The sequence below is a fragment of the Paralichthys olivaceus genome, chromosome 20 (genome assembly GCF_024713975.1).
Source record: "Paralichthys olivaceus isolate ysfri-2021 chromosome 20, ASM2471397v2, whole genome shotgun sequence".
Lineage (NCBI taxonomy): Eukaryota > Metazoa > Chordata > Actinopteri > Pleuronectiformes > Paralichthyidae > Paralichthys > Paralichthys olivaceus.
The window spans coordinates 18,628,335-18,772,513 of record NC_091112.1 but is presented as its reverse complement, the minus strand read 5'-3'; the positions used below and the strand labels follow the sequence as shown (position 1 = coordinate 18,772,513).

The window sequence follows — 144,179 nt, the reverse complement described above, 5'->3', positions numbered from 1 at the left end:
GTCTCACTCTTGAAAAGAAAGCAAACACACATATTTCCACTAATTTCTTTATATTAAGTCCAAACTGACCACATCAGGTTTGTAAGTAGTACTGCTGTGACTGCATATAAAACACTTTGGTATCAAACTGTTATACAGCCCACGTACATCACTTCAGAATCTGTTGTACTGGTACATCACAACACAGACATGGAGCTTTCTAAGTGTCTGGCAGGAGCAGATGGTGCAGCGAGAGAACAGTGTAAAACCCTGAATAAAGTTTTAATGGTATGGAAATCTATGAATTATTGAATGGATGGATGACTCACTAACTCTTCTAACATTGTCTTCATTGCTTGTTAATTATATAAAGCTTTCACAAATGCTGCACGATGACAGGAGTTGAATTCTCCGTCTGTGGAAAAAACTGCTTGCCCTCCTCGACCACGTCTTGGCTGCGGGAATTAATGTAATTTATGAAATTGGAGAAAGATCAAATTCAACATTGTTGGATCAATGGAAACAAAGCAGCTTCTTGTGTCTCACTTTGAATCAAAGCAACGTTTTCCATTTACAAATGCAGTGCCTGTTCTAAACTTGTCGGTTCTCTTGGCCTGTGGTGATGCTCTGCAGCTAGTTCGGAATTATTTCTTGTGATTAGTGAGTCCTCAACAAACAGTTCAAAGATATGCTGTCGCTTTTTATTGTTTGTGTGCAGAGCCTATGATCCAGAAGTGAAAAGTTTATCCTACCTACTTTACCTGCAGTGAAGATTTTACGCTAAGTGTTTTTCATGAAAAGAAACAGAATTTGCTTTAATTAATTTGTGAGGCTTCTCTATAAGTTTGAATGGTTTACCTAACTGGTGTTATTTTTTTGGAGCAATCAATACAATCCCAAGTTCACAACTTGCAACTCAAATACAGCTTGATATGCAGCACTGCAGCAACAGAACCAACGTTGAGCTTTTATTTTGAAGAAAAATTGCTGTTGAGGAAGTGATTGTATGATTGGTGTTGCCATGTCAGAGATTTTTGGGTTATTTTGACCTGAAGTTTCACCCATTTGCAGGCCATTGCTGTAGTTTACCTGAGGACGTAGAAGAAGAAATGTTCTTGGTCCTTAGGCTGACTGACATGACGCTACCCCACCCCCACTGACTGTTACAGGCCACTGGTCGCCTGTTTATTCAGTTTTTGTTCAAACCGACAGATTGCATGTACAATCTGCACTGCTCTTTCAATACACATGCCAAGTGTGAGGTCAATTAGTTTAATGATTCTCGAGATATGCGTTCCACATAGAGACAGAATTAGTAGGTACATTTGTACAATTATTTTGTAATTATTCAATACATTCAGTAATAGGGTTCATTATATGTATCTATCACTACATTTCTGGGGGGTAAGAGTTGACAATAGTGGGGTATTGTAACTATACCTGCATGTGCTTACCATTTGGTAATAAAAAAAAAGCAAATACTACTCAATGCTGTGCTAGGTATGGAGCATATGGTTTTAAATGGTGATAAATGTGGAGAGCAACTCAGTGTTTGTCTGATGACTTCAGATTTTCTTTACTGGAGAGTCATCACATTATGCAAAGTGATGCTGCAGTCCTTGACTGGAATTGCACGCAGCAAAATATTCCCTCTGGGTAAGGACTATAGCAGAATGCAGTACAGCACTAAATACTTTTCAACTGGCTTATTACATTACAGTACACATGGTGCATCATAATGACTCGTAAACAGCTCAGGTGAATACCATCAGGATTGTAATGGACATTGTATTGATATGTAAGAGCAGGTTAACAGATTGTGTTGTCAAGATAAACTATGTAAGGAAAGAATGAATGAGAAGCACTGAGTAAAGGACCAATCGGCCTGGATGTTGCATTTAAAAAGTACAATGTGATGTCTTTAAATTGTTTTCTTCTAACCAATAGTCCAAAAATCATTTTATATTTAGTTTACAATTGTATAAAACAGAAAGAGAAAGCAGGGGAAGCTGGAAACTAATCGCAACTGCCTTAAAAACTTAAAGGTACAGTGTGTAGAATTTTGTGATATCAAGTGTTGAAATTGCATGTTGCAGCTGAACACCCCTCACCTCACCCTCTCCTTCCAAACATGTGGTAGCTTCAGTTGTCATAAAAACTCAAAAGGTGTTTAGTTTGTCCAGTCTGGACTAATGTTAAAAACATGGCGGCCTCCGTAGAGAGGACCTCCTCCATGTAAATATAAAGTATTTCAATATAAAGGGCCTTTTCTGGGCTTAAGAAAACTACAATTCATACAATTTAGATGAAACAAACTAGTGAAACCATCATGAGGATTATTCTACATTAAATTTCTGCCAATAGATCCCTTTCACCTCAATCTTACACACTGGACCTTTAAGTCTCAAATTTCATAAAACATCATTTAACATTAAGCAACAGTTAAGTATGTATTTCTGATTAAACTAATACAATTAATTTGAATTATTACAAATAACAACAATTAATTAGTATTGACACAACCTCTGGAAATAATCACAGAAGTCTTGATGGCTAAGTCCTCCTATTAAAAATAATATAGTTCCTAAAATCATGGTGTAGGGACACAGTAGGTGAGTGTGGGTTAACTATAGGCCCCCATAGAGTCAGCCCATGTGTGGCCTTCAGTTATATTTTTCCTTTTGGAGCCAGTGATGGTATTTCTGTGTGTTGACCTCACCCGGTCCATTATGTGACTCCATGCACAAGTTGTGTGGTTCGTGTGCTGGGTTTACTGAGAACTCACCAGAAACACTGGTTCTACGCTTTCACAATCAGATCACGCCTCCACTCCTCCTGACTTTCAATTCAAAAGAGCTAAAGAGTGGACATAAAGAGTTTACATTTGACAAGAGCGAGTCTGTCAACTGTGTCTAACTCGAGAGAAATCTGATGCACTTGTGGCATGTGTGGCAGTTTGCAGCATCCTTGACCCTGTTTGACTGCACTGATATGTGGTTGATTGTTCAACCACCTGACTGTAAAACTGACTTCTCGTGTCTTTGTAACTGCACCTTCGTTAAAATGCAGAGTGCCTGCACTTTATGTGCTTTCCGTTTATGTACAAGTCACATGGCACTGTGACATCAGTGTTTGCTTTTTGGAGATGGATGAGTTGGTGTAATACGGCTCTGGAGACAACACACAGTAACCTCTATGGAGCCTCTACATTCATGGGATCAAACAGAATAGATTATGGACTTAGGAGGATACATCTATAAAATGGATGAGCACACAGCTTGTACAAATATACATGATTTCCAGAGCATGTATCCAAGTTGACTTAAATCCTATTACTTTTCAGCTGGTGCCACCATGAGATTTACATTTCTCATTTTAAGTGAAGTGTTTTGATAACTGTTGGATGGTGTGTCATGATGTAAGGTGAACACTTTCCTGCTCCCCTTAGCATGAAATATTATCATCATCTAGTCTAAATTTCAGTTTGCCTATAGCACCAAAGGGATTATGTCAATACTAAGTGTTGTGCATGTAAGGGCAGTTTAAACTGTGACTCTATTAAAACCTGCAAAAATTTAGAAATGACTAAAAAGTGCCAAATTAGATTTTACGTTGAGTTAACAACAAAGAGACTCTTTTTGACAAAAGGAATACCACATGTAAAGCCACTGACTAAGAATTCATTTTATTGGATGCATTTCATAAATGCTCACCAGCTTGTAGTGTGATTCATCTAAACATTAAAAGAAAGTAAACTCAGTCTTCTTTGCTGCAGGCTTGGCTGATGAGTATGTACTGACCCACTGTTTTGTCTGTCTGTTGAGTTGTTGAGAAGCCTCGTCAGGGTCCAACACAATAAAAATAAATAATGCGTCTAAGTTAGTCATCAAAAGAAGATGAAAAGTGTTTTACTGTCATAAATCTTTTTTTTCAGAGCAGTCTGCTTGTGGATTTGGATCCATGTTGGCAGGCATTGGGATCAATTAGGTTAATACATCATGTACATGTAAGATCAAAGTTAATGGCCAGTTTCTTAACCATTGGGGTTGGCTTTGTGTTAACAGTTGGAGGCATTGCTCTCTTTGCAAGTTATATTGCCAGCTGTAAAACAATAAAGACCAGTCACATTCAAATCGCTTTCACACTTGAGTAACACTAGTAGTAGAAAAATTGTTTGCATAAAACTGACGGCATTACTTCTGATCCCGTGCTTATATTTGTTTTTTCAGAGGGAACTCAGGTAGAGAACAAGATGCAGATAACTAACGCTTTTCATTCTGACAGCGCTGCCATGCAGGTGCATTCCAAACGGTAAATGGTTTGTATTTATATGCACTTTTCTAGTCTCTATGACCGTTCTACAGGACGACCGCTCTACCCCTCAGCCGCAGCTGCCCAATTCCAACAGCTCAGACACTCCATCACCAGGCATCACGTCTCTCCTGGTAACATGAGAACGCTTGAGTGCTACTCAATGGACACTGAAGAAGTGCTTCTTTAATGTGGTGAGTGCTGACAAAGCAAGTGGTGAAAATGTAGCCTGTATCCTCAACAGACATTGTGCTCTGTGTTACCTGATTATGAGTGTTGAGTACCATCAGCATGTTTTATCTGTAGTACATGAAAGCCAATACTCAGGACAATTTAGTGTAGCAAAAAAAATGATCAGCTCATTCTTCTGCATTTATTCTGCAAGTACTGGCAGGTATCATTAACTGCCTACATAAGGTCAGATCATTTCTTATAGTACACTGTGATGGCTCCTAGTATGTGGAATGCTCTGGCTATGCTTAAGATTTCTAAGCCGGGGCAACTGGGACATATATTTAGATGACCTCATTGTGTACACCGCCACTTGTGAGGAGAGCATTGACAATTCATTGATCATTTGTCACTCACATTAAATTTGGTGTGAGTTTGGAAAGCCACTGTCACCTATTGTACTTGGGGGGGTTGAGGCAAAAGTCCACAGCAATATGGAATGCCCTGCAATCCATCTACTCTGAGAGCCCTTTGCAGTTTCTTAAAGGGATGGTGAAATTGAAAATGATCATTATCTACTCACCCCAATGCCGATGGAGGGGTGGGTGAAGTTTTTGAGTCCACAAAACATTTTTGGAGTTTCAGGGGTAAACAGTGTTGCAGCCGAATCCAATACAATTGAAAAAATGAGTGACCATACTGCTCGTGTGGTGTCATCCAAGTGTCTGGATTGGATTCAAAACAAGGTAATTTCCAACAAGTTTTAGGTCTAAATGTCCGCTGATATCTTCTGACGAAGTGCATTCAGGGACCCTCAGAAATACTCAGCCACTTCTGGTGGACTTTTAGGCTTAAAACACTGTGGAAATGACCTTGTTTCGATTTGAATGAGAGTGATAAGTTTGAGTATAAAGTCCCTCCTAGTCCACACACTTGTGTTTGCTGCCCCTGATCTCTCCAAACCATTCTAACAGCAGATAGATGCCAATGAGCAGGGGCCATATTGTTGCAGGAGGATGCTAATGTGGTGATCACCCAATTTGCTATATTTTATGTAAGCTCACCAAGCACAAAGTCAAATACTCCACAGCTGATAAGAAATAGATGCAATACTGTTTAAATTTGAATGATACTTTGGATCAAATTTAATTGACTTCCTCAGTAAAAGGTGATACTCACGGCCACACTCATTTGTTTTGACTGAGCACTGACAGATTATTTCAAAATGTAAGTGCTGACTTGTTTCTATTTAAATTGGCTGAGAGGGTTTGTCATAACTGAACTTTTAAAAACAATTCACACATGAGTTTTGTTGTAAAACTTACCTGTATAAAGTCATGACCATACGATACTAGTGTAGTCAGGCTCAGATAGGTTGACTTTTACTGGAACATCCTGAGCCCTTTTGATTGATATCGTCTGAAATCCCAGAATTCCATATATGAACAAAAGGCTAACACTGGACCTGAATAATGGTCATAACTGAGGAATGACGGGCATCCAGAATGTGAGAGAGAGAGAGAGAGAGAGAGAGATCTAATTTTAGAACGTTGTGATAAGCGGTGCTCCCTGTGGGACAGGGTGATATCAAAGGAATGCATGCTGACTCTGTTGCCATGGCGATCATAATTCAGCTTGGAATTTGCCTAATTAGATGGCAGGGATGTAAAAAAGAGAAATAGAAAAAGGAGTGACATGAACTGAAGTCATCATCATTACAGCAATGGGCATCAATAGCTCCTACCCAGCTGAGACACTATTCACAAGGAGTAGTGGAATGGTTATCCTCTCTCAGGGCAAGGGGGTGGAGGACAGAATCACAGCTCACTGCTCCTTCTAAACAGTCCTCATCCAATCCAGTCACAAGTTAGGAAATCCTGGCTGTATCTTATTGCCAGGTTTTGATTTCCAACAAAACAGAGGTGTAAATTCCTTCTTCCTGCAGAGACAAAAAAAATAGAGGAAGAAACTGCTGAAAAACACCAGCTCAAACATAAATGCGAAGTGCTGTAAGAAACTCGAGCAGAGACTGACGTACACATACAATAAGTCCTGAGGCAGAAATATTCCCTATGAAGCTGCTGGGTTTTCCTTCCTAACTCAAGCTTGTGCTCCCTCATTTATCTGTGTCAGGTTAATTCATATTAAAAAATGAATGAATAATTGATTCATTCATTAGCTGGATGTGACATCCAGAAGAGTTAATAAAATGTAATCTCTAAAAATGGGTCTGGGAAGATTTTCCCCGGTGCAGTAATTCATCATCTGGTTCCAGCTTTACATCATGTTATTAAATTCAGACTCAATGGTACAATATTCATCAAGTGAAAAACAGAGCAAGAGGTCTAAAGTAGCCATGTATAGTACAGAAAATAAGCTCCATTGTGTGTTTAGCCACATTTGGCTTCATGCACGGCTTCAAGGTCTCAAAACAAAAAGGTATCATAAGCGTTTGTAGAAATAGTATGAATGTCCGATTTTTACTGCCCTCTTGCTGCTGTAATGTTGCACATTTCCCACCTATGGCATGAATAAAGGATTATCTTATCTTATTTTGTTATCTAATCACAATCTACAAAATGTTCATGTATGCTATAGAATTGTATTTTGCCAGCAGGCTGCAAGGAAGGAGATATTATTCCAATCTGAAAATATATATCTTACATTAATGAAACAGATAAACTACTGGGTCTTATCTGTATCTGACATATATCATTTAAACATGTCTATATTTCTTCTTTCCTTCCTCAAACTATATTATTCTTTGTGATTAGTACATTCTTTTATCTTATCTTTATGTCGAGGAGATAGGAAGCATTTCACAGCACGTTGTTCTGTGTATGGTTGGTGTATGTGACAATTAAAATAAATATTCTGAACTGGAGTATCAATGAAATAGTTTAAGGGGGGGGTCATGTATAATAGACGTCAACATTTTTAAGTATAACATAAATCTACCCTCAAAGTTCATACTGTTCAAGGCTGTATGTGTGCATATGAAGTGCTGTTTAGTTCTAAGTGCTTTTCTTTGCCCTCTTCCACCCCTGCACCCATTCGTCGAGCGTAGTTGTGGCTCTGGGTTAAGCTTGAAGTGCTGGTCAGCTCCACTCCGTCCCACCACGAGCCCTGGAGGCAGATTTGTTCTAATGGGGGAGGGAGACTCTCTTCTCATTCACCTCTTCACTGAAATGTCAACATGAAAATAAATATGACTCCCTCGATCCGCTTGATGTCCCTCCTCTGGCCGCATGTTCCCGGCCTCCCTCTAATCCTCCCCTGCCGTCCTGCGTGTCCCAGAGCTCACCCCGCCTCCCTCTAATCCTCCCCTGCCATCCTGCGTGTCCCAGAGCTCACCCCCCCTCCCGAGTCCTCTGACTCCCTGCACCCCGCATACACTGGAGCCCACCACTCCAAGCTGCACTTTATCGTCATCCATTCCACCCTCATCCACACTTACTATTGGAGACTCAAATATGAGATACGTTAGGAAGAAAATCTCTTGCTTTTCAGGCCCTAAAGTGGATGTCATTACGGACAAGGGCGGCTGTGGCTGAGGGGGTAGAGCAGTCGTCCTCCAACCTTCGAATACCAGCCTGTGCCGAAGTGTCTTTGGGAAAGATGCTGAACTTTCATTTCAACTTCCATCCTTCTGCAGATGGCACTCGTAACTCTCTTTTTATCTCAATGAACTCTGTTAACTCAGTACTCTTAAGAACTGCATCAATGACCTCAAGCTCATGCTGGATGACCCAAAGCTTTGTCAGACTGAAGTAATGATGATTGGCCCTGATTCAGTTAACACCAATACAGCTAAACATCTGGGCTCTCTATCTTACAATATCAATCAAAACGGACAAAACCTCAACATACTCTTTTATGACAAACAAACATGTTAATAAAGTTGTCCAGTCATTTTTTCTGCTACTCAATTTTACCCAAAGGTAATCTCAACATTGTGGTACAATAAATAAATAAATAAATAAAACAAATGGAGATGGGGAAAAACAAGATGGGACCTGGACCATGTTAAATATTTTTTCCCAAAGATGGTTTCTGTTGTTTTAGGTAACACTTATCACACTGATGTATGTTCATGTTCATGTTTCTGATAAGTTTGGTTTTAATTTGTTATTTAATGCTATGAAAAAATTGGGTATAAAGTCTGACAAATGAGAAATCAATACCATGGCTTCTCTCCAAAACTGACAGATAAAATGTTTCTGTAGACGTTTGAGTTCACTCTGCTGCTCTACCATTTCGATTTACATCACCTGCAGCAGCCATGACACCACCTCCTCCGAGCATCTTAGATACAATTGGATCATGAGCAGATCCACTCCTTCTCCACACTTTTCTTTTAATTCTGTGTGGTAGATTATTATAAAGTCCAGAACACTCTGTCCCAACGCTTGTGTGGTTCAGCTTTTGACTTTTTATTGAATTCTAATGTGTCCTTCAGATTCTTTCTACTGATGACTGGTTGTTGGTTTGCCCTCCTCAGTATATTAACGCTCTCAAAGGCTCTTTTGAATTAGGCTTTTTCTTCACAGCTCTCACAAAGACTCTGTCATCAGCTGCTGCTGCTGTTGTTGCTGAACCTGTTCGATGTCTGTTGCTCAGAACACCACCTATTTATCTCTTTTTGTTGTACTGGCTATGCCTGTTGTTTGTGCAATGGCTCTGATCGATTTTCTCTCTTTTCTCTGCTTCAAAATGGTTTGTTTTTCTCTCATAGTCATCTCTCTGCACCTCATGATTGTTTATCCTCGTAAACCACAGCACAGTCGTCACAGGTAAAACCCAAAGCTAAAACCAAGACCAATATTTTTGAATACTTCAGTGGGTTCGAATAAAAGGTGCTGTGTCCTCATTTGTCGAACACATCTCAATGTTAACACAAGGAAATAAAAGCAACATCTCTGAACTCATCTATGATTCATCTTTTGGTCTTAAACCTAAATGTCGTCGGTGTGCAACAGAAAAAATATCCAGCAAAAGTTCTAAAGGCGGCTGCATATATACATATATGATTTACTGTAATCCGATCTGTGTTTTACTCACAGGCTCTAAAAATCTTCATGGGGCAATAGAAAATCACATTCTCAACCATCATACCTGCAGGGAAAATCAGCCTACAAATTGGTACTTGATGTCCCCTTAATCATTGCACGTCTCCCCCAGGAAGCCAGAAAAGAACTGTGTCTCTTCTCCCATATAAAGCTGCAGAATAATTGTCGTTGAAACTTTGCACAAAGGTAATAGTCTAGAAAACTGTCTTCTCCCTTCAGGGACTGTTTACCCCATTACTTCTGTTTCAACCTTGACATAATGGCCCTTTGTCCCCAGTTAACCTCTCTTACTCATCCACTCTGCTTCAGTGATACCCTGTTGTGTTCTTACTGCTGACAGAAAAAGGCCACAACAGGCTGGACCCAAGGGAGAGCAAATGCAAAATGAAAATTCACTCATTTTCTACTCTCCACTATGCCGATGAAGTAGTGGGTGAAGTGAGCGATAGCTGCAATGCGAGTTCTTGCGAGACGAGATCAGTGAGATCGCTGCAGTTACTTCAATTGTAGTGGATTTGGCTGCAACGCTGTTTACCCCTGAGACTCCAAAAGTGTTTTGTCAACTCAAACACGTCACTCACCCCGCCATTAACACAGTGGTGAGCAGATAATGAGTGTGTTTTCCTTTTTCAGTGAACAATCCCTTTAAAGTCAGCTGCACACGCTGATCCCACTGCAATAACCTGCTTTCTGTGATCTGGGTACCGACTGAGAGTGTAAATACACTGCCTCAAAAATTAAGGGAACACTTAATTGTCACAGTGTTACACTGACTCAGTGTTAGGAAGCACAAGTGATTGTGAATCAGTTTCAGTTGCTTTGGTGTAAATGAAAGTGGCCACAGGTGCAATGGAGAGGCAAAAGCAAGACAAACCCCAAATAGGGAATGGTTTTGTGGTGTCTACAGACAACTGCTCTCTCCTAGAATAGAACCAGTCAGCATCCTTGCCGACTGATTCTTCTCTAGCTTTGTGTTCTGCTGGTGTCCCTTTCAGTACTGGTAGCATGGGGCGGTACCATTGGTTGTCCAGCTCCTCCAGGATGGCACGTCCCGACATCGTCTAGTGGTACCTCACAGCCCAGCACCATGCAGCTCAATTGGCATTTGCCAAGAAATCCTCCGAGTGTTTGTCAGACCGTACGCTGGTGCGGTGGGCCTGGGTTCCTCCTGGTGCAGGACAATGCCTCATGTGGCCAGAGTGTGTAGGCAGTTCCTGGATGATGAAAGCATTGATGCCATTGACCGGCCCTCACATTTCCCTGAACTAAATCCTATTGAGCACCTGTGGGACGTTATGTATCGATGCATCCGACACGACCAAGTACCGCAACAGACTGTCCAGGAGCTCAATGATGCCCTGATCCAGGTCTGGGAGGAGATCCCCCAGGACCCCATCTGCCGACTCATCAGAAGCAGGCCCAGATGTTCTCTGGCGTGCATTCAGGCACGACGAGGCCATATGATTTTCAGTGTGGTTTTGAATCCAGCTTTCAATGGGTTGATGATTTTGGTTTTCATTGACCGTTGTTATGTCATTTTGCTCAAATTATACAATGAGTAAAGATTATCAACTTGAAAAATTCGTTCATCAAGATCTTATGTGTGATCTAAGAGTTCCCTTACTTTGTTGGATATCCTAGGTTGGATATAGGAAGCCAACAGCATGCAATTAACCGTTACTCTCTTCTTAACACGATCATTTATATCAACCTTTTTCTATGATCACTCATTTCCTCTCCATTTACTCTAATGACTATAATAGCCTCCGGTGTCTCCTCAGAGCACCCTGACATTTCATGATTGCTCCAAAGTCAGACAACGATAAAATGAACAGTATTATCCACTAAATGGCTAATGTTGATGGAAGTGCAATTAGAAACAAAATAAGTGACTCGCTGTGAGCCAGCACCATCTGCTGGTACCAAGCACAAACTTATCCCACCAATGGTGTAGCAGTTTCTTTTAATGGTCAAATAATACTTGTCGTAACTGGACCTTTTACGATCATGTAAGATTGATCCATTTCCAAACAGGGCCATATTATTTTTAGAAACAATCTTATTTAAGTTTTTCTCTGGTTTATATCTTTGTAAATTGTATATTTTTGGACCATACAACATAACTGAAAATGTCCCATTTGGTTTGTGAAATAGTTTAGAGCATTTCCCTTACAGACAAAACAAAGGAATCAATAACAGACAGATTAATCTGCTCAATGAAATTTGATAAGTTGGACCCTGAACGCCTCCCCTGGAGCCTTGCTCAAGGGCACCACAGCAGCAGTAATGAGTGAGATACTCTCCCAATCCAGATAGATTTATTTATCCAGTCACAAACTGTATAAACTGGCGAGCAGAGCAATAAGCAAGCCACAGCACCCACATTTTTGGTTTTCATGCCAAACTGAAATACAGCTTCTACAGACAGAGACCATACTTCTTCTACTACATGAGGTTTTAATCATGTTCACTACATTTAAATTACAAACCGCAAATATAAAAACATAATATTGTTTTAAAGTTTTGCTCAGAATTTGTCATCAATTTAAAGCTTTTCATCGAATTTTCAGGGGTAAAAAGTATCTGAACTTAATTGAATTCACATTATCAGTTCACAAGAGTTTTCCACAAACTACCAGTGGCATGTCTGATGAATACTGGAACGGGACTGGGAACTGTTGAGTTTCTCTATAAATGTTAAGGTCTTGACCTTAATATGTTTTAATTTGTCCCTTAAGATTGAACTGCATTGAATACCTTTTATTCAATACCTGTGGATTTTTTTGTGTGAAGCACTTTGTAACATTGTTTAGATAAGAGCTATACAAATAAAGTTATTATTATATTATTATTCAGTCACTGAAACTCTATCACAACAGAGCTTAAGAAAAGGAACACACGTGATTTCTGATAAAAAAGTCAATGATCAGTCTCAGAGTGTCCTCAGATGCTGGCGAGACACAGTGAGGCGTTGGTGCCACCAAATCCAAATGAGTTTGTAAGGGCGACCCGTCTGCCCTGAGTCCGCCATGGCTGCGCTGTGCAGGGAACATAATTCAGGTCAAACTCTGGCTCAGTGCGATCCAGGTTGAGAGTCGGGGGCAGGACCCCATGGTAGCAGGCCAGTGCGGTGAACGCTGCCTCCATGGCCCCCGCAGCCCCAAGCAGGTGTCCAGTAGCTCCTTTGGTAGAGGAGACGGCCAAGCTCTCGACACTTTGCTGGAAGAGTCTTTTGATGGCTGCATTTTCAGCCGCGTCGCCCAACGGCGTGGACGTAGCGTGAGCATTCACGTATGTTACATCTGCCGGGGAGACGCCAGCATCTCTGAGTGCTGCAGACATGCACCTATGGAGACAGTGGTCAGACAGTTAGAGGGCAATTCAAGAAATGAAAAATGAATTCTCAAGAAAAGCCTAATAGAAACAAACAATCAGACAGGTTACATGACCAGATGTCTACATCTTTATTTGGAGGTGATAATAAAATCTTAAGAACAATTCCTCCTACAGGGGTTGTCCTCAAAACTACAGTGCATGAGAGTTGAGGTGGGAAGTCAGTCTGTAAACTGTATTGATGCTCACAAACGACAGACTAGGGAATTATTATTTTACCATTCCTCTCTTTGCAGTGTCGCAGTGGTCCCTTCCCTCAGCAATTGAAGATGCACTTTGTTTCACTTACATTTCTGTTAATTGTCTCATGACTCCTCAGATTAAACTCGCAACCTCTTGTGAGTGGGGTGCTGACCCCCAGTTTAGGTTCTGCAAATAAACTTTTGTGTGATAATCAAGTTTTTATTGAATATTTAAAATGATTTTATTATTTTAAATTATATATATATATATTTTTAAATATATTTGCTCTTACATTAGACAAAGAAAAACTATATGGTTCTGAAAACCCTAAAATGAGTCACCTGAATGCCCCATCCCCATCTGCAGTGGGTGCAGTGATGTGGCTGGCGTCCCCTGAGAGTCCATAGCCCAGGACCTCTGCGTAGATCCTGGCTCCCCTCTTCATTGCATGGTCCAGCTCCTCCAGCAGGAGCACAGCAGCTCCTTCACCCATCACAAAGCCCTCTCTCTCTGGGTGAAAGGGTCTCGATGCCAGCACAGGGTTGTCATTCCATTTGGTGGCGAGGGCACGTGCCCTGGCAAACCCAGCTATTGACAGAGGCCCTATGCAGGATTCTGTTCCCCCTGTAACCATAGCATCCGCATCCCCGTGAGCAATGAACCTGGAGGCATCACCAATGGCGTGTGCACCTGTGGTGCATGCTGTGGACACAGCATGATTAGGACCCTTTAATCTGTGTTTGATACTTATATGGCCAGCGGCCATGTTGACAAGGATGCGGGGCACAAAGAAGGGGCTCACTCTGTTGTAGCCCTTATCCTGGAAGACAGCTGAGGTGCGAGCAATCTCATCCAGTGCCACCATGCCCATGCCAACGGCCACCCCAGTGCTGAGCTGTTCCTCTGGGGACTTGGGGTACCAGCCAGAGTCCTCCAGAGCGAGCTGAGCAGCTCCCAGGGCCATCACAGTAGCTGGGGACATGCTGTTGATCTCCCCGCGAGAGGCAAACCTCTCCACGTTAAACTGACCCTCTTCAGTCCCTCTGGTTACCAGAGCGGCCACTTTACAGGGAACCGTCTTGTACTCCTCAGAGTCCAGAGCAACAATCCCACTGTGGGCTTTAATCAGATTGTCCCAGGGCAGAGCAGTCCCTGTGCCCAGAGGACACACCAACCCTACCCCGGTGATCACAACCCTCCTCCTCCTCTGCTGCTGTCCTGAGCTGTGTCGTCTGGAGGGTTGGTTTGGACAAACAGAGGAGCTCTTGTGAAGAAGTGCCCTCATGGTGTGTGGTCTCAGTTTGGTCCAACAGGACAGAGGCAGGGCGGACATGTTGTCGTCTCTGTCAGGACAGTTCGTCTTCAGCTCTGGTTTAAATATGAGAGAAACTCATTCACAAAACTAAAGCTGAAATATGCGGATCAACACAACTCACGTTTGCTACTGACCGACACTGCACCGCTTCAGTCACTGTGGAAACATCCATATGACAGGACAACCAGGGCAGCCGTCAGTCTGCCTGTGACTTTGAATCGTCGGCAACCCTCTTGAACTTGTATATTTTCTATATGAAATCAAGTGAGACACAAAAGTATTTAATTCAAATCAATTATAGAGGAAAATGATGAGACAAACAATTATAAGCAATAGTTTAAAATCTACAAACGTGCAGGCATTGATGGGGCAGCTTCACCGAGGACCCACAACATCAAGTTAGCAGCTAGTGTTAGCGTTAGCTGTCACAGTCCAAAACTGGACGGACCGGTGTGTGGAGGAAGTAGCGATGTCTGTGTCCCCGGCTGTCACCACACTGTGTGAGAATTCCAACGAAGTCTTCCTGGACGTCGCCAAGTTGTTGCTTACATATGCGGACAACATTATACGGTAAAGCTGTGAGCTCCCCGGCGGGTCAGTGGAGATGTGTCATGCTAAGCTGAGGCTGTGATAGAGGGGGTTCTGCACATTCCACACATGAAGCTAGCTAACATCATTCCCTGGCTGTCAGTCTGAATGCCTTGTAAGGTCAGATGTACCTGTGTGCTGGTGTTCCGCCAAACTCTGTGAAACAAATGAGCACTTGCACTTTGCCCCCCCCATGTCTTGACACTGTTAATGGATAGACGCCCTTTCTCTTCATCCTTCCTACATCACTTCGTTTTCTGGCTAATTCGGCAAAGCGATAGTTACGAGAAAGCAGATATAAGATGTGTAACATGTCAATAATCAACACCCTGAGTCTTTTAACATTAGTGGTCGCACTTGCTCTTTTGAGTAGAGTCGATGTTTTCAGCAAAATGTCTGATTTTGTTCAGTGGTATTTAAAGGTACAGTGTGTAGAGTTTAGTGATATCTAGTGTTGAAGTTGCATGTTGCAGCTGAACACCCCTCACCTCACCCTCTCCTTCCAAGCATGAAAAAGAACCTGTGGTAGCTTCAGTTGTCATAAAAACTCAAAAGGTGTTTAGTTAGTCCAGTCTGGACTAATGTAAAAAACATGGCGGCCTCCGTAGAGAGGGTCCCCTCAATGTAAATATAAAGTATTTAAATATAAAGGACCTTTTCTGGGGTGAAGACAACTACAATTCATACAATTTAGATGAAATTAAACATCATGAGAATTATTCTACATTCAATTTCTGCCAATAGATCCCTTTCACCTAAATCTTACACACTGGCAAATAGGTAACGCAGGATAGTGCTGACAATAACAGACGCACGTATTCATGTAAATACTCCACCTACAATGTGTGCGTGTATTGTCTATTAAATGATTGCATCACTTGCTGGTTTGTAAAAAATGACATTTCTCTAAAGCCGAAGAGGAATAAAAGGTGTTTCCTGAAAAGCCTTGAAAACAAATGATGCCACCTCCCCACAGGAATCCAAATGAGGAAAAGTACAGGTCGATCCGCATAGGAAATCCTACTTTCTCCACAAAGCTGCTGCCCGTCAAAGGAGCTGTGGAATGTCTCTTTGAGATGGGATTTGAGGAGGTAAGAACCTGCCTGGTTGCTACAGAAGTTAAAATCAAGATATCCTGTTGTATTGCTTTGATGCCTAGGGTCTAATTGATCACCCATGGCCTAACTGAATAACTTAGACCCCAGTCAGACCTGGTATTACATCCATCCTGACTGAACCCCTCACAAGTGGTTAATGCTAAGTACAAGTCTAAACACCCAAATGTGTCCTGAATGCGTCCTATGATCCAATTATTCAGATCATAGTTGGACTTGTTCTGGGGTGCATGTGGCCACATTCTTTTCACTGTGTGAACGCAAATAGGCCCTGGGCCACATATGAAGGACCGCCTACTCAGCTGACACCCTCTGACCGGCTACAGTTTCTTAATGAACCAAATGTATTTTTTACACTTCTCTGTTGCATGCACTGATTTGCTTGTGGCAAATCAAAACTGATCTCCGCATAATGATTGATACGTTTCTTAAATTGATCAAATCTTTCTTAAAGATTCAGTCAGCCCCTCATGACTCCTTTCTGTCTCATTCTGTCTCCCACTCACTTGCTTGTGCAGACACACACACACACACGTTCCAACAAAAACACAGTGACATTGGACACATCTGTATATTCAGACTGGGTAGTCTGCAAACCTAAATGACAGGTTGTGATTATTTGCATATAGACTGGGAAAGTGAGATCACAGGAGACACATTGTTCAGGTGTGAACAGACAAATTTAGCGCTAACCACTTGTGGTAGGATCTCACAGGACGGATGTTATTGGAAGGTCTGAGCAGAGCCTAATACACCCAGTTGCACCTTTTTTCAGGCTGAGACCCACCTGGTGTTCCCCAAGTCTGCATCAGTGGAACAGCTGAAGCTCATCAGGGAATCCATAGCAGCAGAGAGGTATCAGAGGCTACAAGGAGGACAGCCTGTCCAACCCAGAGCTCAGGTTGCTGCAGCCTCAGCACCAGAGAGCCTTGCTGCTGTTGCTGCTGTTGCTGCTGCTACTACTCCTACTGCACCTACTGCACCCAGTCAACCGATTTTACCACCTCCATCACAGCCATCATCCCTGGTAAATATGTGCCCAGTCCCTTTAAATAACAGAGGCTTTGACTGCTTTCAGCTGCAGTATCATCACAACAGAGGCTGAACAAACCAACTCTCATATATCCATTTTTGATAAGAAATGAGAATATGCAAATGTCAGGGACATTTTGTTACAAGCTCCAGTGAATGCAATGCAGGATTCCAGATAAGGAAAAGACAGTGATATGACTTTGCAGCTTGTCCAAGCCCTGTTCCGTATGCATTGGTAAATGGATCAGTGAATGAAAAAGATTTCATTGTCTGGTATTTGGATTAATCACCATTGTAGTATGTTATAAAGAGCATCTTAAACACCATACTGTAAATGTGAAAATCATGATGGAGTACATTCATTTATTTAGTAGCTCTTTTTTTACGAAGTATATGGTAACAAGGATATTTGACTTTCATATGCCATACATTTAACACTTGCTGATTCTTCTAGAAATGTGCTCATGTCAGTAAGATTAGATATTATTCCATAAATTACATTGCCACTTTAATTCTTTGTGCTTTCTTGCTTTTCACTTATAATTTTATATTGGAATGGCTTTTTTTAAATAACTTGTTCTTTACATCTCTGAAGAACAACTACCGTAAATATACATGAGTGATTTTGATTATTCATCTTGGTTGGTGAATGATGTTTCCTTGTCTTGTGTCAGGAGAACAGTATGAGCTTCTTCGTGACTCTCCAGTCAAACTTCCAACATGTGATGATGTATGAAAACCCTGAGCTGCTGCAGAAAGCTCTGAGTCACATCCCTCACCAGCAGCTGTCATCTGCTGCTCAACACAAGCTGAAGGAGGCTAAAGATGCTGATTCGGGTGAAGTCCCCTCACTCATTTATTTAGAGCAATCAGTTATACTCTACATCTTTATCTTACTGTTTACACATATAATCAGAGAGGCTAAAATGACATGCTGTCCTGTTCGTAGATTGTAAAATTGGAATAGAAGACTTCCTGGTGCTGGAGTTACTCAGGTGGTTCAAGCAGGAATTCTTCTCCTGGGTGGACAGTTTGCCCTGCAGCCGCTGTGGAGGTCCCACAAAGAACGCCAGCGCCCTCAGTCCCAGCACTGATGACCTGCGCTGGGGAGCTCAGCGAGTGGAGAACCATTACTGTCAGCGCTGTCAGCTCTCCACAAGATTCCCTAGGTGAGGTTGTTTAGGACAACTTTTTAAGGTTAAAATTAATATTAGGTTGCAGAATGACATTGTGTGATTTCTTCCTCAGAATTTATTTTGTAGTAATTCACTGTCAACACATTTTAAAATGGCAAAAAATTATGTTTCCTGTAAACAGGAATAGAGTATGAATGGATTTGAACACAACGCAGAATATACTGTAATTTATTGCTTGCATGTTTTCTCTACCAGGTACAACAATCCAGAGAAGCTGCTGGAAACCAGGAGGGGGCGCTGTGGGGAGTGGGCAAACTGTTTCACCCTGTGCTGCAGAGCCATTGGCTTGGAAGCCAGGTATATCTGGGACAGTACAGGTATGTACATGACTGACTGTTGTGGCTCTTGCATCACTTATTAGATTAAACCAAAAGTTTATTTATACAGAGAAATGTGTAACCCTCACAGAATGTGTTGATAAAGAGTCCTCCCAGATTCCTCCCATATATTCTTTACTTATTTTATGAACCACAAAGATGAGTTTGAGTGTTTCGTTAGGACCTGCCTGGATGAATTAAAGGTTCTGTGTTATTTCAGACCACGTGTGGACAGAGATCTACTCAGTCGCTCAGCGTCGTTGGCTGCACTGTGACTCGTGTGAGAATGTCTGTGACAAGCCTCTACTTTATGAGGTTGGCTGGGGGAAGAAACTGGCCTACGTTCTGGCTTTCTCTAAGGATCAGGTCAGAGAAATTGATGCAAACTGCTATTACTACATTATTACAACACCATCTAGCTCGCCCTGACTGGAACTCAATATATATATTGAGTAAACCTCCATATTTACTTCCTCTAAGCCTTCTTCGCTGCCTTTATTGGTCAATTGCTTAACACGTTGATGTGGTTTGCAGATCAATGTGTGTCATTGGCAGGAATCTGTTAGTGTGTCTACATGTGTATCTTCATGCACTTGCAAATGGTCACACAGTTGGATGGCAGATGGTTTGAGTATAGAATAACTTGCTCTATTTATGTATGAAGGTATTTTATACAGGGATTGGAATGGAGTCTTATCACAGAATACTGTGAATATGTTGATACTAAATATCAGTGCAAAACATGCTTTTCATTTCTTTAAAATATCCTATTCATTTTTTGTCCGATTGACTGATCACTGGATGTTGTTGTTCAGCATTTATTCTCTTATAGGGTCCTGTACTTACATGTGTGTGTGTTTGAGATGCAGGTGGTGGATGTGACGTGGAGATATTCCTGCAAACATCCAGAGGTTTTGTCGAGAAGGACCCGTGTTCAAGAGGCGTGGTTGCTTCACACCATTAACGGGCTCAACGACTCAGTAAGTCATAACCCTCCTGACCATGTATTTAAAAGTATTCCTGTGGTGACTCTGCTGTAAGCCACCTTCTGTCTGCTAGAGGCAACAGGTCCTGAGTCCAGGCAGGAAGAAGGACCTGACGGAGAGGCTGCTTGTTGAGCTGGTGGAGTTTATTTCCCCAAAGAAGCCGAAACAAGGAGAGCTGGGAGGACGCAACTCAGGCTCTATGGCCTGGAGGATAGCAAGGGGGGAGACCAGAGTGGCTGAGCCAGAGTCTTCAACACAGGTATAGTATATCCTATACATTATGTTGCTATGGATCTTACAATACTCAGCTATATGTATCAATTTTCAATCGACCTCCTCCCAACTGTAATATAAACAGGCCATAAAAATATATAAAAGAAAATTTGGCCTTGAATCGGTATTGTGCTTTCAATATGTATTCACAATATATGCATGATTATATCCCATGGTCAGGCGTTGGGAAAGAAGTGTGGTACACCCTCGCAGCCAGTATATCACAGGGCCAACAACCATTCACTTTCAAACCTGCAATCAATTTGAGTGTCCAATTAATCTAACCCGACATGAACTTTGGAAGAAAGACAGAAAAATATAAATATTTCTTTTGGCCTTATACTCTGGGAGGAAACCAGAGTACATGTACAGAAAAGCTCCACTGGGATTTAAACCGGGAACCTTCTTGTTGTGAGATTACGGTGCTAATCACTGCACAACCAAGCCAACCCTATGTGATTATCATAGGGCTATGATTTCTATTATTAACACTTGGTAACAGTCCAATTGGTTATTATAACATTTTACCTGGTAACTGCAAAGATTTTATAAAAGAATATGGTCACTAAAAATAGGTCTAGACTGGTTGTAAACAGAAAACAAGGTGAACTGTGGAATCTTACCCTAAACTTTCTTTTGTAAACATCCAACAGATGTTACAGACCCACTTCCTGTTTTCATTTGCACTGAGGGGTTGTTACAAACACTTCAAGTTGGCCTCCAAGTGGTGGTAGATTGTGGCAATATAAGGGTGCTTTCCTTTAATTAAATGAAAATTGCATGAATTACATATTGCTGAATTCACTTGCTGTGGGTGGCACAGCATGTGACCAACGTGCATGCTGATACTCATGCAGCAACAATTTACAAAAATCCTCTTAACACCTCACACTCAGTTTTTTGGTACAGACTCTCTAGTTGGCTGCACACAGAGAAGCCTGTGGTCGCCAGTCAAATCCATGGATTTTAGTGGTAATATATGCCCAGTTGACAACTGTTGTTATGTTCAGTTTTTTTTTTTTTCAGTCTGGAAGTTAATATTTGCTGTTCCGTTGTATTGCGTTCTACTGAATGGTGTTCCCTTATATTTACTCTATCACAACTGATATAATGACTTTGGGTGGACACTGAGTGAAGGAGTTTCAGCTCGAACTAAACACAAAATCAATAAATAAGGAATCAAACAACTTTATGAAACACTGAATAAAAACATTTTTATAAAAAAAAATTCTATTTAATAGTGTAATATGTCCAAGGTTGATGGTTGAATTGCTTGATGTCAGATGACAGTGTGTGCATCTGTGTGTGTTTTTCTCAGGCTGTAGGTTACGTGTTTACTCCCACTGAGAAAGAGAAGAGTGACCGGTTGCTGCACGTGTGCTACAGTGCCACCAAAGACCAGTACTGTCGACTGTCCAACAGCTCTGAGGTAGTTCAGGGTTGGGATCAGTGTGTGTGGAGGAAGGAGTCGGTCTTCAGAATGGTGGAAAATGACTGGCAGATGGTATGATCATTAACAAAGTTTTCATTTCAGATATTTATTTCCTATATTCTATGATTTGTAATAATAAAAGTATTCTTAATCATTTCAAGGTGGGGGACTTTTGAAAATAGTGTTGGCTTCAAATGTAGCCACTCTAATTTCAATTCAAGCCAACTCAGCCACAGTTTTGTTTTATTCCTTCAGTGACAATAATAAAGTATATAGTATAATTAAATTAAAGAGGAATTCAGTAATGACGTGTGAACATTTTTTGTGTGTGTTGAAAGTGATATTTCTAGATTAATCACATATTAACTCAGTCTCAAAACAAGTCCTGAAAGCTGCAACTCAGCTCATCAAGCCTAATCTATAACTCTTTAAGAGCACTGCACTAATTAAGAATCAGTTCAGCAAAACACATGTGACAAAGTGGAAAACAATCTTGCCCAGAGCCTAAAGTAATCGATGAGCTTGTTTTATTATGCCTCAAGTCCAAAACCCAAAAAATACACTGTAATGACGGTAAATAAAAGAAACTATGCAAAATGTCAGTTCAGTCTCATTACCAGTGAAAAGAGGGTAAAACATCAGCATCAAACAAGCACTTACTCACACAAGATGCTTCTGGCAGCTGTTGTCTTGAAACATAAATATAATTTATTTTGACTATGACTAAGATATGGAATATATTACAAATATCTCGTTTAAAATAAGCATACTACTGTAAACTTCTAAGGGAATACTGGGGGTGAGAATAAACTGTGGACTGATGTGTCTTCATGCAGCTCTATCTGACCTAATTGTATTTCTTTGGTAAGGTGTACATGGCTCGAACAGAAGGCTCCTCTGTGGGACGAATGAGCTGGAAGTTTGATTTTGCTGCAGTGGGAATGAAGATAAAGTCTGTCTCGATCAGAACCATCAGCCAGACCTTCCACACGGGGAAAGTCTGCTGGTCCTTGCAGTCAGGCCAGGCTACTACAGAATTCTCTGGAGGTACAGTCATGCAGTAAATCCTCAGATAAAGTTATCACAATGTTCCTCTATGACAACATCACCTCCCCTCGATTTGCTCTCCTGTGTTTGAACCATCAGATGGGAAAATGCAGTCGTTCCCCAGTTTGTCCGGCTCGTCAGACTTCTTGGTTGTAGCAGAACTCAGCGGTGGAGAAGGGGAGGTATCGTGGCAGCACTCTCAGCTGTTCAGACAGAGCCTGAAGGAGTCAGAAGTGTCTTCGTTTGAAATCCTCATCCACCTAGAAGATGCCTAACGGTTTATATACTCAACAAAACTGGACCTATAATACTTTTTCACTCTTTGCTGCTCTGATGAGTTCAGTGGTAACTGTTTGAATTATAGTTAGAGCTCTAAAATTTTAAATCTAAATCAGTACAATGGGTGTCTGCCTACAGGGATTGACAGCAACAGCTTGGGCTATCACAGATTATGCACATTTTAATCTTTGAAATGCCTAAAACTCTATAGCTGTTTTCCGACATGAACTCTTTAAAATGTCCACATAATTGGGTCTGGACCGAAAAGTCCAAAGGCTCATACATTTGCATTCTCACACTGCGCCCCTCTGGAGAATGTTGGGAGATTCTTCTGAGTTCAGTTTGTCTGCAAGCAGCTTATGAGAGACATTGATTCTGAGATAGACTTGTAAAGAATTTTGACCATGAAGCCATGGAGATTTGTAACCTTTCTGTCTGTAATTTGTGATTTGGGGACAGATGTCACACAGCAAACCATGTGTTGAAAACCCTCATCAGCTCAGGTATCGCCAGTTCTCCTGTTAGAAATCATGTGGAGTGTGTTACTATTCACACAATATGTGTTATTGTCTTTACAGTGCTATGGTTTTGTTATATCTCATGGATAATTGTGTGCGTAATGAAGAATGAAGCAGATCGCTGTTATTATTGGTGTAATGCAAATAATCGTTGTTAGGAAATTGTCTGCTGGTATAATAAAGATATTTTTTGCAGTCTGGTGTTTGAATCGCACTGAAGCTGTCACATCCACAGACTATAACATCACACCACACGGTCTGGGCTTCACTGGGGTTTTGCCGCCATCTTGCGTTGAACACAAACAGACCCATTTGTATAAAGAGTCATTAAAGGTCCACTCCTCCGATTGGCCGGAGTGCCGGTGTCTTTGAAAAGCAGCCGCCTGATTGGTCAGTGGATCCTGGCGACGATTCGCTGTCTGTCTTGCAGATGGCGGAGCCGGACGGCGGATGTAGCTGCTAGCTCACAGTCGTTTTCATTTCTAAATGAAAACTATTTAACTCGGACGTTTCCGGAGCAATTCAGTGAAACTCATGTTCAATTCCGTGGAGCTTTCACGTTGAATCGCGCAGTCACACACATGCGCTTTTGTACAGTATTTATTTAGCAGCTGGCAGCCGCGTTAGCATCTTTGTTGAAGTTTGGGCCTGCTGTGCCACCGCTCGTCGATTTTAACAATAGCCGCGACACACTCCCCTCCTCGGCTTGTTTTGAGACGTTTAACAGGATTACCCTCACTGCAGACCAGGGCACAACATGGGAGACGAGCAGCTCCGTGTCGCCTTCAGCCACTGAGACCTTTGTTATGCGGATGGACTTTTGACTTCTCTGGAATTGAAAACGCACCGCGAGCAGCATCACTACAGAGACGAGGATCACAAAGGAAGATGTCCAACGGCGCAGCAGGAAGCGGGGCTCTGGCTTGGTTGGTAAGTTGGTTGTGGTACACAACTTCCTCAATAACTTCTGTTTTCATGATACAAGGAGTTTTTTTTTTTCGAGACAAAGCATCTACTGTGTTCGTGCACGGTGCGGCGCGTTGCTACAAGCTGGAGCTAGCATTTAAATCCCCTGTGTGTCCGGTCCAGTGAAGAGCAGACAGCTGCGGTCTCCATTGATATTCATACCGGGGATACAAAGGGCCACAGACAACAGCTGATCGGTGCAGCGTCCTCGGGTTTCTGGGGAACACTTCAACACATCTGCAGCTTCATGGAGCCATAGTTTACACCTTCCGAATAAAGTTTGTTGTGACGCCAAAATGTTGCGTCCATTTCAAACTCACGGTGATCTGTAGGATTGAAACAGCCTTAGACGGAAGAACCTCGCGGCATCGCTGATAATGTTAGGGACACTGTTTCTGATAGTAAACACACAACGAACGGAGCCGCTCATCGATACGAACCTGGTGTTTTTATTGTTCCCCGGTGGCTCCTAAACGCATCACGTCGGCCGTCAGGAGCGCAGTTAGTTTGTAAATGACTTCAACCAAACATCTACTCAGAAGACGATCTCAGTCAAACCGAGGGAGGATACGTGCAGTTGTTATTTGAAACGATGTGCACTTTATGCACGAACCACGATGGTGACCCTGACCCTCTTTATCACAGAATCATTCACACTTCACCAGCCCTCTCAGATCCCTCTCAGGTTGACAGGCTTTGAGTACCATCCATCTGTCAGCGAGTACTCAGCATCTGCTGATATTAACACCATTAACTGCACTCTTAATATGGACAGTAAGAGGATAGACACGTGCTGAGTGATGGCTTCTATTGTTCAAGACAAAATCAGAGTGCTTTGCTGGAAGGCACCGTGAGAAAATGCAGAAGCATTAGGCAATATAAAAAAACATCTTAGAATAAATTGGAGAAGGTGAATTTGTAAAATAAATAAGCAAATTACATAAGATATTCAAAGGAAAATGTAACAGTGCAGACGGTGTAATTAATGAGTAATTATTAGATTTTAGAAAAGGCTTTGGCGAACAGTGAAGTCCTCAGCATTGATTTAAAAGAACAGGCAGTTTGCAGACCTGCAGCTCTCTGGGAGTTTGTTCCTCAAATGTGCAGCATAAAAACTGAACGCTGCCTCTCCATGTATAGTTTTGACTCTGGGCACAGCAAGCAGACCTCAGGGCTCTGGGTGGTTCGTAATATAGTAATAATATACCAGAGGATCCGAACTATATATTTTTTGGAGACCTATAAACCAATCACTGTTGACAAGTGGAGATATAAAAACATATGGATATCCTTTCCAAGTTATTTAATCCTCTGTATGTTATGTTGATAGTAGGCTGACTTTGTAATTGTGTTATTATGGCTATTGAAGTTCATGTCTGAGTCTTGGTTTGTGGTTTTTAATTCTTCCGACTGAAGCTGAGCACTGATTTTAAATCGTCCTGTCTCCAAAAACAATGACCTCAGTTTTATCCTTGTTTAACCAAAGAAAAATCTCAACACATTCCAGCATTGTAGTTGTGAGACTCTCGCAGGTTTTATTTTGGACTGTGTGGTGGAGAAAAAGAACCCCTAAGCTCACATGCGTCTTTTATATCTTGTCTGAAGGACTTTTTTTTTTTTTACATCTTAGAACACTTGCCTGATGTACTTTTGCTTTGCACATAGAGCATTATCATACATGAAGACAAACTGTGGCATGCACATGCTCGGCAGGTTTTTCTGTTATGTGCGTAAAACATAAAAAAAACACTTGATATTAAAACTAGTTTTTTATTTTCATTAATAATTTAAAAAACAATTTGGAAATCTTGCAGCTAAAAGTCACCAAGACTGGGAAGATATTTAATTTTCTCGAATACACTTGGGTTTAGATTAGAGAGAGAGATTGAAAGGGCACTTCGCTAGGAACCTTATAGCCCTCCACCGTCCAACAGTCTAGTGGCCAGTACTCTGCTTCTTTTATCTGTCACCAGAATCACTGTGAAGCCAACGAGAGGACGAGGCCTCCTCCCTGTGGTGGTGAACACTGATAATCTGGTGTCAACAGCACAGTGTTTTCTCACAGGGCTCGGAGCTCAAACAGAGTCATGCATCTACTAAAAACTATAACAATTCTGTCAAACAGGAGGCAGCGAACGGCAGAGGAGATGCCAGCAAGATGGAAGGAGCCAAGAAAGAAAAGGCGGGCTCCAAGTTGTCTGTGGAGCGAGTGTATCAGAAGAAGACCCAGCTGGAGCACATTCTTCTCCGTCCAGACACGTATATCGGCAGCGTGGAGCCCATCACTTCGGTGAGTCCTGAGCAAACTGCTGTAGACATTCAGACGTTCATTGTCATTCTTAAACACTGCTAGAGTTAACTTGTGAGTTTATGTTATCAGATTTTCTTACACCTGGGCCACACTGGCTGTGGTTTAGCTACAGAAGCAGCACTGCTCTTCTAGAGATTCATGGTCTTGCCGGAGCTGTTGACTGAAAATTATCTTTCAGCACAGTTTCAACTTATTTTTTTGGAATTTGTCACAAAAATACACTTCCTGTAGCCTACCTGTAAATGATGAATATTAGTAGTGTTTTTTATAACAACTTATCATCGTTGCACAACTAGACATCTTAAAGTCCCACAGAGCACTCTGCTGTGAGGATTTTCCGGTGTATGACAAACTAATGCTCTGGATGTTCCACATGATGGCTCACGATAGACCACAGCAATGTTTAGCCATTTGGCCAAGATGACACCAGCATATTTCATCATCTGTGATCAGTGGCTATGTGAACTGTGAAATGTGGCATTACACCAGCAGAGCCAGTAGACGAACACAAGGCAGACAAAATATTCCCTCCTCCATATGTGTTTGTGTTTTTGCATATTACCAGTCATGAGATCCCACAGAGCTCTGTAACCAAGGAGATGCTCCATTATCACATAGATCATTCGGAAGCCACAAATATTGTGAAGACATTTGAATATTGGATTGACACTAACATTAGAGATTTGTGCTCCTTCCTCGCTGAGGAGGAAAAAAAAACAAGACAGTGAAGCAGCATGTTGCAGTGAACAACTTCTCTGTAATGTCTAACTTCCAGCGTTAACAACTTCCACATGCTGAACATAGTGTGAGCATCGTGGCTTTGTTTGCAACAGCCCTCATGTGTGAACAAGTATAACACAAATGATTCCAAATTCCAGGCCAGAAAGCAACTGCAAGGCTGGTGCTTGTACAGATGAATTATAGAACATGACTGTTATATCAGCCATTAGCGTTACATAAGTTCTTCCTTGATCGCATGGACTTAAATTTTACATGTGTTCAGTGCGCAGCAATGTTTTTAAACATGCACTGAACTCTGGAGAACCTCCGAACATTCTCACATACAGCCCCTCCAGAGAATGTTTGGGCAACCTGCTAATCAGAGAGAGAGCCTTTGGACTTTCTGCAGAGTTTCTTCAGCGAGCCCCTCAGTAAAAACTCTGCAGAAAGTCAGAACATACCAAGAGATCCTCTGCAGCATTCACTGTAATTAAATCAGTGTGTTGATGACTTTTCTAATGTGCGAAAGATGCGAAAACACAAACATCCCAGGATGAAAAAGCAGTGGTGAAGATATTAAAGGAGTTTTTGGTGATAAAGGTTGACACTGTTGTCGATGTTCTGTAAACAAAAACACATGATCTCCACTACGGAATTATTAGGTTATGGCCGGCCTCTGCATGCTGCACCACCCCTCACCTGAAGGCTCCGGAGATTTCTGTGCTGTTGTGCTAAAGAGAATCTGCAGCTGCGTTGTTCATGTGTGAAAGGCAAACTCCAAAAAAGACTGGACCCAATTCTGTGGACAGTCCTCTGCAGTACCGGTCTCAAAACGGCTTATGCTTACACTTGATTTCTTATTATTTTCCCAACACTATAGATTGTCATGTTTTTGTTTCAGTCAGACGCTTTAAGGGTTCTGTCTTGGCCCTTATCCCATCCTTCTACCAAATTTCAAAAAATATAATTGTTTGTGTTATCCCACTGACAAACAAACAACCAGACCAGGTCAAAAATATAACCCCCTTGGCAGCGGTAACAACAGCGTTGTTTAAATTCAGTAGTCAATTAATTTGTCACCTTTTGACAGAAAATAATTGGTGGCTGGTTTTAGGACAGCAACTAACAGTTCCTTATTGAGTAATATGACAATTGATTGTCTGCATTTGTTTAGGGCGATGAGGTGTCCAGCCAATAGCTCAGAATAAAAAATAGCTTCACTTGATCTCTGGGACTCAAGTTAACAGCAACAAGTTCTTGTCTTTTATCCTGTTTTTATTTTCTACCTTTCAGCAAATGTGGGTTTTTGACGAAGAAATCGGCATGAACCAGAGGGAAATCACCTACGTTCCCGGGCTGTACAAAATCTTTGATGAAATTCTCGGTAAGCGAACGCACACCGCTCATCTTCCTCTGACACCCTCATCTACACAGTTAATACAATGGTTCATTTGTCATTTGAGATTGTCCCTCTCTAACTGGAATATTGAAGTCTATAAAAATGTCAGCATCGCTCACAGTGTGGTGTTGGCTGTGCTCAGCAGCACTGATCTAGGACTGTACAGAGAGATTAGTTTCCCTCTGTGAGCGTGTCTATGTGTGAATGCATGAATAGAGATATATGTGAAAAATCATTTCAGTGTTTGTAGCAGCACACGGTCAGAGCTGCAGTCTCATTTATTGTCACTGAATGAAGAGCAAGCATGCACAGTCAGCTTTGCCTGGATGAATAAATGCTAATAAAGCAGTTGTACAGTCTTTGTTACATGTTCCTTTTAATGACTCAGTAAAATGTAGGAGTGATGCTGCACTGCTGAGGTGCACCAGTTCTTGAGTGTTGTCAGTGATCTGCATACTTGGCCCTCTCAGCCTGTGTTTGACACGTTCCATTGTCTGAAAATGATCGCTGTGTCCAAGTAATTACACGAGAGGCTCGGAGCCAGAGTAGTTACATTTAAGGCAGAATCACTCTCAGCTAATTAAAAAAAGGTCCAGTGACCTTAAGCATGTCTGAAATTACTATTTCTTTCTTTGTTTTGTTACTAAACTTTTCCAAGTTGGTGCGTACGTGATTTTTGATCAGTGTTACTGTGGATACTCTCATCAAGATGGTTATTGTTTCTCACATTTTCAGAGGGAGGCATCAATCAGCTAAAAACTCTGTTTAATTGGTGTGCTACTGAAAAAAAGACCAATCACAACAACCCAGAGCCATCTGGGATATTTTCCGATTTAGTTTCTTTTCTGCCATCTGTCCTAGACCCAGTCAGAGTCGGTTTACTGTGTTGTAAAACTAAGAATAGCATAAGTTCTCACACCGAAGAAACTGGAACCGATGCATTTTGACATTTCTTTTGATGGATGTCTTAAATTATTAATTTATCAGAATTATTGAATTTGTATGTGGATTTATTGACCAATAAATTCATCATCTTTAGGATTTAGATCACATCACACGTTTGTGCATGTTTACATCACAGGGCAATCTCCCATGGGATCGCCAAAAAACATTTGAATGGGGTAAATGGGGTGAAGCGCTTCTTTAGTATGACGTCGTTTACATTTCATGTAATGGTTGGGTTCCACACACTCATCTTGCATGATGGGGGATTGAACTGTTTGCAGGGCAGGGAAACACAGACAGATGCTACCAGATTTGTAAATGTAAATTAAGGTCTATTGAATTATAATCAAATCAAATGTGACATGTGAAGTGAAGGCCATTTGTGTGGAATAGGTGTTAATTGTTTATTCTGCTCCGTAGATGAACTCTTTCAGGCATGCAGGTGATGCTTTAGATTACAGCCCACAACATACGGCGTAAATACTCAGGAGGCACAGTGACCTATCTCAGGTCTTTGTGGATGAGCACAAACATGATTAGCATGTCACTCACCCTCCTAGTTTTGTCGCATCGGTTAGGTTGGAACAACTTAGACTCATGATCAATTTAATGAGTTCATAGAGTTTGGTATGGTGTTATTGCAGTAACTCACTTGTAGGGGCTTCCATGTAGAGGACTAAACCGTCTGCGCTGTGGAATGCAGTGAGTCCAGTGTTTAGGGTATTAAGAAGTTCACTAAACGTGTGTGTGGGGCCAGCGAGGACTCATTTGAAGCAGTCTTGCTTTACCATGCTTCAGTGAGTCTTTATTTAATCTGTCAATGCGTGACTCTGAAATAGTTTTTTTTAATTTTGCTGCAGCTCAGAAAATATGTATTGATTTATATACATTGGTTAATAATCAGAAAATAATCAGCATTTTTAAGTAATTAAGTTTTTAAGGCAGTTGCGATTAGTTTCCAGCTTCCCTTGCTTTCTCTTTCTGTTTTATTCAATTGTAAACTAAATATATTATGATTTTTGGTTTATTGGCGAGAAGAAAACAATTTGAAGACGTCACATTGGGTTCAGAAATTCAGATTCCGTTTCTGATGTATTTATAGACTAAACAGTACATTGAAAACAATCAGAAGAATAATGGACGATGAAAATAATCAATATTAGCAGGCCCTTGTTCATGTTGCTTCATGAAGGCTTCTTGTGTTAAAATGTTTTTCTGTTTTCTTCCCCATGCCAGTCAATGCAGCAGACAACAAGCAAAGGGACAAGAACATGACTGCCATTAAGATCACCATCGACCCGTGAGTGCAGTGCTTCATGATATAATTATCAGACAGTATATATGTACTTCTGTCAAAATGAAGTACTATCAGCTCCAGGCCTCCAGGGTTTGGTGAATACATGCAGTAGATGGAGGGGGTTTGAGTAATGGATCCAGGCAGTATACAGAATAATGAGCCTGTTCTGAAATGCACTGGGCTCTTGTTTTATATGCGGTTCACCTCCAGCCTGTCAACTGCTTCCAAATATGACTGCTTAAACAGCGGAATGTCCTTCAGCTGAGCCGCCGCTGTCTCTAATCTCCCCCGCTGTATAAATGATACTATTAGCCCTCTGGTCCCTGCTGCTAATGTGGTTTTATAGAGAATTTAATGCTCCTCTCTACTGGGCGAGCTTATTAAGAACTCAAATATCTTTGTTTTTGTAGTAACCACAAACCAAACCACGTACCTGGGAGGGAGTGCAATGATAGATGTCAAGGATATTTATTAAAGAGCAACTTTATACCCTGTTTTACTTCTGTTAATAAACCTCCTGATCTGTTTAATTTCTTCTTTTGATGCCACAGCACTTTGTCCCCATCACGATACAGCTAAATTAATATCCTTATTTAAATATTTACCGTCACATGCCACAGGATTCCAGCTTCACTTTATCAACCATTACCTTTAAGTCTGCTAAATAATAGAATGACACTTCCCTGGGTGCTCCCAGACTTGCAGATAAATACAGAGGTCAGATTTCCTGTGTGAGTAAAACATTTGTGCACAAGAAAGGATACAGAAAGGATATAGAGTTAATGACTCTTCTTCTGTCTGACACATGGTCTTTCACTGCTGTTGCTCTTTCTTTGAGTCTAGCTTCATTCATTTTTACCATTACCATGGTGAATGGCAGTATGGGAGCTGTGTCGATGACAGATTTCTTTCGTTAACCACCCAAATCATAAACTCAGCATGAACATACTCCTTATTCGACTGAAGTTAACAGCTAATGGAACTGAAAACTTTTTGGTTTCCCATCTTAAGGTTGTCAGCTCACTGTTGGGTTCAGATCTGTTTGACTCGTCCTTTTGTGTTCTCATTAAAGATTAAATGTTTCACTTATCTGAAGCTTTTTTTAAAACAGTAACTGGAGTCCACTTGTCAATTCAAGTCCAGATCTGACAAGTGCTAGGCTTCTCCCCCATAACATTCACTGCCAGCAAGTCACACCAGCCCTTTATAAACCTCTGTCTCAAGAGTAAGAGTTCTCCACAGTGGAGACTTTGTTGGTACCAGCAGGGCCACCCTCTGCAAACTATGTAAAAACGTACCGAACAGAGATACGTACCGAATCGGGATTTTTGTGCACCGTTACACCCCTACTCTGTAGATATTTATGTCGCCTCTGTAACTCATCTATTTCCCTGTACCCTGCATCCACCAGTGAGTCCAACACAATCTCCATATGGAACAATGGTAAAGGAATTCCCGTGGTGGAGCATAAGGATGAGAAGATGTACGTCCCAGCTCTCATTTTTGGCCACCTGCTCACCTCCAGCAACTACGACGACGACGAGAAAAAGGTCACAGGTGAGAGGAGCCACCTTGACATATTTTATTGGTGGTTGTTAAAGTCAGCTCAGAAAGGTGAACTTTAACCTCTGTGGTGCTAACTCTTTATTTGCCCCCAGGTGGGAGAAATGGGTACGGTGCTAAACTCTGCAACATCTTCAGTACCAAGTTCACGGTGGAAACGGCCTGCAAGGAATACAGACACAGCTTCAAACAGGTGAGGAGGACTCTCAAAGCTTCTATAGAGGACCATCATTGTTAATGGTTTGATTTGAAATCATGAAACAAATGACGCCAGGGCAGTGTATCAAAGAGCATGTTAAAGTAAAAATTTGAGTCTGTTAATCAGAGTTAAGAGAAGCTCAGGTGACTCATTCATCATCACCTATTCACTGGCGGATTTTCTTCAACAGCCCCTGAGTTGTTCTCCTGCTGAGCCTGAAGAACCTGTCTGTCACAGAAATTCTCTCCCTCAGTCTTCATACAAATAGTCCACATCAAAGTGGGCATTTGTGCATTTTTAATTTTGACAATCACAGTGTAAGGAAACGGGATGAGAGAGAAGGGGAGAAAAAGTATATCGGCATTTTCAATTAACTACGAACAGGAACTTAGCTGTCACTGCAGGGGCTTGGATCTAAATTAGGGGTAGTGATGCTTGATCTTAAAATTCTAATTCCTAGTACTTTTTTGTTCAAATGCAGCTTATGAAAGTTAAACATTCGTCTTTTGAATCGCCCCTCGTCTGGAGAAGTTGACATTGGTAAAAGGTGAAGATTCCGACTGGATAAGAATTTGTTACCATGACCTGTTTTTTTTCTCACATTACTTCCTCAGCTGTTGGAGGGACATATGGCCTCATGTTGACATGGTGAATGACAATATTGTAGCTACAGAGTTGACCGACAGAGATCAGCTGTACTGGAGCTGAACTCATCTCTGAATTCAGCAACTATGTCACACAAGAACCCTGGATCAATTGGTTATCTTTAGTATGGCTATAAATCTAGACTAAATCTATTTCTTATTTTACAGATTATGTTTCTATCTGTTGTAAAATTATCTCTTTTCCTCTGAAATATAAAATACCTGGCTTTAATATCTCTGTATTGATATTTTTTAGTGGTCTGTCCCCCTTAAAATTGTCTCTGTATCAGTGTTTTCTTGTTTTTTATGTAATAGTATGACAGTAGTTTCAGCAGGTCTCTTTCTCCTTAATTGTGATTACACTTTTTAGAAGCTGTTAAAATAGACATAGTCAGCTCAGGTGAAGTCACCCCCAGGTGAAGGTTTTGTCTATTTACAGACTGATTTGACCTGATTGTAGCACATTTAATAACAATTCCACAGATTTTTGTCACTTGTTCTTTGAATCAATGAATTACTGTTTTATAGGGTTTTGACATCTGGTCATACCTGAGGTAAGGTTGTGTATATTACCACCGTTTTGAGCTTCACACCCTGAGGGTTTTATGAGCAGAACTGGGAAGACACAGGGTGTTTTTATTGTCACTGTTGTTGTGTCTAAATGCACTGGACATAGTAAGGGTGTTTCTAAGGGTCCTACACAAAACACAAGAATTATTTAACTCAAGTGGAAGCAAAAAATGTTTCAGACAAGAGTTTGTGTGTGATTGCCTGTGTTTTGTTTTCCTCAGACGTGGCAGAACAACATGAACAAAACTTCTGACCCCAAGATCAAATTCTTTGACGGGGAAGATTTCACCTGCGTGACATTTCAGCCGGACCTGTCCAAGTTCAAGATGGAGAAGCTGGACAAGGATATTGTAGCACTTCTAACCCGCAGAGCATATGATATAGCAGGCTCCTGCAGAGGAGTTAAGGTTACACTGAATGGCAAAAAGTTACCCGTAAGTGTCAATCTCATTATACACTTCTTCTCTGCTACACTGTCTTAGTTAAACTGCAAAACACTAAAGCTAACATCTTTAGTCTCAACTCTGACAGACATGAATATGACAGATGATTAATGTTGGGAAAGAAGTTTACATGTTAGTTATTTTCTTGTGTCTGCCAGGTATGTGTCGTTGTGTCAAAGATTATACTCATTATGAACCAGAAATCAGGTTTTCTGTCATTAATGACTCTTGGTGATTGGGAGTAAATAGTATTTAATGCAAAGCTGCTGTTCACTTGTGTAACCCTCTTAACTTGAACCTGTCCTGCCTCCAAAGATCACTGGGTTCCGTAGCTATGTGGATCTGTATGTGAAGGACAAACTGGATGAGACGGGTGTGGCCCTGAAGGTGGTCAATGAAACTGTGAATGATCGCTGGGAGGTTTGCCTCACCATGAGTGAAAAAGGATTCCAGCAAATCAGCTTTGTGAACAGCATTGCCACGACCAAGGTATGTAGCAGTGAACTACCAGTGAGTGAAAAGAGGTTGCAGTGGAATGAGTAGACGTAGAGTAAAAAAATTGTTGTATATGTCTGTTTCAGGGTGGCAGACACATCGACTATGTGGTGGACCAGATTGTGGCCAAACTTATTGAAGTGGTGAAGAAGAAGAATAAGGCAGGAGTGACTGTGAAACCCTTCCAGGTGGCTCAACTGATTACATTTCTAAATCAAGGTAAATGCATTGGTCACACTGCAGTTGTGTGCTGATCAACCTTTTTCCTCATCTGTACCTCAGGTGAAGAACCACGTCTGGGTGTTTGTCAACGCTCTGATTGAGAACCCCTCCTTTGACTCCCAGACCAAGGAGAACATGACACTCCAGACCAAAAGTTTTGGGTCCAAGTGCCCTCTGTCAGAAAAGTTCATCCGCGCTGTAAGTACACTTCCCTCATTTAACTCCCCACTCTGTTGTTAGTTGCTCTTGTAAAGTATTTGGGCACCTGTCACTCAAAAGTCTCTTTTGTCACCCACAGGCAACCAACTGTGGGATTGTGGAGAGTATACTCAACTGGGTGAAGTTCAAAGCTCAGACACAGCTAAATAAAAAGTGCTCGTCTGTGAAACACAGCAAGATCAAAGGCATCCCCAAACTTGACGACGCCAACGATGCCGGTGTGTAAACAGTGGGTCATGGTCAGACCATTCTCTATGACATGTTAATGGACATTTGAATGCAATTTTCCATAGCAATTTTCAATTAATCTCATCCTTTGAATTGACATACAGATTATTCAATGCTAAAAACTGCCCTGTTCCATATTTGTGTCCTAGGTGGCAAACACTCCGGTGGATGCACACTCATCCTCACTGAGGGAGACTCAGCCAAGTCTCTGGCTGTCTCTGGACTGGGAGTCATAGGACGTGACCGCTATGGAGTGTTTCCACTAAGAGGAAAGATCCTAAACGTGCGAGAGGCAACACACAAGCAGGTGGGTTACTGGGCAATGTTTCAAAAATGTCACAATGCTCTCTTTTTACACTACTGGCGTGTGTGTGTGTTGAAATAAGTGGGATTTATTGTTTTGTTTGTGTGGGAGGCAGCAGCACAAGACACATTGTGCAGATGCAGGGAAGTAAATGTCCTGTTGTCAGTGAAGAAAGTAGAACTAAAAAGAGACTTTTTTCTAAATGATCTAAAGCATAACTCAAAATCCACCACACACAACTTCAAGAAACACAAGTAGGAGCTTTTGGAATGACATCTTCAATCCCCAGACTTGAACATCATTGAAAATCTGTGGATAGATCTTCACTGTATCTGCAATGAAGAGTTCATCTCAATTCCTAAATGAAGTACAGAAAGACTCTGGCTGTGATATCTGTCCGAAAGAAAGTTACTAAGCACTGAAGTAGTAAATTGCTAACAATTTTGTATATGCAACAATTACCATAACATTTTTCTACTTTTAAAGTCTGAAATAAAGCTAAGGAGTTTTGCTGCAGGGGTTGTATATACTTTCACTTTAAATGCTAATGTGGAATTTTTGCATACTTTTGCAGTTTTATGAGCTGAAAGCAACTTTTCTTTGACATAATGATATGATTAAAAATGATCATTAGAAATCTTGCCTAATGAAGCTCTATTATGACCCATAACCCTTTTTGACAACAGATCATGGAAAATGCTGAGATTAATAACATCATCAAAATCGTTGGCCTCCAATACAAGAAGAGCTATGATGACCCAGAGTCACTGAAGTCCCTACGCTACGGCAGGATCATGATCATGACTGATCAGGTAACCTGCTTCATGCACAGCCCCTCAGATTCAGTACGACTTAAAGCTCATCATGCTGTTGTATGCTTCTAACACCTATACTCTTGTCCCAGGATCAAGATGGCTCCCATATCAAAGGTCTGCTCATCAACTTCTTCCATCACAACTGGCCCTCGCTGCTGAAACACACCTTCCTGGAGGAGTTTATTACACCCATCGTCAAAGTAAGAGGCACATAAAGCATTTGCACAAAATATAGATATGCACTGTAAATCTGGGGCTCAGCCTTGATAATTTGTTGTCTGCAGGTGACCAAGAACAAGCAGGAACAGTCCTTCTACAGTATTCCAGAGTTTGATGAGTGGAAGAAACAGACAGAGAACTATAAAACCTGGCATATAAAGTACTACAAAGGTTTGATACTCACGTCTTTAAACATATCATTGTAAACTTTGTAAATCAATAATTTCATTTAATTAAAATTCTTCTTCTGTAGTTCTTTAATAAACTATTAATTTTAACCATGTTACATTAATCTTCCAGGTTTGGGAACAAGTACAAGTAAAGAGGCAAAGGAATACTTTGCTGACATGGAGAAGCATCGCATCACATTCAGATACAGTGGCGTGGAGGACGATGCTGCCATCACTCTGGTGAGTTTAACAATACAGCTCCATACGGTTCTGTGGGGGAACTAAATTTAGAAAAACGATATCCAGTGTAAAACAGAATCAAATATCACCATTAATTAAAACATCAGTACTTAAAATTTAATAAAACTGAATGAGGTCCTCTGAGAGGATTCGTCATGTTCTCCATTTTTCTGGCTTTTGAATGTTTGTTCATCTTTTAAGGATTTAGAAAAAAAGTTCACCAGTCCTCCCAGCCAAACGTAATTATTTTTGCGACTCTATCTTTGTGTTTTTTAAGGATCACTAATTGTTTATCTAGATGTGACTCAGGGGTAGAGTGGTCCTCTAATCAGAAGGTTTTAAATGGTTGAAATGGCAAAAACTACTGTAAAGTGCTTTGACTGGTCATCAAGACAAAATACAATTATCAATATAAAAGCAAATATTTTTTTATGTGAGCTGATTTTTTTTTCTTTACAGAAAATAAATGTTCATACACATTTTTTAAAAATATATATCTTCACCAGTTTTCACCCTCTTGCAATAGACTTGTTAGTTCTCCATTGAAAATGAGGCAGAAAACATAAATTTAAGATATGATTTTGAATGTATATTTTCTCGATAAGAATTATTTTAATTTCCTTGAAGTTTTTAGGGGGAAAGCACTAATATTTAATGCTGTAAAAATGTAAAGATGTTGTATTCTATCACTGTAAATAAGCATTTCTCACACTTGTAATGTAGTTGACAATGTCAAGATAAACATGTAATGTTATCTTTTGTGTAGTAATTGCAGGCTGAATCTCAGTATTATGGTTGTTGTGTTTCAGGCTTTCAGTAAGAAGAAGACAGATGACAGGAAGGAGTGGCTGACTAACTTCATGGAAGACAGACGACAGAGGAGGATGCACGGCCTGCCAGAGGTTTGATGCTTTGCTTATAGGCATGATAAGAGGAACAAAGATCTATCTGAAGATGTTTCAGTTTGATATCTTTGGATCCTCACACACATTTGAAGCAGTGTTCTCAATCCTCTGTTAGATTTAATGTAAGAATCACACTGTGTAACATTATACCACGGATTGAAGTACATTTATTAATGTTTATTTTCATTTATTTTCAGCAATACCTATATGGAACTCAGGCCCGACACCTCTCCTACAATGACTTCATCAACAAAGAGCTGATTTTGTTCTCCAACTCTGACAATGAGAGATCCATCCCATCTTTGGTTGATGGTTTGTATATTTACTCCATTTACTCTGTTTGTGTTCTGATTTTAGAAAAGGGCTGTTGTGTAGTGTATAGATTGTCTTCATTGGTACAGTCTCCCTCTGATGGTGTGTGTGTGGTATTTTTCTAGGCTTGAAGCCAGGTCAGAGAAAAGTGCTGTTCACCTGCTTGAAGAGGAACGACAAGAGGGAAGTGAAGGTAGCACAGCTGGCTGGTTCAGTGGCCGAGATGTCAGCCTACCATCATGGAGAGGTACGGTCAGCTTACTGTCTTCCAGACATATGACACATTGTACTGAATTATAACAATGGGTTAGGTGAGTAGTCCTTAGGCTAGCTTGAGATTTCTATTTAATGTTCCATCCTGTGTTGAGTAATGATTATTGATGTGGCTTGATTTTGACACTTTGCAGTTTTTTACTTTGCCACATTGGTATTGTGTCAGACATAATCAGGGTTTCTGCAGCATCTTAAAAAGTCCAAAAAAAAGTCAGAGGTTTAACCACCAAAGTTCCTAAATATGTTTAAATACTGCATACTAGGTCTTAAATAAGTTTGTTTGTCTTGTTTTATGATCCCTATTACTGATCACCCACTTTTCTTTTGTCCATGTAGCAAGCTCTCATGATGACCATTGTGAACTTGGCCCAGAACTTTGTGGGCAGTAACAACGTGAACATCCTGCAGCCTCTCGGTCAGTTTGGTACTCGCATCAATGGAGGCAAAGATGCTGCCAGCCCTCGTTACATCTTTACCATGCTCAGGTAAAGTGATGATGAATAGAACAGTTCGATTTTTTTAAAATTTATGTCGAGTAGCTTAGTTGATACAATGCTTGAATAGAGGTAATCTGTTTTCTTGTCATGTAGCTTTTCATGATTTCCAAATGTTCCGAAAAATATGTACATATCAAAAATTCAATGATTGAGGTGGCCAGTCTCATATTGTGTAATTTCCCACAGTCCTCTTGCCAAGCTGTTGTACCCTGGAGTGGACTCTAACCTGCTCAAGTTCCTGTACGATGACAACCAGAAGGTGGAGCCCGAGTGGTACATTCCCATCATTCCATTGGTGCTGGTGAACGGTGCGGAGGGCATCGGAACAGGCTGGGCGTGTAAGATCCCCAACTACGATATCCGAGAGATCGTCAACAACATCAACCGCATGCTCAACCACCAGGACCCCCTGCCAATGGTAAACTGTCATTACACTCGTGATTAAGTTGGTGTTTACACCGCAGGCTATGGATGGCTCTTGTGTGATGTCTGTTTTCTAGTTCTGAACTACCCACCCCTCACTATGCCTTTGAGAGACATAGGAAGTATTGAAAAGCCTATGTAATTCACTGATAGAAAGACTTGTTTTTATCCAACGTCCCATCAAATTTCATAAAATCAGTCAACCAAAAAAGTTTGAGAGCCGAAAATGAAATCAAAACTTGTGGCATTTGTTAAAATATATTTGTTTCTTTGTTTGTCCTCATTCAGCTTCCCAGCTACAAAAACTTCAAAGGGGTGATCCATGAGCTGGGACAGAACCAGTACCTGGTTAGTGGAGAGGTGTCGGTCATAGATAAAAACACCATTGAGATCACAGAGCTTCCTGTTAGGACATGGACACAGGTACACTTCAGCTCTGTTACCTTTGCATGATATTGCACCTTTCTGTCCAAGTAGGGTTTAATTTCACTTCTTCCACAGGAGAAAATGAAATATTTTATGATATAAGACGTTGACTGTGATATTTAAATCTTTGTGGTTATATATTTGTCATAGTGTAAATAATTTTATTTGCGCTTGTGTGCAGGCCTATAAGGAGTCTGTGCTGGAGCCCATGCTGCAGGGCACCGACAAAACCCCAGCTCTCATCAGTGATTATAAGGAGTACCACACAGACACCACAGTCAAGTTTGTGGTCCGCATGTCTGAGGAGAAACTGGCCCAGGCTGAGGCGGCTGGTCTTCACAAAGTCTTCAAGCTGCAGTCCAGCCTCACCTGCAACTCCATGGTAAAGTGTTCAACCACTTCCTGCTCGGTCTACTTCTGTTTTTAGTACGTGAACTGATTCTTCAAAATGACTTTATCTTCAGGTTCTGTTCGACCACATGGGTTGTCTCAAGAGGTACGATTCAGTCCAAGACATCCTCAAAGAGTTCTTTGAGCTCCGCCTGAACTACTACAAGCTGAGGAAGGACTGGTTACTGGGCAGCCTGGGAGCCGAGGCCTCCAAGCTTTCCAACCAGGCTCGCTTTGTCCTGGAGAAAATTGAAGGAAAAATTTCAATCGGTAAAAAAACCCTTCTTATCATCTGTTAATGGAATAGTGTTCGTTTGACTGTGTTCCCTGTTTTCACCCTGGATTTTAATGCTTACAGAAAACAAATCGAAGCGGGAACTGATTCGCATGCTGGTCCAGAAAGGTTATGAATCGGATCCAGTGGTAGCCTGGGCCAAAGCTCAGGAGAAGGTACTGTTTAAATACCTCACACTTACATCTACACACAGACACTCACACTGTAAAAACAGGACTTAATTAGGGTCACTATGGGTGGTATACATAGGTATATATTGCAATGAAAGAGATGACACCTAATAGTTAACTTTGCAATAACTTTTTAACACAAGGAAGATTCTCTCGCACGAAACCAAGTGCCATAAATGACAGTATGTCAGTAAATCAACATTAATCAGGGCAGAAGGTGGAGAAAGCAGCAGAAGTTAGTTTCTGTGGTATAATGTTTGTGTTTTTCTGTGTCAGGCTCAGGAAGAAGATTACCGTGATGGAGATGACAGCGACAGCTCAGTGGACTCTGGCTCCTCGTCAGGGCCAAACTTCAACTACATCCTCAACATGCCTCTGTGGTGCCTGACTAAAGAGAAGGTGGAGGAGTTGCTCAAACAGAGGGACCATAAGGTATGAATCATTGTTTTATACTTCTTTCACTGACATTGTTTATTTTCATTTCTATCTCACAAGACATCCACATCCTAGACACTTGATGATTGTAATTATAGATGCCCTTGTTTGTATTTATTTGATTATCAGTGGGTCGCCAAATAATAATCAGCCCCCAGCCCGCTCAGTGTTTTGTTCAATTGTGCAGTAGGTTTGATGTCAATGAACACAGAGAATGTTTGTGTGTGTGTTGATGTGCAGAGAGGAGAACTGAACGATGTCCAGAGGAAATCCTCAGACGATCTGTGGAAGGAGGACTTGGCAGTCTTCATAGAGGAGCTGGATGTAAGTTTTGTTTTCGTCTCTTAATGTCGTCTCAGCAAAACAACATTTCCACTTTCACTCTGCTGCTAGAAGTTAATGGTTGTTTAGTGGTTGATGTGCTTTCAGTTGTTAAGTTGTTAAAACCAGATTTAAAGATGGTAATAAAACTAACTGAAATTCAACAACATGTACATTTTCACTACACTTGATCATCAGTAAAACAACATCATGTCAAACTCGAGCAGATTTTCAATTTTCATTCTCTCATTGTTGTTAGCTAGTCTTTCATAGCATTTGGACTACACACCGCTAAACAGGCTCTGTTGGAAAAGCAACAAAATTCACCCTCTATCACCTTCAGAGCTCACGGATCAACTAATCTGTACAAAAGTGAAGAGGAGATTTAGAGATTTGTAACCGTTGGACAGAGAGCCATGTTAGTTTTGGCTAATATGACCAGCTTGTGGCTGCAGCATCCTGTTTAAGTGACAAGCTGTCAGTGTATCATTGAACCTCACACTAGAAGCAAATAATGAAATTCCCCCAAATGTAAAACTTTTTTCCTTTAACCTGCAGCAATAATCCAGCAAATTCAAAATTCAATATCCACTGGGGTCTGCTGTGGACCTTGTGATGTAAACGTCCGCATGACGCCCTAAGCAGACAAAACATTTTTGACCTAGCTAACTGGTGGCAAAACTTTGTAATTGTATGAATATGTTGCTTTTTCACAAATATTAGTTGGTGGTTTTTTTAAAGAACATGTCATTAAATGTGAGGGGTTTATATTTTAGGTTCATCTCCTGCATCTTATTTCAGGACAGACTGGCAGGAGCCCCTGAGCATAATATAAATACTAAAGTCAACCTGTCACACTACGCTTCAACTGCACATGCTGCACTTACAGTATATCCAGCTACTGGAATAAAACATGTGATCGGGTACACATGCATGCAACACCAGACCAACACATACCTTACTTTTAGTATAAACCGTGAGACGTACGTTTGTAGTTGCAAGTAGGCAGCTCTAAGCAGACACAGAATGTGGAAAATATGGCCAGCCCTTTACTGAACCACTGTTTCACACTGTTTTTAAAAGGCTTCCAGCAGTTCAGAGGAAGAACTTCCTCTCTTTTAACATTTATCTTAACAGCATAACTGAAATATTGCTTTGTGATATCCTTCAGAAAGTGGAGGCTCAGGAGCGAGATGATCAGAGTTTAGGAAGGGCCATCAAACTGGTGAAGGGTAAAGTTGGCAAACCTAAAGCGAAGAAGCTGAACCTGGAGGAGACCATGCCGTCACCGTATGGCCGCAGAGTGGCGCCTCCAACCCAACCACTCAAAGCTGACGCTGCCAAGAAACTGACCAAAAAGAAGAAGGTAACATCTGCTGATGTAGTTCACAGCTAGTGATGCTAGTGATGTCAGGGATGTTACAAGTTGTGTTTCTGTCTCAGGGTGACGCAGATCTGACGGTGAAGTTGGAGTTTGATGAAGATGGTTTGGCTGCAGAGGGAGGAACAGGAGAAAATTCTGTCCCCAAACCGAAGGCTCCACGTGTCAAGAAAGAGAAAAAAGAGCCTGGTCAGCACCTTCCTCATCTGTTTCATCTAACATGACATTATTCAATTTAGCTTTTTTTTGTTCAACCTAGATTTATCTCTCGCTGTTTCCACCCAAATGTGTTTATTTAAAAGGCCCAATGTGGAAAAGGCTATTTTTTTTAGTTACAAGGTTATTGAGGGGAAACGTATCCAAGGTTTGAGGAAAATTAAAGTTAAGAACTTGTAAGCAGTGTTCATTTTTCGTATTTTTATTGAACGCTGAACTGAGCGAATCAGTTTACAAATGATGAACGTGAGCGGCATTAACTCACGTTGGAGAAACGACGCTGTTTTACCACACGCTGCACTGCTACACACACACACACACACACACACACGTCCCTGACTGCAATGTGCAGTGTACCGTGCTAGAGTTTCCTGTGTTCTCTCTTCACGCTCCTAATGACCTGCACTCACTTTAACCCAGAGTTTATGAGGCTGCATTTAAACATCATGTGTGGCGTTCACAGTCTATGAACTTAACTTAGAACTTTTTTTTTTTAAATGGGAACTGGCACAGCACTGGGTTAGATTGTTTTGTATCAGCAGATAAGCAGTGGAGACGGATATTTGTGAACCACAACTTTCCACACGTGATTCAGCGTTGGCTCTCCGATGTATACTGTGTCTGTCTTCTTTGAAAACACTTTGTGCCCAAAGCCTCTTTGATGCTTTGCAGTGCATTGAGAGAACTAATCCAACATTGCACAGGGAGCGCCTCAGTCCTCAGTGACAGTACAATGACCGTTAACAGTGTGGTTCTCTGTGCTGCAGGAGCTCCTAGGGCAAGAAAAACTCCAGCACCCAAAGGTACCCCCGTCAAGAAGGTGAAGAAGAGAAACCCCTGGTCTGATGATGAGTCCAACTCTGACAGTGACCTGGAAAACAGTGAGCCGCTCATCCCCAGAGAGACCAAGTCTTACAGGGCATCAGGTAAGACCAGGCCTTACTATCGTTACATCTAGTGCAGAGCTGCGACAGGTAATTGATATTAACAGAACGTTTACCAGAAATTATATTGATGATCAAATTCAAATAGATTTTAGTTTTCTACCTGAGAGAATATTACGTATTTTATTGGTTACATCAATCTGAAGACAAAACATTGGACACACATTACTCTCTAAACTTGTGAGGACACTCATTGACCTTATGCATTCCCTAGCCCCTTACCATAACCGTTGCAACTAATGCCTAACTCTAACCTAAAGCTACTTCTGACCCTAACCCTAAAACCAAGTCTTAACCTTCAAACAACCTCACAAACCAAATTAATCATTAAACCAAAATTGTCCCTCATAACTATAGAAAGACATGCACACACACACACACACACACACACACACACACACACACACACAACCCCCAGTCTTATTGACAGAATGCATTCCGTATCCCCTTACTCTAACATAAACAATCAAAACTAAAATACTATAACCCAAAAACTCCACCTATTTCTAACCCGAACCCTAAAAGCAAGTATTTACCTTGAAACAGCCCATCAAAAGTGAGGACAGACAAAAATGTCCTGACTTTCCCTAACTGCCTCTGTAAGAATGATCCTCACAAAGATATTAAAGATTGGAAAGGAAATGTTGTATTTCCTCTGTTCATTCATTGCATATTTCTCCTTGCACATCTCTTATCTGTCTATCGTCTCTCTATCACTCATCTCACATCTGTGTCTCCATCATCAAACAAAAACTATACAAAACACATCAGTGTTTCTTGATAACCAAGATCTCACACTGAAGTTTATTTCCACTTCTCCCACTGTCACTACAACACCAAATGTGGAGGAATCCATGACTGAAAATAATCCCCGACAAACGCAGTGTTCCTCCCTGTTAGAATGAGAAGTCAGTCAGCTCCGGTTACCTCAGGCTGATTATCCTTTGCCGGCTTCAAGTGTCTGAGTGTCGTCTGATGCAACCCAGCTGAAACAGAACTAATGCTTGTACAAGGCAGTGGAACCCGCTGCAGTAAGACCGTGGTGTGACGCACACTCTGCTGTTTGTCTTTCAGCCTCCAAGCCGAAATACACGTTTGACTTCTCGGAGGAGGAGGGAGAGGAAGAGGAGAACGGAGACGACAATGTGGCTTCTTCTCCGGTGAGGTCGTTCAAAGATACCTTCCCTTCGTCTGAAGCCAAGGACCGCTTCGACGACCATAATGACGATGAGGACGATGAGGAGGAAGACTCGTACCCCCCTCCGGAAAAAAAGACCACGTAAGACGACAAGCATGGTTCAGATGCTTATTCAAATATGAAGGCAAAAAAAAATAAACAAGTGAAACAGGACTGGATAGAATGTGTGGACGTGGGAATTGGCAGTTGGATTTCACTGTTACATGTCAAACTTTTTGTTGTGCTGATCTCTAAAACATCTTTTGTTGTTCGTTGGCCTCCCTCTCTCCCCTCACATCACCTCCCCACTGTCTGTTGATTGTTAAAGGCATCTTTGGGTTTGTTTGTTTCTGAAGGTCTGCACCTGTTCCTAAAAAGAAAGAGACAACCAGCATCTTCTCATCCAAGTCGGCCTTCTCTGAAAAAAGCAATGACAGTGGTGAGTAAAGGCTCCAGGTCATACCCACCTTCTGTGGAACATGCAGAGTGAATCCATGACTAGAAATGTTTTTCATTTAACACTGTTTCATTATTAGGAACAATGGATTAATAAACGAATGTTCAACTAGTTTTGGATTTAAATTATTAATGAATTTTAATTGTCATTCTTTCATTTCATAGTTTCTTTTATGAATTCAACTTTTGTTTGACAAACATTCAAACAGGGTCGACTTTTCTTTTAAACCAAAGCTTGGATGACCCACTGTGGTGGGGGGGGGGCACTGTCTGAGACACTTGCTAGAAACAGACTTGAAAACACAAGGGCCTAGCAACATCAATGCTGCAAATTAAGTTACACTGGTTCTGAAAAATGACTCAAAGTTGTTTCTAAGCTGCCACTCTATTATAAAGGCCCTGGTTGATGGAGTTCTGCTGCGACGTCATCTTTCTGGCAGGTTCTTTAGTCTCTACAGAAAAAACTCTGACACGGTGACCGTCAGGTTCTTGGTCTCCTTGACCAAGTTCCTTTTTTTGCCTACTTAGAGTTTGACTGGTTGGTTAACTCTCGGGAGAGTCCCAGTGGTTCCAGTCAGATCACTGTGCCCCCGAGAACACCCGCAGGTTGAGGAACACTTATAGACCTTTACCCTGATCCAAATATGTCTGTGCAGTTTGCAACAGGTGGACTCAAGTCAGCGTCTAAACACGTCAAGGATAATTACAGCAAATAGAACGCCAAAGTAAAGGGTCAGAATATTATTATAAATCAGAATGTGTCCAAAATCATTTTCACTGTTATTATAGGTCTAAGTTGTATTTTTATCCAATTTAAAGTAGACTTTCAACATATTAAAAAGTGAAAGCCTGTGATTATTTCCTGAAGCCACTAGTACCTCTTCTACACCTAAATCAGAGGGAATATGCAGTTATTTTTTAAATGTGGGTAAACCTGTCTCCTGACTCCTTTCCCATTGCCATTACAGGAGTTTGCCTTTCTGTTTTCTGATGACACAAACCGAAAACTGAGGCGCTCGCTCACCTCGCTGTCTTGACAAATTAGTCTTGTTTCCATCACTGCCTATGGGAGCCATAGCTGATAACACCTGGAGTCTACTGCAGAATCACAGACACAGGAGTAGTGGCCCATTACAAACAATCCCATTGCAGAAAAAGCCAGTGGGTTAATATTTGATACATACAAACATATTTGATACAAAGCAAAATAAAAATTGAAAGTAAATGTCAGGGTTGGTTTGGAAAATGAATGATGAGATGGAATATGACACAAAAGTACATGGAATAACCCAAAACATTTTTCAAATCCATTTGAAATAAAAAAATTAGATACAGAATATGAACTTCAGTGACATATTCTAACTTGTAGTAAAGTGTTAACAAAAACCAGTGGCTGCATCCTCTGGCACTGAACCATGCAGCCATTTAACAAACCTGTTACACACTAAGTTGTTAGTGCTTCAGGACAACAGCAGCATCTGTAATGAAGCCACGGTTGCGTAAATGTTAAATCAAATCAAAGTCAAAGCAGATGTAAAGAGAAGCCTCATATTTAAGACTGCAGAGCATCACTGGCCATGATAAGAAAGTGTAAATAATTCAGAGCTTCATCAAGTTGTCTTGTGTCTGCTTTTGTGTCGTAGATGGGTCCAAGTCAGACAGTGACGACGACAACGGCCCCGTGTTCTCAACCTACTCCAGCAGCTCTGCGTTTGACAAAATACTGCCGTCAAAGAAAGGTAATGTTGACTGACTGCCAGCAGAGGGAGCTCTAATGCAATTTCCCAGCTGCTGCACAGTGACACCAGAAAGAGGATTACTGACATGTTCATCAATTCACTGACACTCAGAAAGTCCGTTTTTTGAAGTACGAAGTGATATTAATCTAATGAACAAAATAGAAATGGTGAGGAGAAAATCTGCCAGCATATAGATGCTCTAAGTGGAGTGGTCATTTTCTATGTTGGAATGATCTAATGACCAGCTTGTTATCTGTGATTTACAGCAGCTAAGAAACCCTCCGACGCAGCTCCCAAACCGAAGAAGCCACCAGCACCAAAAGCAAAGAAGCCAGATAAATCCATATGGGACTCTGACTCGGACACTGGGTCCAAAAAGCCAGCACCAGCTCTCAAAGGTACACTGAAGATTTTATCATGATCACAGAAAATAGATGTTGTGCTTATCCTGGTGAGGTTTTGATCACGTTTTGTCCTGGTTGGTCGACTCTTTGCAGGTAAAGGTCGGGGGAGGAAGAGGAAGGGCTCTGCCTCTGAAGACGAGTACAGTCCAATGAAGAAAATGAACAAACCTGCCAGCAAAGTGAGTGTCTCCCTGTGTTCATAGACGAAGTATAAAGGTTTGACAGCGATGCATTTATGGACATTTTAGCTGTTTTACATTTATAGTGACTGTCAGATACTGTACATCTTAATCTTCTTTCATTAGAATAAATAAATAAATACCCGAAGCTTCCAATGTAATATTAAATATATTGTTTTATCTATTATTCAATATTTACACTCAAAAGGATTTCAGAACTTTGAGTAATGACTGTAGTTCATGTGAAATAAAAGAACCAAATTACAATAAAACTTTTCCCTCTGTGTTTTGGCCACTTGTCCACATGCAAACAGTGTTTAAGTCACTAAAACAGATTTTTAAAGTGCAGAATTTTAAAAACGGTTTCTGTGTATTCATGTGTAGATGTAAAACAGGGGGTTTAGAAAACAATGACATTATACAGCTCACTTCATGCACGTCCACTGTTGCTCTGTGTAATGAAATATAGTTTGTCAAACACACATTGTATTTTTTTCTGGAATCACATGTCACTGATCGACGGATGTATCAGTTGTGATTTATCTGCAGCAAGCTACTACAGATCTATCAGTCTACCCTTCTACAGCGCCTTTTCCATAACTCACTTTTAGAATTAGTCTTTAAGCATATTTTCTACAGGACTTGATAAAATAGTCTAACAATTGAATTATAGAAAGTAATTATATGATTAACAAACACACAAGCAAAATTACCAATCTGATTAAAAATGTAATGGAGGCATCCGATACCTGATAATTCCTATTGGTCCTTTCCTCTGACACATTTAGCCAGAAATTTAGAGGTGGAATGTTCACCTTTTAATTACATGCTTCTGTTCCACCACAGTGCAGAATAAAATATTGGAATTTTACTCAACTACATTTATTTGACATTAAAAGAAATGTATGATCAGTTTACAAAATATGATTGATTGTAGTACCCACCCATTGAAGTAAAAGTACCTCTACTGTGTCCAGCTACAACAGTAAAATGCATTAAAACACAAGTAATTATACTCTGATGATAAAATACATGATAGTATTAAGTTGGTTATATTGTTAGTGTTAACTCTAACACCTCCTCCGTCTCTACAGAAACCCCAGAAACCTCCATCTGATGATGAAGAGGACGACGACAGCAACAGCCTGAGTGCGATGGGTGCGCCATCCCGTGATCGGCCGGGTCGGGCCAAGAAAGAAGTGAAGTACTTCCACGAGTCGGACAACGAGGAAGACGACGACGACGACGACAACATGTTCGATTAAAGCAAACTTCAGTTACGTTTCAAACACACTCCTCCTCCTGTGCTACCACAGACTTTTGTACATTTCCTGTTTCATTTTGTTTTCATTAATGGTGATGTTTAATGATTTTTAATGTGTCTGTGTTTTACACTTTTTATTATACATATACAGGTTTCTTTTTTAATGCTTATTGAAATGTTCTGTATTTGTCCCAAGTGGCTTTTAGATGTGTAGGACGCTGTGCTTCAGCACATTTTAATTGTTAAAATACTATGTAACTTTTTGAACATGAAGTTGAAAGTAAACAATGAAATGTCCATGTTTGTTGTGGCCTGATTCTTTTATTCATGAGCTCACATTCATTGTAATATACACAGTGTAAATCTTACACACTGAACCTTTAAATTGATGATAGATTGAGTTACCATGGTAACTCATGTTTCCAGTACATTTCCCACTCAAGGCCTCTCTTTTTTAGTTTTTGAAGGATAAAGGCAACTGTTCTTAATATATTCCCTGGCCATTCCAGGCCTCTAAACAATTTAAAATGCCATCTGTGTATTGGAGTCTTCAGTTTGAAACTTAAAACTCACGAAATCACAATTTCCTGCTGCGATGATTGAATGAAGCAACAGTCATGTTATTGTATCTCTGGATCTGCTGATGTTGCTTGTTGTTTGTCGCCCCAGTGAAGCTCCGAACCTCAAACTGCCCGAGTGAGCTAAACATGAGACGGGCTGTAACTGTTGTGAAGTCTACCACAAACATTAATAATAGAATGTGAGAGGATGAAGTGAATTTGAAATGATTTAACAATCATGTTTGAAAGTAGTGTGTGTATTTTACATTTCTAAAAGGAAAAAAGGCGGCTTGTTACAAGTGACCAAATACAACTGCAGAGGTTGTCAAGGAGATTTCATGTCAATGGATCAGGAGGTAAAGAGGGTTGTCCACTCGGTTTAAAACTCAGGTCAGCAGTTTGATCCCAGTTTACCTCATTCCACGTGCTGAAGTGTCCATGGGCAAGAGACTGAACCCCAAAATACTCCTGATGGCTGCAACAGTTAGTATACATCACTAACACAGTTACTAACACAGTAATGTATAATAGAGAACGTGCTGCTTATGGAGTGTATTTGTGTATAAATGTGTCCATGGCATAACTTCTGTAAAGCGCTTTGAGTGGTCATCAATACTAGAAAAGTATTTGAATATTTTCAAATCCAGACTATTTACCATTTCATTATGCTGAACATGACAACAAATCTCCTCACCGCTCCCATTTAAAGTCTCGTGTTCACACTTGCGTTCAATCAGGAAGACGTTCACTATGTTCCATCCATTTACAATTCCCTCTTCAAATCAGCTGAGTGTTCGATCTGATCCAATTAGAATTTGCCAAAGTCTCAATCAGACGATCAAATCCGTTCTCCTCTCTGTTGCTGTCAGCCGTCATATAAGTCACCTCCTCCTCCAGTCTCCACACGTCCTGGCTGAGTCCACTCATCATCCCATTCACTCTACACATCCTTTCACCCCCCCCACCTGTGTCTAGACCCTTGACCTAACTCACAGTAAAAAGCAATACTGACCTACAATCAGACTATACATTCGTCAAAGTAACCTTTAAGTAAACACTGATATTACATGTCCACCAAACACAGAGAAACAATTAGTTCTGTTGCTCCGTAGCTCGTTGCCAGTTCTGCTGCTGGATGAAGCAGGTCCATGTGGGTTTTCAGAGCCGCTCGCTGTAAATAGCAGCTTTATTGCTACACTTGAGAATAAGGTCTGTTTGTACTTTACCTAAAAAAAAGCTGGACACAAACATGCTCCACAGAGCTGAGGGGAGTTATAAAGTACATCCAGCATCCCATAGGCTTAATGGGCTTATTCTAAGACCAAGCTCTGATGTGGATGAACAGCACCAGCAAAGTTGTTCATTTGTATAACCATTCTAACATTTGTAGCATCGCACAATGTATTAATTTAGCTGCCGGAGCTACTGCATATTCCAATGAACACTAGACATTCACTGTATGTGACCTGCATGCTTTAAAGAACACACACATGTATTTTTAAAATAAATATATTTTATTACTTTGCCAGGACAGTTCATGGTAAAGTTAAACAGTATATGAACATAAAAAGCATATGTTAATGTACAAACAGAGACAATATTTAAAATGGAGAAACAGATCGGAGCGCAAACCTCAGAGCATCCTCCGAGGTCAAGTTAACCCTATGGAGCCGGACGCAGGGGCTGATGGGATAGATCCACATCAGTCCCTGCCCCCTCCACCCTCTCGCGCTCAGTGTGATGATTATGTCTCATATTAACACGACTATACAACACTGCATATGACTGGTGGTGAGGTCCTCTGTAAGAGATGGAAAAAAGGCGACTATGGACAGTTTATGATGTCGACCAAAAACACCTTTAAGATGGACAACAACAGAGCTACTGTTAATGACTGATACTGGTTCACAGTCTCGTGTTCTGGCTCCTGGTTTCATCTAGGGTTGGACTGGTATGTGAGACTGAGATACAGGGTCTTTGTAACACTACTGCCATGTGATGGTGTTAATGTCGAACTGGTCGGTCCAGTAGGAAAAACTTCACAACAGCCTCCTACTTGTTATTTGACTCAAATGTCGAGGACGTCAAGTGTCAACAAACTGACGGCTGAATGGTTGCAAAGCATTTAGTGGTCAGGTGAGGGTGAGGTGCCGGGTTACTACAAGGCTAATAGGGTAGCCGTCTTGAAATGATGTGGGAAAGCTGCAAAAACAGAAATACTGGAAGTTGTCCTGGGTCTTCCCAGGGTCCCACCTTCATTATACTGTAGCATACCAGAGAGAAAAGTCTGTAATTTGCAGGCATTCAAAACGTCATATTTAAAGGGACAAGGCAACCTTCAGCTAAAGAGGATACATGGTCCCCTTGTTTTTCCAACGAACATGTTAGCACATGCAGCAAACATAAGCCGTTTTCAGACACGGCCTCCTGGTAAAAATCGGAGAATAGGCTGCAGAGTTTATCCAGATTTAGTTTTTCACACATGCACAACGCAGAGGGAGATTTTCTGCACGAATGGTTTTACAACAGCATCAAATCCTCTGCGTTATTCAGGTGAGGGGCGGAGCAGCCGGGTGCAGCAGACAGAGGCAGGAAGTGACGTATTAAGTAACTTGTCACTACAAACTGTCTTGACATCATCTGTGTCTTCTACGCGTGTCACTGCTTTTTCGCGTTTTAAAAGCGCCATCAACCCCCCCACTCGTTCGCGGTGAATCCCCTGCTGTGTTTATACTAGGAGGTTAGACTACGGACTCAGACATTTGCGTTCACGCATGCACCTCCTCAGGAGAAAAAAACGGAGAAACTGCGGAGTCCGGTGCATGTCTGAAAGCAGCTATAGAGTGACATTCATTATGAGTCCTCAGATCATTGCCTGATGCAATGCAGGTGACGTCCAGTTAGCGGAGGTTCCTGCTGGAGATGCAAGTGAGATCATTGACAGCAGTGAGACTGAAGGTCAACTGTTGAGTTGCAAGACAAAAAACCAAAGGAAAGAATTTATAGAGGCTAAATGGCTTCATAGAGCTGCAGAGTGGGATGACTATTCTTCAGAAAAAGGGACACATTACACCACTGGTAGGGTCTATTGTAGTATAAAGATATGTAGTAGTGCAGCATTCATATATTCCTGGTGGAGGGCAGTTGTTGGTGAAGGGTGATTTCTCCCTGGACTTGTATATTATTGGCAGATGCTATTAACTGTAGTTGATCAAATCAAATCCTGTTGGTTTTTCAAAGCACTTATTCACATACCCAGTCAACCCCTAGTTCGTTAGTTGACCTGTTAACCAAATAGCTGTCGACTGATTGGGTTTGATTGATTGACGACAGCTGATTGGCTTCCTGGCAGGGGGTGGGGAGTGGAGCAGCTCTGTTGTTTGACATGGAACAGGGACAGGACATATCAACGGTATCAGGTGCTGAGGTGGCTTGGTTGTCCATTTCTTCCACTCATGGGTTTCTCTTTCTTATTCGTCCCAAATTGTACATGTGTGTGTTGTGGAGTGTGACCTGGGTGCCCAGATCAACCCACCAAGTTCCAGTTACTCCTCCTTTTGTTTTTTCTACATTGTTTAGATTGTGATTCGATGATCCCAAGGACAAATGACGGAGCGTCTTTTCCACAGAGCTGCCAAATGAAATGCAAAGCACACACCATTTATGTAACATCTCTGCAGTGAGCTAGATAGTAAAGTATTACAGTTACGTCGGTACAACATTCAACAGAAACGAACAAGATGTAATTCAGCATTGTGAAGTTGTTTCCTAAAGGAACAGATAACGGCTCCTGCTGTGTCCGGGCACCTAAAGGTACGCCAGACACGTCAGGGGTGGATGTGGACATTCTTCGGCTGTGAAGGTTTTCCAGCTTGAAAAAAGAAAAAAAAAAGAAAAAGAAGAGAAAAACACCTAGACGCCCTTCCCTTCATCTCTCACCAGGAGAGCAAGACAGAAAATCAAGGGAGAGCATTTCCTATGTCACATTGAGATAGAAGTAATTATTCCTTAACACTGCATATCATTCTTCTGACAGACTCCATGACATTATTCACATTCAAACACGCTAAAAACAAAAAAACAAAAAAACAAAACAGCTCTGGTTTCCCTTATGATATGTATTTCTAGGCAGGGATGGAATGCAGATGGGTTTTTGTTATGTGCTGCTGAGACCCAGAACCCCTCACTGCCCCGGGGTCTCACTTTTCAGGATGACTCATCTACAACATTTTCGTGAGGAGTTAATCTCAGCAAATATTCATCCCAGCAAATATTTTGAGACATTTAGGACATTGTGTAATGGAGTATATTTGTGCCAACGTTCAATTTGTTTCTGAGCCAGATTTTGAATTTGCATTTGTATTTAAGGAACCGACTGTCTTCAAACTGAATAATTCATCTCATCAAGTCTTAAAAAGGTCATAGTCATAAAAAACATCACAGTGTCACACTTACACATATCGTAAGTTGCCAGAATCAATCTGTCATGTAGTGTTCCCCATGCTCAATAGAATAATCTATAGTAATGAGTAAATACCACTGACACGCTAAGTATCACACAACTGTAATGTTTGCTGGGACAGTCGGCAAAATTTAGTGAACATGCCATGGAGACAAGCTTAATCGATGCATCGTTGGGAATTTTGAAGGTTCTATATATAGAGCACAAATTTGACACTGAGAATCTGGGCACTCCAGTAAAATGGCAAAACGTTATTATAGTGCATTATGGGAGTGAATTTAGACTCAGCACACTGGATGAAGCCCAGGGGATATGGTTGAAAGCTCCAGAAGAAGTGAGTAAGTTGGCCTTGTGTTGGAAACCTCTTAGCTGTTGTTTCCAAGGTCAAGGCAAGAACATATATGCTAAACTAATAAATTCCCAACTTCCCTCATGAATAAGTGCGTTTATCAAAAGGTGTAGCTACTTCTTTTAGTCATAGTCATAGACGTGGATGAGAAGTCTTACAAGTGGAAACCATGTCTCTAGTTCGATGACAACAAAGCAAATCGTATCTGCGGATGAGGAAGGTGTGATGTGGTCAAAAGCTCAAAAGCAAGTGAACTTCTTTTGTAAATGAATCATTTCAGAGTCGAAGTGTGACGACTCCACATTTGTAAATCCATCCCAAAATCAAATGTAAATGACCACAGACTCAACACATTCATCTATCCCAAAAAGTTGGTGCATATGAGTTGACCGACCAACCGGAACCAATGGCTTGGATTGGTGATTGGTGGATGTCAGCTTGTTTGCATTGTGCCACTGCATTTTCATCTGAAATCTGGTGGCAAGTGTTTAATTCAACGGAGACTCAAAACTTGGTATGCAGCTTTAAACGAGGAAATACAAAATTTTGATGAACCAAACTGTTTACCTGCTGGCACAAATTTCTGCTTATGAAAAAACACCTCTCCTACTCACTGCATCATTTTCTGAAATCCATAACTGTTTCAATATCAGTGTTCTTCTTACTTTGGCCCTCCTCTGTGGTTGAGGGGCTGTCAGCTTGCAGACTGTTACGTTTCTGTACTGCAGCTACATTTGAATGGTTCGACATGTGTAAGTGCTACAGTTAGTTTGTCCCCTGCGTTGTTCCTGAACAACCACATGGTATCAGTGTGAATGGAGCCATGATCCGACCTGCAGGGACAGCAGCGTAGTGAGGGATCTGGGGATAAGTGGCTATAATGAAGTTCAGTTCCCATTGTTCAGTGGGATGTGCGACCTCAGTTGTGAAGAAAAGCGGCTTTCTAGGATCATCTTTTAATTTCAGCGGGACTTCCTCATCTGATACACCACACCGCCCACTTCCCCGCCAATGAGCTTAAGTACTCAGTTGGATTTAATGTCCGAAGAGAAGCTTTACTCGATTGCATTTCTCAGGGCGGTGGAGGGTCATTTGGGATCTCCTCTTGCATCATTAAATGTTGCTTACACTGTCAAGTCTGAAGTCTAAGGCGGATGTTTGGAGTGGATTTGGGTATTCCACCCCACCATGTGCTTTCTAAATTATTATTACAATCTTCCTGACCCACGCAGCTCAGCAATCAGAATTGCATTGCCCATGTGTATCACTGGTTCAAACAAGACACTTCTGAAAAGATAGAGAAGGAAAGGTAAGTTGAGGAGCTCTGTTCATAAGGCCATAACAGAGCCCATTTGTGTTTGCAGAGCCTGGATGGTAGTTCATGCTGTTGGTGGTAGATACACACTCATGAGGTTGACATTCAAGCAGTTGTTTTGGAAAAGTCAAAGCTGCTATTGGCTGTGATGAGCTAATAACTTCTATTTGTGCAACTGTATCTGTAGACATCCTTTAAACCCGAGATGAATGTTTGCTAGCAGGAGAACAACATGCCTGCAGAAGAGAGAATGAGGCAATTTGATGTCTATTCCAATCGTCATCGATCATCATCGTCATTCATCTTTTTGTCTCTGCACCATCATATGTATTTTTTTTTTAATTCTCTGATAAATACATTTCCCTGGCAATGAGATATTTTCTATAATTGTACGTTTTCTACTGAACAAGGAAATCATGCTGGAGGAAACTGGATTTCTAAATAGCATGTAGCATAATGTGAAGCCAGATATCTTCCTCTTACATTCAGTCATCAGTGTGGGGCCAGCTTTTGTTAAAACCCCCGAACCAACCACGGTTAAAGTAGAATCATGGTCTACTAGAAGTATCAGGTGTCCTTTGTGATCACAGCCTGTTGCAGAAAAATCTCTGGTATCTATCAACAACCTAATTTGCCCAATTTGTTTTGACAGTGAGGTAAACTGATTTACGGAGGAGATACAGCCACCAGATGAGAGTTAATTTCATAGACAGGCTGATTCTAAATCGAATCTGCTACATCGGGTCTCTGCGGTTCATGCCGAGACTGGAAAGTTAAACAGACACGGTCAGTCTGATGAGTGTGTGTCAAAGGCTTCTGCTGTTGTGCTTCCCTCCTTTGAAAAACTGATGAACAGACTCGGCTGTCGATATGGAGAGAAGCTTCGCATTCTGGCCGTGTGGATGTAAACTCATTCATGTAGAGACATGAACAAGTTAGTGTTTTAAAAGACAAAAACTGTTTTAAATATAGCAACAAATATAAAATATTAGACTTCCATAATGTCAATATGCAATAACATTCTAGATAACTTTTTGAAGGACTTACAATTAGTCCCTCTTCAAACCTTGATGTATCGCCTCAAAGATAATATTTAAGACAATGAAAAAAGCACCACAAAATTCATCATAGAAACAAGATCTAACCATACGATGGTATGTACAATGTACGTATGCCAACAATATGAGAGAGGGAAAGAGATGAGGACAGAGTAGGAAAGAGAAAGAGAGAGAGGAGTAAAACCACTTATCCAACTCCTGTCATGCAGATAAGGAGTTACACAGGAGACCTGAGGAGTATCATCTCTGGCGGTTTGTGAGGGCCACGCCCTTCCTGTCACAGTCCCAGAGACGCCATTACAAATGAGCGTTATACACAAACCGTTGATCCTTTGAGGCCTCCGTGTTGACGTTTTCTTTTTAAGGAGGGAGTTTTAGAGGAATGGGAGAAGAAGGATATAAAGATAACATAATACCAAGCGTTGGAGAGTCAGGGCAGAAAGGTTGGGCATGGGCGGGAGGGGGAGGTTTGAGGTCTTCTCCTTGCCGGCTGTTCTTTTTTTTGTGCAAAGAAATGTCAGAGTAAGTCTCAGAGGCACCCATGGGTGCACTCTCCTAGGGCTCTTTGCTAGGAGGTGTGGCTGTAGCCCCCTCTGTGTCCAGGGAACCCGGTGACTCCTCGGCAGGGGTGTCTTCGTTGGGGCTGTCCTTGCTGCTGGGGCTGGCCCCTTCCCCGGCCTCGGCTGAAGTGCTGTTGCTGCTGCTCTGGCTGTCTTGGCCCTCTGAGTTTTCCAGCATCTCCTGGATTAGCGGCGGCATGGAACCTGGGATCTCCATCTTCAGAGAGATGACGCGTTCTGCTCCTGCAAGACAAGAAGGACAAAAGTGATTTTTTGATCTTGAAAAAAAGTTTTAGAAAAGCAATGGGTGACACTTGTGTTACTCGCAACAATATTTTACAATCCCTCTGATATACAACCAATTTTCACACTTTCATTGCATGAGCCTTCTCCATAACAATTTAGCTAACTCAATGAAAACCACCAGATATGATTGAAAGCTCCAAAACAATGTGTTGAATGGACATTGAGTGAAGATATTTTGATAATTGGCCGATTCTTTTCCAACTTTCAACATCCTTTGTAAAATAATTGCAATAATAACTGTTTACTTAAACTATTTAATTTATATTGTGCACTTTAATCACAACAGTAACCTGCTTTATAGGTCAGAAAACACAAAGAGAAACTATCAAACCAAAAAGTAAAACTAAGAAAAAGTAAAGGATTAGGACACAAATGAAACCGATACAAACAGTGAAAGCATTAGTAAGACAATAAGCTGGGAGAGGAATCAGATAAACCAAGGAAACAACAAAAAGCCAAGTTTAAACGATGGGTTTTAAGGGAAGATACAGAGCAGAGATAAAGAGCAGTGAAACTCTACAATAATGATTCCAAAGTGGAGGGGCCGAGGTCTGTGGAAGGTTGATAGAAGCGTTTGATTCTGACACAAAGCTTAAATGGGGTTTAAGGCTCAGCACTGTGAGTCAGTCCAAAACATACATGAAACAGATCAAAGCTGTTTACAATCTATAGTGTTTCAAAGGCAGCCAGTGTCCAGAAGGTGCGGCCTCCTTGTCACCTTTCCTGCTAGGTTTTGTAACTGAATATTCATATTAACGATCATTACATGCCACTGATTGTCACCAACCAAAACATCTACCACACACTTTGCTCATTTGATGTCCAAATGGATGTTGTTCTTTCTTGCGTGTGCCCCCATTAAATCTCAACTTGATTGTTAGTCCTTACTCAGCCATCATGTCCCCAAGTATGAAGATATGTGGGTGGTCCCCCCTTTTCCACTAAGTAGTCAAGATGGCAAATATCAAGGGTGAGAAATGTCCAACCTTTAAAGCTCAACCTATTGACCATTTTGAGTTCACCATCCTGGTACTCGTATACAAGTTCACTCTTGAAAGAGCTTTCTCAGAGTTCAGATCATAAAGATTAAAACTAGCTCATATTTAGAGGTACTAGGTTCACAGTTCCAAATATTAACAAGTTCACACTCGTCTGTTTTTAACCTGTTTGAACATTACAGACACTGACAAGTTAACATAACGTACATGAATTAAAGTTTTGTCAACACAATTCAAACACCATGCAACTAAATCAGCATGTCCACACAACACACAAACTATACATGTCCACAAAGCCACTACCGACGATCATGCTACTTCATGAGAACACAAGAGCAGACTCCACACATTCCAACGATATCTTTCTTATCTTTCTATGACCAACCCTCCCTCGACCAGAAGCCCAATGAGAACAAAAATGAAAGTTCCCATCAAAAAGCGACACATACATGTCTGACCTCTAATGTTTTGTCACAATACGTTTTGTTTTAGGCCATAACTCTGCTAAAGCCGTCGATCCAATGTCTCATTCATTTTCTTCTTCTCTTAGTTCACTGGCGGTCCCGACTAAACCCTCTCCCGGCCCACGTCAGAGAACATTTGCATAAAGTTGAACCTTTTTCAATTTCTCCGTGTCACATTGCAGCAAAACACCGGCTTATTTGGTGATTCTGCTCACAATGATAGCAGCCTGTCAGCCTCCAGTGTTTGAGTGCTTACAGGATTATCAGTGTCTGACATGCAGGCAGACGTGGATGCCTCCTGCTATTTGTAACTGCAGTGAGCTGATACGTGTGGTGTAAGCGTAAGGTGACATTTCCTTCCCACCTTTAGCACTGATGCTGCGCAGGTCTGTGATCTTCATCAGGGTTTTAGGGAACATGTGTGGTTTGCTGGGACGGCGCTTCCTCACGTAGATCTTCAGAGCTTCCAGCAGTGGCTCCTGGAGCTGGTCCACCTTGGAGGGCTCCTCCAGGTCCTGACGATCTGACACACACACACAAAACACACATACGCGAATTCCAGTCAGACTTGAGGGCTCAACTATGACAAATCCATGTCTTTGCCTTATCTGATGTAGACAAGCTAGAGGCTAATACATGTATCACAGCATGAATTCCGGTTTGATTAAGAAGGAAGAGTTTATCTCATTATGTCAGCTCATTTGCTGCAGAGGAGAATTTCCCGTGATGGTTACAATTAGATAACTTGAGCAGAACGCTCATTTAAACCCTTTATTCTGACTGCTTGTGCTCAGCTCTGATAACTGTGAGGTTTTAGAGGCAAAGCTGCTCGGCAGATGTGGTATTCAAAGCCGTGCATCTATCCAGAGACCATGGAATAGAATGACTCAGTGGTCAAATGCACCAGAGGCCTCTGCTCTCTGAACAGAGACACTGGCTCAAATCCCCCATTCAAAGAACATCGAGGACGTTTGAGCCGGTAGTCCCCTCAGGTTTTTATTTGGCTTTATTGTGCATTAATATGTAGCCACTGAAAATGTTGAGAAGACTTAGCTTGGGTTTGTTTTCATCACAGAAAATATTCTCCAGTTGGAATATCCAGCAAATTGTCCAAGGTGGAAGGTGTTACTTATTGTATTCTACATTGTTCTAGAGTTAAACCTTATCACAACCAAAATAACTGATGATCAGAGCTTCACAAACATTTATTTTTAAGGTTGTTTAAATCATCTGATCCCACACATCACTTTGTGATGTCGTTTCCAGACCAAAGCTGCAAATGCAAGATTTTAAGTTCTATGTAAAGTGCCTTGAGATAATGTATATTATGATTTGGCGCTATACAAATACAATTGAATGGATTCTCTGTCGTTTAGAATTCAAAAGATTGGTTCACATTTTTCCAGTCGATCTTAAAGAATTACACACATGCAAAGAACATTGAAACTGTTATTGTTTACTCACTGTTCATTCTTTCTTGCTGTAAATAAATCACTTTCTAAGGGAGGAGGATGGATTGATGGAGCTGAGTTTAATTTGATAATATGAGTCTCCGTTACTCAAATAAAGTATGTTCTGATTGTCCTGCCAGCACAGCTCAACAGGAAGCCACTTTGGGAATTTAAAAAAAAAAGACTTTTAACACAGCATTGTAAAAAAGGTGAACCCACTGATACTTCAGTGAGGAGAAAGAAATGTAATCATTTAAAGTCACTTGGTACAAACAAATACAGCAACGTTTGCAGTTTCCAGTAGTTTGATTTTTAAAAATTGAGATTTTTAAAATACTGGGCTTTTCTCTGTTTCATGTGATTGTAAAATGTCTGGGTGTTTGTCCACACTATGAGAAATCGTGATGGGAAACATCATAGATTCAATCATCAATTCAGAATTAAAAAACTAAAAGAAAAAACTGTGATGTGTTAGACATGTGATGTGAATGGTCAGCTCTGGAAAGTAGTCCCATTGAAGATGACATTTCAATCCAGCATTAGGCCTTAGGGTGGCAGTGTGTGCACTGAAATGAGTAGTCTGCTGGACCTGCAGCCAAGGTGCATGATTTCAGATGCAATCAGAGGTGTCTCGCACTTTCCTCGGATTATGCAAGAGCCTGAAATATTTGCTGAGGCTCTGGGGATTGAGTATATAAATATATATTGTTGAATGAAAACCCAGCGGCGAAGGAGCCGGGGCGCTGATGAAAATGACGGGTAGACGGGAGCGTGATAATTAGAGGAGACGCTGTGTGACTTTCAGTGGACATGCAGGAAAACTTTGTGTGTGTGTGTGTACGAGCGTGTGGATATGCATGTGTGTGTGCGTTACAGACTTGTGTGTTAATGTGCGTGTAGCCACATGAGAGCATTAGTCATGCCTCAGATATGGTGGTGGAAAACAAGCAGAGCAGCCTCTTCTCTCTGGGGGGGGGGGGAGTTCAAACATTCCACTCAGTGAACTGATTCTGCTGTGACATACCTGCCTGTCATCTCCCTCCTCTCCCTGCTCTCTCTCCAGTCACAACATCGCTGCCTCACTGACAGCAACCTGTGGTTGACCTGGTTTCAGACACAGGTGGAGGCTGATTCACTTTCACCTCAAACTGAGTGGATCCACGTTAGCTCTGCTGCTCATCATGTAACTCACACCAAATTCAAATTCTGAGGGCCAGCGGACAAATTATATGTGTGTCGTGAATGTAGTGTACAAGAGATGGTCACTAACCAGTATATACCATCATGCATTGCACTCATGGCGTTAACAGGGGGAAAAATGGCGGAGAGATGAGGAAGAGAGGGCAGCACGTTTCAGCCTTCTCTCTCTATCTGGAAATTCTTCTCATTCTCACTCTCATCAAAAACATCTGAATTATTATATTTATTATAAAGACGGACATGTTTATATTTTCACAGACCGATTTGAAGACAGTCCGCTTGAATGTACTTTTAAAAAAAAATGGAATGACATATTGTAGCAGTAAAATGAAAGCAGAGCAGCGCGTCTCAGCAAAAACTGCAGCAAACAAGTTTATTTCTACTTTTAAATGTGGTCATTAAATATGTTTTTGACCTACCTGTATTAAATGTAAGTGCCAAATAAACATTTGAAATGTATTATGGTATTTTTGCACCTGCCGACATCGTTGTTGTTGTGTCATAATCCCCCAACAATGACATAATTACCGGGGCAGAATAAATGCGCTGCGTAGTGTCTGAAAATGCTTTCAGACACTACTCAAGTGTTTTTTCTGCTGCAAATGAGGTCACGATATAATCCTTTACATAGAAGTCAATATATGGTGAAGTAGGGCTTAGTGAATGAGTGGGTGATTTTGGACACATCCCGTAAGTATCATTCATTTACCCAACCACATTTATATTTATTAACATAGGGCGCAGGAGGAAAAATTCACCTTTAAGGCCACGTCTGAACGGGGCCTTCGAGTTGAAATGCTATGATTTAACACTTGCAGACTTTAAAGACTTACTTTTGCTGTTGGACTACTCACAGTTTAACAGCCACATATGTTAATAAAGTTACAGAAATTCATTATTTGGTCGCTGAAGACAACATATGACACATTGTACGCAACATGTAAAGATGGGTGACATTTACATTCTTGTCTCTTTCTTTCTCTCGGACTTCTATTCTTATCTTGTCCTTCTTTCCCACTGCCCCCCACCACTCCTCCCCATTCTGCCCCCGGTTTGCCCACCTCCAGAGATGAGACAGATGGCGCTGAGGAGGCCTGTCTCCGTGTCGTCCATCTCGATGGGCAGCAGCTGGTTGGCAAAAGTGAACACCAAGTCAGTGAGAGGGCCGAAGCCAGCGTTGTGCATCTGCGTCCGGTTGAGGGTCAGCCCATCCGAGAAGGTCATGGTGTCCTTGTCGGGGGTGTACCTCGTACAGATGCGCAGGATCTGACAGGGGGGGGGGAGGAAGAGAGAGAGGCTCGGTCAGCAGGGACTTAGTGGACAGGAAACTTTACGTGACTATAAATTGGAGGGTTCATCCATAGAGGTGAAGCTGCAGACAGCTGGTTTTAAACTTCTTGATGCTGAGTTTTAACATCGACTGAACGTTTTGTTCACTTTCATTATTGTTAATGAAAAAAACCTAAAAGAATAAGACTTAATTTAACAATAATCCATAAGAAAAAGCAGGAAATAAGGAGGATTTAACTGTACCACTTGCTACTGATTCCTTTTCGCTCAACCTGGCATTTCAAATGTGTTCTTATTAATGGTTGTATAACTGTTCTATAAAGCATTACAGTACGTTTTAATAAAAAACAAATGACATACATTTATAATGTCCAGTAAAGATGTCTTTTCACAGTGGGGCTGAGTTTGCTAAAACTGACACCTGTTTCTTTACATAGTGTTGATATATTTTGGCAGCTTGTAAACTGATCAGCCAGGACTTTAGAGTAGGTAAAGTTTTTTAATCAAACCATGAAGCCAAATAAATAAACTGAAGCTACAAAATAAGTTTTAAATCACATTAGTGATGGTTCAGAATGAGGCCACAGATACACACTGATCAGTCACAACATGCTTTACTTTGTGGTGCTCACAGCAGAAATGAAATTTTAAGTCCCTAACCGAAATGAGCATCATATCAGATACCCACATTATTACTGGACCTTCATGATGGGAAGCCTTACTCACAATTTCACAGATGAGATTTGAAAAAGACTCAAAATTATTGTATAAACTTTCATATTTTGTTGCAAAATCATCTCGTAAAAAAAAAAAAAGGTCAGGTTATATTGTTTCGATTATATATATTTATATTTATATTACTCCCAAAGACGGGCAGACACACACACACACACACTCTTTCCGCAGATTATGACACAACACAGTGTTTTAACTTCATTGTTCATTGACGCCGTGTCCCGTTTATCCAGGAACTTTAATATAAATCGAGCAGGTCTTCATAAACATCAGTTCTATGTGTGAGTAATTAGAGAAGAGCAGAGTCATTTGTTGACCTGCGGGACCACGCGGATACTGTAAAGGCTGTAATCTGAGTGCATTCATATGGAGAGCATCAAAATAATCAAATATAATCATGTTGATTATATTATTTTATTTATTTATATATCAATTTGCCACTTGGCATTTCTCACACTGTTTTTAGTCCCTTTTTGTGCATTGTTTTAGCTAAACATCCCATAAATTATTCTCTCGTGGACCTGATTTTTCTAGCGACAGCAAGCAGCTGTTTTTGGTGAAAAACGCATGTAGAACAAAAGTAGCAAAAAAACTCCTGAAATAAAGTGTGACAATGAAATAAGATCTGTATGTTTTTATCAGGAAATAAAGGAGCTGAACGTTAAATGAAACATTTCAGTGACCCGACACATCTGCAACAAATGTTTATGTCGTTGCATGTTTACTTATTGGATGTAGTTTATAAGGAAAAATAATATGTTCTATGCTATTCCTAGTTTGTTCTGCTTCCCCCTAGTGGGCAGAAAATCAATTCATGCAACCTAAAGCGAGAAAGCACTGCAGGTAATTTGACTTTAATAACAATGAAATAAGGACATGAAATATACAAACCACCCATAAAATATGCAAGCACACAATTAACAGTACCAACCTTCTCACAGTCATTGTACCAGACTGTGAGAAGGTTGTAACTGTTACACGCGAGTATGTGTGAATCTGAATCTGAGAGAAGTCTGAACCAAGTTTCCCAGAAAGAGCAACAGAGACAAGAGGCCCAGCCAAAACAATGACCTTCTACACACTCAAAGAAAATAACCTTTGGGTCTCCCTGCTGCACTGCGTGTGTGTGTGTGTGTGTGTGTGTGTGTGCACGTGCGTGCGTGTGTGAACACCTAATGAAGCCACTGACGCTGGATGTGAAGCCTACAGGAACCTTTGAAGCTATTTGAGTGGGATGCTTCTGACAGTGAGTGGCAGGCGTGTCTGCAACATGAAACAGAATAAAACATGGCTACTGGCAGTACTCACACCGGCTGGCCAGGCCTGCGCTCAGACACACACACACACACACACACACACACACACACACACACACACACACACACACACACACACACACAGCGTTTGATCTTTACTATGACACTCCCTCACCCAGGCCCGGTGCACAATACCTATGCCCTTCGCCACAGCAATGTGCTGGTGAATGGATGCTGATGGCTGAGTGGGAGCCAGAAAGTCACCACAGCCTTCAACTTCTCACCTCGGTTTCCCCGGGAGTTCACTGTTGCTCCACCGCTCAGCCACGTCTGAGTGTGACTCAATGAAAACTCATTTATCAACGCGGCACTGCCGCAGAAACTGAACTTGGCAGAAACATACACAAACTGAATCCCAAGCATTCATTAATCCAGGCTATGTCTGCATGTTGTTAAGCTGCTTTGCATTTACACCTCACATTAATATGCATCTTCATGCATTAATCACATGCAGATCATCCTTTCTATCAGTACCTCTGTTATGGTTCATGTCTTTTAAAGAAAATATATCAGGCTGCTGAGAGAACTCTTTTATTATCATTTATGATTTGTAATCAATGGGTTTATTAATAATTAATGAGTCGATGATGCAGGTTGGTTTATGTATGTAAGAGATACATGCTCAAAGACTGTAATAACTACCCACTGTTCTTGAAACAGTTCTTCATGACATTGATCCAACAATGTGTTTGAAACCTTCCTCTGAGATTCTGCTCCATGTTGACATGTTGCAGATTCGTCAGTTACACATTCACGCTGCCCCCGTTCAAACGAAAACAAAGCTTCCACTGGCGACTGTAGAGTAGAGTAAATGGTAAGTAGTCTGAACACATGTAGCGTTTCTCTGGTCTTAATGACACACATTCATACAGTGCATCTACGGGCAGCACTTTTTTCTCTGAGGAAGGCCCAGCCGACAGGAGCAGTTTGAGTTTCAGTATCTCGCTCGATGACACTTCAGCATGTGGAATGGGGAAGACTGGGAGTAAACCACTGTCTTTCTAGTCAGAGGATGACCCGCTCTGCCACTGAGCCACAGCCCCCCCCAACGGTCCCTGAAGTTCATTGAACTCACTGTCATATTTATGAAACCAGTTAGACACTTTGACTTCATTCAGCTGGAAGTAGCCATTAGATGGTGGTAAACTGTGGTCAGCAACAGACTACAAATCAAGACTGATGGTATTTACTAATGGAAGTTTGTCAAGAAAACATTCCCACTGTCACACCAACACCACCAGCAGCAGCAGTAGTCTAAACGTGGCATCTATTGGACCTCTGTCCGTCCTGGGAGAGGGATCTCTCACATGTGGCTCTCTCTACGTTCTTTTTTCCCTGTTAAAAGTGTTTTTTGGTAGTTTTCCTTCCTCTTGTTGAGGGTTAAGAGCAGAGGATGTCTGCTTTTTAAAGCCCTATGAGACAAATTGTGATTTGTGAATATGGGCAATAAAAATTAAATTTGATTGATTGATAGATAGTCAGATGATACAAAGCAGGTTGGTTCCATGGATTCATGCTGTTGACTCAGATTCTGCAGGTTCATCAGACCAGGCTACATTTTTCAGTCTGCAACTGTCCAGTGTCGGTGAGTCTGTGTCCCTGCAGCCTCACATGTCTGTTCTTGGCTGACAGGACTGGAAGCTGACGTGGTCTCTGCTGTTGTAGACCATCCACCCCAAAAGATGTTGTTCACTCTTTCTCTAGTAAAAATCTGAGTTACCATGCCCTTTCTGTCAGCTCCAACCGATCTGACCTCTCTTATTAACAAGATGTTTCCGTCCACAGAACTGAACTGAATCTAAGGACATGAGCAGTTTCAGAATCAGTCAAAACAACACATCTTTCTTCCTCGTTCTGATGTTTGATACAAACACTAACTGGAGGATTTTATGCCTTCCACTGCTACCACTTGATTGGCTGAGTGGCTGGATAATTGGAAAACCATATTTGACCATTAATCAAGGCAGAGAGAGAGAGTGAACTCAAAGACTGTGTGCAATTCTATCTGACCTGTGATGAGCTCGTTTTTTTAGGTGTTGTGATAAACTCGTACTCATGATAACTGAGATATTAAAAACATGAATTTAATGTAATCATGTTAATAATCCAGCACCACTTTAATCACCAGACCTCAGGATTTACTTATGATAGACATTTGGTATCAATCATAAGTCATTAATAAGGTTCATTGGCATCAGGTTGTGGGAAATCCATGTCCATTTGTCTTTAGCTAGCTCCCTGTCTTGTAGCTAGCCATTAAGTTCTATTAAAAATAAAGCATCACTTCAATCTGTATTTATAATTTTAAAAATATAATAAAGCAGGAATAATTATAATGTGGCAATGATTGAAAAAAGAATGAAACTAGCCCTAATTATATTAGCCTAAATATACTCTTCCCTAAACACACACACACACACACACACACCAACCTTGCAGGAGTGAGACAGACGAGGAGGAGAGACAGCCATTTTGCCTTTTTCCATCTCATTACTGTGGCTACATTACAGTACATTGCTCCACTTCACAAGCCCTAAATAACAAACATTTACCCGCTGGCAGGCGGCAGACTCTGCAGACATCTCTGCGTCTGTGCTCCATAAAGAGCACACAGCATCATTAACAAATGCAGCGACGACTCACTGCCCCACATTCAAAAGCACAGGCAACTGTCCTAAAAAAAGATTAGGGGCTGAGAAATGAGTCTGCATGTCTAATCTAACCTCTACCACAGACTGCTACTCCTCATGATGAACTGAATTGACTGGCATGATCAATAGATCTGAACTTCCTGACTCCCATTGGCCAGCTGAGGAGGTCATCCAATAAGATCTGAGGATTGGTCTAATGGGAGCCGGGCTTAAACCCACCGGAGATCTGAGGCTCACCACAGACTCTAAACACATTAATAGATTCGAACACACCGAGGAACAGGAAGGGAACAGGAGGATAAATATTACAATATACTGAAGCAGACGACTCCCTCCTCAGTAAAGAGGTGTGTTTATATAACCGTGTTATGTCACTGCTGGGAGCAGTTCTGGAGAGGTTTTTAGCTCATTACCGAATATTTTAGGAGTTTACTCTCGTACTGAAGAAACATCTAAACTGTGCTTCTTGCAGCGACTCCATTAAAGAGGAACTAGTTCAGTGTAATTACAGATAGAGATGAAAAGGTAGAAAAGTGACAGTGTCTGGAACCCTGTGTACGCTGCAAAAAATAAAAGGTTAGGAACAACTCGCTGCATTCGATTCTGTAGAACCCAGTCTTTGAGTTTTGAAGTAAATCACCTAGTTGTGTTGACTAATTATCTTTAGTTCGGATCATGTGTCTTGTTATACAACTTTAAATACATGAGGGTTCTTGTGTCACCAGGGTCTGGACCAGTTTATTCATTATGTTGATCTGAATATTGTCTAGCGCCATAAACAATTATGTTTGCCATTTGAAATTTCAATGTAAATCATCAAAAGACTGCATTTATATAGTACAGACTTATTGACCATTAAAGTGCTTCACTGTACAAATCACATTCACCTATTCACACACAGTCATACAGCTCTTCCACAGTATATGTAGCATGTTTTCTATCACTCATCATTCACACACTGAAAGCCAGTATTTCATTTTGAACCATCAGATTTCTGATGTGGAAACTTGAGGACTTGAGTGTCAAATCACTAAGAGCTGATTTTTCAGTGTAGTAGGAGACATCTGGTGTCGATCACTTAATAAAAGGAATAGCATTATTTCTCTGAATGACAAGTTTATTTCTCCAAAATACAATGACACCCACCAAAATGTCCAGGCAGGCAGCTTTCAGGAGCGTGATCTGGTCTGCGATGGTCAGCCCTGTGAAGCCAGGCACTCGTTTGGCAAATTCCACGATCTTGATAATGCACTTGGTGGCCAGCTCGCTGAATTTGTCCCACAGGCCCAGGTCCAGCCTCACACGGTGGTCTGCACTCGAGTTCTGTGAGGCACACACACACACAAATACACACAGAAAAACAGAGAACAAGCCGTCAGGCGAAGAGGCAGCTACTTTCGTCATTGCACAGACTGTTGCTAATGATCTCCTCAGTGCACCCTCTTCACTCTGCTCCATATGTGTCACAGTTACCTACAGTAAATAGGCTCCATAAGACCAGAGCTCTCAAAAACACTGGCAGGATTGTTGTTGTGAATTCGCCGAGCTGAGCTGAGCCCGGTGGCCGGGCCCTGCAATAATGAGCATAACAGTGCCAGTGGGATGCTTATGCAATGATGGGATGCAGAAACAGAGCTGTGACAGGTAGCACAGGGCGGTTTGAAGCCAGAGCTGCCATTAATACAGCTACACCATCCAGAACCTACACTGGAGGGAAGCAGGATGGGTGAAAGCCAGGGAACAATAAAGACATAGCCGATCGCAGTATACGGGAAGAGGAAAAAGTGGAAATAAATGTGCTGTAAGAGACCACAGAGAGGAAAGAGAGAGAAGGAATAACAGATGACAGGGAGGAAAGTTAAGAGTGGGTGAGCAGTGTGGCAGCGTGGAAGAGGAGAGGAGAAGGCGTTGTATGAAGTCTGAAAATGTGTATGCTAACTGCTATTTACGGCTTTTGATTAAAACAACAAATGGCTTCAGCTACCTCTTACAGCAAAACTCACTCTGCGACTTTCTAAACTGTCCGTTTATTACAACAAACTTTTTGGAGGCACAATACAAATGAAAAAGTGAGAGCTCCTGAACTGCTTGTCTTAACCTGTGATTGTGCATAACTATGGTCAGCATAACAAGAAGTCCATCTATAAGCTCTGATAGGTGGGAACAGTCAACAGCACAGTGGTGCAGTGGTTATCACTGTCACCTCACACCAATTAGGTTCTTAGTACCGCCAGGGTCTGTGGGGGTTTGCACGTTCTTCTCATGTCTGTGGGGCCTTATATCAGTTTCCTGCCACAGTCTAAACACATGCAGATCGGGGTCAGGTTAATTGAAGACTCCGTGGGTGTGAATGTGATCGGTTGTTTTTCTCTTTATGTTGATCCTGTGATATGCCGGCGACATGTCCAGAGTGTTCACCTCCTCTCCCCAGCTGGGAATGACCCTCTAATCCTTACAAGATAAACTGTATAAATAATGGATGAATGGATTCTGCTATCCTAACCTGCACCCAGTGCATGATATAGGTGCTCAGGTCGTGTTTGTCTATGTTCCTATGTGGTAAGTTAAAAGGAATGCATTGTAAGTTTAAATACCAGTAAATGTATTATCAATACTGATGCTAAAACCTGGGGTTCAAATCTGTGAGATGAAGCTGCAGAGGTATACAAAGTTAAAAAGTGAAGTCTATTCCATGGTAGATTAGAGTGTGAAACTGTTAAGTTAACATAATTCAAAAATTTGTTATAAACAAAAAATAAAATCATTAATCAGTAAATCACAACCTGCTCTTATTTTGAAGGCAACACAGATTATTTTTCGGGGGGGAACTGAGTGTATTTCCTCATTCCAGTAAAGTTACCATTATGGTTACACTAGCTAAACCTTGTGTGGTTAATTCTGTATCATTCTATTCATGTATGTTGCAATATTAAGATATATATAATATATATAATATAATGTGTTGTCAGATGCTGCAATGTGTAAATTGCTGTATTCTTGTACTGTTCTAAAGTAATTCATGGGAGTAAAACAACCATTGTGGAAAAACTCAAACTTGTGTGGTTATTTGTTCCCCCTCTTTCAGGGGCCTAACACATGCACGCTGTAATAAAATGAGGGATGGCCATTTAGCTGCTTCAGCTCAGAGCTCTGGTATTGCGTATGCTGGCTCTGTCACGTACTGAGACACTAACAAAGCCATCAATAAGGTCACAAGTTACATTCATCTGCAAAAAGAATCATTCTCTAAAGTAATGTGCATATTATGAGTTGGGTGCATCAAAAATAAACAGCTGGTGGTGATAATTTTCCACTCGGGCACCGTTTATTATTGCAAAATGATGTCATTAAAAGAGCACCATCTCAGCCAGTCGAAAAGGTGATGGAAATACATGAATATGACATTTCTGTTTGTCTCATGCATCAATGAGAGGAAGGTTACAATCTGTGTCGTAGTTGTACAATCTTCAGTTTGTTTCCACGTGGCACCGGCACAATCCAAGTAGAACAGACTGAAATACAGTGAGAACAACTGCAAGTGTGTTGTGTCTGCAGTTGTCTATCGAGGCCTTCGTTAATGTTGACGTGATGTACATGTGTGTTGCCTTGATCATCACTATCGCTCAGTCTGTATCCACAGCACATTTCCTTTTACTGACACACCAGCTGTTTCACCTAAGCTAATGGTATCAAGGTTTCAAGGCAGTATTTCCATTTACTTTAGAATTTCTGCTTTTTCATTTTAAACACTTTAACTGAAAATGTGAATGAAAAAAAGTGGATGGAAATGCACTTAAAGTTCTGATGTGTCAAAGCCCTATGCAGCCTGGGTGACGGGAAGAGACACAGTGTGAAGTCAGGGACACTCTTGAGGGACACCAACACAGGGCTGGGTAGTATTACACAATAATAGCAGGCAGAACAAAACCAACTATAATAACTAATTAAAACGCTTAAATACTTCCTGTCTTCCTGTGGGGTCGGCATCATGTCTCCCATCTTCACATCACTTTTTGAACAACAAATAAGAAAGCCTCAGGTCGAGGGTTAGGTAAGGTTTTAAAATCTTAAGTGCGTGCAGGTTATGGGTTTAGGTCCTATCTTCTGTTTGCTTGCATGTTTGCATGTTTCTTTCCACGTTGGACTCCTCTTTAATTAACTCCACTGTAGGAACCTAATGAGTATGAGAGGTGTAACAACACTGAAACCTAAACCAAACACTGTAACATAAACGTCCCCAATTTACTGTTGCAATACCAGAAAACCAAATTGCATTCGAGCACCCTCACACCCCTGTAAGAATTATGCTCTACAACACATATAATGACTCGAGCCACAAAACTGAACTAGAATTATCCTGTAATTCTGGTGGCTACAACTCTAAAGGCTGTTTTACTGCGATAAAGACACAGTTTTGAGTCAAATCCATGCTGTAGTTAAAATCGTTAAACAACAGAGAAACTGAACTTAATCCCTAAAATAACAGTCAGCATCTCCCCTCACTTGTTAGAAGCTACATGCCTACAGCTTCTCTTATATCCCAGAGTAATGCTCCCAATTATTTTTTCAGCTTCATCTTTATCACCAGTGAGACACTGAGACATGGGAGCATCCAAAGCGGGAGCATTCAAAGAGGTGATTCTGTAATGGTTTGGTTATTGTTTACTGTGGATGAGGGGCTGCAACCAACAGTTTTAAAAAGGGAGGGGAGAGAAGTGGCCATGGGAGCAGGGGACAATATGACAGATTCAGACAGAGGAGAGCAGCTGCTGGGGAATGGTTTGGGTGTAGCAGAGGGAGAGCTGTGGCGCGCTGGCTGATGGTGGGGATGGAGCATCTGATGACCGTTCTGTTTTGTGATGGTTAACATGGAATGGCCCATCTGTTCTACATGGGTGAGTCTCCACATGTAGCAAGGACACACGGCACAGACTCACAGAGAGGGTGACACGCACCGACACTTAACACAATGAGGAGGGACGATCCTCACACAATGTACTGAATATATGTTAGACAAGGGACGTCTGTGCCACGCAGCACGTTCAACATATCTTTTCGTTATCTGGCTTCGCAAAGCGTAACAACCGCAGTCTCGCTGAGCGGTCATGTGGCAGCGATTATCAACATAACAAGTCAACCGTGCTTTTCCCAAGCACGTTCTCAGAGAAGCAGAAGTGTTTGTTGCATATGACCAATAGTATGATATTTGACAGATTTGATGAAGTTAAGCAAATAATAATAATCCAGGTAGGAAAGGTAAAAAATGCAGGGACGACAGCTGACAAATAAGTGTAATATAATATAATATAACATCACTGCTCCATGCAAGAGAAGATCTGAATATAGTAACATTTGTGTATTTGGTCAAATTACATGTGTTTGCATATGAGAGTTTTATACTCATTCTTTCAGCTGCAGCCCCGGCAGGGTCAAGCAAACATAATTCAAAGTGGTGTGTCGGTTCACTTTAGAAAATAGTTCAAGTCTTTAGCACTTCATTAAGTCTGTATTTTAGGACGATGCCAATATACAAGAGGAAAATGGCTTTGACATTGCTGCAGCCAGGAAAAAAACCAGATAAAGACGTCAGGAGGGGGCCCTCCTACACAGGAGAACAGTAACAACCTCTGTAAAAATGAGGGTCATTCAGAGAAACCCATGATGTCATTTTCCAAAGGAATTGATTGGTTAGTGCCCCCCCCTCCCCTTCATTTTTCTGTAGCCATTGTAAACTTAGGGGATCATTGCTGTCGACTCAAAAAGCCTTTGTGACATGTTGTTAATGCACTATTTACTGTGAATGTGTTAAGGGCATTATAGGAGTGGCTGACTCAATTTTCCTCTTTTTTTTTTTCTCCACATCCGACTTATTTTTGATGATTCTGTTGTCAAGAAGGTGTTCAGAAGCTCAGAGATAGGCTGGGGACTGAGGTGAAGTGACCAATTGAACGAGAGGTGCATCAGCCACTGTTCCCGCCTCCAAAGTCTCAAAATTCAACTTGACAAGCGAGCGAACTGTCGTGCAGAGTTAAGCAGCTGCGAGTGCAAAGGGAAGCGCGAGCCTGTGCTTGTCTCAGCCCCACGCTCACAGTTGTGCACACTGAACTGCAGTTGTGGTTATAAAGTAGGGATTCTTGTTCGCAAGTGGTTTTACGCTCATGGATACTGTTCTGTGCAGGATAGAAACGCTACCTCACCAGTTTGGTTAAGTGCTTGCAACTACTATTCTGTGCATGTATCATATGCATGAGCAAGGTTTTGACGTGCCCAATAAATGCTATACTTCCGCCCCCCCCAAATCTAGTTAGTTGGTACATGGAGCTAGTACATGGATCTTGAGTAATTTTGAGCAAATATGTAATTTGACAGAGAAAAACTAAAGCTGTTAGGTCTGTTTAAGTGTTTGGACTGTTACATATTTGTAACTAATAAAAATGGTTAAAACAATGGAAATGGTTCAAAAGTAAATGGGAACTTGGCTACTAAAAGTTTCTTGTGCAGGCGAATGTGGTTTCATTGTTAGTTCAGTCCATTGATTCCCCTCTTTTACCAGCTTTATGGGGAAGAGTTTGAACTTATAAAAACAATTCAGTAAACCATAAAAAGTGCTCTTGTCAGAATCAGAAAAGGTTTGTGCCATGACCAGGCCCTGAATAAACATAGTTATGAGCAGGTATTGTTCACCGTGCGATTCACAGGCCTCAGGAGGGACAGAAACAAAGCCCTGAGAAGCTGTAATTGACTGCTGCATAGGCTTTTAACTTCCAGATAATGAATACAACAGCAAAAATGCTTTTTTACAGAGTGCTAATCATCTCCAAACAAACTCCTTGGACACTTTGGCTGTTTACTCAGCATAAACAACTGAAACTGGCTCCACAAAGCAAAGCTAACTCAGCTCAGGAGAGACCGCTCAGTGTGGGCAGAGAGAATACATGCTCTCTTTGTGTGTTTTAGGCAGTCTGATATGATCTGCCCAAAGATGCCGCTGTATGGTCGACTTTACATTTGGTTGAATCTGCCTGTTTCTGTCTTTGTCAATTTAAAGTCTGAACTGTATGAACACATCAATAATAAATAAAACCGTCAGAAAAGGGAGTCAAAGAATGTGAGGCATTATATAACAAAACCAAAACCCAGACAAAGGGAATGTTAAAGTCAATTTCAAGGGCTGTTATATAATCAGTCCATTTATGTCAAAAAATTGTCTCAGTGTGTTTTTTTTTCTTGTCTGGAAAGAAAAGTCTGTGGAACAGCATTCAGAAACAACAACTCTACACTGGAACCCAGACTAGAGAGATCCCTTTACATGCTCCTCTTCACGTGATTAAGCGGAATCACAACACATGTTAACATTCTATTTGCCAGTGGACAGAAGTGACGATTACCCTGTTGGCACCATCATTCTTGATTTGAATTTACCCCTCTGGGATCGGCTTTCGACTGAAGCATTTTTTAAATGTTTTTTCAACTTTTGTTTTGGTGACTAAAAACCACCAAAGATCCCAATGGGAGGGTGATGCAGGTTTTACAGCCCCACTCCCCTGAAGCAACTGAAAAAAGAGAAGATCCAAAATGCATTCAGTATGTTTGCAAACCTCAACATCAGTCTGCAGCCCTCTGGACCTGGCACTGACATGCATCATGGGTGATGAGTTCAAGAGGATAGATGTGAATGCTCCCAAGCGCACTGAGGATGCATTGAGATCAGATCGATCAGATCACATTTGGACATGTTCTGTGCTGCATGTGGCATCATTCTTTCAGTGAATGATTCCTGGGACATGATGGAGGACCAGACGTCCTCTGTGTGAAAAGACTTTGTGTTTAGTTGCTTCTCAAACCACATAAATTGGTTTTGTCTATGACGTCTGAAAATTCCAAAAAGCCCATACAGACATCCATCTTTTCACAAAACTCTGTGTCTGTGGTTCGCGTGTTCGGAGAACCGTGCATCTTATCTGCTTCACACTTGGCATGTGTATTGTTAGAAGCCAAGTGATTCATTCAACACCAATAAACTTGTATAAATAGTCGATCAGTGCTCTCTAGCAGCAGAGACTAGAACTCATAAGGTGCATTCATGACAGTGACAACTGATTCTCCAGGTTCAGGCTCTGCATATTGAGTCAAGCTTTATCAAACTTTGAATAAACAGGTTTGTGGACTGGATTTGTGGAGTCCTGCTGTCTTTACTTGCTTTGGCTTAATCACAGCAGGTTTTAGTTTCAGAAAGAAAGCTGCAACCAGCATTACTGCAGCTAACAGCCCATTCCAAACAGGCAGGTTTACAATGGGCACTATAGTAATGCATCAAACATCTTGGTTTAATTCACTTTGCCTGGACACACCTAGAAATAAACCCAATTTCTACTTCTTCTTTAAACTTCCAGCAGTCGATGCACTTGGTGCATTGTTACCTCCCCCTTTTTTAGAATAAAAATGCTGTGAGCTTTTATTCGCAAATAGATCAGGGAGGTTAAATCTGATCACAAGTGGTCACTGGAGACATCCACGGAGACACAATCTGATACCAAGTGTGAACCGACGAAGTTAGAGCTGTCCACTGATCGCGTCGCCTGAGATGTTAATGCCAGGTGTGAACAGCCTCAGCCTGGCCCCCGGGGACTGTTTCAGCGCGAGAGGCCACGAACACAGCGGTGCCCTCCTGCCCCCGACCACATCACTGAAGTGACTGTGAAGACAGCTAGAGCACTCCCCCCCCCCCCCCCCTACTCTTCACAGCACATCAATCCCCCTGAGGTTGTTACTGTGAGGCAGTTAGCAGCGCGGCGGCTGGACACGAGCAAACAATGTATTGTGTGGCCACCCAGGAGAGAAAGAGAGTGGGAGATAAAGGGAGACAGAGAACAGCAGAGAGAGAGAGAGAGAGAGATCATTAAATATGATCTGGGGTTAAGTGAGAGGCACATTTGCTCTGTGTTTAAATCACAGATAACGAGCTGCAGTCGACACAACAGCACTATGGATGCACATTCCACTGATTGACGTCTGATTTGATGGGGATGGAGGTAGCAGTGTGTGTGAGAGAGAGAGAGAGAGAGAGTGTGTGTTTGCACAAAGCACATATGTTGGGGGGGTTGGAGGTGACCGATATTAAAGCAACTTATCATGCTCTCTTCCCTCTGGCTGGAGAGAGAAAGAAAAAGAGGGGACTAAAAAGGGGAGCTGAGGGAGGGAGGAGGGTGAGATAATTCGTGGTTGGAGTTTCTTTTTTCCACAGTCCCCCCTCGCCCCTCGCAATTCCAGTCAATTACACCAGTCCCATAATTCAATACAGCGAAACAAGGAAGTTGCCGGGGAATTCTAATTTAATTTAAGGTCATTTATTCAAACAAATCATAGAAGTTGCAGCATTAGAGAAGAAGCTGGCAGTGTGGAAATGAGCGCAGTGCTGTACGTCAGCAGACTTGTGTGTACAGATGCAGAGAGGGAAAAGGCAGTAAAAGCAGCCGGCACCTGTGACGGATGGCGACGGCGGTCAAACTGTAAAGTGGCTAATATCTCCAGACTGGGCCGTGTACCGTGCAGCAGCAGCGGTGGCCGCCTGGAGCCCTCCCGGGCCCCGCAGAGCGCTGATGCTTTATTTTGTCTTTGAAAGTGCCAGGCTCATTTGTCATCGCCATCACTGTCAATGAAGCATTATTCATTGTCGAGCTAAGCCCTCTCACTTGCGCGGCTATCTCCGCTAACCCGGCAATGAACTCCTAAATCACTGCAGACTAGGATTTGAATATTTCACCACAATAATTGGAGCTTTAACCTAATCTAGGGGCGCAGGAGCTTCTCTTCTGTTTCCAATGAGGAGGACTCAAAAGGCGCATCAGGATCCAATCACTAATAATAAGGAACTTCTCACAGTCTGTGAGCAAGCATAATTACCACTGATCCAGATTAAGGTTTTATCTGGGGCCCGACTGCCGCTCCAACAAACAGCAAACACTGGTTACTATCGTAACCGGGGAGCAATATTTTTGCTATCATGTCCTCCTATTTTCAGCTCTGCATTTTGCTTCAATACCAACTGATTATTTTGTAATATCAGGAAGTGTCTCATGGGAGATTGAATGGGATGAGGGTGGAGAAGAGAGGGGTTTCAGCGATTAGCAGCTTTGTGTTTTAAACTGAAAAGGGGGAAAATAGAGCTGTGGAGGTGGAAGCCGACTGAACACCGAAACGACAGCGGCGGCAGCTGCACTTTTTTCCATTTGCTCTGTTTTCCCTTGTCTCACCCATCTCCGCTCTCAGGTTCATTGTCAGAGACGATTTTCATCGCGGCGCTGAGGGAGACATTACTGAACATTATAGCTGCTGAGTACATTTGTTTATCTGGTATAAACAGTATTTTAAATGATTGACAGGTATCATGACATTTCCACCGAATCATTAAGCATACACCCCCCTCCTGCGCTGCGTCGCTCCCAACAAAAGAGTGTTTGTAGAGCGCCTTGTCAATCACGGCTCACTCCCGACGACTGTAATCTATATGTAAGTCAACTTAAAAACAAATACATTAGACGCTGTCAGCTCCATGCGTAATGCCGCCATTCCTGTGTCAATCAACGTGCAGCCAGCTCAACGTGATTTAGAGCTGTCAGCCGCCCTGCAGCTTCAACTGTTTGTGTGACGAAGCATCAGAAAACTCAACCGAACGACGGGTTTCCAGTGAAAAGTACGTGCTGGTGCTCTCTCTGGAGGTTTTCTTTCCACCTGCATAACCTCTGACCTTTGCACCGAGTCGTGACGACCACAGAGCCGTCCCTCAGGGGAAGGAGAAGCTTGTCACACAGATGAGGGGAGTGTGTAGTCATTTTCATACAAGGTCAGGTGCTTTGAGACTGGAGTCACTATGTGGTCTTTCACGGGGGGTTGTCGGTTCAGCACAGGGCCCTGGTGTTTGAGGGCTCATGTGAAGCAGAGAACTCTGAGCCTGTGAGTTCTGCTGGAGGATGGCAGAGGTAACAAAGCCTGCACAAACCCTGACAAGCGTTCTCAACACCCGGCTCAGCCAGCGTCCCACGTCAGCGCAAAGCTGGCTGTGTCGCTTGATTTACAAAAGCAGATAATGATGCAAGGTGGATTATCCATATTTATTCTACTTTTCAGACATGTCAGAAGCTAGAGGCTCGAATCGGCGTCTGCAGCAACTGGATGGGGAGCTGTCTGGCTCACAAACACATCCCTGATGAGGGCTTGATGTTGGAAACTGCATCGTCTTCCATCCTTAAGAAATCTTTCCTTATTTTTAATTTCCCTTCATACTCTTGCAACATTTTGAACTGGGGTAAACAAATCTTACTACCATCTCAGATTTGTCTTAGCAGAGGGAGCCTGGGGGGGGGGGGGGGGGGGGGGGCATGACTTTCACTGTCTTTCTATCAGGCTTAATGTCAAATCAATACGTATTGAGAGGAGAAGAAGAGGAAGTGCTGGCGAGGATTTGCCTGGACAGTCAGCGGTGTGCATGTGAGCTCAGGAGGTGCATTAGATGTGGATTTAGAGTACAGTATGAGATTGATTATCATTATGAGCTCTGCACTCGGGGCTAGTTTGCAAGAGCAGATCAAAGATGCAAACGCCGTCGCCGGCCGATGCAGAGTCACAGGATCAGAGAAACACTGTAGCTCTGTTATCTTTACCATTCAAATAAATGACCCACTGTGAAGATATACTTTCAGAAAGATGAGTTCCAGGCACTGCAGGACAGTAAACTCACCGTGGTGTATTTGCCAAGCTGGCAGAGGGAGGGGAAGGTTTCTTGATGGGCCTTGCGAATCTTTTCAATGATGCTCTCCAGCTCGGCTGTCAGCTCGTAGCTCTCTGCCAGCTCCGGCTTTGGGCTCTCTTTCTTCTTCTTATTCCGGTCATTTCGAACAGCTGAAGGAGAACAAAGGATTAGGATTAGGCGTCGACAATGAAGCCTGTAAATGGATGACTTGATCATCGCGGCAAATGTGGACGTTGGTGGATGGAAATGAAATGAAAGACATTTCGAAGGAGGAAGAACAGAAGTCTGTTGTTTGTAAGCATATTTTCTTTTGTCTGGTGACTTTTCAAGAGATGCAGCAAGTTGTCAAGTTATAAACGGAGACCTTACATAAGGAGAGAAAGTTTGGAGCTGCAGACTCTTCTGTCGGCTGAACCGGTTTCTGTCAGTATCAACTGGCACAGTCTCAAATAAGGAGAAAACAAAAGTGGCTATAAAAACTCAAGTGCTTCACAAATGGGCCGTGCGATTTGTGAGGCCATTTTCAATTAATTTCCCATTTCTTTTAGTTTCCTCTAACTAATGGTTTGTGTGCTTTTTTTAGGTGGCTCATCTGAGGTAGGCCTGAGGTGTAGATTAAGGACATGGATGAGTTTCTTCAATTCACAATGTGAATGTTAATTATTTACATTCATTTAATCTGGGAAATATTAAACTACAATAATCAGGCATGCAAAGCTATTAAGTACATTTGCTGAAGTACTGTATATTATATGCAACATTTCTGAGTGACTGAGAAACAAGGTGTTGTGTCTGCGTGGATGACATTTCAAAACACGCAGCGGGCAGGAAAATGAAAAAAAAAAGAATAGAAATATCTCAGGATGAAAAAGAGGTGCTATACACTGAGACACTGAAGAAGATGTCAAGAGAGCTTTTGGTGATAAGGACAATGTACTGTAAACAAATAGATGTGATCTCCCCACCCAAACGTTTTGTCCTGACTCGGTGCACCCCCCCCTCACCTGGGGTTCATGTCTGTAGAGGGCGTTTCAACATCCTTGAATGAATTTTATTCTGATAATTGAGTTGTATTGTTGATTCGTTGATATTTGTTAAGAGCAAAGAGAAACCCCTGTACCCCCACGACTATTGCACTGCCTTCTACAAGCGTAGCTTTCTCATAACCGTCAGGCAGCTTTAACTGATATTTTACAATAACAATGTATTTGATGTCAATGTGATAACAGTGCGACAATGTGAAAGGGTCCGCCTATAGCAATGAACCTACAGAGAAATGTCAGCTTAATCTCCAGCTGCCAGTCGTTTCCAGTCTGCTGATTTGTGCCATGTTGTCTTTAGCTGCAGCAGCTTTCAGAGAAAAAGCTCCGAAAGCTGCTGCACCCTATCTCAGCATCATGTGGTAAACTTTGTGAAGCATTAGCAGCTAAAGATACAGCTGAAAGAGTAGGTGCATTGGCCACAAACACAAATTAAACTATTAGCTGGAAGAATCCTTATCTCGCTCCACCTCTCCACTATCATCTGCAGACTTTCCACCATTACATATGTCTCTCCGCTGTCATCAGTCTGTGCTGCATGCCGCTTCACCACCCCCCACTGCTGCCACTGTCGAGGCTCCATCTAAAGATGCTTGCATCTCGTTATCAGAAGGGTATGACATGTAAGCATGTCTTCTCTCACATGGATTATGGCAGCTGGACTTGTAGATGTCACCGGACGTGGCCGCTTACCACAATGGAAACGACATCCTTGCATTGAACAATACACTATGAAGTGATGTGCGTACACGATCCCAAAGAAACAGGTGCACAAACCTCAGGGAGTGAGTCCCACAGTACGAAACAGGCAGGAGCTACAACAAAGCCCAGGCTGCTGTGTGTGAACTGCACCCTGAGAGACTGGAGTCCACAGAATCCTTTGCTTCATTAGGTGCAGATCTTTGAAGTCTGACTCAAACAAACCAAGCAGGTTTATCGCTTAATGCATAGCGTGATCATCCATACATCACAGGTCTCTGATCAGCCACACACTCCTCTTTCAAAGAAGGTGAGGAGCTGGAGAGAGAGTGCTGGGCCCCGTTGTCGGCACTGAGACACACAAGGGACCTTCTGTGGCTGACAAAACAACAGTCACATCCTCTGCCCTAGTTTATAATAAAAGCCCTCTATATTTCCACATTAAAGCCAAGGTTGGAAACCTTTAAAGCAGATCTACAAATAGAGAAATATAAATATATATATATATATATATATATGAGGGATTTTGCAAACAGTGGCCTACTTAAACAACAGTGAACACGGTGAAGCTTATGAAACCTCCCCTCTCTTCAGCTCTCATAACCACTATTATTTTCATATTCAGAAATCCAGGAAGCTTGTGTATCAGGGGGGTGAACCAAAGGTTGCACTGGGACCCGGTGACAAGAGCGTCCACACTCTAACTGTGACACATAAAGGGCGTAGGGAACACACACAGGCAGGAATGTTTGTGGCACTGAACACACTATATAACATGAAACAACATGAGAAGTACAATGAAGAGAGACAAAAGCTATAGCTTGTTGTGAGATGCTTGGGGAAGGTGTTCCAGAGCCAGAAGGCCACAGAGCTGAAGTCGCACAGAGATGGTTCAATGGGGAGAGTGGCTCTGGGGTCAGTTCTCGGTATAATACAAAGTTTGATATGACTTTGTAGAGTCTTGAATGTGAGGAGAGGAATGATGTAGGGTTTTAGGGCTGGAGTGAGACAGGGATGATGAGAGAAAATGGCACAAAATACAGTTCCAGGTCTAATTTTTTACTTGTTTAACCCCAATATTGCACAAAACAGAACCATTCATAAAAACTCTGGACTTTTTCAGACCAACGCAGCAGGAGATTGTTCGGTCAGACACGTTCACAACAACACAGAAATCTCAGGTGTGTTCAGGTGAGGGGTGGCGCAGCAGGAAGCGGCAGGTTGTTAAATATTAATTCTGCTGTGGAGATCAAGTGTTTTTGTTTACAGCACAACAACACTGGTGTCGGCCCTTATCACCAAAAACTGTCTTGACATCTACATCGGTGTCTTCTACATCTGTGGCTCTGCTTTTTCCTCCTGAGATATTTGCATTGTTTTCGTTTCTTCCATTTTTGCCTGTCATGTATTAGAAATGTCATCAACCCACACATTCACTTGCTGTGAGTCCTGCGGAGGATCTCTTTGCTGCTTTGTAACATGGGCTATGTTATTCACATGGTATTATGATTTTACTGCAAGATGGTCTTTCTGTGTATCATGTTATCCCTGTGTTTGCGTGGGTTTTCTTTCGGGACTCCTCCCTAAAGACTGGGGACTTTAAATTGACTGTAGGTGTGACTGCTGCTGCACTTATTTATTAGGTGAGGGACCCTATCACTAGACTGCACTAATGCCCCCGCCTGTGACTGAGACACTTCAACTTCCCATGGCCAATAACGAACTAACTGCACGTACTTCAAATTGTAAATACCTTATCTTATCATCTAAATTGCACAGTCCTTGAGTTTACAACATATTGCACAATGCCTTCTCTATTTTTAATATTTTTATTACAAATATATTTACAAACACACCACAGTAAATTCTTTGTACGTGTAAACGCACAAACCCCGATTCTGAATGTGAGAGTGAATGTATGTCAGCCCTGTGATGGACTGGCGACCTGTCGAGGGTGTACCACGCCTCACAAACAATGTCAGCTGGGATGAGCTCCTGCTCCCCCTGTGACCCTCATAAGATAAGCGGTATAGATGGAATGGATGGACCTGGCCATGTGACTCTGGCTAAGATAAATATTTCTCAGATGTTGGTATATCTTTAACTTGATGAGCTGCAACAGTAACATACTGCTTACAATGCTTACACCCTACCACAGCCTTTCTGACCCAATCAGAGATAAATATATTGACCAATGTGCTTATTCCCATAATCAGGCATTAACCCAACACATGGGTTAGAGTCCAACTCAAACAACTCATCTGTTTTATCAGCAGTGGTTGATACCCTTAATCTGTTTGACCTGATGCGTGTAAACTGACACATGCTGGTAGCCTACTTTCAAACTGCAGTTTCTTTTCTATTCCTCCACATAGTGTCAGAGACAAATCGGTCGCACTCGGGGACATCGGATGTTGTGCACGTCTGTTTCATTCTGACTCTTTTCACCCACATCTCACAGGCTCCTCTGGCTCCACACTGTCTGAGCGTCTCAGTGCATCGAAATAAAAGAGAGTCAATACGAGTTGGACTGAATGCTATGGTCAGCCTTCTGAATCGTTCTGACTATTCTGCTGAGAGGCAGCAGTAATGTGCTGACATTAATCACTCCATACATTTTGACCTATATCTTTGACCTATATGTCTGTTACATTGAAGTAGCCTATATGTACTGTATGTATTCAAGAGAATTTCCACTACATCAACTGCGATTATGCAGTTAGTAAAGCAAGCTTTGACAGTGACAATGTTAATTACTTCACAGACTAAAATGGGATCCAGGAGAACACTAACACTGACTAATTATAACAGAATCAAATTAAATAGATTTCCTGGCCACAGATTGGATCAGTTTTAAGATTATTACAAATTTCATTTGTATTTTCTGCTTCATACTTGACGGTGTTTATCCGCCAACATATAAAATGAAACCAGTAATTAGAGAACCGATGGAAGGGACGTCACTTAGAGAGGACAAAACATGGAGGGGCCACAATATTGTGTTGTGATTCAAAACAAGAAATGAGAAGGTGACAGAACGATGAGAGGATATTGAAGTTTATAAAAAATGGCACAGGAGAAAATTATACATATACATGTATACGTATACAAATGTATGTAAATGTACAAAAAACAAATCATAAACCTGTGAAAGTCCCTGAAAACCTTTAAAGGTCTGTTGTGATGTTAATTGCAGACCACACACTCAATTACACTTGACTGAACAATCAAATCTATGCATATCATGTAATTGAATTAATTAGCTACATGTGAAACGTCAAAAACCATGTCTGCAATATGTGAATGTTTTAAAAATGTCTATAGAATCACACATCAAATTTAAATTGAACATGTAAAGTAACATGTGAGATTGTTTGAACAATGGGAACTATTAATTAATTCAATTATCATCAATCAATTACTCAAAGTAAATACATATGTGGCAGTCACGTGTGACAGTCTCTGTGTACAGAGGCCATGTAGAGGTAGTACAATAAAATCCCTCCAACCCTGTCTGTAACCTTCTGTAAGCATTCACATAATTGCTCAGCTCGGTGGCCTTAAAAAATCAGGTGAGCTTGAACTGTTCAATCTGTTCAAAAAAATGTATCGCAGCTGTGTGATGGAGAATAATTCACTCAGTCAGAGCTGTCATGACTCTGGACTTTTTGGAAGAGTGTTTTCATTTCGATTATGGACACTTTGTTTATTATAGCTGTATCTATTCCTGTGTTTTCCTTATGTTTGGATTTGTGCTCTGAGTTTTCAGTTTTATGTTGTAGTGCTCCTGGTGTGTTTTCCTTGTCCCGCTCTGTTTCCTGTTTTATTTTCAAGTTTCTGCTCCTTGTGTGTTTTCCACCTTAACTTCCTGCCCTTGATGCGTTTCACCTGTCTGTCCTGTGCCACCTGTCTCTAGTTAGTCATCAGTTCAGTGTGTATATAAGTCTCTGTGCTTGTCTTTATCAGTTTGTTGTTGTCTTATGTGTTTTTCTCACCACCTCATTGTCGTTTCGCTTCCCTCAAGTGTGTTTTCTAGTGTCTACCTTGTTTTTGCTGTGAGCACCTTTTGAGTTTAACTGGATATTTGGATTTTGTTTGTTCTCTGTAAAGAGCCCTGCCTGAATTAAAGGACACTTTAAGTTAAAACCTTTTTGTTCTGCATTTTTGTGTCCACCCGCTCCTTAAAACGTGACAATGTCCATGATCTCACAGCAATAGTGCAGCCTTCTTGATGTTTAGAAAAGAAAAAAGAAAAGCCCTGGCTGTTTTTGTCAGAGTCTGTCAGTGGTAGGTGCCTTTTCAAAGAGAGGACAAACAGTCATGGGGGTGTGAGGGTGAAACCAGGCGCTCCGTGAACACACGATACAAAAACACTTTGCTGCGTGGCAGGGGGGATGGTCCAGAGTAATGGTATAGAACGGGGGATGGTCCACAATCTGTTCAAATGTGTGTGTATGTCATTTGTCACAGTGCAGTGACAATCTGTGTCTGGAGAGGGGGTTGTGGTTCTCACAAAGGCTGGAGATGTTATTTAGGGAGACAGCGTCGGGGCAAGTGCAGCCCCCCCACCCCGACCAAACACAAACCATGACCCAAGGCAATCCATTACAATTGCACTCCAAGCAAATCACTGTGAGAAGATACATCAAAATGATGCATCAGAAAAGAAGCCATTAAAATATATGGCTTTTTAATAAGCACAATAGAGGGGTTGTCATTATATATTAGTGCCTGTGATCACTACTCATGATAATTATCTCCACTTTTCTCTTTACTGGCCTCTGTGGCTCTATCTGGATCTCTGAGAACCGTTTTATGTAAAATCTTAAAACTTCATGGGAGATAAATGGACATTCAGACTGAAAACAGCGCTGCGTAAAAAACACAAGAGGCTGCATCAGTGTGGGTGTGCTCTTCCGAGTAGATCTAAGAAGATGAAATACAATCTTCCACAGCAGCTTCTAATTACTTTATTCATAACTACTGCACTGAGACAGAGTTTTATAACTGGAAACATAAGTGTGTGCGTTATTCTATTGCAGAGAATGTTGAATGGCTGGTTCATCTGTGTTTTGAAGCAGTGATATAAATTTGAAGATGCTAAATAATGATTGTGTGTAATATTCTCAAATTGTCTTTCTTCGACAGTAGAACTATAATGTAATTACTTGCTTGCAGCCAAGGCTTCCAATCCTAGAACAGATACAGTGTTTACAGAGGAGCACTATCTCTCTGTCTTTACTGGTGGAAAAAAAAATGATTGCAGGCCACTGAGACTTTGGGTGTCTTCAACATGAAAACATTGGGGCACTTTTCAATCCAAAAACAAAAAGTGAAAAATGTGTTTTGAGCATTAGGGTGTGCTTGCCTCCAAATAGAGGAAAAACCACCATCCAGGCGATGGTGTCTCTCAGGCTTTGAGGGAGCACTGTAAATGTCGAGTGGCCCTGAAGTGCTCAAAGATGAAGTGAGAAGGAATAAGACACGCTGGTATATAATACACTCCTCACAGCGATGCCTACTGTCTCACTCCAAGACACTCATCTCCCTCTTCCCTTAGTTAAAGAGCAATGTCCCACCCTCTGTCTTTTATCTGCTTTATTTCTTTTTTTCCACAGCTGCTTCTAGCCCCCTGGTGACGCCTGGCATTTTTTTCTCTCTCTGCTCTGCTGCTTTAGCTGGATGTTGTGTGGTTTGAGGGCAGCAAGCATAGATGACGGCCGTTGTTGAGAAGCCACCAGCCAGCCATCTGTGTGCTGCCAAGCTCTGCATGGTGTCTCTACAAGCAAACAGATGCAGCGGTAAACAAACACCATCTATCTGGAGCCCACGTGGTCCAGCCCGGGCCACTTGCCACAGCACTTAATATGGCAGCTCCCTAACACCAACCAGGTGGCTGTCGAGAAACGATGATAAGTCTTTGCTGCCGCCAGAGCTCCGAGTCTAAGCAAACGGCTGTAATGGGACGGGGGGAACAGAAAGGAGAAGGGGTTGTCAGATGGGACAACTACATTGTTAAATGATGACCTTGGAAGAGGAGGGGGGAGGGGTGTTGGAGTGCCACCATAGGCAGTGAGAAATTATAATCTCATGATGGTCTCACTACCAGTTGAGAGGTTTTTTTTCTACACTGACACACTGAATATGCCTATTTGGTATTAAGCCCATACCAACAACTTAACAATAAATAAACAAATATCATGCTACGTACTCTGTCCAAACGCTTACTTTAACTGCATATCAGTTTCAATCCTCGTCCATACTAACAGACGTGAACATGCATATCACGTGACATACTGTAGGCATACACGCGCCGGTGTACACTGGTAACATTTGCTTGTTAACTGCAGAAAGAGCTAGGCTGCAAACAAGATTGCGCGAATGACCTCTTTGTTTCAGCGGTTCAATGTGGATGCTACGCGTATCTATGGCAGAGTCAAACATAATTTCATTTAAGTGCATCCAACACAGAACGATACACTGGCTGTTGCAAGCTGACGAACATCAGGAATGAGCATGAACCAAAGCCCTGGATAAAGTGATCTGCTGGTGGCCCCAGTTGATCCCCACAGCCATCAGGCTCCCTCCCTCTGCACCACACTGCACAACAATCCATTCAAGAGTAAAGATATTAAGACTAAATTAATCAGATCATAGGTTTGATTACAATGTTTCTTTATCATACAATGTCAGTGAATCAACATCTCTGAAAAGATGCAGAGAGCTCTCTCTAGTTCTGGAGAGAGTCTACCACAACTGGTAGATAACAATCTTTTCATTTCGTCAGACATTCTTTTAAAATGCAGAAAGCAAAAGTGTAACTTTGATGTAGAGAGTGCTGGTTTTGGGTTTGTAACCTGGATGTTGCAAGGCTAGCAAGTGTTTTCTAGTGTGTTTACAGCAGGTCCTTCGAACTAGACAAGGTTTCATTTCTAAAGACTCTGAAGACTCTTCTATTTGGCGGGTGACCCACTCAAACTCAAATAATTCAAAGATTCTCCAGATCTCAAAATGCACCTGGGAGAAAATCTGTCAAACAGCCAACACAGATGAGGAGCTCAAAGAGACTGGAGACTGAACGAACAGTTGATCACAACAAAACCAGCTGAATAGCGGATACACACACTGAAGAAATGGCATGCTTTACAAACATCTGACTGAGTAGAAACCTTGTTAAGTAACAAAATGCTGCTGCAATGAATTTGTATGACCCATTTATGCAAATCTAAGGCGTTAACCACAAAACAAAGCATTTAGTTCAAGGTCAAAAAAGTTTTAATTCACAGTGAAAAACCACAACCTGTTATTTTAAAACCCACACATTGCAAACCCTCATGCTATCGACACCCCTTTTGCCCATTACTTGTTCCTGTACCACACCTTCATCGTCATCGTTTCTTTGGTTAAAGTCCCTCCACTGCACCTGTCTGCCTGCTTGTGGGTCCATCTGGGTCATTCACACTGTTGTCCCTGCTCAAACCGTGAAATTGTCTGGTGCACCTGCTGCGCTGTGCACTTGCAACACTTCCATCTGTCCCTTTGCCTTGTCTATCAGCATCAACATTTAAATGAGTTCCGATGCTCTAGGGCATGTCCCAACAAAGTGTGGTGCCACCATGGTGTCCATATTCTTTGGCACCACTGCACCAATAATCAGTAGCTTCAGGGTTGAAAGACACATATCAGTACATCCAGAATATGTTTCTATCTACAACTCCTTTCTGTTAAACTTTTGTTCCATCACAATCCACAGTGCATGTGTCAAAAAGTCCTCGGCAGATTCAACTGATTAATATCACATTTAACTGACAGTGTCTGTGGTGTCCCATGTGACAGTGTCTGTGATGTCCCATGTGACAGTTTCTGTGATGTCACATGTGACAGTGTCTATAATGTCCCATGTGACAGTGTCTATGATGTCATATTTGACCTTGATTGTTAAATGTCATTTATCTGGACTTCAAAGCCATCAAGGCCAGGTTCAGTGCCTATAAGAGTTCGGGAAGAGACCTTAGGAGGACAACAGCTCCAAAACTAGACCACAGATTCACAAATCTTCGAAACACGAGACCGTCAGAAGACAGAATATACTTCAGTACACCTACACTATTCCTGTATTTAGCCAACATGCCGAAGAACAAGTCAAAAAGGGTAAGGTTTCTAAGCAGGAAACATGTTTTTTAGTGTTACACTCTTCATGATTTTATTTTATTTTTCCATTGTTTGTCTCAAACTCTAAAAATATTTTTTCTGCGAGGGGGTGGACTTTAAATAAACCCATCACATAGTTGATAATAATAATAAATATTGTAGTTAATTAGCTATATTATTAGCTATGTATTGTTTGTTTTTCATTTAATCAATAATCTTGTAAATCGTGAAACCGTGATATTTCCTCTGACAATAATCGGCGCCAAAATTTCATATCGTGACATCCCTAGTATGTAGAGACAGTATTTAACAGAATTGAAGAAACTGTATTTAAATGTACTGGTGGTTAAATCAAATATTTGTTGTTCTGGTTCATCAACATTTAATTCAAAGCGAGTGTGGGACTGTGTTTTTAACTGTTATATGTTTGTTTGTGTCTTTCAGGTGCCAGACTCAGAGAAATTATTTGAGGACCTCCTTGAAGCAAAACAAAAGTTGGATTCTGAGAATATGAATCTGGCTTACGAAAATGCCAGTCTAAAGATGGCCATGTCCTGCAAAGAAGCTACATGGCGGAAGGAAAAGGAGAGCATGCAGAATGCAGACCATGAAAGACTCAAGGAGGAACTAGAGCTTGATCTCAAGGATGCCAAGAAGGAGTTGAGGATCCAAGAGAAGGAGTACAGGTCCTTGAGTAATCGCAACCAAAGCCAGCAGGCAGAGATGCACAAGATCAGACGTGACCTGAAGCAAAAGTGCAACCAGGTGAATGAGCTGGAGTACTCCATAAAACAGAGCGAACAGGTGATCAACAGGACTGTGCATGAGAAACAGGCACTGGAGAAGCAAATCACTGAGCTCAAAGCTATGGGGACAAAAGTTCTCCAGAATGAGCCTGACTGGCAGTCAGAAATCAAGGCTCTGAAGGACGTGCTCAGCCGTGAGCAGGCAGAGAAGGAGGCTGGTTGCATGAAAATCAAGGCTCTGAAGGACGAGCTCAGCCGTGAGCAGGCAGAGAAGAAGGCTGGCCTCATGAAAATCAAGGCTCTGAAAGACGAGCTGAGCCATGAGCAGGCAGAGAAGGAGGCTAGCTTTATGAAACTCAAGGCTCAGAAGGACAAGCTCAGCCGTGAGCAGGCAGAGAATAAGGCTGGCTTCATTCAAATCAAGGCTCTGAAGGACGAGCTCAGCCGTGAGCAGGCAGAGAAGAAGGCTGGCTGGATTCAAATCAAGGCTCAGAAGGACGAGCTCAGCCGTGAGCAGGCAGAGAAGAAGGCTGGCTGGATTCAAATCAAGGCTCAGAAGGACGAGCTCAGCCGTGAGCAGGCAGAGAAGAAGGCTGGCTGGATTCAAATCAAGGCTCAGAAGGACAAGCTCAGCCGTGAGCAGGCAGAGAATAAGGCTGGCTCTAATAGCATCAAGGCCCTGAAGGACGAGCTCAGCCGTGAGCAGGCAGAGAAGAAGGCTGGCTTCATTCAAATCAAGGCTCTGAAGGACGAGCTCAGCCGTGAGCAGGCAGAGAAGAAGGCTGGCTGGATTCAAATCAAGGCTCAGAAGGACGAGCTCAGCCGTGAGCAGGCAGAGAAGAAGGCTGGCTGGATTCAAATCAAGGCTCAGAAGGACGAGCTCAGCCGTGAGCAGGCAGAGAAGAAGGCTGGCTCCAATAAAATCAAGGAGCTGGAGAGACTGCTCAAGGTCACAGAAGAGAAGTGGGTGACCAAGCATGAGGCCAGAATTGTCCATACGGATCAGATGATCGCCAGTCTCACCAGTCAGAATATGGCACTGGAAGCCAGCAACCAGAAGCTCATCTTCACGCAGCAAGCCATCGAGACAAGGATCCTCCACAACAAGACTGAGTGGGAAACGAAAGTTGACGCTCTGGAGGACCGTCTCAGTTGTGAGCAGGCTGAGAAGGAGGCTGGCTTGATAAAAATCCAGGAGCTGGAGAAACTGGTCAGCGACACTGAGCAGATGTGGGCGGCCAAGCACGAGGCCGACATAAAGATGCTCATCCTGAAACAGATCAAGCTTCAGGTAAGTCACATCAGCTCCGTTTGATCTAAATAAGAACTAGTTGCACTTTAAGTTTGTTTCTTATTCAGGCTTTTGAAAGAGAAAACTAAATCTAAACACATTTGTCTCTGTCTTTTCAGGAACTGGCCTTGATGACAGACAAGGACAAGGCGAAGAGAGAAAAGGAGCAAAAGAAAGAGGTAGAAAAGAGGCTTAAGAAGGAGCTGAATGAGAAGAAGAAGCAAGAGAAGAGATAGAAACTAGACAGAGAGAAGGAGGAGAAGAGGCAAAGGAAATGAAAAAGAAAATATGTACCTGTAAAATAAAGTTTAAATTTAATCAACATCTCTTGTTTCTTCCTCAATGCACCCTGGTGTTCATTTTGTAAGTCATGGTTCCATATAGGGTCAAATATATGATGTGTATATGATATATACTGTGTATATAATGTGATTGACAGCTAGTAATGTCCAATGGGTGCAGGTGGAGGAGGGCGTGCAGTGTCCTCGAGCTCTCAGTCAGGCTCCACCCCTCGCTCCTACTAATGTGGTCACTTCCAATTTAAAAAAAATAAGATAGTGTCGGACCAAATAGACGAGAGGCTACAAAGCAGCAGCTCACAAACCGAGCAAGCTCCGTTTCATTGTTGCAATGCTGCATCATCAGATTTGTTCCATCTCGTCTGTTCGCAAATGATCTGACACAGATTGCAGCCATCAGGAAAAATTAAACATGCAATCGGTATTTGATGAGTCAGAACTAGTTAAGTTAAATAATCTCATTGTTCAACGTGACTCCTGAATGGACAGATGTGTGAGGATTTCTATAAGTTTTGGTTCGTTTCAGGAGAATAAAACTAGGACGCTGCGTCGCTCTTCAAAGAATTATGGGACGGCATTTTCCCCTCTCCTTGTGTAAAGGATGGTCCAGTGTTTCCTCTGCTAAAGGAGATAAGAAGAATAGAAGCATAGAAGCTAATTTCCTTATGATTTAGAAAATTCCAGTATGTGTACAGTTTACTGCATAACCAAAAATAATGCGTTAAGTTACCAGTCATAGACTTGCATCTGTTGCAAATGGGTGAAACCTCAGGAAAGAAACTGCAGTTTTTGATGATGCTTGATTGGATTTAAAAGGACTGTTGGGCCATTCATTTATATGTTTCTATTCTTTTGTACTTCAACGTGAATGAGTGAATCTGGTCTTTGAACACAGTCAAAAATGTGTTTTTAATAAGTCGACATAGTGGTTGTTTTGTGTGTTTATGTCCTAAACTTAATTTTGCCGGCTATTGAGTCTGTAGTATTTAAACCAGTGGGAATGTCTGGGATGTGAAAAGTGTGTTTGCAACAACTCCCCAGGTTTCCACCTTACACACACACACACACACATACACAAATAATGTGTATAGATATGAAAACAGACCCCCCCCCCGCCTTTTTGTACTGTTCCAATAGAAATCACAGTTTGTGGTACTGTGTTTCCAAACTGATCGATCAATCAATAAATACATTTTTTTATATACTCCATATTCACTTATCATAATTTACCTCATAGGGCTTATATCATAGAAAACTGTTTGTTTAATAATGAATCATACAAGACTCGTGATTGCTAATATAACACAAAACACAACTCATGTAAAGATGCACTCAATCATGTTCCTGCTAGTGCAGCACACACACACACAAGTCCACCTTTGTCTTCCACTTCAAGTAGCACTTCAGTTTTCAGCAGAGGCACATGATTGCACGAGTTGAAAAGCAGATGTTTCCACATTATCTTCTGATTCCAGCCTCAGACTGGACTGTCAACACCCCACATACTTTCATCATGGGATAACTACACAACTCCATAACAAAATATAAGCTGAATGTATGTACTGTATTCTTAGCTAACTGATCAATTGCAGTATCTGCTAGTAATCATTTAAACTGATGGGATATTCTCATGGCTGATTTGTGTATCTAGTAGTTTGGGTTTCTGTCTAACATTTAAATACAATGAACTATTGGCTTTATTTGTTCTTTGTTATATTTAGGCAACCACAGTCCAAACTCATTTGAGGTTCTTGGATAGTGGAACAAGGTGCCAAATGCTGTCTTTGTTCAAGAACCTCTTAAAGATTCATGTCTCCTGACACCTTTAATACCACAACATGCCAAACTAGCACTTACTGTGACTTTCAGTGCACCTTTTAACCTGATCTCCTGCTCTTATTGAAGACACTTGGCACTTGCATCAAGGTCTTCTACTGTACTAAAGCTTAAGTGTTGTCCTCTAGTTGTAAGTCTTACGTCTTTAGAACTATGGCTGGGCAATCGATTACTATTGCACTCCAAGCAAATCATTGTGAATGAAAGAAAAAATAAGAAGACATTCATTACACAAATCTAGATCTAGAGCTACATTCAATTTAGCCAGCTAACTGTGTCAAACAGCTCTTAACTTTCTTCACCAGTGCCTCTTCATTAAGGTTATTTGCCTCAGTGATTGTGTTGGAAAGTGTATCCATGGGCTGGAATTCTACATCCATCCATCTCTCCATCCATTGTCTATTCTGCCAATCCCAGCAGACATTGGGTGAGACAGTCCATCACAGACTAGAGAAGTAGACTTGAAGGGCCCTTGAGCATTTTTTTTTTACTGTCTCCAATTAACCTAAGCTGCATGTCTTCTTATCTGAGCAACTGGAGAAGAAAAACCTTGTTTAACGACAAGGTTGGAGTTTGGTTGTATTAAGAAATATATCTTTTTTGAATATTTCATATTTTCGCTGGTAAAAATAGCATAAAACCTGTGTTTCCCTGTTGAGGTCACTTTGGAGGCTACAGTACATGCAGCTTAGTCTAATTATCTGTGATTCTTTGTGCAGTACATACTCTTGCCTCAGACATATCTAGTTTTAATAGAAACAATTATAAGTCACTGGATATTGGAGTTGAAGCCCAATTTCAAGCAGTGATAAATCCTCATTAGTCAGTCTAGTTTGAATATTAAGGACATAAAATGTTTTGAAAACCTTTTACATTAAGAAATGTTATGCATCTTTCTCCCAGATGACAAAGTATGTGCACAGAAGGATCCTTTTTATAATACTTATAAGTCAGACATTTTGTGCAACTTCTTAAAATGTCCCTCAGACACATTTCCGGAATCAAACCCTACACCAAAAGGATCAAAGGTCAGTCCTATATTCTTCCATCTCAAACATAAGCTGCTCCCCCATCTCAGTAGTTAGAACTGCAACAGGAGCTAGAGTCTAATTCTTCATATTACATTTGGGATCTGGCCTTAGCAAGGTACATTCTTCTATTCAGAAGGAAGCTGTGTCCTAGAGCTTAGAGGAGCAGCCTTAGGAGTACTCTTGAGCAAGGCACTTAACCTCCTGAGGTGCTCCATCGGGTGAATACACTCCATGAGTGGATGTTGAAATGTAGAGGTCAAATTTCCTGTGTGTTTAAAAACATACCTGCAACATAACCCATTTCAAATTGGTAAATGTGCATAACTGGAACTTTTTTTCTTGTCATGATCTGCCCCCTGTGTGACTCTGCAATATTTTGTGGCTCAGGGGGAAGAGCTGTTGTCCTCCAACCAGAAGCTTGGCTGTTCAAACCCTTTCTTCCTCATTCCACATGCTGAAGTGTCCTTGGGCAATACTCAACCCATAAATTGCTCCTTCTCATATAGAAAAGTGCTGCACATAGATACACTTGTATGAGAGAAAGTCCAGAGCCTCTCACTCAGACATTAGCACTGAGAATGTCTAGAAATTATCTGGAGCTCAGTGTATGTCTGAAAGCAGCTCAAGTCTCTGTGTTCCCTATGCTTTCTGTTGGTTTGTCTGATCTGTTCCCTGGTGTTTCCTCCCGCTTCTGTTTGTTGCTCGTGTTCCTATGGTTTAGCCTCTTGGATTTTCGGAGTTTGGATTTCCTGTCTGCCTGAAACTGCATGTAAGCCTGTTTCTGTTGTAAAGCACATTCACTGCACCTATCTTGCTGTCACATGTGTCTGCATTTGGCTTCAGGATTACTTGAACTGTGACATTTCTGAAATCTTACAGTGTCCCATGGAGCCTATCCGTCTGACTGCTGCATTTGGCATCCCCCTCCCTCCAGAGGAATTGATTCTGCCCAGAGCCAAACAAGGTTATTGCCTTCACCTCCCCACCAGCTCCATGAGCACTACTATTCAAATGGAAAGATGCTGCCCCTCTCTCACATTCCCACTGAGCTCAGGATGTTATGCTGTGTTTGAAACTGTGCCATTCCTCAAAAGGAAGTGTAAATGCCTTATAAAATATGGGACCCTTTTTCTATCCTTCTTGATAAACCTGAGAATTTTAATCTCCATGTACAAAGTGGTTTATTGTGATTGTGCAGGCAGGTTTATGTTGTATGCATGTGATTATCTTTTTCAGCATGTCTGGTGTTGGCTTAAAAAATTCAAGTTGTGTAAGACATTTATGGACAGAGGCACAGAGAACATTCTGACAAGTAACCTGGAACTTCCCATATTCCAGCTTTTAATATGCAGAGTTATATAATATTATAATCTATAACAATACAATAGAACTTTATTCACACATTTAACTTGACCAACTCTTCAGGTGACCCACCACTGTGCCTTTACATAGCTTAAATATCAGCCATATTCACTAAAAGATGTTTGACAAAATCGTAAATTCACACATCCTGAAAAATGAGCACAGCATAGGCCTACAGTCAGTTTGAACCTTGTGGAGCAGGCATTTAGAGCACGAGGCTAATGATGCCACTGTATCACCTCCATCCATGAAGAGGATAGGGAATGGTCCCTTTTTTCATCTGGGGCCCTGTGGGGGGGTTTAGCCCTAGGATATCAAGACATCATCTTTTCCATGACTCCTCTGCTGAGGTGTGAAACAGCATAAGAGAGAGGAGCATGGAGCTAATGGAGCATGAACTGGACCTGAGCTATAAATGCTGATGCAATCGAAGGATGCCAATAACCTGTGAAATGCAAACTCTTCCTATTGATGACAATGGAGTGAAGGGAAATGGGGGACTTGACAACAGCAAGAGCCCGAGTTTTACTAAACACACTGTGTTTCACTTTATGACTCAGGCTGTTGGCTCTTTGTTTGCCTGCTCACTTGTTTTGTCCTCCTCATCACAATGGTTGGATGTTTGACAAACGTTTTTGGGAACAATGCAGTTCTCCTTCATTGGTGGAAATAAGAACATTTAACATACGCAGCAACTCTTGTGTGTCTGAACAGTGAGATTTAATATCTCCAGGTAGAACCACACTGGATTTACTCAGAAAAGATTAAAATGTGGAGACATCAGACTTAATAAACATGTTTTTTCATTTGTCTGTTTGTAAGTTTTTTAGAGAGCAGTCAGCATTGTCATCACTTTCCTTAACATTGCAAGTACTTTGTTTGGCCTTTTATTTTTCCTTTATAAGAGCTAGACACAAATGTACCATTGTTTGGCCTTGGCAGAGGTATAACATCTTCTGAGTAGGATTCTGGTTTGTACTTGTTTTCATAATAAAAATTGCTCACTTAAATCTTAGAAAACAGCAGAAAGTAAAAGACACCAACATTTTTGGGTTGGGGGTTCCTTCTGTCTACTAGCCCCTGATGGCTCAGCGTGTGTGAATGTGCCATAGAGAATAGGTGCTGCATGAATGAGTCGGTGAATGAAGTGCAACATGAAAGCTGTCCATTTACCATTTCAACCCATGACAATATCTGAATTGAGCCCATATCAGTACATTGAGTAAAGTGGGTGCTAGACTCACACTCTTTGGACATTCCCACTGCAAAGCACTTCTGCAGGCGGCAGTACTGACAGCGGTTCCTCGTCACCTTGTTGATAATGCAGTTCTTCTCCCGGTGACATGTGTACACCATGTTCTTCTGGATGCTGCGGCGGAAAAACCCCTGAGGAGACAGACACAAGACAGAAAACAGGAGGTGTTCATGAAAAGAACTCTCTCATGACATTAACCTCATTTTTTGCTCCTAATCTTCTGCAGCCACCTATTTTCTTCATCAACCAGTCAGCGCCGTTGAAACGTCAGTCTGATGAGAGAGGGTATGAGAATTGCCATTAAGGCTGAGAGAGAAGAGAGGCAGAGAGGCAGTGTGTCCCTGCTGGGAGCTGTGTGGAGCTTCAAATACTGGATTTAAGCTCAGACATAGAGTGGGAACAGAGAATGAAGAAGCTCAGGCTTTCAAACAGTGAGGCTGCTGTGCCGTATGGAAGAATAACTGAGGACTTAGGTGCAGCTGAGTTTGCAGCACTACATCTGAACCAGACAAGGTGACATTGAGCTTCTGTGGAAGACCAAAGCACTTTCTCTTTCAAAAGATTGCTTTCATTGTTATTCACTGGTACAACAGTATCGTTATTGGGCTAATTCAATATTTAGTGCTAAAAAGATATAAGTAACTAAGTAGTGAAAACAATGGAAGAGCTCTGGATTTAGAGAAGGGCTTATTGCAGTTTGAGTCATTGAACTCACATCAAACTCAGGAGTTGAAGTTTAAATTCTGAGAATGACAATTAAAGTAAAATCTTCTCAAACTGACAACCAAAAATGTCAACAGATGGTAATAAATTTCAAATAGAAGATCACATTTTAAAGTTCTCTGTCCCTTGTCTGGTTACCTTTTGGTATTTGATGCACAGAGAGGGATGTTGGAGCTCCATGACAGTAAAGGTCATTACATCGATTTATAATCTCCATGAGACTGGACATGGTTGTAGCTTGGCCTGTGAGATGATGAGTGTGAAGTAACGACCAATAGGCATCCTTAAAACCCTAAATAAGCCATTTGAATGAGTGTTCAAAAATGATGATGGGACAAAATGTCTTCACTTTCCCAAAATAGCATCAGTCCATAAGGTCTAATAGTTAATACTTAATTTTCTTGTCTGGTGAAACATCTGGATTTGGGTTTTATACACATCAGTAGTAGCAACAACATTATTCAACTAAATACTTTGAAGGACTTATGTACTAGTGTACTGTGATCGGTGTGATATGAGATTTTTTTTATGAGAAGAGACATTCTCTCAAAAAATTATTTTCGGCCAAAGAATAAAATGAAGGACCTCTTTCAAAGTATGGATGTATTTTTAACTATACTATTCAGGTCCTTGCAATATTGCCCTGACCAAAGAGTTCCCAACCGTTCCAGCTGAAAAACTTTGTTCTGAGCGTGAAATGCCTTGATTGACACTTGAGACCCCTGAGTAACTAAACAGTAAAATTATTTGTCACTTATAATTGTCATTAAAATGTCTATTCCAGTTGTAGGTAGGCAGGGTTTCTGCTCTATTTATTTGCAGAGGCGCCTCGTCGTTGTACCGGTGTGTATCACCCTGCTGCAAGGTCTCCCTCCTCACTCCCCCATTGACCTCTGCTCATTTTGCACTTTTACAATAAACACCAACACGAATCATAAATTATGGGTTGGGGTGTGAAAAGTACTGAAGGTTACTTTTTGTTTCTTTGATTCACTTGAAACATGTATTTAAACACATTGAAAAAAATTCCAACATTTTGCACGCAGGCAGTTAAATTTTCATTTATGTATTTTTTTTTTTCTGGGGGGGTGTACTTCTGCATAACACTGGAGCACTGATTGCTACTGGGTATTTTGCACACTGCCTTGGATGGCTTCCATCCAAAATATAAAGTCTATACCTCAGGTCTGTACCTGTTCTGCTTGTGTGATGCCATAAATGACCCTTCTTAACCATTAAAGCCCTCTTCATCTAAAACCACATTTAGGCATGTGGTGTGACACTCCAAGGGCTCTGGGCTGCCTGCCTGAAGGAGAGTGATAATGACGACCGTGTGGATCCGCCTTGAATATCTTGGTGCACAGAAACAGAGGCAGAGCTCATCTGCTTTCGGTGAGTGACAGAAAGCAGAGGAGCATCTAAAGGAAGCTGGCATCTACACAGATCCCCCCCCCCCCCCCCCCCCCCCCCCTTCCTGATATTAATTTTCCATAGCTCTGGGGTCTTTTGCAATGATCGTCCATCATCCAGACCCTTTTGCACAGGGTGGGGGGAGGTGGGGGTTAAAATTCCATTTACCATAGCTGCCTGTGACGGATGGGACCTTGCCTTTTCATCAGTGAAGCAGGATGCACGATGGGTAACAGATTAGATCACAGGAGTGAAACGACTGACTCTGTAGCCCATCTCGCCTCGGCCTCAAGCATCCGTCAAATGCTGCGCTGCCCCTTTGGTAGCACCAGATAGTTACTAAAAGCAGCCAATCGTGCCTCAGCCTTGATGACACGTGACCAGTGCGAGGTCACCTCCCCTCAGTTGGCATTATTCATTTCTTAATAGAGGCCTTTTTCCTGGCTGATGTAAGCCAAGTGAGTTGGTAGACATTACCTGTGAGGTCTGATGGATGACCATGGAAGCGGCCTGCATCACCATTAGCTGCCATATAACTGTGTTCAGGTTGGGCGCAGAACCCAAGGCTGCTCCAGTGCTTATGCCGTTCAAAGCTAAGAGCATGCAGGTCACTTAGCCTTGGAAATCTCTATGTGTGTGATAAGTGCTGTACAGTGTGCTTGGGATTTCATAGTTGTCCTTTGCATGTCACACACTTGCTGCAGACTGTTTCCCAAGATGTGTTTGAGTTTTAGCTCTTTGGGGATGGTTTGTTAACAGTTCAAGGGATGCGATCCTCCTCTTCATCTCCTCCTTATATAGTAGATTAAATATGCATACTGATGGGGAAAAGGAAATACAATTGTCTGATATTAGAGATTTATAGATTCCTGGCAACTAGATCAGAGGTGTTATAAGAGTAATACAAACCACCACAGTAACATAAGAGTTTGCAATACATAAGAAAGAAAGCAAATCAAGCCAGTCACATTTATACACACAAACTCCTGTTTTTTTCACTTCAATATCAGTTGAATAACTTGAGGCACCTGAACATCCATAATTTGCCGGTGCTGACAGAGACAGAGTAAATCTCTTGTGTTGAAAGTAAATTAACTTTGAGATGGACCTTAATGTTACTAGATAATAAAAGGCTAGTTTTCTTCACAGTGCGACCCTAGAGGACACTACTGTAATAACATTGCGTCCAATTATGATGGTGTATAAACTGCTTCAGAGACAAAGAGGTAGACAAGAGAAGATGCCACAAATAAATGTCTGTATAACAGACTGTGAAGCTTATTTCCCTAACTGGCTGATAGAAATCCTGTTAACTTGATGGGGATAATATGACAGATTATCCAAAGTATGTTGACCAATTTTCTAACATATTACAGATAGCTAGCATATCACTACTTTGCTCACCAGCTATAGTAGAGTAGTAATAGGGTAGTAAGCTAATCACTATTTATGCTTCCAGGATCACCTATAGATCAACATTGCAGTGCTCTTTTTGGTCTGACCGCATTTTATTCAGTGACTTCAGCTCCTTTCCAAGACTGACAGTAAGTCCCACCGCTGCCACTTTGTTACAGTAAAACCTGAAACAAGACAACCCCAGCTTCTAGAATTAGTTTGTGGTGGATTTTGAGGTTTGGTTTGGCTCATCGGTACTGGATGACATTTGCACACTCACATTTGTTGAAATGTTTCCTGTGCCACTGGTTTTCACATGAGCCTGAAGAATAATGTTTCCATCTTAATGCTTAACAGTTAGTGAGGTTTACGTTTCATCAATTATAGCTTTTCCTTTCTCCATGCAACTCTTTAGTGCTTGTGCTTGTAACCTAATGGCTTAATTTGGACTTGTCCAGGTGTTGATTTCTGCAGCCTACTATTGAGGTAATCCAGGATGAGCTAGTCTGTAAATACCATCCTGACATGTGTTTTTGGACAGAGCTGGGTGGTGAAAAGAAGTTGCAGCATCCTCAGTGGAGCGGAAAGCAAATTGCAGGGGTCAAGTGGGGATCGGAGGCTGGAGGACTAGCCTCTTGTAGCACTTCATGATGATAGGTGTGAATCCTCAGTGGCTCTAATCCTTCAGACAGCACACAGGAAAAACCAGGATGATGTTGGTTGACTGGACGCCTGTGGAAATTACTGCTTGGGCATTCAAGATGTGAAAATGTCTTCATGGACATTGACCAGGTTTTGATGGCATAGTCACAGTCTCTGTTCATTCACCATGCATAACTGAGCTTTGCTTCTCTGATGCCATGTCACATGTGTTCCGGCTGCTTTCTGCCTCTTCTCAGATCTTAAACAACTTCCAAACGTCTGCTGTCAGCAGCAGTTTCTAGTTTACCCTTAAGGTGGTGGTTTTAGTGTCTGTGACATCAATACATCAATAGTACTGATGTGAGCTGTCACAGTCTGTGTATTCCTTCAGATTGATGCGACCCTCTTGGTAGCTTGCTCTTTTATTGCTTTTGAAGCACTGATTCTACCCATAAATGTTTACAGATTGGTCTGCACATTTTCAGTGGTGGTCTCTTTACTGGGATTAGCGTGATACATGTGATCTAAATGGCTAGGCTAGGATGGGGGTGATAGAATGCTTTGCATGCATTTTGTGTTTTGTGTAAACAAGGTTCAGTATATTTTCTCTTCATGGCGCGAACCTGACATGCTCGTGGAATTATAGAAAATAAGTCTTCCATGGTTGGCTCCACAGCAATGATGAAAAATACGCTGGGGGTCTGCTGCTTGTTTATTGATGTTTCCTCTCTATAGATGTTGTAGAGCCTTTGTCCATTAGCAGACAAGTTGACTGTTTCAATAACAGTAGTGGACTTCCTCATCTTATAGTATGGCAAGCACATCACAACCATCAACTCCACAAGAGAATAGCAAAGCGTGAATGTGAACACATTATTCATGCTCTACAAACAGTCTACAAACCTTACAGTGATGATGCCTTGTCATCTGTGCTACTCAATTGTGTGTATGTCCACAGTGTCCTTATGTCGTGATGTTTCAAGAAATATTTATTTCAAGCTGTTCTTAATTTCATGCTTGGTAGTCCGTCAAGGATGTAAAATTCAACTTATTGTCTTTAGAGCAGACATTAGCCAACAGCATCGATAGGACAGCCGGTGCAGTGGGGTTAGCCCTTAGCCAAGCTCGGATTCCAACACAAAGTCTACCCTTCTATTTCCTCCCACACAACATTTAGTGCTTTTACTCAGCCAAAGGTTGCGGTGTGTGCATGTGCTGCCATGTCATGACTTGTGAGTACAGTTAGTCAAGTTAAATAAACATGTTTTTGTAGTGTGACAAAAAATCTAAACCAGTTGCTTGTTTGACCCTTACCCAATAGTTATTGTTGCCTGTCAAGCTTTAGAGCCTCAAATGAAAAAAATAGCAAATGCTGGCCAGTTAGTTAGTTCAACAACAATGACTTTGTTTCATCACTTTTTGTCAATGAGAATCTTGCAAAACAGGAACTGAAACTTATTTCAGTGGCTTCATACATGGTATATGTGGTAAAACACAGCAACTAAAGATAAAGTTTCTAGGCAAGAAATCAGCACCAGCACTTCAGCTGATGATTCATGTAGATAACGTAGAGATAACGAAACACTGTTGCTCTTGTGTTGCACTGTACTGATAGTCCTTGTATCATGTTGCATTATGTAACGACAGCAGTAAAATGTTAGATCAGTATATTATGTAATTAATTTTAGCATTACAATAGAAAAGGCTTTGAGGATAAAGACCAACATGCTTGCCTGTTGTGATGCTTTCTCAGGCAACATTAACTGGGGCTTCCCAAAATCTTTAGAAGTCTATTACTGATTATCTTAACTCTGCAGCACCACAGCTTCCCCAGAGGGGGACTGTAGCACTACACAGTGGATGGGATTGCATTGAACAGCTCTTTTTCTAAACTAAGATGTAATCTAATAAAGTCATTGAGTCAATCAAATGAAATATTTAGCTCTCCAAAGATGTATAGTGCTACAAAAGAGATTAATAAAGTGATAAAATCTAATTTATCACTAGTTTAAAGGTACAGTGTGTAGAATTTAATGTCATCTAGTGGTGAAGTTGCATGTTGTAGCTGAACACCCCTCACCTCACCTTACCCTTCCAAATATGAAAAAGAACCTGTGGTAGCTTCAGTTGTCATAAAAAATCAAAAGGTGTTTAGTTTGTCCAGTCTGGACTAATGTAAAAAACATGGTGGCCTCCATAGAGAGGAGCCCCTCGATGTAAATATAAAGTTTTTAAATATAAAGGGTCTTTTCTGGGGTAAAGAAAACTACAATTCATACAATTTAGATGAAATGAACTAGTGAAAACATCACGAGGATTATTCTACATTAAATTTCTGACAATAGTTCCCTTTCACCTAAATCTTACACACTGGACCTTTAAATGCGATGTATTTGTGCAGCTCTGCTGTGGTCAGCGTGTTTGACTGTTTGCTTTCAATAATGCCTGTTGCATGACTAATCTGGACATGTGCTGGTTATTTTCTGATTACCGTGGCTCATGGATGAATAATTATGGATTTGGTGTCAGATCAGCGCACACGTTATGTTTGCAGTGCAGTCTGTTCAGCAGCTCCTCTCTCGTCCAGTCTGATAGCTGAAGATTCTGTTGTTCAGCATATAGGAAGGTCTTGCTTGTCCTAATCACAAAGCTTCATGAGGCATTATAAGGAAACATCATCCCAATCGCAATGGTGCAAAAAGCTATAAATCTGTCTTTTTGATGGTTGTTCCCAAAGTTACAGTAACAGTGTAATTCAAACATGAGCTGTATGTGTAACAATGTGTATCTCCAGTGGTCTCTGAGCAGCCAAAGTGAACAGATGCTGCAACTCAGAACAATTCATCTCTTCAAACCTCCAGGGAAACACCATCAGTGTCTGAGATGACACTGAAACTGACAAAATCATCACATCTGCTGTTTGAGCCTTGATTTCCTACCCTCTTTCTTTTTCTCATCAGTATTTTTTGTGTCTCCTCTGTCCTATGCATCTCTTTGATTCCTTTCTGTCACCACAGGACACTAGTGTTGTCTTGATACTGTAGACTGCTGACATTTTCCAGCACGTGCCCTGCAGGGTGAACTCATTTGAAGTTTATAAATGTGTGACCAAAGGACACCCTTGAGCTGAGTGTTGTACAAAGGTGTTTACCTACGAAGTGTAAAGTGGCGAAAAGGGGGCTGAGCTGCTTCTGGGCTCAATAAATTATAGAATCAGAGGTTTCAGCTGCAGGGACAAGTTGAGAATGAATCACACCTCGTACACAAAGATGTAGAGAAGGGCAGAGCTGCTAAACTCAGTTTGCCCCCATACCGTATCTGTCTGTATGTCTGTATATATATATATATATATATATATATATATATATATATATATATATATATATATATATCTATGGATGGATGACATGCAGGAGGTGGTTGAATAGGTCGCAAATATATATATAAATATATTAATTTCCACTTAAAATTGTGCTGACAAAATAGATATTTGTCTGTGTTTTTATCCCCAACCCCACTTATTATATAAAATATAAATATAAAATAATTATATTCAATGAAAATTCACGAAGTAGATGATGATCAAACTGATGTTCATAACACAATTGAATTTGTTTTTACAGAGGACCCTATTAATGCCTTGTGGAAAGGTAATTGTGTTTATGTTGACACCTACAGCCGTCTTCATTATAGAACTCTCTTTTTGCTCTTCTGTAGATACGGCCATATTGAGATGTAATGTCAGTGCATCAGGGGACACAAGCTCAGCCACCTGGGAGATAAGGCCACTTCCCCAGGACTGATAAACTGCACCTTAACCAAGATCATTATCCAACATCTTGTTATCTTAATGGGCCGGGGATAGGGTGTCAGACTGACGGCCCCACCATCTTAGGCCTTCTCATTTACAGATTAAAAAACGAAAGTTGCGCCCATCAATTATTAAGCTACAAGCCAACCCCTTGTCCACCTGGCCTCCTCCTCTTTCTCTCTCTCTCGCTTTCTCTCTCTGTCTCTCGCCGCTCCTGCCATCCACTGGCTGCCCAGCTCTTTGGACTCAGCTGCCGCGTTTTGTGTTGCCTGAGGACTGGGTAGAGCCGCAGGGAGAGAGGCTGCGCGGCGGATTAGCTTTCACCCTTAATCGTGTCGACATCTTATCACTGCCGTGGAAAGTGGAGAGGACACTGGAGACCCTGAGGGGTTCCAGAAAAATGAGGAGAAGAGGTAGAGTGGAAAGTAGGAAGGTAGGGGGGGTGGAGAGTGATAATTATCCAGTTCATCCAGTCCAGGCTATTACTTACACCAGCAGTTTACTGGAAAGACATTAGAGTTCAGAGAGCGAACAGGGTTGTCAGAACGACTATGGGCAAAAAGGCAAGTTAGAAAAAGAGGACAAGAAAAAGCGGTTTCCTAAAATTCTTGTTCCATTTTAGGAAATGAATCAGAAACATTACACCAACTGCAGTCATGTGAAAAATCATAAGTCCATTATTCCACTCCAGTTTTCAGTTTTTTCATGTCAAAATAAGGGTTTGAACAAATGTTCAGCTAAAAGCTTTCTCAACCAAATGCAAATAGTTTTATACTGTATTGCATGTACACACATTTCTCCAAGTGAACACAACAACTGTGCCAAGTGGGTTTTGTAGAAGCTTAAAATTGGAAAACACAAAATGGGGACAGCAGCGGTGTTGTCCTTCAGCCTGCTGTATCAACTGAGAAAGCAGAACAACAGGACAAGAAAGGAGCGGGACTGCACAAAGAGTCACATTGTTACCGTGGCAAATGTGAAACCTCAACTGATAAGGCACAAACACTTACAACATGGAAAACAAGACGCAGCTCTCTCAGTCCCCTACTCTTCTCTAATGTTTCTCCTTCTCTCTCCACCAGCCCCCGATACTCAATCAGTGCTTATCTGTCCATTCGAACATCTGAAGTGCAAAGATGGACCAGGAGATAGAGCAGAGATAGAAAGGTAAGATAAGGGGAAAGTAGAAAGGAGAGGGTAAAAAAAGAGGTCATATGGAGGAGGATGAAGAAAATAGCTGGTAAGAGGCCTGAACAGAGGAGCTGTGTGACTCACCCAACCAGCTCTGAATAGCTGCAGAGACACAAAACTGGAGACCAAACGAGAGGCATGAAAAGATAACAGAGGAGAGAATGAGGAGGTTTCAGATCACCCAGTCCTCCCCAGACGCCCCACTGTGGCCCTATTCTTCAGGTTGCCGCTCGCCATTCAGCGCTCATCTTTCTGCCCCAGACCTGCCAGGGGCCCCTGCAGCACTCAGAAGCCATCTTTGAGCTCTCTCTCTCTCTCTCGCTCTCCAGTGGGAGGCCTCCGTCCTGCTCACTTGCACATTAACACACACCCCACACAGTCAGACCTGTTGCTGACCTGTCCCATCCAGCACAGCAAGGCAAACACTAGAAACACTACTGTGTCGCTTTATTGTGTGTTACTAGATGTGGATCTTTTTCTACAGTTAATTAGACACAAATAAGAATTAGACATAAAGTATTTTTTCACAGAGCTCTTGCTCTTTAACTTTAGCTGTTTGGTCTTGAACAGGTAGAGTGCTGGGATTTTATCAGTGCTGCTGCTGGGGACAATGCAAATAAGAGTTGTGTAGCTGAACCACAGCAACAAAGCTACACGCCAGAAAACAACCAGTGAGCTGAAAGCTAACTAAATGAGTTTGTAATATTTCCATGGGTTCATCACTGTGAGAAACCCTTTTCATATTGCATGTAGACATTTGTTCAAATAAAAAAAAAAATGGTGCAACATTAAAGTTCTGGGCAAAGCAATATTGTGACCAGTGCCAGTTCATTTCAATAGAATCACCACCATCAGTGGATAAGCTTATGGACATTTCCAGATGGTCAATACCAGACTGCAAAATATCTTGACAGGGCTCAGCTTTGAAAACAGAGAGCCGGAGAGAACAAGATGGCAGACGCTTTGATGTTACTTATTCAGAACTATAATGCCCCTGCTCTGCTGAATTACATACTCATCCACAAAGGGGCTGCAGCACCGTTATACAACCAGTTGCAGGACCATATGTAGCAGCTATCTTGCACATTAGGGATTTCGTATTTCTTGCTCGTTTAAAACATCCTTGCAACACAGGGGGGAGGACAGGCCGGGCCTCAGCCCCACCTAGTGGCATCATCTTAGTTGCACAAGTTAACTTGAATTGTGCATGAATAAAATATGAAATACTGCCGAATAGTAAGGGTAGCAACACTTAATCATTTAGCCAACCAACTGTGCACATCCTAAAGTTAAAGGATCAGTGTGTAGGATTTAGACATCTAGTGGTGATGTTGCATGTTGCATCTGAATACCCCTCATCTCACCCTCCACTTCCAAACATGAAACAGAACCTGTGGTGAACTTCAGTTGTCATAAAAACCCCACAGGTTTTTAGTTTGTCCAGTTTGGACGAATAAAAACATGGTGCGCTCCATAGAGAGGACGCGCTCTCGATGTAAATATACGTATTTAAACATAAAGGGCCCATTCTAGGGTAAGGAAAACAACAATTCTTACATTTTGGTGATTAAACACTAGTGAAAAGATCACTAGGATTATCTTATATTTAATTTCTTTCACCTAAATCTTAAACACTGGATCTTTACGATAAAAGCCCTGTGGAACTGGGGTAGGAGTATTTAACAGGCTTGTGTTACAGTGTAAGCTGTATGACAAGCTCCAACCTGAGGGCTAAGACTAAGGAGAAGGGCTGCCACAACGCTGCCATATACAAAACATGTAAAAGAGTAAAGGGATGAGGTCGTGTGAGTGCAGCAGTGAAATTCAGGTCAGAGTGGGAGTCAGTCACACAGCACTATGGTGCATCATGCTGACTCATGCACCTTGTGTAAATACATGTTAACGGAGCTCATTTTCTATCTCAGCCACGACTCAACCACCCGTTGTTGATGGTAATTTTCACGTCTCATTTACCTTAAGATTAGTTTGGTGTTAAGGTAGCTGTTAGAACATTTGAAAACAATGGAGATTTAAACAATACATTAAATCCTGATCAATGCTGTAACTGTACTTTGCCCATTATTGATAAAACATAGTGTGCATCTTTTTCACATTTTTGCCAAATCAACAACCACAGCCTCTCTACTGACAAACTTGAACATCAACCGGAAGCACTAAAGGACCATCATTCATATTTAGGATACCTATTTGAGCAGGTAACTGCTAATTCCTCTGACAAATACCAGAATGGATTTATTCTTTGAGCAGCAAGTCGCTCTCCACTGCACCACATGGGAGAGCTTTTAAGACTGTTCCTTCTATGTCTGTTGTCAACCAAAGAAGATCTTGATGAACTAAAATTGCGGCCAATCCTCAACCAATCGATTGGTTGGAGAGAAAAAAATCTATTTTAACAGAAAGTTAATTCTGTTTTATTCACAACATACAGTATCTCAAGGCACTTCATCATATCATAAGGTCAATAATATTCTGGAGAAATGTACCACCCATTTCAAAAAGAAGAATCCCCAAACAGGGCCAGACTCAGGGAGGGTTCTGCTTTCAACTGGTTGCAGCCACACCAACGACTTCTTTGACAAAGTGACAACTCATTTGGAGTCAACTTAAAGTAAACACGAACCAAACTTACAATGAGTTAGACCTAGACCAGTCTCCATTAAGTCAGGTGAGTTCAAAGGTATTTCTAAAATACCCTGATGTCAATGGAAGGCTATTACTGTAGCACCTTTCTCCTTCTGAAAACCAGCGATAGTCCAACCACTGAAAATTTGGCCGAACGAGAGTATAACAGCCGGGAGAGTATGGTAAACTGTAAATGGACTGCATTTATAAAACACTTTTCTTGTCCTAATGACCCCTCAAAGCACTTTGCAATACAAATCACATTCACCAATTTAGCATTCATACAGCAGTTTTATCACAGGTAATTCACACATAGCGGGCTCTGTCGTCAGGGGCACTTTGGGACTCAGTGTCTTGACCAAGGACGATTCAGCCTGACGATTGGAGGAGCCACGGACCGACCAACTATTGCTCTGCCTCCTGAGCCACAACCTCCCCTGCATAGTCCTACCTACTTCACACATTAACAACCTGAGCTCTGCCCACACACACAGTCACACTGCAGGTGATACATGTAAGGTACACAGAATTCAAGTCTTTCAACTGGCCATCGACGTATGTCAGAAAAACAGTTGAGCAGTAAATTGCACTGCACGGAGAGCATGAAGATGTGGTGGCATAACAATCATATCTATTTCATGTCATACTTCTGCAGTGTTGACCCTCTCTGTTTGATTCTTCTCTCTCTATTAGCGCTTGCCCTTCTTTTATGTCGTACAACGTTGACAAATCACATTATGAGAGTGAGTGTTAGCACCGAGGGGAGCTGTATAGATTATGGTGACAGGCAGAACGCACTCCGAGAATGGCCCCTGCAGATCCATGTCCTTTTTTTCCCTCTCTATTTCTCTAGTCAGCTCAACTGGTCTCTTCATCATCGGCGTCCTGCAACAGCAGTGGACAGCAGGGAGTAAATAAAGATATGAAAAGCACCCGGGGGGAGAAGGATTATGAAATGTGAGGAGGGTGCTGCTGGCCCAAGCACTGCTATGGATGTAGGTAGGAGCATGGTGGAAGATACTGCTTGTAGGTAGGTTAAAGGTAATATATATGACATTCATGGCAAGATTGCAAGATGTCACAGTAGCACAAGCATCCTGCTTAAAAGGATCCATTGTGTTTTACCTTTAGGTCGGTGCTCATGTTAGTATTTCAGTAGCCTCTGCATGAAACGTGATAAATGTGTTTTTAAATTCATTTTTGTTGCATTCACTCTTGCAGCCCCAAGCACAGCACCCTCTCAGCAGTGCTGCATGACACCTACAGGCTAGTTAGCATAGCGAACATTGTAACCTTCACCAAGTTTATGTGGGACATGGCCCAGGGAAGAACCTGCAAAATTTAATGGGTGAATCCAGGACTGTTTTCCACTTACTTTTCAGTGTTTCCCACAGAATGAATTCAATCGAAGGTGTGCACATGCACACAAATGTGCACAAAGGTCGCCCTCATGCGCAACAAATACTGAGTGACAGGTTCACAGACTATTGAGTGAAAGACCTGCTACTTGCAAGTACACAACTGCATCTGAAACGATGAGGTCTGCTTTGGACCTTAAAAACGTATTGGACGTTAGCGTATGATAGTGTGAGCATGCAAATATGCAGCAATGGAGAAATACACCAAGTTGGAGATCTCTTATGTTATTATGGAAGTGTAGAAATTGTCTCTTGTGCAATATGAAACTGTGTTGGTGGGACAAATAAGAATATGGTTAGCTGCCACAGTCTGTCTGTCCTCCACCTAGGTGTACTGTTTACCTCACTGCAGAGCAGAGCTGGAACCATCTTGCTTTATCAATGTGGGTCGAGTCACAGGTAGGGACTGGATACTAAGTATTACTGGTCAACCTTTCATATTATTTATGTCCTTTGCAGTGTCTGTTGTATAAAAATGATCATGTCGATGAATCCCCAAATTTACGTACTCACAAAAGCAGAAAAATGCATATATTATCTTGTTACCACATTTAAACTCATGCATAATTCATTGTTACTCAAAGGAGGTGTTATTTTTACTCCTGTTTATGTTTGTATCTGTTAGTCAGCAGGGTACAAGGGCTTCCATGCTGTGAGTGGTACTTCCAACAGAGAGTAAACCTACATCATCGTATTAACTCCAGGCTTTTATTAAAATTCAGTAAAGAAAGGGAAATGTCATTAAAAAATAGTTAAGTTAGAAATTTTAAGTTTTAAAAATGGTGAGTCTTCAACCTGCACCTACAAATGAATGTGGTTGTTTGACCTGACATGATCCCCACATTATGAGGTAATAGCTCTGCTGTAGCACAAACCATATTAACATTACATCCATTTAGTCTTTAGTGATTTTCTGCAGGTTCGGAATCAGATTTGGATGAAAAGGTTTTATTTCTCTCTCCGAATGCTGAATAATTTGAAAAACACTTTGAGTTTGTTTAGCAGCTTTGACTCAGGTATAGCATGTGTTTCTGAGTGCTTTAAAAATGTCTTTATAAATATGTGAGTTACTAAGAAACCGTGACTATTCACAGCGTTATATCCACTTCAACAGACGTGAGCTGAGGCAGCTTATACACAACATAGAGCAGCCGTATCTGAAACAGGTGTGAGCTATGATTGTCAACTGATAATAACACACTGCAGTGGATTACATTGTTGTAAATAGCAATACATGGACTAAAGTTGTTTAGCACTTTTATGCAATATGCTGGATTTCTACGTAAACTTCAGCTCATTAAATACTCACAGGTTGTTTTCTGTGTAGAAGGTGGAACCTGCATTCTTTTTTCTTCATACTTTATTTAAATGCAAGGCATCTGGTTGGTCCTGTGAGTAATAATTTAAGTCTTTCTAACATCTCTAAATTCTGCCTCGGTGAGAACCTGAGATTTGTAGCTGAATGCAGGTGAATTTATTCCTTTATTCAGTCTCTGCATGTGGGCGTGAGGTGGAAAAGGGAGAGAGCAGCGAGGGCTGGGGGTTCAGGGAGAGGAGTGTTTCTTTTCCAGTGTGTGGATTCTGAATTGTGTTTTATTCACAGAGGTTACGGTCTCCCGCTTGTCAAACCAGTTCCATCAAACTAATCCCACTGTGTCAACATCTCAGGATCCAACACGAAACAGGGGGCGAGGGAGGAGGGCTCACAGGCTCAAAGTTTTGTCTTCATCCCCAAAGGCCTGTCAGCGCCGACGACACGCGTACAGATTCAAGCCGTCTTTCTTTCTGGACATTTCAGGGCTTATGCAAAACAAAGCTATGATGTAATTTTCTAAATTGTTCTGCATCAATGCTAAAAAAAGGAAACTAAGCAACTGAAAAAAAATAACCTCGCTGGATACTTTTCATACAGACGCAGTAGTTCTTGTTTTATTTGTCCAGGTTTTGGAATATTTGTTTGTCTCCACCTTGAAATGTATCCTGTAGGTCTGCAGCACTGACCAATTACACTCTGTATGAGCCTTTGTCAGAGATGGAATACATTACATTGCTTCATCTGTAAAAACACTTTGTCATTCTGACATGTGCTCATCTTTATTCATACCTGACATGACCACGAAGGACAAGGCTACAATGCCAACACAATATTTGGCACATGGTGTGTGACAAGATGTGTGTTGTTCACACACTGTGAAACTGCGAGACTCTGACTTTCACCACCGAATCCCCAAATAGCTTTTCTCATCACTTTGATCTTTAATTAGAGAATTCAGATTGTGCACATAGAATCACAAGACTTTGGGCTGGGATTGAATTCCTGTTTGCTACTGCTGAATGAAAAGTGTTCTGCTGGTAATCATTTATTCATCCATGTAATTTTCATTAATAAAAGTAGAACATATATAAGAATGATTTTCAGATAATTGAAGACTTGCAAAGAGTCACATGTGTATTTTTGTAATTGTGTAAAATAGTTAACTGGAAATACATAAAAACAAATCTTTGCTAATTCATTCAGAATCAGAAACTGAATTCTTTCATTAGCAAAATTATAGAGACTCTTAATTCAGTACTTTATAGAAAATTCGGTGGCAGCAGTTAAAGCTTCGAGTCCTGTTGTAAATGTGTGCAGGTTTTCACACCTGATTTCAGGAAGTTTATCTCATTCTTCTTGGCAGATCCTCAAAAGATCCGTCAGATGGGACGGGAAGTGTCCGTGAAGTGACATTTTCAGCTCTCTCCACAGATGTTGTTTGGGGTTTAAGTCTGTGCTTTGGCTGAGCTACTCAAGGACAGTCAGAGACTGCCCTGACGCCTGTCCAGCCTTGTCTTGGCTGTATGCTTTTGGTCATGCTAATAAGAGAACCATCAACTCAGAGTCAGATCCTTGCCCCTAATTCTGATCAGTCCTTCAGTCCCTGCTGCTGAGAACCATCACACCATGATACTGCCACCACCAAGCCTCACTTCACCACAGGGATTTATACCCAGGTGATGAGTACCTGAGTTCTGCCCAAAGAGTTCCCTGTTTGTCACATCAGAACAGATAATCCTTTTCCTTCCAGGACTCACTGGATTCTCAGTCACCTTCCTCTCCATGGCCCACTTAAATCTATAGAAATGGTTTATTCCTTTGTCCTGATCTTTGCCTCACAGCTATTTTACACACACTTACAGAGGAGTAGAGCAGAGGGTTTCTTGGAATGAATTGTTTGGTTTTTGTCTTGACATAAAGTGAATAAAGTCTCTCTACTCAGAAGTGTGCCTTCCTAAACTGTTCAATCAATTCAGTATCCAATATCTATAGATAGTTTATAGATATTTTAGTTTTTAATTTTCGAAAAACAAATGGCAATTATATTCTTAAAAATTAAATCTACACAATAATAAGAGTGAAATTGTCTAAGCCATTGTACTTAGATCCTAAAAGGGAATCAATCATCTTTCTCACAGACAATATTACAAAAAGCCTGAACTGAGATGGTTTGTGCTACAGATGATTTCTGTGATCTGCATCACCAGCTTGTTATTGCTGAGCAATAGCTCCAGTTGGACACACCAAGACATTTTCATGCCCCTTGGTTTTTTAACATGTGTACCGTTAGCTTTTTGATTGACTTGAAGCACTTGCATTGAAAATTGTAAGCATAGGATTATAGCATTATATCTTTGAAAAATGGTTTGTCACCGAAGCACAATGAATCCTGGAATAGTTTCCCCCGAGAAGGATAAACCCTTTGGATCCTTAGTTGCTCAGGGATGGAAAGAAGCATTTGTTGGCTGTATTCAGTCTTTGAAATTGGACAGTAGTCATGCTGCTCCAATTGCCTGAGACAATGCTTCACTACTTCTGCACCCTGGATGAAACTCTCCCTGGCTTAATCCTCAATGCGTAACATTAACAGCTACATTTGAAGAAAACACATTTTTTTGATAAAAATTCAAAGGCACTATCGCATGTCACATAAATTAGTCAAGAAATACTAAATCACCACAAGCACAATTTTGTCATGAGCTCAGCTAACTGTGGGTTAAACCTGAAAAACTGTTACACGATTGATCTACAGGTTAAATGATTAGATTTTTAATATCATGGTCAATCTGGGTGAATTCAATGCTTTGATTTCAATACGCTTCCACTCGGATCTGTGGCTCCTACTGGCTTTGTCTCCATAGTAATGGCACCCGAGGCTCATGGGTATTATAGTAGTTAAACCCACTCGCCAAACCAAGATGAAGGACCATAAGTTCAGCTAAGCTAAATAATTCAAACTGGTGCCTGTACCCTGCATCTTTATGGGAGAGTCCTTTTTTTTCCATGTTATGTAAAACTGTTAAATGGGAAAACAATGGCAAGAAACTTCCTGTGAGTCTCAGAAATGAGACATGTAAAAACATGTAAAATAGTTAGCAGTACATTTATATAACAAGATGCATGTCTAAAAGGGGCTTTAAAATATTCAAAAGGCCTTGCTGTGTTTTCATCAGAACAACTTTCAAGTGAAGAAATAGTCCCTATGAAATCTGTTGAAAGAGTTTCTGTGGACGGGGGATATTGGAAGAAGTTGAACTGGAAAATATTGAATTTGATGTTTTTCGTAATCTGGCTGAACTCACCCTTTAAATTTCCTCCCCTCTAAGAACTGTGGTTTATTTGATTAGAAGAGACACATTTAAGTGATGCCAAAATGCGAGGGTTTACAAGCGGACAGAAATCTGAGAGCCAGCAGTGCCTCATGCTTGGAAAGCCAAATATAACACAATGGAGTCTAGAATACTACTTATACTGAGCTTTTTCCCCTTCTCATGTGTTATTTACAGCAAACACAGCAGACATCATGCTCAGATAAAGTTACAGCAACTTGCATTTATATCAGATTGCTTCTGGCATCTTTTAAAGTGGTCCCAGAGGACCTGTGACATTTTCAGGGGTTTTCAGAAGGACGCTGTCAAACATGTCAGATGGGCAGGAAGTGCAGGGGTGACTGGATGTGAAGGCTGCCTTGACTTTGGAGGATGTCTTGACTTTGGGTCCACGCAGATGAAAACTGTCATCTGTTGAATATGCATGCACTTCTGGACGCCCATATGCCTGCACCATTTTTTTACAATTCAAATCGGCCCTGTCCACACAACGAGTCTGCTACTTGATCATACAGCTACTCAGGCATTACTGCAATCAAACTGATCAGAGGACAACTTACACCTTGTAATGCTGCTTTCTGCTGTTCATGGGTTTATTCTCCTGCTGGAATGATAAATGGGTTGAAATTTTAAAATACCAAACTTTGTCTGGTTCCAGCTTCTTAAATATGAAGGTTTTACCCATAGACTGTGAACTGCACTGAAAAATAATTTATTAGATTAATATATTATATTTATTTACGAGTTATTCAAAGACTAGACCTTTTCTTGTGGCTGTATACTGCCAAATAGTTAAGTTGCAAGAAACATTTTCTCAATAATGGCAAGAAAAGTGTTTTTTTTTACTGTCAAAGTAAAATTGACCTGCAACCTTTTGGATATAAAACACAAGAACTTCATTATTTTAACTAAATAAGAGACTTTGTTTTAACCTCATTGGCATTTTATATATATATATATAATGTGTTTTGCAATGTTAGAATGACTTTGAATTACAAAAACTTTCAAATGTTTTTGGCTAATTTGAAAAAAAGGTGTGTGATTTTGGTCAAAGGCAACTTTGACCAAAATCACAATGCCTCCTATGATGGCTGTCGATTTGTTTTGTCTGATCCAAACCCCAGATCACGGCAAACAGAGTAAATCAGCAGATATCAGCCTGAGAGGAGCTGGAATCAATCATTGTTTCGTTCATTTTCCTGCTTGAGAAATGACTTCAGTGATTAAAGAATTGATGTGACAGTTAACCAGCAGAATTCTTTTTACTATTTACACCTGTTCTACTGTCACACGTCAAAATATCTTCCGTGAGAAAGCCCAGGCTTTCATTCCCCGGGTGTTTTACATTCTGCTAATCATTCCTCCTCTCTGCCCTCCTCAATCCTCCAGCCTGCGACCGGGGAAATGATTGAGGCCCTGCACCCTAAAGAACAATCTCTTAAAAGAGGTGTAAGAGATCCTGGAAAGAGACTGTTGATATTTGAACTGACAAACAAAGTAAAACACTTCTTAGACCATGTCAGCTGACATATAAAAAATGTATCAATGATTCCTAAGATGTCGTTATCAAACCCTTATGACAAAGAAATTAAAGTGAGGCTTAATAATGTAAATGTTAATTATAAACCTAATTATATATAACTGCAAAAAAAAAATACTAATTACACAGAATTGAATGTAGAAAATAAACATACTTTTAAATATTATCTAAACATAAATGCATTTCTACTTTGCTTATTCTTTGTTTCCATATCTTTGCAAATCAGCAAATATATACAATGTGTATGTGAACGGCTCATACTAGCTGATTTTTATTGACCAATAAAGAAAATTGGTCAGGCTCTATGTAAAACATGATGTCCTGCAACTGCTGCATTATCACAGCATCACGCTTATACTTTCTTATTAACGAAGATAAGATGTGCCCAAAAATTTCTAAACAAAATTGGACATGAACACAAACAACAGCAGCAACAAAGCAACCAAACAAACCACTATTAAGAATTAGAAAGAGTTAGATGTTAACATAGTTTTGCAAAAGAAGAAGTTAAGCTCATAATTAAACTATATTTGTAAATCGTATTTTCTAACTCATGGCTTGTCTTCAGTTACTGTTACAGTTTGATTCATTAATGCAAACATATTTACTGGAATTGATCCCCACTACTGCCGTTTCTTGGGGGGAAACTGCAGCACTGGACTTGTTTCCATTTATTTGAAGTTAACGCCAACAAAAACCAACAAATGTAGGGACACGTATTAGTTAAGCAGTTCTTCACAGAGCTGGGACTGGCCGTCTGCAGGGTGGAATTTATTATACTGCTGCATAGGTGCATGCATGTGACCAGCACATACACACACACACACACACACACACACTCTCACTTCCTCTGTCTTTGAGTCTATTTGTGGCTCTAATTGGCTCATTCACTGGGCAGTAAAAGGCTAAAAGCTACAGCTGTAGAGTATGCTTGACTGCATCTATCCAATAGATGGGGCTTTCCCGGCCCCATGGAGACAGAATACAATACAGAGAGACAGTAGCAAGGTTATTTTACACACACTCACACACACGCAAACACACACACACATATATATATATATATATATATATAAAATATATAATCCGCTGCTAAATCATCTGCAGGGCCATTGAAACTCACATTGTTCATAATCTCAGCAGCACTTAGACTGTGATTTCACTTTATTCACCACCTGTCATTAGAGAATCATAATCTGTGCTCCATGTGCTCAGACCCACGGTCATGTGGTGATGTTGTTTTATTCATTTGTATAAACTAAGCTGCTGGGAACACACTGCACTGTTTATTTTTAGCAGAACAGATACACTCCAGTGTTTTTATATTAAGAGGACTTCCCTTACTCACACACCAGAGAGGTCAGAGGTCATGACAGGCCTTTATGATGAGGCTTATATTGGCACATGAACAGCATGGCAGTCCACAGACAACTTAGTTTGACCCAGAGTCTGTGGTGAGTGAACTGATCACCACCTCCCTCTGGGGCCAAAATCTCCAAAGGATTCCTGGCATACCACTGCTGCAATTACAGAGATGGGGAGGAGAGAGGACATCACACCGCAGCATGGCTACATGGGAAAAAACATTGCCCAGAAAAATATTATACTGTGTCTGCGAGGTTTACTGTACATGTGGTATTCTCACAAAAACCTTCATGTAATCCATTAATGCTCCCATTGACGACATAGAGCCAATATTTACTGTTTAGTGCTCGGCACAGTTTTACATATAAAGTGTTCCAACACAATTCTCCAGTAATGCTTTCAAAACCATACTCAGCAGCCTCTTCTCTGACTTGTCTACTCAATATTGTTTATATATACAGTATGTGCATACGGGCGTGAGCGGTTGCCTAGCAACAGCTGCTGAAAGTGTTCAAGGAAAGACAGAAGAAATGCTGGCAGGGCAGATGTTGGGGGGAATTTCTAAAAGTGGAGCATTTGGGGATGGCAGACTGAGACTGAGCAGAGACACTGTCATGTCTTAAAGGAGCAGTGCAGCCGGAGAAAAACCACATTGACTTTCACTTATAATCATACAGGTCTTCTGTGGCTGAACACACGCAGTCTTTGATGGTTGACCTAATATTTGATGACATGATGTGTATCAACTCCTCCCCAGCCAGTTCTACTAGTACTGTATTAGTGCATTTTAAGGTTACCGTTCTCCTTGTTCATTTATTGAGTTTTAGATTTGATCATGTTTATCAAATCAACTAAGTAATTTTCTCAATCACCATATTAAAGACTTGCACATGCAGTTGTCACAGCTGATAGCATGACTCATTTTTGAACATTGCCATTGAGTTACTACATGTATGTTTTCTGTCATTTCAAAGATGCATTCGGTATTAATGAATTTATATACAAATATATAAATTAATAACTTATTTTTGAATATGCAGTACACATAAACCTGATTTCTCTAAAAGGTTTTGCAGAATGACATTTTACAATTGAACAATGGTTCTTTGTTTGGTCCAATTCCAGTCAGCAGATCCAGTTCAGCATACTGCTCAATATAGTGTATATCTTTATGGCTATTATGTATTATTATTTTCATCCACACCACTTTTAAGGTGTAGGTTAAGCATAAAGCTTCATTGTTGATCTTAAATATAGTCAGTAAGGAACTCAAGGTCCACTTACTTGCTTTTCCATATCATGAAATGTCATAAAGTATCTACAATAAGCTATCATCAGAAATGACAGTTTATTGGTCATCAGTTCTGCTAACTGGCTTGTCTTTCAAGAAGAAAATACGCATGAATGGAAAGAACATGAAAACCCAACACAGAAAGGCCATTTAAGATATTCCTGCAGTGGGGAAACTGTCCTGACTACTGAGCCAATTTCAAAAGACAAGGCCGAAATAGGGGCAATGATGCCTTTCGAAAGCAACTCCTGAGTCCTGGTACATGAAGTGGAGATATGTGTTTTTATACTCGTCTTCAATAGTCTTCAGACTATATTCACAAAAGTCTACAACATTATTTTTATTCAATGGGTTAATAATTTACTTTCAAACTTTCCAAAATAAAAAAAACGATGAATGTTCAGACAGTGTGAAATATTAATGATCAGATCAGTTTCAGTTTACCAGCTCAGAAAGCAATCCACAATTTGGATGAAAAAAGTACGAAGAAACCAGAGCTTTAGATTTAACTCGACTGCTTTTTCAAGAGGCAGTTCAATAAAAAACACTCTGAATGAGCCTCACAGAGAAAACTCAGCATGCCATTACATCTGAAGAGGTATAGGAGTACTACCTTGCAGCCCTCACAAGCGCTGACTCCATAGTGGTATCCAGAGGACTTGTCCTGGCAGACGAAGCAAGGCTTGTAGACTCTGGGAGGGGGCAGCGGGGACGGTGGGCTGGGGACGAGCTCCTCAGAACTGGTGCTCTGTGTTTCAATGGCTGCAAGAAATGCAAGCAGGAAGAGGAAGATGAAGACGTTTGATTTCAAATTAGTGAATGATTCATTTAGACATCAGGAAAAACTGGAAAAAATACAAAGCAAACATGACATAAAAAACTGCCTTGCAGCAAAAAGAGAATTTGTTTCTCAAAGTGTTGGAGGCCTGAATACTTTTGCCTCAGTGAGTGTTTGGTTTGGAGCAGTTGGTTGACTGTGCCGTGAGCAACAAACGACAAAATATGTTTCCTGCTACACTCCTGACAATATTCCTGTCATCATTGTGAAGCAGTTTGATAAGTCAGTTGGGTCAAGTCAACACTTTTGTCCAGGGTTTAACCCACATCTTCCCCTATTGTCAGCTGTCACATTACTCTCAAAAGTTCAATTGATATAGATAAGGGATGGATGGATGGGAATCCAAGCAGATAATGTATTGACTGCATTGATATTTGAAATTGGTTTTCCCATCAGGATGAATTGTTGTCTTAAAGTTGAAATTAATTTTGTGATACTTCACTTTACGACTAAATATACCCGAAACTGAGATGCTGTGGATGGTACAAATAGCATTTGTCTTTCATGAATTATCGATTTGCATGATTGTCTTTCAGCCAGAAAACGTTTTGGGAAAGATGTGGAAGAAGAGGTTAAAGGCATGCAGACAAAAATATATTATATTTGGTTAAAACCAGTCTCATTTAAAGAAGTTGAGGAATAAATGAAACAGTGTTTGTGTTTGTGGAAGGTGTACTTGTAATTTCTAGTGTTCAGACACACACAGAGTACTAATAATACTTCAACATGCATGCTAGACAGTCGAAGATCAGAGCACGTTGAAGCAAAACCGTACCAGACTTTGAAGCTATGCTGAGATGCAGGTGCTGCCATCATGAACAAAACACAATCTACTTTGAAAATGGAGAGCAGTCGCTGCTAATTAGATTACATTGTTCCATACTTCATCACAGTAAACTCAATTACTGATGGTGGGGGACAAGCTCTTATAATTACTGGACCCTTGTCCTTCAATGGAATTACCTGCAGGTGTAATCTAATAATCCGCTGCATTTTCCCAGTGTGACTTTTTGCACATGTTGAATTTGCAGCTTTACATTGGGTAACTTCAGTGACTCGAGGGAAGACTTAACGAGTCTGCGGCCCATACAGCACAGTGTATGAGGATAAATGTTACCTCTGTAAACAGGGATGAGAAAGTGAGACGACCTGCAAGGTTAATTAAAATGAGATGATTTATCGAATCTCGCTCTTATCTGAGTTTGTGGAGAGGTTTGGGCACCAAGGAGAAGTCACTGCGACTGGTTATGAAACAGTGACAGCATCAAATACTTAAAAGTTCTGCAAAAATCTTTAAGTACACTTGCATAAAGTTGACATAATGGTGCTGTGTTAGGATTTAGAAAAGTTTGCTGGTCTGAATTTAAAGCGGTGTTCATTATAACAAAAGAAGTCAGCCATGTTATTTCCTCCACAACTGCAGTGTAACCTGGTTTCATAGATGAGGACAGAGAGATAGACATTTGTCATCTCATTGCTCCAAATGCACCAAATGCTTCCCCTCTGCTGTTGGCAGAGAGTAGTAAGAAGCAGCTTGCATGTAAAGCAGATGTATGGAGAGACACCATACTGGAGAAAAGCCAGGGGTCTCGGCTCTAAGCCAAAGCCCTCGAATAGGAAAAGCAAGGGGTTGCATCTATGCACAAATATAACTAGGCTTTATATAACAAGTTCTGAATATTTTAATTTAATCGAAACAACACACATTAAGAAAACCCTACTGCAAACTCCTGCCGTGCCTCAAAATGTTGTTTACAAGCTGAAATTTCAATTCTCACTTTGTCTGTTAGGAAACAAACTATAATGTGTATACTTATTTCCATTTCCCAAAACAGAATAAAATGTTATGACATATTTGGCATGACTACTGTCAGACTGCCCTCAGTGACAACACGAGGGGTAAATATGTTGGCACACACAGCATATAATGATAATAACAAATATTCAGGCTTTTTCACACTTTCCAACAGAAATATGTCCTGTTACTTGTCTCCAACAGGGACATCAGTCTGGTTGTCGGACTGGGGAGTATTTTAGTAATTGTGCAAAGCATCAGGAACAGGCACTTATTGAAGATGTCCCAAGTGTGAAAAGGTTGTAAGTTCACAAGGTCACAGTATCTAATTATACTATCATTGGTTGACATTCCTTAGCTGCTGACTGACACAAAGGGACCCTGTAAAGAGGGGTATTTGGTTTAGTTTAGAGTTTAATGTAGAGTTTAGTTAGAAGGGGCATCTGACTCCATCTATTTGTCAGATGTAAAAACCATCTTCCGAAAATCTGGTCGATTTGTGCGAAGTGAGTGCTGAGAACCATTTGCTACTCTCTTTTTTTAAGGAAATGATCAGCAGTTCAGTCAGCATTGGAGGACTCGAGTTTAGCATGATGCAATGAAGCCGTGATCACCCTCGATGTGTTGCTGAGTCTGGGTAACAGTCTTGGTCACAGCGGTTGCGTATGAGGTTGTCCTATTATATTACAGTAGGGTTCAGGTCATGTAGACTGCCCTGCAGTCATGCAACTTCTGCCTTTAGCTCCTGTTCTTTCAAGGTCTAAAGTTGCCCATTAAGAAATACACCATGTGCATGTCAGACTCAGTCACCAGTGTAAGTCTGCACGTCTGGAATGGATGGAATTATGTATTTATACGTTAAGTCACAAATACACCTCAAATATGCACTATAGTCTGAACAGTAGCAAAGGTTCATTCCCCTGCTTCTTCAGTCGAAGTGTACTTAGGCAAGATACTGAACTGAGGATGCTTTGCTTTTTTCGGGTTTTGAATGTGTCTTTGATCGAGTGTGAATGCAAAGTTATCCAGGAGCCTCTTGTGTTTCTTTACTTGCTTTTTCATTATCAATGCACAGTACCATTTTCAACCATTGCAAGCACACATAGAGATTATGCCCCAATGATATTAATTCAGTTTACAAACTTTGAACCCTTACTGGGAATTAGCTACAACAAGCTGAAGCCTGAAATGTGATGCAGGCTCCTCTAATAAAGCTGCTGTACATTCACTTACAAAATAACCTCAGTACTTCTGATCAGTTTGCTGAAGAAAGGTTCAGACAATTAGAATGTGTGGTGTAAATGCTCATTTACAAAACAATGAATACTTTACTTCGGTGTGGTTGTAAAGCAATACACCCAACTTGGTGGAGGTTATGATAATGTACCTCTTTAGATAGTGGAAATGTGGCCACATTGTTGAAATTGGCCGAGGGTCATCTTGCTTTTGGTTACACTGCCCCTCATTAGTTTGGGTGGTACTGCTCCATTCCATCCGTTTTGTCTGTATTCATTAGTTCTTTTGACAAATATGGATGAAATGGAAGTGGAGTACGGACAGAGGGCACCACCCGTATCTCACGTTCAGCCATAAGTGGAGAGCTAGCAACATACTTAGCCTCAGCTCCAGAATAGCTGGTTAGCTCAATTGACGGACAAGGGCATGGGGGGATATAACCCTGGTCATACAGTACCAGGTCTCCAAGGCCCAATAATTGCTAGTTATACATGAGCAGCAGAACCAATAGCAACTCCTCACTTATGATATCTCCATCAAAGCAGTACACTTGTGAATACATCTAAAACTATTAACTCTATAGTTCAACAGAACACAACAGATTGACTGGCAACATTTCCTAAGCGAATGGACAGATGGATGTAACATTTACTGAGAAGGTTACTCTTAGTTCGCAGTAGCATACAAATGCAATTCTGATAAAGACATACAAGAAAAAAAAAGACATTACATTACATACTGTATACTATTGTAGAACAGAATACAGTTTAAGAGATAATTATACTGATCCTCTCCTCTTCGCTGGCTGCTCAAGGTTTTTACAATTTTACGATTTACTGTATAAACCTCTGGTCGCCCAGGCTGATTGTACAACTTGTCATATTAAAAACAAGTGACCTCCTCTTCTTTTGCAGGTCCCTGCTGTGTTTAACTGCAGCAAGTTATCATTATCTCATTTCACAATCACTCAGTTCACAGTTCACCGTGGTTACGGTCACTTGAAAAGAATAAAAGTGGCTCCTTTTCCCCACAAGCTCCACTCATCCACTTCTCCCTTTTCTACAAAGAAAAGCAATATCACATAACCTCCCACATCAAACATGAATGAAACAAGGCACATTAGATGATGCTGATGGGGATGTATGACTACTGGAGCACAACAACTGTATATTTGCCTTCCCCATGTTATGTACAACACATATATCTACATGAAAAAAAAAGATTTTGCCACTGAAATGCCTCTGTAGCATTTGTGATACACAGAGGAGACGCAGCGCCAACAATTCAACTCTGTGCCGATTTGAAACTCATGGCTGAATCTGGAAGGCAGTGTGACCACATGCAAACAGATGGGGCACATAAACATAGATGTATTATACCCCGGAGTGTGTGTCTGTGTGTGTGTGTTGGGACGGGGGGATGTCACAGAGTACCTGAATATTGGTGCATGGGCCCTTTCAGGTGCAGGGAGCCTTTTTCCATTTTCTGCATGATTAAACTTTGAGTCGACTTCGATGCATGTTAACATACACAGAAAGCTCCATTATAGGAATAAAGGCTGGTGACAGACAAGCGCGCACGGCGGGTTCTGGCTTAAGAGCAGGCAGAGAAAAATGTGTGGCTGCCACGGTGGCTGAACCCTTAGCCTCTGGCTGAACCTGCCAGAGGGGTCAAACAGGAAAGCACACACTCCCTGCTGGAGGCTGCAGGCTGAATGAGGGGAAAGTCTAAAGAAAACAGCTCCACTGATTGGTCTGTCCACTGGGACCGAGCCCACTGACAACAGCACTGATACGCAACAGCTACTGATACTGTCTTTTGTCAAGTATCAGCCACTAAGAGGGATGAGCTCAGAAAAACACAAGTGATGAAAGTGCAGATAGAGTGACACACTTTACCATAAAAGTTGAATTTGTAATGAATGAAAATATGACACGATGTGATAATCTTAGTGTGAAGACTTTATGTAAACATGGCCACCATGTCTCCACTGTGCACAGAAATTAAGCCAAAATATCCCAGATGTGGAAGCTGCCATCTTGTGCCGGTGATGTCATTTGAAGCCAGAGTCTATGCAATGGTTATCAGGGGTGAAGCTAAGTCCCATCCACGTGGCCTGTTGAGAGTCAGTCTCAGCTGTCAATCATGACGCTTATAATATCAAATACTAATTAAAAACAAACTTAATGGAATGAACACTTAAACACAAATCAGTGTGATAACAACTACCTAAAAGGACACACCATATTTAGGAAAAATGTACTTGACGTTGTAGTTAAACTCATGTCTCATCCACTAACAGTGAGGAGACATGATTCATGACCGATACTGCAGCGGGGCAACTGCAATCTCTACGTTTGTGTTAAGATCATTTTGATTTATTAAATCTCATTTTAGTTATTTTGTTAATTTAAGAGTTAACATGATAATTAATAATAATGAAAGTTGGTATACCTGAAAGATAGAGAGAACACAGCTAAGGTAAATGAAGTTGGTCAAAGCAAAGTTAACTAAAGAGTTACTCTTTTTATAAATCAACTTAAATTAGTTTGCGTCCTCAGTGATCGTTTCATTTTCCAGTTTCCGATTTTCTTCTGAGTTACTGATTTGGCACAAACTGTTTCAGAGACACCAGACTGATGAGCTTTACTGTCACACAAACTGGCTTCATGCATCCATGGAACCAATGAACTCAAAGAGGCTAAAACCTACTAAAATGTTAAGGAGGACTACAGAGTCACTTGTTACTTTTAGAATAAAAAAAAAAACGTTACATTGCATAAGTCAAAGAGATGTATGCAGCTTTACATTCGCTCTTTGCGGTATAACATTTACATTACACACTGTGATAAAAATATTGATTAAAACTAAGAGCGAATACATTTAAATGACTTACAAATAATATATCCTTTAAAGATCAATTTAAATTATTCAATATTCAAATTAAGGGGAGAACATTTTCACTTCCAATTTTCAGAATCTCTTGTCTACATAAGAAACGGTCCCTGGAGACTGTCCACAGTGAGGTCTGTGGATCATCCTGGGAGCATCGCCTGTGGAGAGAGATGTCGCTGGAGGCGATCTCAAAACCTGCACAAAGAAATTCTAAATCACCACCACTAAAGGTGTGAATGAGATTTTTCTTTCCTTCTTTCTTTTTTTTGGGGGGAATTTGAGGCAACATGAAGCTTTGGATCTTTGTTGCTTGAATATATTCATTATGTTTTACATCATCTGTTCATAGCGTCACTCCAAAAATAAAAGCCCCACCCGTACACTGTTCAAGCTCAAAAAGAGCTGTGTGCAGCATGTGAGATTATTTGTAAAATAATGTAGAAATAATCTGCAGAGCTGCAGCGCTGTCTAAATATGAGAACATCCTCATATCCCCCATTCTGAAAACCAGTGTACAATGACATGGTCCACACGACCACACGGCAGATGGTAAAGAACCTGAAGTGAAGTCTGTCGCAGCACGCAGCCACTTAACATGATACCACAAAGGAAATTAGGACAGAGCTGTTTCTGGTGCAAATAATGGAGGGAAAGGTGCACTTTAAATCGAAATGCTTAATTTCAATTTCAATTTTAAAAAATCAATTGAACACTAGAGCCATAAATCGCAGTGATTGAATTAAACCTGACAAATTATAAACGGGAAGGAGGAGAGAAAGAGAAGAAAACCAGGAGGGGGTAGAAGAGAAAGGGAAGCATTTCCTGAAGCTCTTCAGGGTATTTGTGTATTTGGTTTGTGTTAAGGAGAAAGCTGTGGTGATTTGGGTGTGGAGCGGTGGGCATAGCCTAAGAGGATTAGAGGAATAGGAATAGCAGTCGCTGGATCCAGTCCTCCTCCTCCTCCTCCTTCTCCTCCTTCTCTTCTTCTCCCTCCACTCAGCTGACACTCCATCCAGTCTGGAAGTGTTTTTCCTTCAGGTTTTTCTCTGCAGGAGTGCCGAGCGCATTGCTCGCATACAGCGGGCCCAGTCAGAGGAAATAGTCAAAGTTCACTCAAAGTACACCAAATTAGAAGCAGCTTTGCACTGCACTCCAATGTGTTTAATGGGGAGGGGGGAGGGGGGGTATTTAGAGGAGCTTTAAACACTCAAGGGGAAAAGAAAACAATAACCAACATTCATTTGACTTCATGTCTTCTGGGGAAAAGGAAAAGGAGAATGGTGGGAAGACTGCTTTTCATCAGGACTTCAAAATCTATTCTACACTTCACAGAACAAACCCCCCAAACTTGACTTTATGTCTGGATATTATGTGCTGGTAAATTAATATAATATGACTTGTGTTTGGGTTAAGACTTTCCCAGGAAGTTGTTTGACCAAAACCCTCCACTGAGCCTTCTTTTTGACCCCCTTGGTGACCTCACAGTAACCCCCGGGAGGGACTGCGGCACTGAGGTCAAACCGCACGATGAAGGGTAGCTCTCTCTGACTCTACACGCTCGAACACAACAGGTGCAAGCCACTTCAAAGCTTTCATAAAAACCGGCCGAGGAGCTAAGACGGCCATAAAAGCAGGCGATGGAAAGAAAGCTCAGGGAAGGAACGCAGGAAGAGGAATGAGGCTGTTCAAATGCGAGAGGCTTCTTTTTTGATCCTCAGGAATTCGTGGCCTTAAAAGCACAGAGCAGGTATGACTTTATTCTCCTCCTGCCAGCAATTTTAGATGTAACTGGGTTCTGATGTTGGCCCTGTTAGAAAACAGTCAAAAGAAGTGAAGCTGGGTGCTCTGGGATGGGTGTGGCCTCATCATGTTTCAGCTGAGGGACTCGTAGGACACATGAAAAAGTTCACAAAGAACTGTGAGTGATTTTCAGGTAAAAACAAGCAAGAAATCTCAAGACAGCAGGTCATGTTCTTCGATATAAGTCACAAACTACAAACTCCCACTCCCATACGACCCAGCGGGACACAATTAAACTTTAAATAAAAAGTGTAATAATCTGCAGAGCCCACATTTCTTAAGTGAAATTGCATAAAACTCAAAGGTGCTAATGCCTCATTAATCTCTCCTGTACACGGTCCCTGCAGAGAGAGAAATCCTGGACAGTATTTGAAACACTTCCTCAGGCTCTAAAATAAATATCAGGACAAAAGCACACAAACATTGTATAGCACTTGTTTGATATTTGCTTTTGTGGGCTGATGTGTTTAGAGTGAACTCATGAATTCTGCTGATGCTCCTGCTGATGCTGTAAAGGGATTGCTTACTTTCACGACGGAAGAAAAACAAGCCTGAACAGACAAATGCAGCCATAAGAAGGAAAAAAGTCAAATCTGCAGCTAGAACATAAAGTAACATTTGACATGGACTTGTAGTAAGAATATAAACCAGTGGAGTTTGAGGATAACTTGCAAAAATAGACTAATTTAAATGCTTTGGTTTCAAGAGGATTTAGAGAAATGTTTCCATGCTTTTAATTGTATTGACTGTAATGTCTTTTAAACTAGTCTCAAAAACGTGGATTACATGAGTCCAGTGTCTTCCTCTCAGTCAAGCACTGTGAACTCCTGTGTGAAGGCTGTACATTGATAATCTTCATATCTGCTTACGGTATATCATGCTGTGATAATTTATTTAATGATTATTACATTTCTGTACAGTGCTACATCTTACTTATTAATTTGAATCCAGTGCTCTTTATTTATATTTTACAATTCATTGTTTATTTATTATGTTTTATTCCATTATACATATGTACAAGTTTTATCTTATATTACTTCTTTTTAAACTAGTTATATACACATCTTTTCATATGTCCTTGTTTTGCCTATATATATTAAGTGAAGCACTGTGAACTGCCTTGTTTTTAAAGGTGCTTCCACTACTATAAAAATGTGTATGCTTCTGAAACAGCATTTAAGGTAAAATTCTCAATGGAACCAGTCTAAAAACATATTTCTGGGTGTCTAGAGGCTACAGCTATGGCATGAGAAATTCTCACCTGTATAAATAAAACATGGAAACAGCTTTTTTTTCCTGCTGCTGAGGTCAAACAGAAGCCTATAGCAGGTTAGTCTGCTGTGGCGTTTTTTGATATTTATCAAAAGGCCAGTATCACTGCTGATACACAGTATCAGTGTCACCCTGGTGGGACCCTAACACCGCGCTATAATCGTGACAATTAAACTTGCCTGGTACCAGCCAGCTCTCCTTTCATTTCGCTGTTGTTCACGGCTTTTTATTTTCCCCCATCCGCCTTTCATTTCACATGCCCACTAAATTAGCTTGGTGTTCAAGCTGTGCTAATGGCCTTTCATGTCCATATCAGAGGCGCTTAAGCCTTGAAGACAAAAAGGCCCCAATTATTCCATAACACACATCGACTGTCCAATACATATCACAGTGGTACATCATCACACTGCCTTTTTTAAATAGCTACAATAGCAGCAGTGTTTGAAGACAATCACCTTTCCACTTATTCATGGGAAATGACTTTGATGCTTTTAATGTGGAATGAATTTTTATTTACATGGCGTGGGCATCATACAGTGTACAGCGATTCCTCGGCTGCAAAGCCTACTTTATCTGTGTAAAGGAGGTCCTTGATCATTCTTAATTAACATCTAAACTGGAAGAGGAAGTGCATTAATGGCCGGCTCTTTGTCGGTGCGGCTAATTAACACCCAGGAGGTTTCCATTATCCTGAATAAATAAATTAATAAACCAACATTTCAATGACCCTGGGAGAGGCTTTCTGAAATCAGAGTCTAATTTAAACAGTGCCTTATTCAAACAGGAAAAGGGCAGGGGTGTCCTGTCTGACAGCGCTAAAGGCCAACGTGCAGCTTTACGGGCCGAGGACGAGCTCGTCGTGAGAAAAAAGAAAATCAACAGAATCTCCTTCTGATCCATTTAGCGCTTCGTGGGTTCATCTTAAAAGGCCCGTTTGAGCAGATGTGTTGAAGGGCACTAATTGTCTAATTGCATGGCAAATCCAACGCACCTCATCGCACTGCTTCTTTCATCTGATGGGTCATGGAAAACGACTTTATGTTCGGTTGACCCAGTGTAAACCAATCATTATGTTAAATGCCATTAGAGAAAATATAATATTTAAATTAAGTCAGGTAATCAAAGTGAAATGAGTCAATGAATATGAATTTATTCAAACAGACTCTGAAGGTTCTTCACAATGACAATGGCACCAGGGGCAGCAGGGCCGTAACTATACTGAGAAGACGCACATTTTGGGGGACTTTATCTCATGAAATTTTAAAGTTACATTTAGAGATTGTGTCAGAAGGTGCAATATTTTACAGTCACTTGGTTTCATTTTTTTCTATTTTTTAGGCCAATACACATAAACAATTCAGTATTTCTCCAGCAGATTTTTATTCCTGAACAATAAAATGCTGACCCTCAACTTGGGGGTTGGGTGGGGGGGCTTGGACTTGACCTCAGTTAATAGAACGGCCGCTTAAAGGGACAGATCTTCCGGCTCAATATAATTTAATCAGACGAGTCTGAATGGACCTCTGCAATTTTTGACATAAATTAATTTTACAAATTACAATTGAATAGAATTGACCATATTCTGTTAATTTCAGGATAATAGGCGTATACATTATCCCTAAATGTTCAAGTAGTCCTATCAGTCTGACCTATGTGGCAAAATAGCCAGTCTGCAGATATTGACTATTTGTATAAGAGACATTTTAAAGGGTGTTATTACTTGATTCTAAAAAAATATTTTATGTCAGTAGTAATTTTAATTAATGATAAGAGAAACAAAAGGAAATGTCTGAGGCCAGATATAAAATAAACATTTGAAGTGCAATCAAAGCACTAGATTGACCTTCATGTAAAAAAATTATTATTACAGATTATACTAATTAACACTTTACAGAATAAATGAATGGCAAATATCCAAATGACAAGATTTTTTTTAGGGAATTGTCCAAACTTGACCGTTTTTTATAAGCTCAGCCTTCGGCCCATTCAAAGAGTCTGAAATCGTGTGGGAACATCTAACAAACTGGATGCTAACGTAACATATTTATAAAAGAATAATAAAATGAAAGTTTCTTCTGTAATGTTGAAATAGCTACTTTAGTTAGAAAATGTTAACTTTTTTCGGATTTTTTTATCGACATACACTCCCTGCACTGTTTACTTTTTAGTTGTTAATTTCAAAGCTCAACAATATGATTAATTATAAAGTAACTGACAAATTGAATTATCAGATTATAAATGCATAAATAAGCTGCTTCCAGCTCCTTAAATGTAAAAGTTTTCTGCAGTTTTTATTGAGTACAGGAGTTAACTGAATATATATTTATAAGCTTTGGACTGTCAGTTATTTCACATCATTTTAGAAAGAAAACCACACACTGAGAAAATAATCAGCGAATTCACTTGTCTAGGAAAGTGACAGATTTGTCTCATGATCAAACTCGTAAACTTGCAGCAGCAGAATCTCAAAGTTAGAGGTGGCAGCTGCAGCTAACTTTTCACGTCGTCCCTCCACTGATGAGAGCCACTTTTCTTTTTTGACCGTGTGCCCTTGAGCAAACACTTCCTGAGGACTGACAGCTGGAGGCCGGTCGTTATCAGATGGGGGATGAATCACAGAGCAGCAGCAGCAGGGCGACGGGGTGACAGTGAAAAAACAAACTGACAAGTGTCACAAGCTCATGGGAAGTGGATGAGGGTGATGGAGATCTGAGGATGATGATACATAATTTTAATAAGTTTAAGGTTAATATCAATGTCACCTTCAGTCTGGTTTTCGAATGCACTTTTTTGATTAAATTTAATGTTGCATCACATCAGATGTTGGCCTCCAAACCATTCTGCATCTCCTGCTATTATCATAATTATGATCATTTTATCCTCATGGTGTATGAAGACAAATTATTATTACTTGTCACCTTAATGTCACTTTTTCTATTTTTTTTCTGTCTGTGCTGAATCAGTTGCAGCATCCACTTCTCCTCCTTGACTAAAACTTTAGCACTCATCCACATCTGTCAGCCAAATCTCAAAACGCAAGAATTTGGACACGTTCCGAGCAGCACCCCGCTAATCTCGCTGACAGGCTCCGCACGGTCGTTTATCTCAATCAGTGTCAGAGAGCGCAGGTCGCGGCTCGTCCACCCCCCTCACACACCCCTCACCGACCCCTCACCCTGTCCTGTTCCGCCGGGCAGGAGGTGTGGTGGTGGACGCCGCCTGTGTTTACTCTGCGCATTCCTCCAGCCTCCTGCATGCATGCGCACCGAGAGGCACTTCTGACAGGTCCGGGCTGGTTCCGCCGATTTATCAACGATCTAATGGAGCGACAATATGAAAGTCTGGGAGATGGTTGCGCAGGGATTTCTACTTAGTCTGGCATCGAGGGCAAACTTTGTTTTAGAAATCAGACACCAGAAACGTAAACCTAAACTGCTCCATAAAACATCCTCCCTGTATTAGATGATTATTTCAGATGAGCATGTGATGCTTTCAAAACTTTTAAACGCCCCTGGCTCTTTGGAATGAGCCAAAGTGCTGTTCAACTTTATCATCGCCTCTGTCACACAAGGGCCAACTTATCTTAGATCAGTGTGGATGATGGACTCAGCTTGTTCTGGCCCATCATCCTCATCCTCAGCCCTAATAGTGAGGCACATGCAGCAGCAGCAGCAACAACAACAACAGCAGCAGCAGCAGCAGCAGATGAGGAGAAGTTGGACCTACAGTGTGCGCTCCGGCGGTGCTGCCACTCTCGGTGCGCCAGTCCGCTGATGCAGGCTTTCAGAGCCTTCTCCTGCAGCATGCAGGAGGACGGGCTGGGCGAGTAGAAATCCAACATCTGCCCGGGACTCACGGCCAGCACGTCCATGCAGTCAAACATGTTGGCGGCGCGTCGCTCAGCTCGTCTCGTGCGTCAAGGAATTGGGGGAGAGAAAAAAAATCACCGGCATAAGCGCACACAACTCCATCAAACTCCGCTACTTCCACCCTCCTCCTCCTCCTCCTCCTCTTCCTCCTCTTCGTCTTGTTCTTCTTGGCACAGCAGACTCCTCTCCTCTTCTTCTCATTCGTCCCGCACCGGGATCATGAATTATTTCGGACCTCAAATCTTCCGCCGCTTCCTCTTAAATGTTCATTTTTCTTTCACCAAAAATCCGCCGCGGCACCGTGTCCTCTCAGCGCGCCGCCACGGGCGTCAGAACGCGACTCTTCCGTGATAATCATAATAATGATGATAATAACAACAACACCCCGACGCGCTCTGGCTCAAGTCGCCCCGGTCTCGGCTCCCTGACACGGGGGAAGGCGGCGGTAACACACCGCCTCCGCTGGAAGGTCTCTGTTTGAGAATATGAGGGGGAAAAACAAACGCGGACGCGTTTTTAAAAGCACATGTTCTTCTCCCCCGATGACGAATGGCTTATATCCGTCCCCCAGCTCCGCTCATTTCCAACTAGTTTTGCCACGGAGAATGAAAGATTGAATAGCCTAATATATGCGACTGAACTTTGTATGAACCCTTCCGAGGCTGCTGACCTTCAAATGACCCAGGCAGGCTGACATCACTGCAGCTCCCCGGCGCGGAACAAGGCGGAGAGAAGAAGCGCAGGGGAAAAATCACAAAGATCTTTTTTCTTTCTTTTTTTTGTGCGTTGGGGGAAAATAAAATACACGAAGGCCACCCCCCCTCCTCAAAAAAAAAATAATAATACACGAGTACACGAGCTGAAGAAGTGTTTCCACTGCTCAGTGTCTGATTTGTCTTTACGCACAGTGTCAGGAAGATTCCCCTGCGCCTGCAGAGATGAATGGCCATAAACAGGAGCAATACTACTGATTTATGTAGTTATGAAAGAGCAATATTTTACAGAAAGTAGGACACAAAAGTGAAAAGAACAAAGGAAAGGAGAGGTAGTATGAGTCTCTTTTATCAGGTTTATCTTGACAAACTGCAGCAGAGACTGAAGGTCTGTCTGGCTCTGGTCAGTGGCATCAATCATCAGCTCAAAGTGGAAACATTAGTCCTGCATGGTATGGGAAATAAGTGTTTACATTTCTGGAGGATCCATTTTGTCTCTTTATTAAAATGGAAACATTTATATTGATAAAAAAAGATAATTGCAGGGATTTAAACTTTAAATCCCTGCATTTTGTCTATTAATTTAAAAATAGGAATATACACAAGCCCAGTCACACCTCACCAAACAACCTACTAGAACAAGCTGCTTATATTACATTACATGGGATTACAAAAAAAGTCTATGTAGACATTTCCTAAGTAAAGTGCATGCGAATGTAGTTGATGCTTATGTGCCTGGTAATAAAAATAAACGCTAACAGGCTGAGTTCAAATTGAATCCAGCTTCACCACACTTCTGCATCCAGCTGCATTATAGAACACAAGGTGATTAAAATGAGATTATTGTTAGTGTGCAGTAGGTGGAACATAAAATGTTGGCCTGACACTGACTATTTTATTTTAAGCTGAAGAGAGTGTCACAAATGATTGATGGCTGGAATGTTATTATTTCATCATGACGTGTCATTTCACACATGTTTCACTTTTTTTCTGCTTCCTGTTTGGTTTTATTCTTCATCAATAAAACTACACACATCATTGTAAAACGAATCAGAAGATAAGGATTCAAATGTGTTTTTTATGACCTATAAGCATGAGGCCTGTCACACCTCACCAAACAAATGACACGTGTACAGCAGGTGAGGCCCAAATCATATCACCTTGTTATGTACATGTAAAAAGATGTATTATTAAATCACAACTTTTATGTATGAAGACAGCATTTTACAAACACAATGACACTTTTTCCCATAATATGAATGACTGTATTCATATATATTATATTAAAACTCCATGTGGTCTTACTCATATGAAACGGGACTCTGCCTCGTGGTTATGCAACTTTACGCGGTGAGCTTATTCACAGTTAATCATTGTGCAGTTGTGTGCCTTTTGAAATTTGAACTGAAGTTCCACTATATATATATGGCACTGTATACAGTGCATATCTATACTGTATACATGTGCTGAGTAATAAAACTGTGGACAGTGGTATGGAATCAGTTTGTGCAGTTTCAGGTCAGTCACAATAAGGCAGAATAATAAAAAGAACAACCATAAGAGGGAATGTAAAAAACCAAAACATTATAAAGTTATTGAAATTTTTAGTTATCATGGTTTATCTATGTGGAGTTATGTCTCATTTCTCTGCAACTATACGTGCCAGTAAATTATATTCTAGCTCAAATAAAAGTACAAGAACAAAAAAAAAAACAATTACCTATTTAGCAGGTATATTCAAATACTGCTTACACAATAATGTGGCACTAATAATAATCAAACAGTTCAACATAGAACTCTAAAATTGACATTTTGCAACCATTACTTTTTTATGTAATCTCAATGCTCTATTTTTACATGCAGTAATACCATCTCATGCAAAATTTAAAAGGCTCCATTGTTGCAGAAGAAATGACATGGTGGGACATGTCCCAACTGTGAGTGATGTTGGTACAACACGCTGATGTGCAACAGCAGGAATTACAAACGCCTCATTATTTAGGAGCTGAAATTCCCATGGACTGAGAGTCAGCTGAATCGTGCACTCAGCTCTGCCATCTCATCCTTTTACTCCTTTTAGCAAAGCAGTGTCTGACGCTGTATCACACGACTCTCTGTGATGCATTACAATCACATTTGCCCTTTAGTAGCAAAGATGAGTCCCTTTGAAAATAATAATCGGAAGATTATATGAATTGTATCATAGTGTCATTAAATGCCCAGCTGCTCCATTAAATGTTCAACCTCCTACATAATGTGCACATTACGCTTATTATATCATGTTCTGATTATACTAACCATCAGGCGCTCACAGCGGCTGCTTCTGAGATTCCATTTAATGACTTACGAGGAGCGCCACAGGTTAAATGTCATAATTCATTTTGGTTCAGTGTTTATTTATTATTTACCGCTTGTCAGTAAGAATACCTGTGCTCACTTAGGCAGAAAATCATTTTAGAACCGAGCTGACGAATCGTCTCATCCAAACATCTTGGCTGGGTGCGATTTTTTTAAGACATTCATCAAGGATGAAAAATACTTTTCCCAAAAATTACATTTACATTTTTTTTTCCCAGTCTGCTCCCCTGTCACCATTCCCTGTGGTCCAAACCAGAGAACATGTTTGTTCTGCACTCCTTCACAGAGAACAAAGTTTGCTCGAGTGGTAACCATTTCTGTCCGCCCACATGGGACAACATTTGAACAACAGCAAGACGATTTCAAACGCTAACTTTTGTTTTTGTTTTATTCTTTTTTATGAAGTTTTCTGCAGACATGACAAAGTCAGCGCCGCAACTGTAGGGCATGGTACAGAAACAAACCCCAACATTTTCCAGCCGCTATATGAATGTGAATCAGACGTGTTTGCAAAGGTCTCCCTCCTCCTATCTGCTGTGGGTCATTCAATCTCATAACGACAGACGTCCAACCGAATAATTTTATATCTTTTCAAGCACATTCCAAAATCCCTGAAACTTTTTTTTCACTTTGTCTCAATCAGCAGAATGTGTTTCTATGGAAGCCTGTCCTTAGATTCTTTCTTAGTTTTCCATTACCACCATTGGGCTTGTGACATTAAGACATTTCCCAGCTACCAGCTCCTAATCACTCTGGGTTCACACTGAGACGCCGTTTCCCTTTTAGTGTTCTACACTAGCCTATGCAGCTTTCCACAAATATCAAGATTTGGCCTTTCACACAGAGCATCGATCCATGCATTAGTTTTAAACAACCGCTTAATCTCTCATCCCTGCTCTGTCAACCTGCCAATTGTAGGAAGTCAGTCTCACTCCCCTTAATCATCTATTTGTGGATGAGGTATCCTCATCTTAGTCAGTTAAATATAAATGACTGATTAGCCATCTCCTTAATTTTCTTTCCAAATAAAGCATGTTTCCCTGTGGTCCTAACTGCCATCCTGAATTGGAAATTGACCAGTTTCTCTCCCTCGACTTTGATCAGACGCAGCCGGTATCTGTTGTCTACGGTCGAAATCGAATCCTAAACCCCGCCTCCACAGTATCTCTCCGAGACACATGGGAGCACGACTCGTGTGTTGACACCTCCGAGAACCAGTGGAGCGACATTCTCTGTCTGTTGCACTCTTCATGTGCCAGACATGTATGCAACTATTGATCCTTAGCCCCAGACTGCTATGTTTGGCCTCCCCCCAACTCAGAACACAACGTGTACAATATAGCGTGTCATTGCCTATTTACCAACACATGACAGCTGGATACAAGAAGTCCTCACTCACTGCCTTTCTATGCCTCATCCATTTCATCAACAATATGACTATAAATCGATGATTTACCGATCCTCTCGTTCTAACATGATCCAAATTGTACTTATTATATGTATTCATGAAACATTTTCACAGCTTTTCAAACCTGGTTGTGAAGAATTGTTATTACTAAAACAAAGGACGCGGTTCATTTATTTGCTTCTCTTCAGTGACAGCAGTTTGTGATGGTTTTATGGAAGTGTTACAGTATAGAGGCAGACACCCTCTCTGTGTCAATGTCAAATCAATGTTTTGAATATTGTAATTTTGCTGATTTGTTCAGTTACACGTGGCATCTATTGCACTTCGGTCCGTCCTGGGAGAGGGATCCCTCACATGTGGCTCTCTGAGGTTTCTACGTTTTTTCCTCTTGTTGAGGGTTCAGAACAGAGGATGTCCTTGTTAAAGCCTATGAGATGTGATTTGTTAATATGGGCCATACAAATAAAATTGGATTCATTGATTGAGTATATGTTACGCCATTTTAGTGAGTATACATTTGTCTGAGATGTGCTGAACATAGGATTATGCAAGCACTTTATATTGTGGCCTGAGTATAATACTTTTTGAATACAGTACAAGTACAAGACTTATTGATACATATTGAAAAATAGATGAAGTGAAAAAAACAAATATCTAAAAAGGATATCTATTCTTTTATAATAGATTAAGACTGAGCTACAAAGCTGGAAGTTTGAGAGGAACTTAAAGAACTTGTAGTATGCAGTGTTTGCCTATACTCCCTAAATGACCAGATACCTTGTTTGATATTTCGAGTAACTATATGACCTATAATCCTACATGTATGCATCACTGAGCTGTAATAGTACACCGTAAAGATGTGGGAATAATCAAACTGTACATTACAGGTTGTCAACAAAGCATTAACCTTGGTGTGGCCTGCATGTGCGTTTGTTTTGGAAGCTGTTTGCAGGATGAAGTAATATATCTTTTTGTTGCTGTATATTGATAACTGTAATATGACAACATGTCATTTTATTTTAGTTCATACACTAACCCTCACTCTGCTGTAAATGGTTTTGTCTGAGATCTCAAGTGGTCCAACCTGACAACAGACATTGGGAATAGTTTTAAGAAAAAGCCAGTGTCTCCCTGATTGTCTCGTGAAGAGGGAGCGATATTAAAATGAAACCTTTTCATAACCAATTAAAAACTCCAGTTAGTGCGTTTTAATATCTCTCAGATGAATGGACTGTCAGTACCGGCAGCAGGTTTACACATGCTTTTGTTCATGAAAGGACGCAGCATTGAAGTGCTTTAATTCATTCAAGGCCATGAGGGGTGAGAGACACACAAATAACAATAGACTCATTTTAACAATGTGAGCTCTCTGTGCAAGTGCATTTAGATTGCTTTCAAATCCACTTTCGTTTGTTTAAAAGTGGAAAAAAAACGTCAGTGCACCAGACACATGGGTCAAAAGAAGTTTTACGTAGTTAATCAAAGGTTTGTTTTGGTCTTCACATGCAATAAACCAATCAAAGTGACATCTTCCATTCTTTGTAGTTAGAGAAAGAAACTGAAAGAGTTTCACTTTGTACCCAAATTGAGCGTCTCTGTATTCTGATTGATATACACAGGTGTCACCTAATCCACCACTGAAATCATCGTGCCATTCAAAAGTTTTCCTCTCATTTGCTCATTAAATAATGTACAATGTGCTGAACAGTGCTTGATGTAAAATATACATTTTAAATAGCTCCTTCTTTTTTATGTACACTTGACAGACAACAACGTCAGCACTTAAATTATGTCATTAAATTATTGTGTTCTTTATCTGAAATTCTTTACACAATCCTCTGTATGAGTAGCATAAGTTATTGTTTGGGTTTGAAAAGAAAGAAGGATTTGTGCTGTGGTAATGCTGTAAGCAGGTAAGCAGGCAAACATTTAAAAGTAAGATCGAAAAGGATTTTCTAATCTTGACATGAACAAGGTGACCAAAACCTAATTTTCCACCCAGGAAACATTGTTGAAACAAGGTCCGGCCATTTATAAATCCGACAGATGCTGAAAGCTGATCCATGCCTTCATTTCTTTTTACAGACCTCCCACAGAAAACAATAGAGAGACTCCAGCTGGTTCAGAACTCTGCTGCTCGGCTGTTAACCAGAACCAAGAGGAGAGAACACAAGGTTCCCCTCCTTATAAGGCTCTGAGTGGACAGAGTTACATCGCTGACTCTCTAGTTAACTATGTTCCCTCCAGAACACTGAGATCATCTGGATTACATTTATTGGTGGTTCCCAACAAGAGCCAAAAGAAAAGAGATGCAGCTTTTTTATTATTATTAAAGTTGTTGAACAGACTGCTGCTGGATATCATAGAAGCTAGTTCAGTAAATTTCTTTGAAAGAAAACCTTTATCACTTTCTTTCTTTTCTGTCTTTATATATTTTTTTATTTAATGTTACTTATTTTTATTTCCCTTTCTTTTAAAAGTTAACATGTTCCTATTTTACTTCAAATCTTGTTCTCTTATATGAATTCCATGTTAACTACCCACTGGTAATGAATGGCTTGAACAGACAAAGGTAAACAGATTGACTGTTTGTATGATTATGTGTGTTCTCCTTTAGGAATTATGTTTAACAGGAACATTCCATGCACAGATTCACTTGGTGGTTGTGATTGATGGCCTGGTATGACAGACATAACTCTCAGCTTGGAGACAGAATACAGAAATCCAGGGTAACAGACTCCAGTATTTTCAGGGCCTAACCCAGATGAAGGACTAAAAGTTACTATCTTGACCTCTGCTGCTTCGATGTTGACCACTCCTTTTTAATATGTCTTTTGGATATTCCTCAATTTCATGGAAGTTTAATACTTAATTTAAGACCTTTAAGGGGATTTGGTTCAAAATGCTTGTAAAAATGAACGTTTTTGTCATTAAGATTTTTACTTAAATGGAAACTGTTGGACCATATTGGCTAGTAATAAGTAGGTTTGTTGTTGTGTGTATGTGTGTGTGTGTGTGTGTGTGCAAAACAACTTAGCATTGCATAGATGGGTTTTCACCAGACTTGGTGTGAATATTATTTGAATAAATAATGATGAATACATTTAGGAGCTGATCGGTGAAAGGTCAAGGCCAACAAAGATACTCGAAAACACATATATCCCAACATCTTCTCAATTATAAGAGGCAATTTAAAGCTTAAATTCATATGATATCATTTGTGATGTAATATCAATATAATATGTAATATCATGATAAAGTCCAAAATAATTCAGAAAGTGAGGTCATACATAATTCAAAAATAAATGTTTCTATGAAAGTATCTTTGTATTTTATATCACTTTAGACATAAGCTCATATTGATCATAAACTGCAAATTATTTTTCAATCATTATATATCAATAATGTCACCATGACATCACTATAAAGTCAGAAAATGACCTCATATAGTATTTTAATACATTAACTTTTACAACCAAAGATATAGGGGTACAATCTACATTTTATCTAGATCAAACAATATCATATAGGATAAATGTCATTATAAAATGGTGTTATTAGAATGTAAAAATGTTCTGATGGGGTTATATACAGGGCTCTCAGGGTATGAATCACCCCTCCAATGCATTTCATTCTAGTCTTTATTATGATAGGCCTATACTCCTTGTGATGCTGTCATGGCATTTAAAGAGGGTTCCAATGTTCACAGCTTCAAATCCACAGAAGAATCGTACTCACTGTAAACACGTCAGAGGAAACTGTAAACTTGAAGTTAGAGTCAGTCTGCGGCGAACCAGAGGTACAGTAACACTTGTGATAGCGTTTGATGGAGTAAAAGAAGGTGGTTTGAGAGGCAGAGCTGGCCTGAGCGCTGCACAGCACATTGATCCCCACGAAGCTCATGAATATTACAGAGAGCCTACAGCAGAGCTGAAACAGGAACCCCTGGACCCCCCCTCCCCTACACACACCAGCTGACCCCCTGCAGTTCAGCCAGTGTAACAGTAACCCATGGATACACACACACATCCACAGAACCCCGGTCAGCACAGGTAATGAATCCACCTGAAAATCCACCTGTAATTAGAAGGTGATAATGAACCCATCCATCAAGATAAGCCACTTTCTGGCATCGGCGGTCCGCAGCTCTTGGCCACCGCTGCCAAAACTCAGCAGGCTGTGACAATACACAGCGTAGCTGATCATTTAATAAGGCCGGGTAACGCCTGACTGCTTTGAGGACGACACACATGCAGCGGCTGCTGTTTTCACCAAGTTTCAATACAACCTGTAGGTGGATGAGTTCACCACCTAAACTGCAGCTTCAGGTGCATGTTTGATTCCCATTTCTTGTCCACATTAAACCAGCATTTCATAGCATATTTATGAGCAGAGCTGAATTTGGTGCTCGCAATTCATCTGTGGGTCAAACACCATAACACCTATATTTAGTTACACTTGCACTTAGCCTATTGGTAATTTAATTGGAGCTGCATGGCAGAAGCAGAAATATTTTCCACTCAGGTTAAATATCATGCCAAAGCGTGCATCGGAATTATGGCTTTGTGTTGCAATACGATACGCAGCATGAAACTGAAGATTAGTGTTCATTTCAGTACGCTCATTAGAATAAATTCTTCATATTTAAACAGTGAGGGAGCATTCATGGATTAAATACCATCCTATGTGGGACATCTTTTATCTTATTAAAAAATAAATGCACACAGTTACATAAGCTTTAAAAATGCCTATATTCTATTTATGTTTAGGATATGCAGGGAAGAGAGAAGACTGAGGATCAGCTGCTTATTCCTCCCAGGTTGTATTTAAAGCATTGATTCATTACTCCCCCCACAGTGCAGTTAAACCTTACCATCCATCAGTGGATCATTTGAGGAAGGTTTTTATTACACTAAGAAAACTGGGCCTTATTAAAGAAGATAACATTTTACAAAGTGAATGGAGCATTTGCAAAAAGTGAACATTCCATATGAACTCTCTGAAACTGTCAAGAAAAGTAAACAGTGAAGCAAAAAGCATATTCTATAGAGCCATATTATTCTAGTTCCATTATTCAAAGAGCTTCTCCTCTTCTGTGTGGACAAACTGCACAAAGCTAAGAGGCAGCAAATGTGAAGAAAACACAGGAATGATTTATTCTAAAAATAATTAAAAAACAAGCAAACTCACAACACTGAAAAAACAAATGTGTCGTTCACATTATGAACTGTATTTGTTCAGGAAGGACTACGCATCATCACTTTCAAAACAGGTTTGTGAAATGAGCACATGCAGAGCTTTTTTTAGAAATATTTCGCTGCCTGCACAAAAAGTGAGAAAATGTCAAATTTCCCATCAGGAAAAGATAATGTGAAGGATACACAAAAGCAGGAAGTGGTTTGACATTGAGATAGTGAGGAGAGTAAAACACGGAGGTCAAACGAAGTGCATGTGGGAGGATTTAGCTTATCACTAATGAACTGAGCTCAGACCTCGAATCACAGAACGCTGTCTGTTACAGCAGTGAGTCGTACTGTCAGTGAAACTCATTAAAAACTCTTAACAGTAACTACACGGTTTGTGTTTACATCATTTAACGTGTTTCAGTGTTGGAGATGTCGCTGTGAACTCATTCCACCGGTTCCGTGACTGTGATCGGTTTAACTTCATCTGAACTAAAAGGGAAGTCAACTCCTGTCCTGCTGTCGCTGGCTCCATGTGACCTCATGACCTCGACGAGGACTGTGCCCTTTCTTTCTCGTTCGGCGAACATCGCATGATAATAATACACATCAGTTTAAATAAAGCACAAACAAGAACAGGTTATCTAACCAAAAGGTTCTACCCCACCCTCCCCCATTCTCCGTGCTGTAGTTGAGCAACATACTGAAACCCCAATTGCCTCTTTACAGTTGTGTCGGCTGTGTGTGAATGATGTGTGAAAGAAAAAGTGCTGCTTATAGATGCACTGTATTGGTAAATGGCAAAAACTGTATTGTAAAGCACTATGAGTGGTCATCAAGTATAGAAAAGTGCTACATTAATACAGAGAAACAACCGTTTATCAAATTGGAGCCAGGTAGGTAACTGCACTTCACTGTTCTATTTTCAGGTAAGCATGGGGAGAAATCTTCAAACATGTATGTAATCTACAAAGGAATACTTTCAAAAATGTGTGGGAGAATGTATAGGAGCATGTGTGCATAATTCCAGCTCCTCACAAAAGCATATTCAAATCCACACACAAGAAACAAGCAAAGTGTCCAGTGCATCCACATTTTTTAAATACATGTTCCTTTATATTTATACAGCAATTGTTAAATTTGAAATTTCAAACCCAAGTAGTGTATTATTGCCTGCTACAGATT

The 144,179-nt window shown here is 41.1% G+C and overlaps 5 protein-coding genes across 8 annotated transcripts; 3 read left to right on the top strand and 2 right to left on the bottom strand.

The window, feature by feature from the left end:
- Positions 1-11,831: 11,831 nt before the first annotated feature.
- Positions 11,832-14,891, bottom strand: oxsm (3-oxoacyl-ACP synthase, mitochondrial). 2 transcript variants are annotated; one of them, XM_020090619.2, is made up of 4 exons: positions 14,774-14,891; positions 14,556-14,671; positions 13,448-14,474; positions 11,968-12,876 (listed from the first exon to the last, which is right to left on the bottom strand). In XM_020090619.2, the coding sequence occupies exons 3-4, from the start codon at positions 14,437-14,439 to the stop codon at positions 12,474-12,476; spliced, it is 1,395 nt and encodes a 464-aa protein (XP_019946178.2). In that variant the 5' UTR covers positions 14,440-14,474; positions 14,556-14,671; positions 14,774-14,891; the 3' UTR covers positions 11,968-12,473. The 2 variants fall into 2 exon arrangements, with proteins under 2 accessions (XP_069372113.1, XP_019946178.2); XM_069516012.1 differs by lacking the exon at positions 14,774-14,891 and having other exon boundaries at positions 11,832-12,876; positions 13,448-14,595.
- Positions 14,793-23,399, top strand: ngly1 (N-glycanase 1). Its single transcript, XM_020090617.2, has 12 exons — positions 14,793-14,991; positions 15,986-16,100; positions 16,900-17,151; positions 17,831-17,993; positions 18,106-18,325; positions 18,548-18,669; positions 18,890-19,035; positions 19,539-19,649; positions 19,729-19,914; positions 21,247-21,432; positions 22,230-22,407; positions 22,507-23,399. Exons 1-12 carry the CDS (start codon positions 14,891-14,893, stop codon positions 22,680-22,682), a joined length of 1,956 nt encoding a protein of 651 aa, XP_019946176.2. The 5' UTR covers positions 14,793-14,890; the 3' UTR covers positions 22,683-23,399.
- Positions 23,400-23,521: 122 nt separating this feature from the next.
- top2b (DNA topoisomerase II beta) lies at positions 23,522-49,677 on the top strand. Of its 3 annotated transcripts, none has more exons than XM_020090612.2 (36): positions 23,522-24,134; positions 26,296-26,460; positions 28,495-28,585; positions 30,782-30,845; positions 32,254-32,399; positions 32,501-32,598; positions 34,040-34,252; positions 34,577-34,750; positions 34,843-34,944; positions 35,039-35,176; positions 35,277-35,415; positions 35,575-35,732; positions 36,416-36,541; positions 36,634-36,744; positions 36,829-36,934; positions 37,064-37,173; positions 37,983-38,075; positions 38,276-38,390; positions 38,516-38,637; positions 39,000-39,148; positions 39,347-39,578; positions 39,872-40,006; positions 40,191-40,391; positions 40,474-40,669; positions 40,758-40,849; positions 41,141-41,296; positions 41,540-41,623; positions 42,792-42,986; positions 43,064-43,190; positions 43,985-44,143; positions 45,236-45,440; positions 45,695-45,777; positions 47,438-47,533; positions 47,800-47,931; positions 48,031-48,116; positions 49,211-49,677. In XM_020090612.2, the coding sequence occupies exons 1-36, from the start codon at positions 24,093-24,095 to the stop codon at positions 49,379-49,381; spliced, it is 4,812 nt and encodes a 1,603-aa protein (XP_019946171.2). In that variant the 5' UTR covers positions 23,522-24,092; the 3' UTR covers positions 49,382-49,677. The 3 variants fall into 3 exon arrangements, with proteins under 3 accessions (XP_019946171.2, XP_019946172.2, XP_019946173.2); XM_020090613.2 differs by having other exon boundaries at positions 23,598-24,134; positions 47,803-47,931; XM_020090614.2 differs by lacking the exons at positions 23,522-24,134; positions 26,296-26,460; positions 28,495-28,585; positions 30,782-30,845; positions 32,254-32,399 and adding an exon at positions 33,777-33,802.
- A 1,756-nt stretch (positions 49,678-51,433) lies between these two features.
- Positions 51,434-134,009, bottom strand: LOC109631531 (retinoic acid receptor beta). Its single transcript, XM_020090364.2, has 8 exons — positions 133,190-134,009; positions 120,241-120,389; positions 97,544-97,685; positions 79,833-79,993; positions 69,242-69,418; positions 63,165-63,369; positions 59,817-59,975; positions 51,434-57,927 (listed from the first exon to the last, which is right to left on the bottom strand). The coding sequence occupies exons 1-8, from the start codon at positions 133,344-133,346 to the stop codon at positions 57,680-57,682; spliced, it is 1,398 nt and encodes a 465-aa protein (XP_019945923.1). The 5' UTR covers positions 133,347-134,009; the 3' UTR covers positions 51,434-57,679.
- LOC138405936 (flagellar attachment zone protein 1-like) lies at positions 89,516-92,093 on the top strand. The gene is made up of 3 exons (XM_069516678.1): positions 89,516-89,734; positions 90,179-91,771; positions 91,891-92,093. The coding sequence occupies exons 1-3, from the start codon at positions 89,711-89,713 to the stop codon at positions 92,005-92,007; spliced, it is 1,734 nt and encodes a 577-aa protein (XP_069372779.1). The 5' UTR covers positions 89,516-89,710; the 3' UTR covers positions 92,008-92,093.
- Positions 134,010-144,179: the final 10,170 nt, after the last annotated feature.

Coding starts and splice junctions, on each gene's coding strand:
- oxsm (XM_020090619.2), bottom strand. CDS start 14,439: ATGTCCGCCCTGCCTCTGTCCTGTTGGACCAAACTGAGACCACACACC. Junction 12,877..13,447: donor GATGGGGATGGGGCATTCAG/GTGACTCATTTT, acceptor CTGTCTCCATAG/GTGCATGTCTGCAGCACTCA.
- ngly1 (XM_020090617.2), top strand. CDS start 14,891: ATGTCTGTGTCCCCGGCTGTCACCACACTGTGTGAGAATTCCAACGAA. Junction 17,152..17,830: donor CATCACAGCCATCATCCCTG/GTAAATATGTGC, acceptor GTCTTGTGTCAG/GAGAACAGTATGAGCTTCTT. Junction 18,670..18,889: donor GTATATCTGGGACAGTACAG/GTATGTACATGA, acceptor GTGTTATTTCAG/ACCACGTGTGGACAGAGATC.
- top2b (XM_020090612.2), top strand. CDS start 24,093: ATGTCCAACGGCGCAGCAGGAAGCGGGGCTCTGGCTTGGTTG. Junction 35,416..35,574: donor TGACGACGCCAACGATGCCG/GTGTGTAAACAG, acceptor TTTGTGTCCTAG/GTGGCAAACACTCCGGTGGA. Junction 43,191..43,984: donor GAAAGAGAAAAAAGAGCCTG/GTCAGCACCTTC, acceptor TCTGTGCTGCAG/GAGCTCCTAGGGCAAGAAAA.
- LOC138405936 (XM_069516678.1), top strand. CDS start 89,711: ATGCCGAAGAACAAGTCAAAAAGG. Junction 89,735..90,178: donor CGAAGAACAAGTCAAAAAGG/GTAAGGTTTCTA, acceptor TGTGTCTTTCAG/GTGCCAGACTCAGAGAAATT. Junction 91,772..91,890: donor TGAAACAGATCAAGCTTCAG/GTAAGTCACATC, acceptor CTGTCTTTTCAG/GAACTGGCCTTGATGACAGA.
- LOC109631531 (XM_020090364.2), bottom strand. CDS start 133,346: ATGTTTGACTGCATGGACGTGCTGGCCGTGAGTCCCGGGCAGATGTTG. Junction 97,686..120,240: donor GCGCTTGTGAGGGCTGCAAG/GTAGTACTCCTA, acceptor CTGTCTCCTCAG/GGGTTTTTCCGCCGCAGCAT. Junction 69,419..79,832: donor AGCTTGGCAAATACACCACG/GTGAGTTTACTG, acceptor TGTGCCTCACAG/AACTCGAGTGCAGACCACCG.